The sequence below is a fragment of the Oxyura jamaicensis genome, chromosome 7, assembly GCF_011077185.1.
Source record: "Oxyura jamaicensis isolate SHBP4307 breed ruddy duck chromosome 7, BPBGC_Ojam_1.0, whole genome shotgun sequence".
In the NCBI taxonomy this organism is placed as follows: Eukaryota; Metazoa; Chordata; class Aves; order Anseriformes; family Anatidae; genus Oxyura; species Oxyura jamaicensis.
The window spans coordinates 30,715,285-30,859,463 of NC_048899.1; the positions used below are offsets into that span (position 1 = coordinate 30,715,285).

Here is a 144,179-nt window from a genome sequence, read left to right on the forward strand (position 1 = left end):
CGATCTTCAGATACTCTGTTAAGTGCAGAGCTGGCAGTTAGAAAAATCCTATTTTGCCCTATAAATGGGGTGAATTTGATAGGGAATTCAGTGAAAAAGCATGAGAACAGAACACCAGCACACCAGTTCCCAAGTGGAACAACAACCTTTGGGGCGACCAGACTTGCATGAGAGTTCTCCAGCGCTGGGTTGCCTGCTAGCACCAGCGTGTGTTCTGATGGACAGACTCAGGTCCCCAGCCCTTCTTAAAAAGCTCTGGACGAGGCATGGAACAAAATACTCATCTTCCACCTCTTAAACGAAAATTAAATGAAAACCTTTATAAACAATGTAGTCTAGAGCTGAACAAGGTCATAGGCTAGAGATTCTTTCTTTCTTACTTCTCCATAAAGTGTTTGAAATAATAGTTCTTACTCTAACCCCTTCACAACTCATTTCTTCTTCTCTTTGGTTTCTCCTACGTGTACAGCCAGACTTCGGCACAGCCACCCAGCATATATGCGGGCAGCCCTTCTCTCTTCCAAAGCTCTTCAGAACTGTCCTAACATTGGAAACTTTGTGCCTGCTGGCAAGTCCATGGCTCATCACCGGCATTTCTGACATTGCACAGCATGACAGCCCCAGTTTGCCATCTTATTTTGGAACCTGTTTCACTTCTTACCAAAAGCAGACTTGGTTTTTCTCTCTCTTGCAGCTCAGCACAGACCTGTTTTCTGTGAGCATCTCAACACTTTGACCCTCACTAAGAACAGCTGCAACTTTTCTCCTGCTTGTGCTGACTTCACCTCTTGCTGCTCTACAGCGTGCTGCCTCACTTCATATACACCTCGAGAAATAAAGGCAGGCGAGTCTTGATGTGATGTTCTGATACAGCATATGCAGCTCATTTCAGCCTACTTTCTGAATCAAAAAATATAGGATATTTCCTGCTATACAAAGGGAGACTATAGCAGAAGGACTGACTACAAGGGAGAAAGCTATAGAAGAGATTGACAATAAAGAAAATTCATTGCCAGATTTTTCTTTAAATCTGCAGTAGAAAGGGAGTTGGGAGAGAACCTAGCCAGAAGAGATGAAGACAGAAGTTTCCTTGAGCTCAGTAGAACAATATAACAAATTTTAAATTTTAACAAATTTTAACAAATTTTACCAAAATTTTAACAAAAGAACAAATTAAGCTGGTCACTTCTGCTCCATGTTGACTGTGCTGAACTGGTGGCTTGCAGCAAGGCTCGGTACTGCCTGCTCTGCTTCCCACCAGCCCCAGGCTTCCCACAAATAATTCCTTCTGGATCTGTCTGCAGGAACGGTTGGCTTCTTAGGATGGGATTCTAATTTACAGAAAGTCTAAAAAACAGCAGCACCGTGTCTCTGCAGTTACAGTAGTACTAGCCAGGGGTACGGTGCAAAAGGAGCATGACTAAGCTCTGCGAGCAGTTTCAAGAGACAGAAAGCTGGAAGAGGTGATTGTATTCCCTACACAGCCACTGATTTAGGAAATAAGAGGTAGTTGCATATCTACTTCTTATAGTAAGCAGAAGTAGCATGGATCCTAAGTAAGAGGGCAGCAGTAATGGGAAGCAGAGCTTGCTGGAGGCAGCTTTTAATGCTTGCTTTTTGAATGAGCCACGTTTTGAATTGCCATTTGGACCAGACTAGGCTGGACAGCCTCCAACATAGCCCAACTGTTAGTGTGTCTGTAGGAATGTGTTTTCCGAGTTGCAAAGTCACGGAAGTTACAAGGCATCCCCTTCCATCTGTTTCTAGGAGGAGTAGTCACTGATAAGAGGGCATGCTTTGGGGATGCATAGTATAACTCCAAACATATTACCTCCAGCTTTTCAAACTCACAAGAAAATGAACTGCTGGAGACAGCAGAGAAATTGCTAGGAGAATTCCACAACAAAAAGACCTCATTAGTTCTGAACTACAAAAAATAAAATAAAATCCAACACATTCACTGGAGTCAACCAAACTGCTGCTTATGAGTTGACTGATAAGAAAAACGCTAGCAATCTTAGAGGTAAATCTTTGTCCTAAGTGGCCCTGTTTAAAAGATGTGAGGCTGTGTAACAAGGCATTGCCAGTTCTCCCTATTTTTGTTATGGGCTCTGCAATATTCAGTGTTTGTCTAAAGCCCAGCTCCTGGAATCAAGAGATTAGGTGAAAGTCTCTGTTTTAATTAAGAAACAAACAAGAAAGGTTTTCTTCATTTTGTCATTGCTGGAAAAAAAAAAAAAAAAAAAAAAAAAGGGGGGGGGGGGGGCAAGAGAAAAAAAAAAAAAAAAGCTCTCCAAGGGCTCAAAAGCCAAAAAGCAGATAGAAAAACCTTCATATTGATATATAATTCAGATATATTAAATCACTTGATTAAAGTCAATTGTGTTATTTATGAGATTGAATTTAAGTCAATTACATTATTTATGGAGATTGACTTTTTAATGTTCATTGTTTAGTAACACTGACGATGCCATATCCACGAGGCATCAGGTTTCTTTATTAAAAAAAAAAAAATCCTTTAATCAGCAGCAAAACAGTTTCAGAGAGATCCATGCTCAAGCCAGCTGATTCCTTTCTGATATCACTGGTGAAGGAAAAATAGCAGGTAGCACTGATAGCTGCTGCTACCTGTATGCCAGTGACTAAGGAGGAGAGAATATGGAGCATGCATCCACGGCTGTTTCCAAATCAACCTGCTGTCAGATGCACAGCATGAAGGCAATGCCGCCCTGTAGCTTGTAGAAAAGGAAATAACCGTATGTGGAAGCTTGCAGAGCTGTTGAAGAGGGATCTTCCCCTTCTGGCATGTGACCATTGGCGAGATTGAATCACAAATATCTGAGCTAAAAGGAGGAACTTCTGCTGAAGCTGACCCTCAGTTGCAAGCAGTGCGTGCCTTTCTGGCTGCAGTATGCACGTGGTCTTGCCATTAGGTGGGACTGTGAATGAGTGTAGGCTGCTTACTCTCTCTGCATGAGACAGTTTCTTCCAAGCTTCAGAGACAGCTGAATGTAGAGACCTTTATCTGTTAATGGAACCCTACTAGGTGGGTTTTTAGCAACTGAGCTAGATCCTGGGTCTTCTGGGCTTGGGGCTCTCTTGCTTTCTGTTTTTGAATTTTGTCCTCTAAGAAGTCTTAGAGCCCTTCTGTGCATCTGCAGCTAAGGCTTATAGAGCTGTAATGTTTTTCTTCCCTACCCTTTTGGAAACTGATGAACCTGATTTCTAACTTATTTTTTTTTTTTTACTAAAGTGATTTTTCTCCAACTCATCAACTGCTCCAACCTTCTTCAGTATTCCTCCCTGCACAAAACAGTAGGCTTACCACTTGGGTGTCTCTGCCACAGCCTGATCAACACCGAAACAAGGTTGATATTTTTAGGTGTCATCACAGGCTGGAGATTCATCATCCCACTGATGTGAGGTGGTGGGAGGAAGCAAGGCGTATCACTTCTCTTTCAGGATAACCGCCATATGCTATGCACAGACTTCCTCAGGCATGCGGCACAGTTTTATGCCAGGTGACATTCTGATGATAATCCTTACACTTTGGAGAGGATAATGCTTTACTATCTTATTAAGTGAACGATTAGATTAATATTACGTGGATCAGGATTATGTGATAAATTAAAAAATAACTTGGTAATTATGTGAGCATGAATTTTTCATGAATTCTATACTTAGCAGTCCTGCATAACAGTTAAGAATTTCCATGGTTTCCACATTCTTGACCTTTATCTAATTTTTGGCAAGATTCCCTGATCTTTAGGGGTTTTGTACAGCTTTTGAAGTATGAGAGAGTTAGGCTGCACAAACCAAAGACTTATAAAACCAGTTCTTTGCAGACTAAAATTCCAGAAGGTGTTTTCTAAGCTTAGCATAATTACTAATTGCTTTTATTGATTTCTAACTAAATTAACTTTAATTTGCCCTTGAACTTAAAAGAAATGGGGGTGAACATCATTGTGAAAAAGAATCTATTTAGAAAAATAATTAAAAAAAAAAAAAGTATTTTATTTGTTGACTTTCAGGTTCAGTTTGTGCTGAAATTAGCAATGATTTGCAAATAATAGTCAGGTTATGATCCATGCTTTTTCACTACCTATGAATATCTGGAACGGCAAAAGTTAATTCATTTTTCATAATAATCACTTCTGTGGAAACAGAAAATCTTTGTAAAGACAGTTAAGCCAAGCTTCTTGAGTACTGAAGGAAAAAAAAATGCTTGGATCACACACAGAAAATCCTTGAAATGTCTGGTGCAATAAAACTTGGTACTGCATTTCATGGGGCCTATAAAATCTGCTCCAAAGCCACCTAAAAAATGGCTCAGAACAACACAGAGAACACTTGATTTAAATTATGAGAACTTCTTGTGATTTAATGGACAGAAGAGAGATGGTCACCATCAGCTTAGATTTTTTTTTTTAGCATGCTCAATGTTGTACTCCTTATGCATAATTGAATAATGTACTAAAGCATATTAAAGCACAGTGAGACAGGCTTTCCAAAATACAGGCTCTAACTGAACACCACAAATATTTCCTAATAGCAGAACAACATGGTGTTGTGCCTGGTGTCACCAGATGGTGCTCTTCCACCATTTGTCAAAGCGTTTGCCTTTGCGTAAGCAAGTTTCGACTCTTCAAAATGTGTTGTCCTCATGTCAGTTTTGGGTTGTGCCAGAATCTGCTTGGAAGTAGTTTGAAGATGGGGGCCATGGAGTGAAGGTAGCCAAGTTTGCTTTTCATTGAGGGCTCAGTTGCTGTCTTCTAAAAGACATTGCTCTGTGGGACTGCTTCATTTCAGAATGCATACACGTACATGTTACATCTACCCAGACGCTAAATAGCTCATTTCTTCTGCAGGGAAGCTGCGTTGTAATGTAGCTTACGGATGGTGCTGGATATCTTAAAGGTGTGCTATTAGTGTCACAACGAGATCATAGTATAAGAAGATGGGGGATTTGTTAACATTTTGATCTGTTTTTCTCACCAGAAAAGGTTGTTTTAGAAGTCAATAAATTGGAATAATTCTCAATACAATGATTGTAGTTCACATGAAGTGAAAAGTCCTATTTTACCTGAATAAAGCAGGAATCAGGTAAGAAGTGGGCCTGTCTTTGTTTGGCACTGCAGAAGCCTTTCTGCTCAGCTTTCAGCCTATGTTCATTTTTGCTTAACTCTGTTCAAGGCTGCACTTCAAGTGCTTGCCTTGCATCTCTACTTTCCTGTCTTTTCTACTGCTACATCGCTGATATTTTCTCTTGTTCATCCTACTTCTCTCTTTCTGATTGTCGTTCACAAAAACTGACATGGAAAAAGAGAAGCTGGAGAAACTCCTACACCTTAGATAGTCTTTCTGCACCTATGAGGTATGTTACTCTTTCAGATTATCTGGCTGCACAGGGGAACCTAGTTGCTCACTCTTACAATTATTCTAAGGGAAGGATGTGCCATACTATCATGACACGTAGAAGGTAAAGTCTAAATCCATATATTTTGCCTAAAAAATACAAAAAGAAAAAAAAAATTAAAAAAAAGGTGAACATACACAACTCTCTGCCCCTTTGTAAAGATTTGTCGGAATCTTTGTAAAGAAAGACAGTCAGTGATCCAACAACCTGTATTCTTTTGTTCGTTGAACACCAGAAACATCTTAAAGCTTGATTCTATTTGGAAAAGTTTTACCTTTTAAAAGCATAATATAAGTTCTTCTGCTTTTTGTTTTCCAACAATTCCAAATCAGATTTGCTCAGTCTAAATATAAAAATGAAACAAAACATTTCTCCCCGGTGCTAGCTCCACAGACACAGCTGTGATCTGAACAAAATTTAATATCCTGGCCCAAATCGAAGACTACGTGACACACTTACAGTGCAATTGTTCTCATTTGCTTTGTACCTTCTCAGGTAAGGACTCCATGACTCAGACTTAATTACCTGTTTTGTGGATGATACATGAGTCAGAAAAAGCCCACTGTATTCTCCCATAGATGCATTTCTCCCCACACTAACAGCTACAGATGCCCTGAGACTTTCAAAAGAGAAGATGTGTAACAGCATTGTCCTGAACAGGCTTCACTATGGATAATTGCTCCGTGTCAGTCTGTGCTGTGCCTGTCCTTGCCTGGATGTTGCAATGTGTACCCATGTAGAAACAGAGCTGTCCCCACGGTACCCCCTCCTCGCCATGAGCCAGAAGAGCCCCTGTGCCATTACAACTCTGGAGAGCAGGGCAGAGAGGAAGGTGAAGGGTTTAAAGCAGGTGGTTTGCTGCTTTTCAGTGCACCTTTTCTGCCTGCCTGCATGTGTTCTGGGCTTCTGGCAGGAATCTCCACGAATCTCCCTCATTATCTCCCATTTATTCTTGGCAGCTCCTACTCCACATTCAAAAATGTCCCGGATGAGAACCACAGTTGTTGTTTGAAGGATGTTGTATTGACAGGTTTTAAGTCCTTAATATAAATAATGCCAGACTAATTGACATTAGAGGAAAGAGATTATTAGGGCCAGAAGAGGCTTCTGAATGCATTTCTCTCCCTTGTGCCACTATGAAAACTATGCCCCTATGTACTGGTTATGAAAACAAACTACTTTCAGTCTTCATGAGGATGTTGTCCATGGAAGGTGACTCCTCGATAGCCTGATATTCAAGGTGGGCCCAGTAGGCACTCTGAAAAGGAAGTTTCTTATCAAGTTTCTCCAAAATCAAAGAACCCAAAATGACCAATCATTCGAATATTCTGACCACAGTCTTTGAGTGGTGTGACCCAAATCATGGCATTGCAGAAGAGGAGTCTGGTAAAAACTTTCCTATTCATCAGATCTTCATGTTATTATCTCACTCTCCAGCCAGACCACTGTGAGAGAGGTTTCACAGATGAAACTGTACAGAGCATCAGCCACCAATTTTTAGCCTACATAGACCTTGAAGGAGCATGTTTTTTTTGTTTGTTTGGTTGGTTGGTTGGTTGGTTGTTTTGTTTGTTGTTGTTTTTTCTTACCAAGAACATAAAGATTTTCACCATTGGACTGTCTTGTCCAAATTCCACAAGCCATAAAGTTTTTCCTGGTCCACCTACTTAAAAAAACAAACTCTTGCAAGGCCCTTTGCTAACTCCTATCACCAAGAAGGTGACTGTGAACAAGAGCTTCTTCCATTTTCTCATCCATTACTTCCATCTTTTTTGCCTGTATTTGCCTTGGATTTGCTTGGGATAAACTAGCAGCTTAGTAAGTGGGCTAAAAAATGTTCATGTTAATTTTGCCAATCTTAATGAAAGAGTATTAAAAATGACACACATCATTTACAAGAAAAATGTCTTGCTGTCTCCCTGTATGTTTTAAACTATTAAATGCTGGGAATAGGAATTATTCAGAGGAGAGACTGAATAGGATCTTGGTTAAACTGCGTCTTCTAAATGTCACCAACGGATGCGAAAGTAGGCATGTTTAAAACATCACTATTTAATGTCAACTGTGATTGCTGAAAGGGCACCATACTTTACAAGTAAACATATCAGCCTGTCTGATGGGATGCAATGGTCTGCTGCAGCTTCTAACGCAATGGCTACTGTAACAGGTCTGTGACTTTTTCATTTCACAGTGCACAGCATCTCACTGCCACAGATGATAATTGGGAATTTGCAATTCCCTATCAAATGGCCCCTCAAGCCTATTACACTTACACAATAGATGAAGGGGAACTGAACAACTGAACAACAAAAAAGAAAAAGACAGTAAATGCATATAGGGGAAGGCACTGCTGCTGTGCCTGGAGTCTTGCTAATTCCAGAAATTTAGATGAAAACCTTCATGGCAGGAATTGTTTCATTGTGGAACAGGATGAAGGTCATTGGTGTGCTGGAGCTGCATGGCACCAACATGGGCTGCAAACAGAGCTCACCCAAGAACTGAGCCACAGAAAATAGGGCAAAAAAAATGATACTGGCGCCAGAAGGCTTGGGTTCCGTCCCCCACAGTTGCCTTCAGCTTCTCCTGAAATTAGGTACACAACTGAGAAGATGCAATCATGACATTATTGAGGTCCATAGTCCAGGGAAATGACTTGAATCCTTTCCATTTACTGCAAGATATGTCCATGACAGTTTATTTATGTCATATATAAAAGAACATTGTACCCCATCCAAAGGACCCTATACTAAAAGACCATTATACAGGGAGTTAGACTTTATCGTATTTTATCTATCATGCAGAACTTACAAAACAAAACAAAACAAAAAGTCGTATCATAGAGACCATTGGAAAATTACCTAACCCTATCTGATTATTTATCTAACTCCACCTAAGGATGAGTGGAGCCCTTGCTGTTGCTGTCACTACTCCACCTCATCTTTTAATTCTTGCTATGACAAAAAGCAAATATGTGCTGAAAGATACAGTGAAACCTGATTGCTACATTCAGTGGTGACCAAGTCTGTTACTGTCAGAGGTCCAGGCTGAACAGCAAAATGAATTTTGTGGTTATAAAAAGTGAGGAAACTATTTAGTTCAGCTTCATGGGGTCAAGATGAATGAAAATGGAAAATCAAGACAGTGTTGTTCAAAGCAGCTGCACCAAGAGCCAGAATGTGGCTGACCTTCACAGATCAAAATAGAGCAGGGAAGGAGAAAACTATGACTAGAACTGAACCTCCTACATATTTGCAAGTACAAAATCTAGAGATCAGAGGGAAGGGAGGTTTTCCTTTTTACACTGTATCCCTCTTGGGACTTTTTTAAAACCTAATTGGTATTTAGAAGATTGATTATCTGAATGTCATAGGGGACAATGACTCTGAATAATCAGGTGGATTTGCATCACAATTAGGTATCGGAAAGCAAAGCTCCTGTAGACTATTTTATTGAGTTTCAAGTAATCAAAGTTGAGTTGTAATGACAATAGAGATGCATTTTTGTGTTTTCATGCCTAGCCATATATCAGGTATAGGAAAATTTCAGCCTTCACTGCAAAGGTGAAAAATGTTTCCAGTCCTCATGATCACATAAACAAAGAGCAAATTAAAAGAAGTAAGTATATAGTTTTAATCAGCTTTGTGATGTTGTGTATCAATGCATGAGTTTTAAAGTCTATAGGACTTAGTTAGCCATCTGCCTCCTTTTCTTTACTGTGCTTCAAAAAGCCAACAAAACAGTAAGTTTTCCAGAGTAGGTTTGATTAACATGCTTCTTTGGAAAGGAATTTTGTGACAGTATCATGGCTCAGAAATCTTGTTTCTAAGTTGAGGCTTCTTTTCGGTAGTTGTACTACAACCTGTATAGGCCAATGCCTCCAAAGGTCCCATCCATCCCAAACACTGCTTCCGTTCAACTCTTCTTGTCCTTCTGCTTTGTTTCAGTCTTTCTCTCCATGACAAACAAATTAGATCCTTACAGTTCTCTGTGAGTAGAAAGCAGACAAAAAGCAGAAAGCATGTATTGCTCTGGTGAGCACGTTAGCCTCTGGGGCTGCAAAACAGTTTTCTGCAACTCTAATTAAGACATGGCCTGTGGTTATACCAGGATGCAGGCTGAGCCAGTCTGGCATATTTTTGCTTTTATTATTATTGTTTTGATCACTCTGTCACAGAAGGAGTCAGTACGGACTTGCTTGTGTATGCTCTGCTGCCCTCCAACGGATGGAAAAGATGCTCTCACATGGCTGTTCTTGTTCCTTCACCTCCCTGAGATGTCTCTAGTTGCAGCCTAATACAGAGTTTATTTCTGATAATGCTCTGTGTACGGCAAAGAGCCTAGAAACTGAACGTAGAAGGTAGATATGAAGAGAAATTGCCATCAGGTATTTCTGAGGCTGCAGTCAACAAGAGAAGCTACCCTGCCTCCAAGCTGTGGACTAGTTTACTTCTGGGCTGTTATCACCCTGCAAATCCTTGTGTATCCACCAAACTTTACTCATGAGTCCAAAGTGCAGGCTGGGTGTTAGGAACTGGTGTCTGACAGCAGCTTTCCAGCCCCTGGCCCTGCCAATGCGCTCAGTGCCACCGCTGGGTGACAGGAGGCCTGGCTTGGGCAGATCTAGTGCTTGCAGATGCACTTGTGAGCTTGTGGTTTACATCCACTGGATCTGCCAATGGAATATGCCAAAGGAATACGTATTCCAGCGGAATATCCAGCTGCCTTCCTAGTGGTCCAAACCCACACGCAGGCCCCAGATGAGCCCCATACTCTGTGGACAGTCGCTGCAGAGGCGGCACCAACCTAAGAAGGGGTCCTGAGGGCAAAGACACATCTCCAGGCCAGAAAATATTTATGTGTAACAGCCCGCCGCGGCTGTTACTTCACCGACCACCACCAGGCTACAAATGAGGGGTGGAACCGCCTAGCAGGGCACGAGGCGTCTCTCAGATCACACCTCTCAGCAAGCTGCCAGACCGCCTCCTTTCACAAATAAGAATGAAGGGGGAAATACAAAAATAAATAAATAAATATAAAGAATAAATTCGATTCAAACAGCGGTGCCAGGGACGTGAGGCGATCACCTCAGCCCGCCGCGGGCACGGGGGCACCCGGGGGCGCCCCCAGGGGCGCTGCGGGCGGGGGCGGGGGCGGGACGGCGCCGCGGCGGTTGCGCTCCGAGCGGTCACATGAGGCGCCGGGGAGCCGCGCAGCCCCCGCCCTCTTTCCCCCACATTCCCCCCCCCACCCCCCCTCGGCCGCGAATGGCACGGCCCGGATGCGCTTGCACGCAAGGAGGGTGCGGGCGAACCATTGAGCGGGGGCGGGGGGACCCGGCAGCTGCCGGCTGGGAACCCCCCCTGCCCTGGGGGTTTGGGGGGGGGGGGGGGGAGGGAGGAGAGAGGACGTGACAGGCGGAGCGGCCGGACACCGGAGGGCCATGGTCGGCCCCCGGGGACAGGAGAGCCAGGGCCCCCAGCAGGTACCGTAGCAGCCCCCCTTCGGCCCTTGCCCCGCCGCTGTGGGGCCGGCACCGGCCACGGGTGGACCCGGCCCCGCGCCCTCCCTGCCCATGGCCCCGTGAGGGGGTCCCGGGGCGGTCTGGGGGTGCCGGGCTGCGTCCTGTGGGTCTCCTTCCGTGCGCCCTGCTATCCAAAGGGGGGCTTGGCAGGCTTTAAAGGGCATCGGGGAAGGGCGAAGCGGTCCCCTTGGGGTTATTTTTCTCCTTTTCCCTCAGAGGGTAAATAGGGGGGCTGTGAGGTGGGAGCCCCCCCAGCGCTGTTGGCCAGCGCTGGCCTTGGGCTGAGAGCTTGGGTGTGCAGCGCCTGTGGTAAGGCACGAATATTCTGGTAGCTGGGGGGATTCATCCTATATCGTGGTGAAAAAGCACTTCACAAGCGTGTGCTGATAAAGCTGTAGGGCATTGGAACTATCCGGGCTACTCATCTAGGAAAAGAAAAAAAAACTAGTTTAGTTTTTGTTACCACCTTCCTTTGAGTTGGCTTAAAATTGCATTACCTGAAAGGTGGAAATCCACGAAAAAATACCTACCTAGTTTTGTAAAAAATATTACAGAAGTGCTAATGTGATTGTACTGTTTTGTGAACCCTGAAATTGAAAGAGGTGTGCAAAACAGAGAATAAATGAGCTGTCTTATGGCCACAGGAGCAAAAACTATCAAGTGTGAGGCAAGCTGTGGACCTGGAGTTTGAACAGCAAAAGCAGATTAAAGTATTTAAATGTGCATGGGGGGAGGAGGAAAAAAAAATGTTTAATCCATGCAGAAATGCATTATGTGTTTAATGTTTTTCAGTTTAGTGATGGAATTGTTAATGGAAGTCTAGGGTTTCCCTGATATGTCTCCTGTGTTAGGATAAAGCCTGGGAAACATTCACTGGAAGAGTGGAAGAGAAATACTGAATTAGTATTGCATTGTTTATTTGTCAGGTTGAAACAAGAGAAGATGAGGAACAAAACATCAAGTTGACTGAAATTTTGGAACTGTTGGTGGCTGCTGGGTATTTCCGAGCAAGAATCAAAGGGTTAACACCCTTTGACAAGGTAAGACATGCGGTACTTCTTAAAAATTGAGTTTTTTTTTTTTTTTTAAAGTATACTTGAATTACTTTTTTTTTTTCAAGTTAGTTTAGCAATTTTGGTTATTTTTTTTACTTTTATTTTTTTAAAGACACTTGCAATGCAAGAGGCTTTCCTATGTAAATGATTCTGCAAATGAGCCCCTTTGAGACAGGTCTTCTCTGTCTTGTAAAACATTTTTATGCAGCAAGGCCTGTTTTAAAAGAGACAATCGCAAGAGTAAGCAAATTGCTGATGTGCTTTTCTATGCATATTATGGCTGAAGTTGGAGTCATATACAGGAAACTTTGCTCCTCCCTGAATTGCAGTTAAAATGGCTAGAAAATATTTGGAGATAGCGCAATGCTTTTTAAAAAGAAGTATTCATTAATTAGAAATGAGGAAGGATTTGGCTTGAGAGGCTTTGTGAAAGAATGGAATAGCTCACTTAGTGAGGTTATTTTGAGGCTGTTTTTATGTGTCTTTAGAATGTCACGTATGTCAACCTTTCATTGTCCTAGACAGGAAGTATGTGATACCAACAGGGAGCAGAGTTCAGGCTGAAAAGAGACTTCTGAATTGTTGTAGTGCTGACTCTGTGAGAAATTCCTGAACCAAGGTTTGACCATGTAGAACTATGGCATGGTCTTTAAATGGACACTTCTGTTTTCTGGTCTTCCTTCCAAAGTAGCACAGCCCTGCTTTGCAATACAATTTTAGTTTCTGCAACCTGCGTGGGGTTACTGGCCTTGGCTGTTAAGGAGACTGTGCACGCAGACAGAAAGTAGTTTCAAGGAGACTGCCTTAGGATGGGATTTTGATTCACTTATGTCTAGAATTGGATGCATCAGGTTTATACTTGCCTAAATATAATTGCAAAGTTACCATTTCATGACAATGCTCAACCTTTACAAAAATGAGTGTTGCCATTGAAAAGGAGCTGGCTGCTAATATAAAAAGGATACTGGTTAACAGTTTTAGACTGGAATGTGAGAGGCCAATAGGGTATTGCAAGGTTTTGTAATACCCAAATTTGTGGTGTGACATGAAGTTATTCCACATTTAATCTATTCTTTATGCTCATTGTCTGTGCATATATTTAGGTTATCTTGCATATGTTTTTGTAAGGTTGTCATTAAATGCTCAAGTACTTCATGTAAAGTTGATGAGATGGCTGAGGAGTTTAAATATGCTTAAAGATCTCTAGGAATAGGGTCTGAAACAGATTTCTATAGTTAGAGATTTCCATTACCATGTTTGCATTGTGCGTAGCAGTTGGTGCTGCAAATGTCAGCAAGCAAAGAATAACAGTAATAATAGTATTATTAAATAAATGAATGTAGAAATTATGATCATCTCTAAAATACTGATGTGGTCCGTTTTCAAAAGACTACCTTGTATTATGTTTGTACATAAATATTTATCCCATAACTATTTTAAAACTAATATCTAAGGCTAGTAGAGTAACTTAGAGCATCATTAATGGCTTTTTTCCGCTCCTCTTGTACATGGATACTGTAAGTAGAAATTGATGTATGCATTCTACCTATATGAATTTCATTATCTATATAATAATACTGAGGACGGAGAAATTACGAAGCTTCAGTTTCTAAAACAAATAAAGCCTTTAAGATATGTTTGTTTTTACCTCTTCGGATTAAAGTGGAACTAACCATGCTGTTGCTCCTTTGGTAGGTTGTAGGTGGCATGACGTGGTGTATCACTACTTGCAACTTTGATATCGACGTTGATTTATTGTTTCAGGAAAACTCTACTATTGGTCAAAAAATGTAAGTTGTTGAAATGACGAAAATGGTATTTTTGTCTTCCTTAGACAAGGAGAAGGGATAGGGGAGAATTACCTGATATTTACCTGTTTATAACAAAGAGTTTTTCCTACTTTTCGAGATCATCCATTTTCAAAGCAGTCTCTGGGTTTCTGGATTGCTCAGACTGTAGTTCTATGAGCTGGAAAACAAGAAGGAAGCTTATTCCAAAAAAGGCAGTTACCCCCTCTGCTATGCCATGTCTGTGCATCCCTACTTAGCAGTGAAAGCATTTATGTGGCTGCATGATGAACAGGACTGGGACCTGATCCAGCTTAAAACCTACCAAAAAAAAGGAAAATAGTTGTAACATGAATAAGTTCCTGGCTCTGGTTCTCTGTGCAGCTGCACAGATGCTTGTGCTGGCACAAGAGGATGATGCAGAGGCCAAAACAAAGGGCAGAGAGAGACCACACTGCTGGAAACTGGGGAATGCAACATTAGAAGACCTTCCTTGAGTTCTCAGTGTCTGCAGTGTCGCTGTGTAAATAACCTTTGGTTCTTCTTTCTGGTTCTGGGTTGGAACTGGAGGCATCAGCAAACGGAATCTAAATTGCTGCCAAGACAGTTAACTACTGTGATGCTGACCTGATGAGACCATTTTGGTTTTATGTCATTTCTTATGCATGGAACTTAATTGTAAGCCAACCAATTCCTGTATTAGGGAAGGCTGTAAAAATCATTTATGATGAGAAAGGGGATAATCCTAAACTACGTTAATTTTTTTTGTGTGTTTCTGTCATGAGCCATATTTAAAGTTTGCAGGAAGTAAGAATAGCCTGTCAAATTATAGTTTCATGAAGAGACTTATTTGCTCTACATATTTTGAAAGAACATCTTCCTGTGCTGTTTTCTCAAAAGTCATTTAGCATTGGCAAGGCTTTAACACATTTAAAAATAACGATTTGTTGCTTTTCCATTAAACTTAGAAATACTCAAATCATCATAGCTAACTACATAAAGCAGTGGTAAAAACACAAAATTAAATTTAGACTGAATGAAGATGGTGCTAGTGTGGTTTTGGTTTTAACTGCCAAGAAAATGTTTCTTATCTTTAAGAACAGCTGAATAGGAAATAATTAAGTTGTTCTGAAAATGTTCTTTTATCTTTCCAGCTGACTGTATGTGAAACTGGTGAAACAAAAAACAGGCTCATCTCCCAGAACAGCAAAAATGATTTATTTATATTCAAAGTCACACAAGCATAGTCAATTCTGATGGTCTGTAATGTGTAAATGAATGGTGGGTCAGTGCTTCTGTGATCTCAAGATAAGGAAAACTTAAGTTGTGTTTTTTCAGTGTCGTTCTGAAAACATTTTGATAGTGTCTTATTACTTAATTGCTGTGTCAACTATTAGAAATGTTGAAATTAGCATGGAAACAAATTAGGAGATCTTGCATCTGTTGGATTAAGTAACTCTTTTTAACTACATTTGCTGAGCATTTAATTACGCTGCTGAGCGAGAGTGCTGTTTCTATGTAGTAGAATATTAGTGTGGTGCCGTAGTGGAAACTGTCTTAGAGTTCTGTCAGATTCTCATGTCTCTTAACAAGTGTAAGTTTTCAGGCTCCATTCCCAGGCTCTGGTCTGTCTTATCCCTCTCACTCCCTATTTATTCTTTCAGAGTACCAGTTATCCACTGGAGCTGCAGAGAATATCACTGAGGTCAATACTGGACCACTTAATTATTTTCCTTCTTGGAAAAATAATTCTAACTTTTGCAAGTACAGTGACCATCCTCAGCTCTGACACCTGTTTTTAAAATGTGCTTAACAGTAGACAGCAAAAAAAAATGCCTTGCTCTAAAATAAGGGATTCTGTAGTAGCATAATGGCATTCTTGTAGATGAATGCCTTTTATTAGGGTAAGCCTTTCATTTTATCAGCCCTTACCTGAACCGTAGAATGGGATGGTTGCTGGCAAATTTGGTTTTATTCACTTCAAACCAGAACCATATGAAGTATACTATGTGCATACATTTATACTCATAAAATTTCAGTAGTGACATTGAGATATTTTGGCAGTTTTATTAAGCAGGCTCTTAAGTCCTTAAAAGTGCATATCTTAGTCTTCCTTAACCTATCTTAAAGCTAGTATTTCATCATGCGTGCATATATTATGTCTACAAACACCTTTTCATTTTATCTGAGATGATGAGGGTTTTAATTAGCTCTTTATGGACTGATAATAAATAGAACAATGTAAAAGCTATTCTGTAAATGCATTTGATTGCTTTTCACAGCTGTGTACAACGGAAGCCACTAGAGGGAACCTTCTAACTGCTAATTGTGTTTGCAAAAATCATTTGAAATTTACAGAAGAAAAATGAAGCATAAATATATTTGTGGTTTTGTTTTTATAATAGTGCCTTAACTGAAAAAATTGTGTCAGTATTGCCAAAAATGAAGTGTCCTCATCGTTTGGAACCACATCAGATCCAGGGACTGGATTTCATTCACATATTTCCTGTTGTACAGGTAATAGTCAATATTTTGCTGAGAAAGGCTATAGCATTTGCATAGAGATATTAACATTTATGTTATTGTTTGTCTCTTTACTTAATTTTGGAGTAAGTAATGACAGATGTACTTTAAATGAATGCTTTTGAAGAACTGAGTGGCACTGTAGATGATCTGTGTTTAAGAAAAAACACAAACTCTCTAAATTCTTTGAAGTGGACTCATTCTGCCTCTTGCAGGACTTATCTGCTTAAAGAAACTGAAATTTAAGCTTGTTTCAGAACCCTGTAATCTATTTTGTGAGACTGGGAAATAGAACAAGTATCTTACAGCCTATCTTTAAGCTTACAGAGTAAGTTATGCAGGTAGTGACACAAACAGCAGGATGTCAATAAAATGAAAGCCAGCTGGGGTTGTTTCTTTAAACATAATTAAGCATTTATTTTCTTCCCCCGTTGGTATCACTTGAAGACTGGGTAGAAAAATAAATTCCCTCTGACATGTGATCCTATTACTGTGTATTTGTTGAGCAATACTAACCAACTGCATGCATGCTCACAGTTTTTCATTTTATTAAGGCTGAAGCTAACATGTGATATGTTGCACTTGTGTGGTATCTAAAGAATCCCTGGTATGCTGTTATCGTTCCTCAGATTTTACTTTCATCTCTGCACAAGAATGTAGCCCTAATAAATAGGGAAAGTGAAGACAAGTCAGCAAGATTTCTCATTAAGATCTCTCTTCCTCTTTCCTGTGAAAGAGTGTAGCAAGGAAGAATTTAATCAAATTCTACTTTGTAAGAAGTGAGGAAAACTTCCTGTTGTCTCTTTCTTGTTATCTTGTAGTGGGAGGCTCTGGAAGAAAACCACACTTAGCTGTCTTTCCCACAAGAAAAAAGTGTGGTGTATGCTACTGTAATAAAGCTTTCAAGCTGTGTGCATGCTGCCTAAAGTGGGAAGTTTGTATATTGTCAATGTGAGTTTTTGCTTCTAAACTTGTGACTTTCTACCAAAAGAACCCTACCCTAGATTCATTTCTTGCCCTAGTCACTTTAAAATTATAATAAATGGCTACATTTTTCATCTGTAAGACATCTCATAGGAAAAATAATTCCTGTCCTAAAGTGAAAACATAAGCTATTTCTCCTGTTGTAAGAATGTAGCATCAGGAATTCTTTTCTCTGACCTGCTTTGTCAAAAATTCTGATTAGAGATGCTTTCTCTGAAAAGTAAAATACATGGTTTTGAAGCAGAAGGGAAGACAGCTTCTGGATTTCCGTGATACCAGTGATTCTCAGACTTCATAGCTGGCCAGTAGGCAGTATATCTAATCCATTCTTGGTGAAGAAGAGTTTCTTAATGACCTGTGTCTCTTTTTTTTTTTTTTTTAAATGTGTCTAAGATCTTTTTTAGGAAACATGGCTTTCCCTGAGGTCCCTGTATTCTAGAAGAGCGTATAATATCTATGATAGGCCTACTACACCATGGTGTGTAGGAATTCTGTATTTTGTAATGACACTTGACTCAATGCCATGTTAAATTCAAGATTCTGCTTACTGTCTAAATTGCAAGTCAGTCCCCAGATGAAGTCCCCAGAGAAGCTTTTTCCTTAGCTCAGCGTCACAAAAGCTCTTCCACTGTGCAAGTTAGTCCAGTGAACTTGATGGCAGGAATATAGCTGAATCCTTCTATACAAGAGGAATTGAGATTGAGCTGGCTCGCTGCCATGGACTGTAGCTAAATAAAAAAAAAATAGACTTTAAAAATGGGAACCCAGCGAGCAGATACGGTGCTGTTCTTCCTACTAACTTTTCTCTGCAAGCATAAGCAATGATTTGCACAAAATCTAGTGTTGGGTTGTGTTTTGTAATTAATAGCCTGTGTTTTCAGCTCCCTCATTGTCAATATAGTCCCCTGGCTTTCCAGGGATTCACGGCTGTAGCACAGAAAACTATTGCTGGCTCAAACGTGGATCCCAAGCATGATCCGACTTCTGATATGACCTGCTGCACAGACTGTCAACAGCCCACAACATTTATCTTCTCCAGTATTATTTAAAGTGTACTTGAATCTCCTGTGGCTTTTTGTGTGGTCTTATAAGTCTCTGAAGAAATGTATTTTTCTTACACAGGCATGTGGTTCTTCTTGAATGCTTCATAGGCTTAAAGATGCACCTTTTCATGGTGTTTCTGTAGTTTGTGGAAAAATATTAATATCCATAACAGGGAAATTTGATAGAAATGTGTATAGCCTAGCTGTAATGGCTTGTACCTAGGGTTCAACCAATATTACTGGGATGCGGTCATGTCCTAAATGGTGTCCTGTGCCATGGACTGATGATACAAGACAGGTTCTGTATTGGTTTCTGGCACGGGGAGCCGATAACATTTTCTGTTCAGCTCGCAATTGTGTCAAAATCCAGCCCATCTGCTCCCATTCAGACTGTTAAAGATGGGTGCTGTGAACAGTTGAAGTTTGCTTTGTAGAAGGATGCCCAAGGACTGTAAAAAGGCCACATGGACTATTTGGTTGTTTGTTTGAAAGTGTGCTCCCAAGGGTGGCATCTTTGGAGTAAAGAGGGGTTTTCCTGCTTGCATGCAGAGTTCAATCATATTTTGATATACATGCCATAAATCTAATATGTTCTGGAATTGAGGGTTATGTTACATTTTCAGTATGGCCTGTGCAGTACAAAGATAGTATTGATGGCTTGTGTAGCACAGCAGAGTTTTGAGCTTTTTAAGTTTTGTTTTATTTTTTTTTTATTTTTTATTTAAAAAAAAAAAAAAAAGCTTGCCTGGCAGCAAAACTTAGAGTCTGTAGCTGAGCTCCTGGTCTGGTGAGTTCTGAGGTGTGCTGGCTTTTCCATGGTGCAGATAAAAATGAAAAGCCAGAAAATTAAAGTTTTAAAGATGCAAGCTAAAAGAATAATGTTTGAAGTGGTCCACATCCACTTGAATTTCACAGTTGCTCATCATTTTTTTATATAATAAATCTAGTTGACATACAAATATTTGGATTACAGAAATCCAAATAGGCAAAATTCTAATGAGCTTTGCTTGTAGTTGTAAAGATTTCATATGTTTTGTTTATGAATTAAGTACTATGAATTCCTACTAGCTGAGGTTTGCAATATTTTTTTTCCATACTTCTTAGAAATATATTAGTATATAAGAGCAGTCCAATATATGGGAAGCTGTAGTGCAAGCTAAATATAGGAGAAATCATGCAAGACCATAACTAATTCTGTAATATACTATCTACAAATAACTATTCAGAAAAGTTGTTTTTGGAGTACCAGGCCCTGTTCCAAGAAGTGTTTAAGAGAAGGCAGTTTTGATCTTCAGACTGCTGAATCCCACTGCAGTATGAACTCTTTGGACCTCTGAGGTTTGCATGGTTCAATATATTTCAGCAGGATGAAGAATGTTTGTTTTATGTATAAAATTATGAATATAACTAATGTGACATATAATTTTTTACTAGGTTTGTGATTTCTTCTTTTGTTATCTTTTTAGCCCATAGAAGAATAGCAAGCATGAAGCTTATAGAAAGGCTAATGCTGGATCATTTTGTTAGGAGTAGGTCCCTCAGTTACATGCTTAAACGTAAATGTTCGTTTGTATGCTTAAAATGTGCTTTTAGCTTTTATCATGTATTAAAAGCAATTACGAAACAATTTGCTGTTCACTGCTGTTGTTTTTCTTCCTCTTTCCACTGACTAAAAACTTCTTTTTCAGTGGCTGGTAAAACGTGCAATAGAAACAAGGGAGGAAATGGGAGACTATATCCGGTCTTACTCTATAGCACAGTTTCAAAAAACACACAGACTTCCAGAGGTAAGATCAAAGCTAGTTTTTTTTCTATTACAGTGTGTCAAATGCATAGGTACAGTGTCAGCTTCACAGCTCTGAAAGCCAGTACAGATGCACCCGAGTTTATAAAGTTGATGTTAATATACATCAGGCTGTGGGGTTTTGCCTTTGCTATCCCTTTGTTAATAGGTACTAGAGGAATCTATGTACAGATTCAGCTGTGATTAAAAAAAAAAAAAAAAGGCATTGTGACAGAAATTTATAGACGTTAATTAACTTTTGTTTAGTATTTGCCCTAATTTTTCAGCAATATTTGGTAATTCTATGTTGATGTTGCTTGCCGGGTAGCTTGCTCCTGGAGTGCATATAGAGCCATGCAGTGTGTCAAGGCAAACTGTATGACTAGAGCTATGCTGCCTGAAATATGTTCTGAAACATGTGGCATGCTGTAAAGAAGCTGATCTAGCTAAATGAGTATTGTTATGCTGCAAATGCTGTGCATAGGTAAAATGCCACCTATGACTTAAATGGTATTTTGGTGTGCTCAAAGTCAGCTCTTTGTCTCCATGGATCCAAAGGCCAGATCTGTTCTTGAAAACTAGATGCCTGAAAAATTGAACTTGGGAAAGACGGAAGGGGTAGATTTGCGCTAGAAAGTGATACTTTTCTCTCTTCAAAATATGATTACCGGAAGAGTCCGAGCTGCAGTTTTATCCAGAAGTGGAAAGAGGAATTTTTGCAGTGTTTGAGATACCTTGATAAAATTTCTTCTGCTTCTGACAACAGTCAAATGCTGCCTGCTTTGAAGTTACATGCATAGAACAGTGATGTGATCCTTTCCTCTTCTGCTGAAATTCTTCTTGTCCTGCAGTACTGATATAGAGCTTTCTTGTGCCAGGGGGAGAGCTGGAATGAGCTTGCATCTCTGCATATAGTGTAGAGCCATCAGTTCCTGTTCGTGCATATCCCGAGGAAGTTCCATACGTAGAAACAAATCTTTTGGTTCTGTGTTTTAATTCAATAATACTGTTAAAGGTAGATATTCCTAGTATTGGGAATGACAGCAGAGTTTTATTAGTTTGAGTGATGTGGGGTTTTTGTTTTTTGTTTGTTTCGGTGTGTTTTTTTCTTGATTGTTATTAATGCTTAGGAACTAAAATGATAGGGGAAATTTCTCTTTCACACCAAGCTTGCCCTAGTTTTTTTTTTTTTTGTAGTTTAGTAATGGTTGGAGGTTCCAGTAGTGGGCTGGGAATGCATTTTTGTTAGGTATTATACGAACAAAGAACAGAAAGACTGCTGATGTGGATATGGTTTTAAAGACCTACCTACCTATCTGATGAGAGATTGAAATACTTTCCTGTTGCGGGAAATCACTAGCATTTCACCAAACAATTGGTCAGCTCACTTAAAATTTGGCAAATTTGATAAACTCGTTACAAATTTGAGATTTAGTCTCATTCTTTGTATTTTTAATCACTTCTTATGTTTTGCAGGATGATGAATTTATGCAAAGAAAAGAGAAGGCCATCAAAACGGTTACTGATATCTTTGTAAGTATATTATTTTTTTATGATCAAGAAGCAAGCAATTTTAGTAATGAAATCATTTACTGAGGAACAGAAGTGGTTTTAGGGCTCAGATTTATGTCCTAATAAGTTGGTTTTTAAAGTGTATTCTGTTATATTAATGTGTTTATTCAGGAGAACCTGTCTGAAAAGAAGGAATGCAATGTACTAGCAGCAAGCAGTTACTTAGTAAACATCAGCTCTGCTCGAGTGTCTTGTCCAAAGTCTCATGGCTCTTGGTAGGGTTTTCTTTACGTGTCTACCAGCATGTTTTCTAAAATTGCTTTTTAGAGCTCAGAGAATTCTACAGAAAAGGTGTAATAGGTACCGGTATGGCAAATTGGGTGTTCCTTTGTTAATTGAAGCCAGTGAGTTTTCTCATCTGGTATGTTAGGGCTGTTACTTTGAAATTCATAGATCATGGCCCTGGAATCAGCTGTGCATGTGTCTACTTCTGCAGCCAGGGGAATAATTCCATATTCAGGGTCCAAGAATGGAACAGACAATGGAAGTCAAGGAAGACGAGGTACAGTCTGGTTTGATACTATTTTATACTGATCAGCTGGCTTGTCTGAATATCTTCTGAAGAGCTTTCCTGGCTTTGAGCATGCTGGCTGCTCTTTCCAGTTTGGATCTATCTGCAGAGCTGATGAAGATGTGTCCTGTCTTTTCCCCTGGATTACTGATCTCTAGTATTTAGGTACATCTTCACGGTAGAAAAAGTTTTAACACTTGTTCATCATTGCTCAGGGTATCAGACAAGCACCTTTTCACTAAATATATGAGCTCTGTCAGGATTATAGCCTCTACTGCTGGCAACTGATCTTCTTATCAGAAGATTAATTTGTGAGAACTTTTAAGGTGTCAACGCGTGAGTGCAGTCTATAGGAAAATGCACAGGGAATTTTAAGGGGAGAAAGCATGCAAGCTTTTCTATCTGTCCATGGGAACTGGAAGAAAGACTATAAGCTCAAGACTCTTTTGCAGGTCACCTTTGAATCACTGTGCCTTGGAATTGGAAGAGAAATCAACTTTCCTAAAGGAGAGAACCAGCAAGAGTGAAAGATTAGTCTGTGTATGAATTCATTATTAGACCTGGAGTCTAAGGACCTACCTTTTCACAAGGGGACAATACAATGAGATTTATGGTCATAACCAGGTCTAAAGGTTAGAAGAGGGAATATTAAATTAAGAAGTACTGCTACTGAAAGGTGACTATCTAGTAAACAGATTCTCTTGCAGTGGTTTTGTTCAAGTACTCAATTATCTCATACCAAGACTAAAGTTTATGGTATGATGTCTATTCTTTACATAGAAAGTATAGCACACAATACCACCATAAAAGCTATAATTATTTTTGATTTCTATTGCTTTTCTTTGAATGTTGAAGTACATGCTATGAGAGATTGTTGATCATAAAAAGCACGTCCATTGTGATGGGCAAAAATATAACAAGATTTAATAACTAGAAACAAAGATAAATTCAGATTGGAAATGAGGTAAAAATTGCAGAGAATAACTGGCAAATTCTAGAGAAACTTGCCAAGAAATACTATTTTCACTTGTTCAGAATATCTACTTTGGGATTACATGTCTTGCTTAAACAGTTTTCAGTCTTTTTTTTTTAAGGTTATGGTTCAAGAATTGCTTGTTGAAAATCATAGTTCGTGTTGTGTAAGAAATCATAGCAAGCGAAAAATATTTCATTTTCATTTACAGTCTTTGCAACTGAATTTAATCTTTTATCCCATGTGAATAATTGATAGTTTAAAGTTAAGCATATATGGGAAAAGTGCAAGCTTTTCATTGATTTCAGCGTTTGTTTTAGTAATGTATTTGTTTTAACCATTTTAAGCTTGGCTGTCAAAAGATTAAGTTATTTGAATGTAAAACAAAGCGAACCGGAGTGGACCATTCCTTTTTGCTGTTGGCTCTTTGGTCATGATGATTTTCTTTGCTGTGATGAGGGCTGGAATTCCCTCTCGGGGGAAAAAAGGATAAGAGAAACTGTCAATCTAATTGATATGGGATGTGAACTTTTCTTGTGGTGTTTTGACATCAACTGGAGTCATAAAATTATCTCTGAGGTCACAGGTTCTTGGTTAGTGTCCGCCTCTGCCCATCATGCCTTTGCTAGCAGGATGGCACTGAATACTAAAGTTCAAGTAAACAAAAAATCTTTGTTCTGGCAACAGGAAAGATGCATTCCAGGTTCACTGCACTCTAATCTGTTGTAAAACAGACAAAAATAATTCCAGTTAAAGTGAATGTTATCTTAGTTCCAATTGTTAATTCTGGGAAAGCTCTGGATCCCCTGATTTTTATTTATTTACTTAGTCCGTGCTTGGGCTGGAATAATTTTTCTATTGTTGGTAAAGAGGCTTTTATACTGTCAAAATTGATCTATATGGAAAGAGGAAGAAAAAAGTTACTACTTTAATGTAGTAACATACTTCATGTAACACATGTAGTGCTGTAATGGTTGTGTCCCTGTTAACAGTCTAACAGGATAATACCTCTGACCTTTTTTTTTTTCCATTTTGTTTTTAAATTAAAAGTAGCTCTATCAGCACAAAACAGATTTCACAAATCCATGTTTTGTTTCAGGAATTGTTGTTTAGCTATAGCATCACATTGGGATAATGTGAGACAGAAATACTTTAGTACCAGACTTACTAAGATATTTTTGTTCCTTAAATTGCAATGTGATTAAGGAGATAATAAACAGGATTTTTTTCAACTATTAAATAACTGGTTATAGTTGTTTTTTCAACATGGGAAGACAGATCCTGTAACAAAATGTCTAGAAGTAAATTTAGTAAGATTTTATTGTGTATTTCCAAAAAAGATGAAGTCAAGTATGTTTATTTTAGCAAATAATATTGAGTTGGAAAGCAACCAGTGGTATATAACACTCTAGCAATGCCACACTTATTTAAAAATTCTTTCTACAAGCTCTGAATTCATTAACTGTCTTACAGGAGGTTTACAAACCCCAGAGAAAATATAAGCGTCAGAAAGGAGCTGAAGAACTGCTAGATGAAGAATCAAAGGTTCATGCTACGCTTTTGGAATATGGCAGGTGAAAGATTTCATTCGATTGCCTGAGTGTTTTGTATTATGTCTGTTTAGAAGTATTCCATATAAAAATTGGCGTGGTGGTTTCTTTAATACTAGAGAATCGTATTTTTTCAGATTTACTCTAGTTTGGTTTCAGGCCTTTCCTGAGTTCAGGAGCTTATAGCTCAGGATTAATTTCCAAATGGAAAGAGAGCATCACTTCTTCCTTCCAGCAGCTTTACATGGCAGTATTTAGGCACAGTCTAGATTTGCAGATCGTAATGGAAGAGTAGATTGAGTTTGAGTTGAAGTTATTCTGTAAATATGCTGCACTACTGCTTATTTAGTTGATTTGAAACATTCCAAAACTAACCTGAAAGTGGCTTCAGATTTTTTTTTTTAGATAATCCACTTTTTAGTGCATTTCTATGTTAAAACCTGATGGAAATTTAATTTATTTGTGGAAGCTGGAAACAGAAATTCTTTCCTGTTGTTTTTTTTAGGAGGTATGGATTTAGCAGGCAAGCAGGAAAAACAGAACAGGTAAAAAAAAAAAAAATCCAGTTGGGAGTGAGTGGGTGGGTAGGTGGACGTCTGTGTGTTAATGACACATCCTGTCTGCTACATGAGTAATGAGTATCTTTTAGCTAAGTGTTCCATGGTGTGGTCATTGAAGGAGGGGAGTGGTGGTGTTGTGTTGTACTTCTCTTTTGAAAGAATCACACTGCTCGGTAAGAAATTTTGCAGCCATTTATTGCATACAGGTCACTTAATGTGAAAGAGAAGCGTGATACCATGCCATAAATAAATCATGGTGCCTCTTGAAAAGTAGGATCCTTTTCTATGCTTTTGATGACAATGGAATCATAAGCTATCTTAGAATATTTGCGGTGTTATTATTTCAGTGCAGATACTACTTTGGGTACAAGTTTTTATTATAGACAGAGATGATGAAGAAATGCATCAATTATGTCATGGACTCAGCAGTAAATTGAGTATGTTAAGGTTACCCTTACTCATTATCTCAACATTCCACATACAAATTTAGCATTTACAATTTATACATGGAGATGTTTCCAAATCTCGGCATACCTTTTTTTTTTTTTCCCTCAAAGTAACTGCCAGGCTGTAGTAATGTCTTATAGCATTCATTTTGTTTGTTCATCATCTTGACTGTCTTTGAAATACTGTATATTGCAGCCATCACGTTTGTTGTGTGAACTGAGTCACCAGTAAGGCAGGACTAGAATGTGAATTAGATTAGTGAGGCAATCGAGAGACCTAGAAATTGAGTTGGTCTGTCACCAATTCTTGTTACTTTAGTAAGTAACTATGCTTCATTTTAATGTTGCATGTTTATCATACCAATGTTAAGTTATTAAAAAAAAAAAAATTGGTAAAAAATTACAGCTTTCCCCTCCATAGCAGACATTTTGGTTTAGACAATTGCCTTATTGAATTGGTATTTTCCTGAAGAATATGGAATAAGGGATCTTTGCCCTGGAAGTGGATGTAGCAAGCCAGAGATGCTGTATCAAAGACCTTCTGAATGCTTTTGAAATCAGTGAGGGAAGGCATGAAGTGGAGTGTGGGGATGTTTTGGTAGCTGAAATATAATTATAAAAGCAGATCAACTTATGTTCCATTTTCCTCCTTCCTGTCTGTATTAGTACTTTAAATTACACGAACAAGATATAATACTTCCTTAATTTCTCTTTAAAAGGCTGAAGATAAAAAAGTTGTGCTACCTTCAGGGCTTGCAGCATCAGGAAAAGCTGAGCCTTGTGATGAAGATGACCTTCAAGCTGCTGAAGAGGTGTGCCATGTACTGAAGTTGGCATGGATGTAACTAACTTGGGTGGAGGGCAACAGTTATCTCTGCTGCTTCATCCTCTGTTGGAAGGAAAAATTAGGTGCTTAGCTGAAGGGAGAGTTGTTTTCCAGAAGAGTATGGAACTTGAAATCAATGTACAGGGGTTAAATGTTCATCGAAATTTGATACAAGGAAAGAAAATTAACTTCACTTTTGGAACTTGAGCATTTTTAGGAGATCAACTTTTGGTTTGATACTGGGATGTGAATCCTGTGAGTTAGACAGTACTTTTATAAAGAAATTTTCCTTTATTCAGCAACTTCATCCACCTCTGAATTAACTTTCATAGACTTACTGTCCCATTGCATTCATTAAAATGCATGTTAAACAATTGTAGTTGTATACGTATGCCACTGTCACTAGGAAGAAATAAATAAGATATTGTTACGTATAACACCTCATATTTTATCCTAGCTTCGCATTAAAACTCTGATGACTGGAATGGCTGCAATGGCAACAGAAGAGGTAAGTAGCATCTAAAACTGATACAGCTTTGTTTAAATTGCTGTTAGTTATGTTTTAGTGGTCACTGTTCAGATTCATCATCATCAGTGTTTCCTAATTCATCAGGCTCTGTAGTACATTAATATGTGGTTACAGGGGCAATTTTTGTCCAATGTAAAAGTTTTCTATGTTTCTGTTAACATTAAAGTTTGGGGAAATTGCCATATAAAAAGCACAGGCAGCTCAAAAACTCCAAATGTGTTTTTTTTACTGTGATACCCTTGCAGGGCAAATTGACAGCAAGCACAGTAGGACAGATAGTTGGACTCCAATCAGATGAGATCAAGCAAATAGTGTCTGAATATGCTGAAAAGGTAAGTGTTACGTGGTTATGGTTTACCAAATCGTGTTTGATAATTAATTTATTTAAGCTTCTAAATTAATTGCTGTGATTCTCCTAAAACAACACTGTTCCATATATTCTGTGCATGACAGCACAGTCAAGATTCAGGGAAGTGTTTTAATTACATTTAAATATGCACAAGCCTTTGGCATGAGAGCATGTATTCCTTTATTGCATATATGAGTAGTTTGGCTGTTAAGCACCTGCTTAAACTTGTTCATTAATAAAGAAAGGCTGAGCTGATACCTATTGAAACCAGTGGTCTGAATGCATTTTTAAATGTTAAGCGCAGGAATAGGGCTTTGCAGGACTGCTCAGAAAAATCTAGGCCTCCTCCACTTGGGCTGTTAGACACTGGGATCTTACTTGCACTGGGCACCATTTATCAGTCACATGCTAGATCTCTCATTCCGGATCTGGTATTATCAAAAAACCAAATCTTTGCTTTTATAAGTTAAGGCAATTAACAGTGTATATTAGCTCCATTCATTGTGTTCAGCTGTGATTGTTTTCTTTACAGTAATGTGAGGAAGAAATCTGGCTCTTGGAGCAATTAATACATATAATACATCACTGCCAGTTATGAGTTATAGGTCGCTCTTATTTGTCCAATAGTCTTCTCATATTTCTTCCTTTTTGTTGACACTTATGAGGTATGGAGCTTTCCCATTTGGGAGATAAACCCTATAACTCAACAGAGTCTATAGCAAATTCTTGGCCTTTCTTTATTATAAAGGATTGGAAGAACAGAAGCCCAGGGGTCATATTTCAATGTTACATTTCTTCTGTTCTGAGAGAAGGCAGCAAGACCTTGACTGTTACAGTAGAACAATGATTAATACTCTGGGAAGCAAGAACTGATTCAAGTCAAACCAAAAATATATCGCTTTTCAGATCTACTGGATATGACGGAAAAGAAATGCTGTGTGTGTGTGCATACACCAGGAAAAGAGAATTAAAGATGTTATCAAACAGCTTATTAAAGCATCAACAATGTTTGGATATGGTTCTAATAGTTTTAACTCCTTCTAAGTATTCCTAGTCTGAAGGAAAAAGGGGTTCTTATTTGTCTATCTGAATCTCAATATGTTTCCCAGGCCCATTTTCAGTGCAGAAAGCTGGCAAACAAAATTCTAGATCTGATTTTTGCCATATGCCAGGACTGTGCTTACAAGATGGTGTTTTTGCTGAAGATCAACGCGTAGTTTTCTGCATTTCCCATCCTTTCTGCTGCTCTGTTAACTTGCTTGATGAATTGGAAGGAAAGTTTCTAGTGTTGTTCCTCATTTTCTAAAAAAAAAAATGTTGGCAGAAAATTAATGTGGCTTTTATTTGCCTGTCCATCACGAGCTTTTTAAGGACAGTTATTCAAAGTAGCTTGGATTTTTACTGTGCTAGAAGGATACTTGCAAATTCTCAGAGGAAGAATCCCCACACATAACAGAAGGTTTTGCTAGGAGTAGGACTGGATGAAGAGCTTGTTCCTTGTTAAAATGGAATGACTGTAACTAGAGAAATGTTGTCTCAAAACTACACCTTTCAAAAATGCCTGAAGAAACTTTTTCAAAAGTGTTAAATGGTGTTCACAAATTGCTTTCATATCGTGAAAAGCTGACTTGGAATGTTTTGGGACTTCTAGATTTGTCTATCAGACATTACTACCCACCATACACATTGGATCAGAGTAGCATAAAATAAGCATTTCAACCATTTAGTGTGGTTAAAGTTTGTTGTTCAAGGAAGATACTAAATGTGTTACTTATTAATCTGTTGGTTTACAGAAACCCTGAAAAGTAGGGTGAGATTTGGTGACTTTTTAATGTGGGTTCCTGAGGCTCAGTGTCAAGGAAAAATGATGGCAAATTATATTGGAATGACTGCTAAGGATTTAAGTGGAACTTGACTGAAAACAGATTTGAACTGTTAAAGAGTTGGAGATTGCTTTTGTTTTTTCAATGGGCTTCAGACTGTTTCAAATTGAGGCAACTATGGTGGAGTTAAGTCACCTCTGTAGTGTATTTAGTGATAGGAGGTGGTTGAAAGTGATTAAAGTGGTTGAAAGAGATAAAGTTTACTGCTACAACATTTGTATCTTCATACAGAGACTCAATATTTCTTCCTTTAAGAAGCAGGCTGTTAGTCATTATTACTAGCTATTTATTTTGGCTGGCAGTTTATGAGCTGCAAATAGATTAGCAATACTGTTGAATATAAAACAACAAAATTAATATCGAGTTTTAACTTCCAAAATTTTGGCTTGCTAAGTGAGTTTCTGAATAATATATGACTTGTTTATTTTAATTCGCTAATTATTTTGGGGGCAGTTAGAAGGAACCTTGGAGGAGCGCAGAAGTGAGCCTATACCAACCTGCCAGTGGGTGGGGATACATTAATGGAAAAGTTGAAGGATGTATCTGTTTAGTCCTCTTTGTCACATGTAATTGCAATTCTCATGAGAAACAGCAGCAAATTGATAATCTTGAGCAGGCAGAGACACTAATGCTTTCTTAAGTAATGTCAGCTACTGGGACAGTCTAGTAAGAGACCAGGTAACAACAATGTCAAAAGCAAAGCAGTTTCTATAATGTGTGCTTTCTTCCTTCTATGTTGAAAGTTTCATTTTCTCCACTAGTTGCAAATCAGTTCTGCAGTAACTGTAATGCTGTAGTGTTGCTGCAGAGCAAATCCTTCTTAATTTTCATACCAGAAAGATTTTTCTGCAGAAACCTCAGTATGTGGTGGTTATTTCCCAGTTTCAAAAAGCAAGCTCAGCAGCCCACTTCTTGAGACATGGCCTTTTCTTAATAAATCATCAAGAATGGTAGTGTGGAAACACATTTTTCTTTTAGGTTCCCAAGAGGTTACATATGAGGCAGCAAATACTTTTAACAATGTACTTAAAGCAGGCATGTTTTAATTATGTCCTTTTTAAAAGCGTGCCTTCATAAAGAAAGGAGAATCTTGACACTATTATAGGAACATTATGGGTGTGATGTGAATGTAGCTTCCATAGTAACTGATAAATTGCATCAGTAACACATGCTCTTTTGAGTTTTAAAGATCAAACCAGGGTTGATTGCCATTTTTTTTTTCAGGAGCATGGAGCACAGGACAAGAACAGAGGTAGAATTTGATGAGGAACTGAGTGTTCTTTGTTTCTCACATATTCAAATGGAAAAAAATATATAAGAATGTGAATTGACTGAAAAAGTAGAAGTTTGTAGAGACAGCAAAAACTGTTTTGACAGTGTTAAAAGAAAGGGAGCTTTAGGGTTTGGCTATTCTTTGGGATTTATTAACAAAAATATAAAATATTTTGTCTTTTTATATTCTTATATATTATTTTTGTATACACCAAAATGCAAGAAGTTAGAACTACTTGAATAGATTGAATGTTATCAGCCTGAAAAAAAAAAGATTAGAGGATTATGACTATGAAATAATCATAGTATGCCCTACAGACTTAAAAAAATAAATAAAGAGAACAATTGCTTTTGAACACACCCTTAAGATCCAGTACTTCTACACACCTTTCCAAAATAAATGGACATGTTAAAACTCTGTCATGGAAGCAAGTCTAGCATTTGTACCGTTTTTGTACTGGAAAGCATTTTGTTACAGAAAAGCAATTTACCATAAGCTAGTGTTATGATAGGCATTCTCCTCCTTCATTGTGTGCACATTTCAAAAGCAGAAATAGTAAATATATAGGGTTCAGTGCAGGTTTAGAGTATTAATTGTCACTACAGAGTGCCAGTTTTTAGCTTGTGATCTGTGAAGCCCCTGACACTTCATAGACTACTACAGATCTTTATGCAGGAAATTAAGCAAGCTAGTTTACCTCTTTCAGTAAAATTAAATTTGTTATATAGAACTTTGCACTGTCATTGAAAAAATAGTGGTGTCTACAATCAAAAAAGTAAAAAAAAAAAAAAAATCAATAATGAAGTATAATGTTTTTTTCAGTTGTCTGAAGCCACTAGAAGACTAACACAGAAACCAACAGGAAAAGCAATACTAACTATGTTTGCAAAACATGATTGTGTGTAAGATACATGTTGTGGTTCACTTCTAGTGTTGTAACTGAGGAGTGTGGAGGAGTATTAAGGAAAGTGAAGTAGATCACGTCCTTCAGCAGAAGGTGTTTTTAATGTCAGTATTTACTCTTGCCATGTTTTTTACATCATTCCTGCATAGTAGGCACTAGCTGAGAAGAGTGCAGTGTTGGTGTCCATGCTCGTGTCTGCTCTGCCAAGTTAAGGACTTACCCTTCTTTCATCATTGGTCTGCTCCAAGATGGGCATAGAAGATTTTAATTTGTCGTCTACCAATCATAACACACAAAATTTTCACCTCAAGTTGAGAAGAAAACATTTATGCCAAGTGCATTATATTGCCTTCTGTAGATGAGATATTCTGTTGTTTTTCTCTTCTGTCTTCAGAAGACCCCTCTGCCTTTCCTGCGCTTGTAGTAGAAGCTTTGATGCTATGTCTTAAGGCCTCCATACGAGGCACCAATATTTAGTCTCTCTGCTGCAATTAGTGTTTGATGTATGACTTTTTCTGTGCGCTGTTGTCAGCAAGCTGTCGTGAAAGCTTTGAGATCTTCAGCGCAAGTTCATATGGATTAATATATTATTAATAATATATTAATTGCTCTTTAATCTACTGCAAATATACAATTTCTATTATAGATGTTATTCATGGTAAAGTATGCTTCTGGCAGCTTTCCCTTCAAAATCCAGAGAGAACAGGAGAGTGCATCCAGATTGTTGTCTTAATTATGTATTTGTGAGACACTTTCTTGGCAATGCAAGTAGTTTTAAAGACTAGTGTCCATAGCACAGAAATACATGAAATAAAAATAAAAGCTTAGAGAGGCAAACGTAATTACCACATTGGAATTATGTCAATCAGCATACTGCATGTAAACCAGCACTTCAGAATCTAAAGACACGAATGTTTAAGGCTTTTAAGAGTTATGAATTTACATGCTGAGGTATGACATTGATATCTCCAATTGAACAAGTTCAGTAAATACCACTTAAACGGAAGCAATCTTAGTGCTTAAGGGGGGCTTTAGCTTTTTTAAGAACCCTACTAGGTTTAACTGTAATGCTGACGAAACAGTTAATTTGATGTAGCATGCTGTAGTATTTTCAACGAGTCTCATGGCACTTGACTACCTTACTTTACCTGGGATATAATATATTTGTTTGGCTTATTATATATTATAATGTATTTGTTTGGTTTCTTATCTTGGTGCAAGACAGATTGGTGAGTCATTCTTCCTGTTGGATAGTGGGACACAGCTCTTGATAAGGAATATCACAAGTGTGTCCCAGTTTGGCATTTCCTTAACTACTGTAGAAGTAAAAAGTAATGTTTTGAGTTTCAACAGGCTTTACTACTATTTATTTTAGCAGTCTGAGCTTTCTGCTGAGGAGCGACCAGAAAGGCTTGGAGCTGCCCAACAGCACAGAAGGAAGGTGGCATCTTTGAATAAGCAGATTTTGCAAAAAACCAAACTCCTGGAAGAGGTAAGTATTATGTGTATAACAAAGAAAACATTGATAAATGTGCTTGATCACCAAGCTTATGCCATCCTGAAAAGATTTGCAAGCTATCTCCTCTACCAGCAATTTGTCGTGCTCAATATCCATTTCAGCATCTCTGTCTTGCTTGCACATTTCTTACTAAGACAATGTGCCTGGTTTCATATTAAAAAAAATAGATAACCCTGTGAGGGAGGGGGCTAGTTGATCAAAAGATGTTTTTAGTTTTGTTTGGTTTAGTTTTTGTATTGTTTTGTATACCTCTTTGTGAAATGCTCTGTATGCTTTTTCTGCATTTGACTTCATAGCTATGATGTTGAAATTGAAAACAGCCTACTCAAGCAACAAGTTAAGAAACTGCTCTAAGATACGTTTCATACATCTTTAGGCTGATGGATTTTCACTCTGTATGCCCCATCTGTCAAAACCAGGTTTTTTTTATATAGTAAATAGCACTAAAATTACTATTTGCACTATAAGTTGAATGTAAGTGATGCTTGTCACAATTCCTCCCTTTCTAGAGTGAAAGGTTAGAAAGATATACTGAAACTTACTATTTTTTTTTTTACTTGAATTTGTATGATTTCAACACTTTAGTAGTATGAATTTTCCGTGTCTATTTCAAATACAACTTTGGTATCTGGTCAAAATGATGACTTAATGCTAGGTATTGTAAATATTGCTTAAATGCAGGCTGAAGTGTCAGCCTTTCAAAACTATAACATGACCTTAAGAACAGTTAAATTCTACCTGAATTCCCTTATAGGTCTATATAGGTTTTTTTCTGTTTGTTTCTTTTTTTTCCTCACTGAAATAGGAACATAAATTACAGAGTGTGATCTTAAGGCATTTCAGAAGTGGGGAAAGTAGAAGGATGTTCACTGTATCCTAAGTCACTATCGTAGAGTGGAAGCAGGTACGAGCACTTTGAGCTCGCTGGTTGCAGACCTGTTCCAAATTCAAAGCTGTGCTGTCATGACTGGCAACAATTTGGTACTGCCCTGTAATAAAAGGGCAGGTTCACTTGGGTTTAAGGATGTTCTAGTACAGTTCTAGAGATTTGGAGTGGATGTTAGCTTGTGTCCATCTGCCCACATCCATCTGCAATTTTTCTGCAGACAGCAGACGTACTTGAGGAGTGCTCAGTTTGATCGTATAGATACTGAACAGTGCTCTTGTCCTTTGCCCTTGCCCTGGGAGAGCTGTTCTTGGAGACAGTTAGCTCAAGATGAATTTGGGGAAGGATCACCTAGGTATGTTTATATTGTAGCATTGGAGAACTGCAACAGCTAGCTCAGCTTTTAAAAAAAAAATAAATAAATTGATATTGCACTAGCACACTGACCTCCAGCCATGCTGTTTGCTTTTACATTCTATAGAACTGCAGTATAGTGTGGCTGCTGGATTAATAGCACAGAATATTCCTTTAACTTGGTGCATGTTGAGTGGATTACATTTTCTTTTCTGGTGCAAGTCATTTCTTTTACCAGTTTTCCTGGCATGAATGTATTTGCTTGCTTTCCACATACTGCTGAGAAGGTGGCAGTTCGGGGTGGGGTGAAGATGGGGTTGTAAATGACAAAATGGCAGAGTTCTTAACTTAATTAAAACCTCCTTTTAGTGGCCAAAGAACTTCATATTCACAGGAAAACTTAAATATTTGGGGGGTCTTGTAATGCTCTTTGCCATTTTTAAGAGTTGAGGGCCATTTAATTCTATGTTGCTTATTTATAGTTTATAAGTCTGTTATTTTTTTAATGTAAGGAAAGTATGAATAGCTGTGCAAGCCAAATGAAATCCCTTTAATCACTGTAGTACAGTAAAAAAAAGTCATTGCGCTGTGTGTATATATGTATGTATATATTTTTTTTCACTTGCCAGAGACAGCTTTTGTGGGGTGAGATAGAAGTTAAAATCAGTGACAGTCAAGACCTCCTTTTAAAAGGTGTCTGTCAAATTCTGTCTTCAGTACTGCTAGTATTGACTAAATTCTGGCAAGAGTTCTCATATCAAGTGGTTCTTTAATCTTTATGTCAATTTTCATGAGATGTGGACTTCAGGTTTAAATTACTTTCTTTTTCAACTAGTTAGAATTCAGTCTGTCAATGATTTATGTGTGAAAATACAGAAATACTAATGCTAAAAGTCTTATAAATTTGTTTGTGGAGAGGGATGATTAGAGTGAGTCACAGCTCCATGTGGTGAATGGCAAATTCAGCCAACTTCAGGAAAAGAAGAGGACCAGAAAGCCAAATGTGCATTTCTTTCCTTGCGGTGCTTCTGCTTCTCTTCTCTAACCCATGTCCTGTTTTTATTGTTAACATTTGCAGCGTTACCTTAAAATACATGGATTTTAGGGAAGCATATTTATGTAAAATTAACCTCTAAACTACTTGACAAGCGAAATAGCCAGTGGCATTTTGGTAATTGCCTTCTCATTAGACTTTCCATAGTTTCACAAAAGAATATCATACAACAGCTCGCTTTATTGGTATGGACAATACTATGGTACAGTATCACGGTGCTTTTATGGAAGTCTTGAATCAGCCTAGCTTATTTGAAGAAGTAAAAAATGAGGTTTTCTTCTTAGCCTCGCATGAAACTAGGCTAACATATTTACTTTCAGCTAAATAACTTTCAGCAATTTACAAGAAATTCAGTGCAGTAAGTTACCTTTCTGTTGACATCCCTTTTGTAAAAGCTGCTGTTTATTCTAAGACCTAATATATCAGGAAGGTCAGGTGGGAAGTATTTGCTGCTATTAATGAAATGTTCAGAGTTCTTGCAATAAGATATACTCACCTGACGAGAAAAGCCCCTGTTTGTGATGGCTTGCCTATCAGTTAATAGACAACTGTTATTAACATCTCAAATATTGCTATTCTCCATTACAGGTGTAATTAGTGTGAACATAGAGTTTAACTTTGTTCTTTCTCTTTGTAATAGTTGCAAGCTAAATGTGCTGATCTGCAGGCAAAATGTACCGAAGCAAAAAAGGCATTAAGCGAGGTAATCTCTTTGTTTGTCTGTGCGCTGATTCTAGCTGAATCACTTTTGAGAAGTTATGTGTAGAAAGATGTATTAAATGCTGAAGATGACTGACAACTTTTCTGTGTTAAGAAGGTTTTGAGGTTGTGAATAGGGTTATAATTTTTTTTTTCTTATTGCTCAGTAGATGTTCTGGTCCAAAAGAAAAAACTCACATGCTCTAGAATGCGAGGAAGTGTCAGGAAGGGGCTTTACCATGAAAAGAAAATAATGTTTGTAATGGCAACAGAGAACATAAGAGTCAGTAGAAATGATTGCGTGAAGTGAAATGTTAATATATTGGATTACTTCATGGAGTTTATTTTTAGATTTAATTATTTCTGCATGTGAAGACTGCTTTTCGACATTTTATTGCTTTTAATTCTTAGATTGTTGGTCTCTGCTTGTTTTTATGGTGATGCTTCTGCATAACTCTAGATCGGAAATATCATGAATAATTGGATTTTTTTTGGTTGGTTGTCTTTTTCAGTGGGAAGGATTATAGATACAGTAAAGGGATTGAAATAAACATTATGGTATGAAAGAGAAAGTTGTATCTGATTTTACTGTCTGATCTTGTATGTCAACTGTGGAACCCTCTTCCGGTTGTGAAATCTCATGACTGGATTTTGTTCTTCATAAATCCTTGCAGTCCTGCTCAATTTCAGCACTTAGATCTTTGTTCTGTGCCTTGTATTACCAGCATTTTGGTTGCACTCACAGGTTGCTGGATGGCACGGTTACTGCCTTACCCCATGCTCCAACAGAACATAAAATAGTTAAGATGAGCATACTGAAGTCACTTGGCACAATGTAGGGGACAATCATATTTTTTTATTTAAAAAGTGTGTCTTAGAGAATTATTACTTATAACCCTTAGGTCAAGAGTTATAGTGAAAAGCTGGACAAGGAATTGGCAGCTTTAGAAGCAATAGAATCCCAAGCAGATTCTAGGTAAGCAAGTTTTTTTTCTTTCTTTTGTGACACTTGAAGTTATGAAAAATGATGGTTTTAAAACCAGGTAATTAAGTATTCCTTGCTTTTTTCGGCATAAATAATTAGAATTTAAACATTTTCCAGCTTCCTTCCAAAGACAGCAAAAATTGTCATATTATGAAGTCTGAGTGAAGAGTGTCAATACGTAGCTGAAAATAATTGTAGATGCTTAAATATAATACAAGTAGAAGAATACTGACCACACTCGAAATGTATATGAAGCCTTCCTGTTCTTATTTTCTTTATATTTGAAGTCTTCATCTTGCATAAGTTAGGGTACTCTTTCAAAACTTCCACAATAATGAGGTGAAAACATTGCAAAATCATCCAAATATTTAAGGTAATACCACGTTTTATTTTGACCATAGTAATACTTAGATCTAGATTTCTAATTTACATGGATTTTATTGGAAAACTGTATAGAACTAAGCTTGTTCTAGTATCTTAGTTTTCCATCTGTTTAAATTAAAAACTGAAAAACTAATGCAGTTTGCTGGATCTTCAAATTTAGCATATTACAAAATCTGCGAGCACTGGTGGCCATGAATGAAAACCTCAAAAGTCAGGAGCAAGAATTCAAAGCACATTGTAGGGTAAGTTTTGATTTCTTATATAATGCTTCTTTACTAATCTTTAAATGTATCTTTATACTTCTCTCTGCTTTGTCCCTTCTTCCCCTCCCTGCCATTTACTGTCTCTTACAGGTTTGTATTAAATACTGATTTTTTTTTGCAGAATTATGGACAGTTGCACAGTTCTGCAGTGTATCATAACTACAATGTGTCTGTCAACCAAGAAGGTTGGAACTGAACTAACCAGAAGGACTTGCTCCCTGCTATGAGGCAGGGAGCTACAAGGAAGGCAGGCAGGGCATCTGAAGTAGGGTGGCCTTCAATGTTTTGTTTTGCCCAGGGTCTTTGTTAAAAGGCAGTTTTTAGATAAAAAGCCTTGTACTGTGGCTCTTCTTGTTCCTCTCCCTATTCTGCTAAGAGTATCTGGGGATGTGGCAACCAGGATTACAAATAGATAATAATGTTACAATAAATCTAAGTTTGAGATCAGGCTGTACTAGATACCATCTGTGCTATTCACAGCCTGAAACACATTCTGTCACCTTGGATGAGCTAGCAGTGACCTGAGGAGCACAGTGCACAAGAGGAAGGTGTCTTGGAAGTCCCTAGCTTTGGAGCAAACCACCAGAAGAGACAGAGATTGAGACAAATCTATTACAATTTTCAGAGTAGAGTTTGTTTTACTGCTTAATTACAGTGTTTTGCTGCCATGTTTACTGCTGCATTTATGGGCTGCTTAGAAATATGATCAGAGAGAATTGTTTTCATTCTCTTCTGTTTAAACGGTGTTAGATCAAATTTAATGGAATGAAAAAAAGTAAAAAGACATTGCCCTGTGGCAGATATTGAGCATAGAAACCTCGTTTTCCCCAAACATTCAGTTTTATGTAACGAACAATAATGGACGCCTTACCCCTGGGCAGGAAATGCTGTTTAATCTTACAAATTCTAAAATAAAGTATGTGATAAGTGCCACAGTTTTGTTACAGGTCTATGGCATCAAGCCTCCTGCCATCATCCCCTTTTAGGAGTGGTCTCAATTAAAAGCAACATAAGTTCCTCCTCTTTTTTTGTAGGAAGAAATGGAGCGTCTTCAACAAAATATTGAGAATCTGAAAGCTGAGGCAGCGGAAAGTGGGGAGGAAGAGGTAAATATCAAATGTGTTAATTGTTTATTTTCAGTTTGTATTTTAGAATGCTGGTTTAGGTCATTCTGACTTCAGCACATTCTGGTAAGTATTAAAATATCTGTTGCAATCTCTGAAAAATTCTATTTTCTATCACTGGTAAAGTCACAATTCAGGCTAATAAACAGAGAAGTGCAGAAGACTGAAAATCACTGTAGTATTCTTTATTGTTCTTGCTAGAACCCATGGGGCTAACTCATAGATGCTTTCATCCCCTTTACTTTGATCTTTGTAGCAGCAAGGAAGAATCTCAATGTTAAGAGTTGTGCATATATTTGACAAAAACAAGTCTTCCTCAGAAAGCGTGTTTGTTTTTGGTTGCCTTTTTTCCTTAAAAGTGGATTTATTTGAAGAATGAAGGCACATGTTTTTAGTGGCTGGGTGCACTGCATGCAGTGAGCAGCTGTCTGAAGCTAGGTTTTAGCACAAGTGCATCCAGACTGAAGGCAATGAATAACAAATAAACAGAAAATGAAGAGCTTGACTCACTTGTATTTTCAATGAGTAAACATTTGGTATATTTGTGTGTCTAAAATGAGGTAACTGCGAATTCCATGATGCTGCCATCCTGAACACAGTGTGTAAAAATGAAAACGTACACCTCAGTTGTAAGTTTTTAAAGAAGAAAAAAAGAATCTTTAAATCTGCAATCCAGAAAATGTAGGACACACATCTCAGAGGGTTTGTGTTCTGTCCTGGGCCTTGTTTATCCTTAACCCTGCTGATGAATCAAAGTATAAACATTTGGACAAGTACAAAGAATCTCTTGATAGGTGTCTTCATTTTGTGTGACTGTAGCAAAGCAGTGGAGAAAACTACTGACAAATCTTAAAAACTAAAATATCAGTATTAAAATTATCAAAACACACTTGTTTACAGTAAAAAATGAAAGTTGTCATTTATTTAAATGCAGATTATGAATCATCTTTAAAAAAGCAAATGGTTGTTTTTCAGTGGGAGCCATTAAATGGAAGATAAAAAATATACAAAACAAACCCATCTGCACATTTTTGTAATTGTGCTCTCATTTGTTGCTGTAATACACAACTGTTTTGGGTCCTCAAATTCTAGGAGCCGAATAAGCTTATAGACCAGCAGTACAAAACTGAGAAAGATAAACTTCAAAAGATCCGGCTATTATTGGTAAGTCTTCATAAACTGGACAAAATTATTCATGTTTTTTTTACCTTGTCACTTTTAATACCTCTCTTCTTGTTGTTTTAATTAAAAAATAAATCACAAATCAGTTATAAAATAATACTGAGCCTCAGCCAACGCTTTTTAAACAAATTACTTGATTATTTAGTAACAAAATATTGCTGGGGGGGCTTCATCCATTTCAAGAAAAGAACGAGAAGAGGCTTTGTTTTCTCCCCTCCTAACTTTCTATTCAGGCACGAAGAAACAGAGAAATAGCGATATTACAGCGCAAGATTGATGAAGTACCCAGCCGAGCTGAGCTAACACAATATCAGAAGAGATTTATTGAACTTTACAGTCAGGGTATGTATATCAAGCAGGAACATTTTGCTGAAAGCTAAAGCCCTGGAAGGAGGGTAATTGCATTTTAAGCTTATGGAGTGTAAAACAGCACTTGCTAATTTGAGGAGTTTAAGGGTCGTTTGATATTCACATTATACAACCTAATATCAAGGTTTTATAAGCTGGCTATAAGAATTCTCCTGTGGGTGAAACTTGATACATTAGGTCTTTGGAGTAAATTCTGGTTGCAACAAGTTCAATCATATAGTTAAATGACCGACGTATTTAGAAATTCCTTAATCTATTTACAAATGAGGTTGCTATAAATTTAAGTCATGCTTCATTAATTGCTCTTAATATTAGATAGTTTGTTTCAGAATCAGATATGTCAACAAAAATAATGCCAAGTAAAGACAATAACTACAAAGAAAACAAGGCATTGTTTATTTCATTTTTGATTTATAAATATCCTGCAATATCTTGTTAGGATCAGAGTACAAGTTATCTTCAACTGCTTTTAAGCTAAGTTATAAAAAGGGGGAGTTTGCTTGGTTGCCTGTTTGGATAGCGATGTGTTTGTTGCGCATGGTATGGAGCATGCAAACTGAATAAAATTTTAAAGTTGTTCCATCAAACTGACAATGGACCGGCATACTTACTGGTGTGTATTTAATGTAGCCTGTGTAATGGCATAAGCTAGAATATATTTCTCTGTAGAAGAACAAGCTAGTATTTTAAAGATACTTTGCAGTTATATACAGGTGCCAACCAAGCTCTTAAAGGTTGAGCAGTTCTAAAATGATTATCTAATTTTGATTCATATCCATTGTCTTTGAGTCATCTCTAGTTGTATAGTCACATGCTATCTTCGTATGTGCATTATCTAGCTCAGTGCATGGAATAGGTATGCCGCTTTAGTGAGCGCAAATCCAGTTCTTTTCTCTCCTCGATCCCCATTTGCTTTTTATGTGCTATGCAGTTTATTTAATCAAGTCCAGCATCTACCTGCTCAGAAGATGGAGGCTTCGTTTATGTATGAAGGACAGGAAGATTAAGGAGATTTGTGGAACCTTGGCTGCAGATTTAAGAGGCTTTGAATCTTACAGGACTGTTTTCTGTAGTGCAAAATATGTGCAGTAACTTAGGGTAACACTGTGCTTGGTCTCCTGGCCAGGAACCTGCACTGCTCAGTCTAAGCTTCTGGAAAATTGAGCTGAAAATGTCTTGCAAGTCTTTCTGTGAACTGTGGCATTTTTTTTTTTATTTTTTTTAAGAGTTCTTGCATTTGACCAGATTTAGGAGATCTTCAGAGTAGACAAAAACCATTTTTTGGACTAATGGGTCCAAGGCATGTTGGACCAGGCAGTCTTTGGAGGTGCTTTCCAACCTCAGTGGTCCTGTACTGAAATGCTTTTAAGTTCCAATATTCCCTTTCTTAAAATGCATATACATGAGGATGATTTCACTCTGATTTATCTGACTTTACTCATGAGCTCTGGAATAATTTTCATTAAATCATTTGATCTTTATAAACATGTACTTTTTTCAGTTCAGGATTCTAGGCTGCTTAATATAATCATGGTAACTTTTGCCAGCTGTCCTTCTCAATTGAACTTTTTCCCTTGAGAATCAAAAGTGTCTTAGATTTCCTTAGTCATTGAAGAACTAAAGAATAGATGAACACTTCAGAGACTTGAGTATCAATCATCATCTTGTGGACCTGAAGGGGAAGGAGGCCTTACCTTCTGCATTGAACTATGACCAGCATCTGCTATAATCACCTAAAATAGATAACATTGTCTGAAAATAAACACTTTTTAAATTCTGTCAGCATGTGTATGTTGTAAGAAGAGAAAGGAGGCTTTCAAACAGTAAAACCTTTCGTGCATGTTGTGCACGTTTGTACCTTGAAAGATACAGTTTAATGCACTCCTTTTTTCCACACGGTGATGTCAGTTTATCCATTCCCCTTCTGTGCCCCTGCACTCCCCCTGCCCACCAATGTGCCAGCTAGGCCAGGGCAACTGTTAGCAGCACAGCAGCCTCTATGGTGTGAGGTTAAAGTTCATGAAGGAAGGATGAACAGGAATAGGCAGTGGTAAGGAAGCACAGCTGATCGTGCCAGTGTGTGTTCGTGAAACAGACTGTCAGCAGCTGGGCTGTAATTTAGACACTGAGCTATGTTATTCTGGAGCCTGGTTCTTATAAAATCTGATAGCTCTGAATGCTGCTGGAGATCTACATGCAGAAGGAATATTCTTCCAGAATGTATTATAGACTGTGTTCTGTTATTTATAATTGTATATTATAAAAAGCCTACAAAGTATTTTTACAGGTTTCTTTTCTCCCCATTTATTATTCTACCCTTTTTTTTCTTTGCAGTCTCAGCAACTCACAAAGAAACAAAACAGTTCTTTACTCTTTATAATACACTGGATGATAAGAAAGTATATTTGGAAAAGGAGGTAAGAGAACGTTGCTGTTTTCTAAATATTCAGTCTATGGAGAAGATAGAGAAAGCTAAGTAAAAACTACTTACTCAGCCATGTCAGAGCAGGGTCAGAAATCTTCGAGAGCAAAATTGAGACAATGAGTTCGTAAGAACACTTCTAATGTTGAGGTGGAAGTGGTCTGTTGTAAAAAGTGCTGTTGTTAGTACAGCATGTTTAATCTGCTTACTGTGCTCACAAAACACGAATAACATTTGATTAGCAAATATCTTTGTCACAGGACCAAATTACCCTGTTTCTATCTTCTTGGTTAACTTAACCAACCCATCTCCAGTAACTCTGGAAAGCACACTCCAGCTGCTGGCTTGCAGCATCATTTGTTTCTCAGTGTCTCAGTGAAAGGTGTCTGCTCATATGGTTGATAGCTTTAATCATAGTTTTTAAAATACTTTTTTAAAAATTCAGTTTTTTATGTCTTTGATTTTTGGGGGGTTTATCCATTAGCTTTACTGTTCTGCAGTGTAACACATTAACACGCTTACTGTGCAATAGCTGTGCAGTGCTGCTACTTGTTACTTGAATGTTTTGTGGTATAAACTGCTTAATTGCATTATTAAACACAGACTTTCAAGGCAGGGATGCGGGCTTGGCAAGTGTTGATGAATCATGCAGAAATTTCTTTGAGTAACAGGCATTTTTAAGCGTCACAGCTTCTTTGGAATCTGCTCAGTATTTGTTTGAATTTGTCATAGTGAGGTCACAAACAACTGTGGCTGCTGCCAAGCGGTACCTATTGCTCTCTCATTTATATCAAAGATCTTGGATTTAATTGAAGTCATTTTAGCTTTCTGTGGCAGTGGGGCAAATACTTCTGTTTGCAGTGCTTAGGTTTGTTTAGTAAAGAACACTCATCAAAAGAAGAAACTGCTTGGAAGGTTTAACCGCAGGAGACTTGTGAGAAGTACTGAAAGCCGAAGGGATCGCATTAATTTCTGCTGCTTGGTGAATTTTAGTGCCCTCAGCGATGTTTAGAAAGCAAGAAAAAAAAGTATGGTTTAATCTGCACAATGAGTTTATACCAAAAGCAACAAAATACTTCAGTACGGTTACAAATACCTATGTCTGTATTGTTTAAGTACAATGTTAGTATCTTCATAACAGTCGCTATGCAAGTGAAATGCTGTTCTCTACTTCTTAGAAGTTCATCTGAACAGACTGAAATGTGTATAGGTGAAGTGTGTAATGATGCATGGCTTTATGGAAGCTGGTAAAACTGACCAGCACAAAGAATACAGTGCAGAAATTCACCTGTTCTGCACTGCTTGGCAAGGCTGTAGGGTATTAGGTGGGGCTGTGTGGTACTGGCTCCAATCTCAGAAGCAAAGGGCTTCTTCATAGTTTTTACTTTTTAAGATAGTTTAGTGAAAGTGTTCTACTTTGACACAGCAACTAGGACTAATTATGCCACTCTAATATAGCTATAACATATGCTTGTGCACCATCACAGTTGAACAGCGGACAGCTACCTGTAAGCTTCAACACGTTTAAACAACTTTTTTACTTCATTGCTGTAGTTTGGAAAGCTGTCCTGCAGGAAAATTCTCAGTGGTGTAACTGGGCATCAGTAAAACTAAAAATCTCAATTTTGACCCAAGACTTGCTGCCTTCTGTGGTTCCTCCACTAGGACAGACGTCACTAAGAAAGAGGGATCGTGGTTCCTTTTTCAAAAAGCAGCTCAGGATTTCATGCAGCTGACTGCTTGTCAGGGAAGCATTGATACCAGTCCATTTTTAGATCTGAATTTCATGTTATTGACAGTGAAAACTCAGAGTAACATCAGAAAGGACAAATGTATATTTTCTTTTTTTTTAATTCACAGGTTAATTTACTAAATTCTATTCATGACAACTTTCATCAGTAAGTAATGGTCATTTTTCTCTTGATAGTTGCAGTGGGTGGTATGTTTTTTTGGAAAAAATGGGAGGGGGCATGAGTTAGTGTAAAAAATTGTTAGAATATTTTATTAACTTAAATAGTTTAATAAAATAGTTTATTAATTCTGTTTAAGCCAATGTTTGGGGAATCACAGACTTGGAATTACTTAACTTTTATAGTCAACATATGTTTTTAATATCTGGCTGTTCGGTTGCAGTTGTGGAAAGAAATCATTCAGTCATGGTTTTCCTGGCATTAATTGAAGTATTTTTCTTCATTTTGTGAGTTTGTGGTTATTACATTATGTACAAAACATTAGACTCAAACATATTTCAGACATATTTATTACACACTAACTCTGTATTTAAAGGTTTTGATGAAGTGTGAAGTCTTTAGGTAAAATCATGGTTCCCATGGAAGCTTAAGGTCAAATATCAGTCTGTGATGCAGCCAGTATTTGTTCCTCTTTCTTTTTTTGACTTTGGGGGATGGTGGGGGAACTCCATTGTGAATTTTTGTCACAACAGTACAGTGCAATAGCGACATAAGAGAGGATATGGCCTCATAACAGAAAAAATTGTCTTTTTATAATTCTGTTGTGAAATTGTTTTTTTCTTAGAGTAATTAATGATCTCTATAATCTTATACACCTGTGCCAGAATTTTTGATTTTTGTTAATTTTTTTCCTATTATACAAAATTCTAATTACAACCAAAACAACAACAAAAAATCCACACCAGCACAAAAAAAAGGAGGTATTTCAAATGTTATCTTTTGCAGCAGTGATCTTAGATCTGTTTTGCTCAGTGATAAGATCTTTTTGATATTCTGTCCAGCCATTAGAAACCAATTCTGTAATTGACAGCTGTGTTGTAGATTGTTTTTATTGATGGTTGTATGTGGGGTGGCATTTTCTTTATTTGTTTTCCTTAATCTGTTCAGAATTTGCAGCCTATAACATGTCTTGATCTTTTCCTGTTAGGGCATAAATTATTATTATTATTATTAGAATGTTTACTGTTCTAGTCCTCTACTCAACTTCTTTATATTCTAATCAGCTGCCTTTATTGGAAGTTTGTGCTCTTGGTTAGTTAATAGTAGTTTTATTTATTACAACACATAAGAAAAAGGAACAGATAAGAACTGTCAAGGAAAATGCTTGTGATGAGCTCTGCAGTCTCTGTTCCCATCTCTTTGATGGTTTATAACACCTGAGGATCTGCACTGCACTTGAAATCACTGATTAAAAAGATGATTTTTTTTCACAGGATATTAAGCAATGTGAGTACTTGGACATGGGTAAATACACAAGGTAATTGTAGATGAGACACACTGTCCCACATCCTTATCAGTTATTTTTTCTTTCCAGAGCAATGGCATCTTCTGGTTCTCGTGAGCAGTTCTTACGGCAGATGGAACAGATTGTGGAAGGTATCAAACAGAATCGAATGAAGGTCAGACTCTTCTTGCTTTTTCTTCTAGAACCTGAGAATTATTTCAGAAAAGCATCTTGGATAATAATTATGGATGCAGAAATTCAGTATGTGAGGTGCAAATTAAGCAAGCAACTAACAAGTATTGTCTCTTTCATATCCATAAGTGTTTACCACCAAAATGTTAATGGACAGAGTAGAAGAAAGAGGAATCTTATACCCCTGAACTTTGTTACTGGTAGTGTAGTGACTTAGCTCTTTGAAACAGCTGGTTCAAATATCTCGCTGATATCCCTGAAGTTGATAAGAATTTTTTCCATTTGGACTGCATAAGCACAACCAGGCCTATGTCAGACCCACTTTCTGGATTTAACCTGATTTAGAAAAGACTAGGTGTTGCTGCTGAATATATTGTGCTAACATAGCAAGTGAAAGGGGTTTGCGGGTGTTCAGAGCCCCAGGGCTCATTCAGAGATCAAAATCACTTCTGGTAACACTTACTGGCTATTCTGTGAAAGCACAGCCTCAGTGGACTTGTTAAGTAGGTTTGGGGCAATACATGCACACAAAGCAAGCATGAGGTTCAACAGCTATTCCAGCTGAAGCTGTCCATGGATTTATTTGCATACAGTGGGGTAGTTTTAAGTACCTGGTAATAACAGTTACTAACTTGTAATTATTGTGTTGTTTTACTTTATATTCATATAGAAATATATACTGTTAAGGGGCTTTGAGATGGTTTACTCTGTAGAGCCAGAAGATTCTTGGTAGTGGATTATAGTTGTTCATTTGAGTTGAAAAGGAAGTATGGTGCACTTCAAATCAACATATATTAGAGTGTGTATTGAAAAAGCAGTCTTTCCAGGTAATAGGCTGTTTTGTCTTAATAGCTAAGGAGAAACTTCGGATATAAAATGTGATAATCATGTGTATATAGAAAAAACAGGATGGAATGCAACTCAAGCTGTCATAAAGCCCTCCGTGCTAACAAACTTAAACATTTTGACTGTAGACTATTGTGTTGGAGAACATTGTTTTCAAAGAGAGGACAAAGGACAGCAGAATAGTGATGCTGGTGTTGTATGTATGGGTCATCTTTCTGTTACCAGGGCTGACGTAACGAGTGAGTCAAAGTCAAACTAATTATGAAAAGACTTCAAACAGTGCAATTCCAACAAGTGTAGATGAGCTTGAAGATACTTACACTTCTTTTGGTAGAATGACATTCTTTTAATTGCTGTAGCAAGCAACTGCATGAAATTGAAACTGCCTTAGGAGTTCATTGTTTTGTTTTCTGTATTGACCTCTGTTATGCACACAGAAATGAGTAACAGCACAATAAGTCAAAGGAGTGAAAGCAGACCAAAAAAACTCTGCTGTGATGTTCTTCGGGTTCTTAAAAATGAACTCTTAAATCTTTGAAGTCTATTAAAATCATCAATCGTTTCTTATGCTTTATGTGCATATGTGTATATTCCTTATACAGTAGGTGACCTTTTATCCTTCCTGTGTACTTACAGATGGAAAAGAAGAAGCAAGAAAACAAAATGCGAAGAGATCAGTTGAATGATGAATACTTGGAGCTTCTAGAGAAACAGAGGCTTTACTTTAAAACAGTGAAAGAATTTAAAGAGGTAAGAACACTTTTTTTGCTAATGTAAGCTGATGAGTATTTGAACCAATAAAGAGTTGCTTAAGAAGATCTGCTCAGATACACTAATTGTTTTGAAGTGTGTTATAAACCTTGCTTATGTTTAGGAGCAAAGAAGCAAATTTCTAAATATATGGATTTGTCTAGAACTTTAAAAACAGAAAAAAAACTTTCTGCATTTCTCTACTTTACCTCAGAGTTAAATCACAAAAAGCTAGGTGTTTGAGGAAGCTGCCAATCTCATTTAGAGAATGAGTTTTGTAGTGCTACCTCGAAATGAGCAGCACTTGTGTTGTGGGAATGGATGAATAGCTCTCTCCCCATTAGCAGAACTGTGAACTTTTTCTTTTTTGCAAGCCTCATGATGTAGTTCATTGCATTTCTACCCAATGAGAATTTAAAAGGCAACAAATGGGCCTGCAACAGCAAATGCTTTCATTAGGTATTGGGGGCAGGCAGCACCTGACTTGCTGGTACTTTAGGGACGGACGGTCCTAGCAACTACCAGTAGTCCAGGTGGGATTTCTAGAGGAACATCTGCCAGACTGGCTGCTCTTACTGATGTCAGTGGCAGCAGAGGCAGATCCAAATTGTTTCATTTCTCAAGAGTGAATTTGAATATTTTAATTAATCCACTAATCCTAAAGGTAAGAATGGGTTTAGGTCTATTAATGCCATGACAGCTAATGAGTTATTTTACTTTCTTAAGCTTACTGTATATAACGTATCTTTTGGATGAGGTTTTAGGCCTTTGAGGCACCACAATAATGGGAAGGAAGGAAAATTCGTGGAATTGAATTCATGTCCCTCCTACTTAGGAGTAGAGTGGAAACAATTCAAGCAGGTTATGCCATCTTGGATTTTGGAGATCTTTAAAAATTAGAGGGTTTGGTTTGCTGATGGTGAAGATCTAAGCAATAGAGTTAAGAGCTACTACCTAACTTGTTTCCTTTCTGTTAACAGGAATGTCGTAAGAATGAAATGCTGCTCTCCAAGCTGAAAGCTAGCTCCTCCTGAATGTCTCCAGCTGGTGAAGTTTATACATGATTGTTCAGTCCATACATCAAATTTCTTTTGCAAAGTGATGGTTAAAAATGCAATTGTAGATATATATATATATATACATAAAAAAATTATATATACAAAAAAATATATATATACAGACAGCTGTAAAGTCTGGGTTTCTTTTCAGCATGTACTCTTACATTCCTTCATCAAATGGCCACGTTATTCATTATTGCCTCCAGTACACAGTAAAGAGTTAATGCAGTACAGCAAAATAGAAATATTTATTGTTTGTTTTTCACAGTAAGGACAATTAAGATGACTTATATTTGGGTTTTAACACTGAAGTACATCAAAACTCTGGAATAAGTAGATATGGGCTATTTAATATCTTCAGTACCATAAGATGAGCACTGCAGGATGCAATAGCTTGTTAATTTTGGCCAAAAATAAACACGAAAAATGGTTCTTGAAACTCTTCACCAGCTAATAACTCCGTATTATTTTAATTTACACTCCTAGCTATAGATAAGATTCCAAAGGATAAAAATCAATTTCTAATTGTTAAGACAAAAGAAAATGGAAACTTACCTTGGATAATTCCTCATGTAAAACTATAGATCTATATTTTTATAAAGTCTAGTTGTTGTATAAATTTCTTTGACATTTCATTTTTATATATAGAGTATGTGCTTGTTAAATTAATAGCTCCAGGAAAAAACACCCTAATCCCTAGGACCATCGCATTATCCCTATTTGGGATGAAAATGAAAGTCTGTGTCAGCTGTAACATAGGAAGATAAAGATTCAGACTTTCTACTCAAACTGATGCTCACCTTTGAAGACAACAACCTATCTACCCTGCTGAAGATTTGCCCTTGAAAGTTTAGAAACTTTGTGGAACACTTTCTGAAACACTTTTATATCTGTATATACAGTATTTTATAATTCAAGCAGTTGCTTTTTGTACTTAACATCAGGATTTTGGACTGACTTAATGTACATCACACATTTTGTTCAGGAAAAGGAAAACCACATTCTTCTTCCCCAGTAACATTGACACTGCTGTTAGATTACTTTCTATGGCAGCACATATAAAATAAAAAGATGTTTAGAATCCAGTGACCTTCTGCTATTGTTTTTGAAGTGGCTTTTCAGGCCATGTTAAAGGGCAGCTTTAGAAGCCTTAATATGCTTTTGAATTATAAGTGCATTAAAAGATGAATTCTGTAAATGCAGTATTTTGATATTCAGTCATAGAAATGCTTTCATGTGTCACAAAGCATTCAGTAACACTTTGTTTTCTCTTGCTGCTCTTGTTAAGCTTGATGTTTCAGTATTCGGGACAAACTATCAAACCTGCTGTATGCCAAGGAGATCCGTGGAAAGGTCAGATGTGTCTTGCACAGGTATCTGTTCACTACACAGAATTCTTGGTGGAGATGGTACATGTTTATTTCTCGGTGGAGATGGTACACATTCATCACACTGTGCTACTGGATTCCACTCCTTTTGAGGACAGGGGAAGGTTTGATAGTTGTATGTGATCTCATGCAGAGTCTGTAGTGTTAAATGGAGAAATGTATGGATTTGTTAAGATTGGCGTAAGGAGATTGACATTCTGTCTGGGTAAAATGTGGTGAGCTACCCCAAGCGTGGTAGGCTAGATTTGATGTGTTGTGCCTTCTCATAAACGAGACTCTGTTTTTTGTGATAACCAGAAATACTTTTCCTGTTCCTTCAGTACAAATAAAAAGAACCTTTGCACTGAGCCAGCTTGTACCTTACTCCCCCCCCACTAGTTAGTGACTGAATACTTGCAGGCTGCTTCTCTTAATATGTATTTGAAAAATCTAGGCAAAATTAAATACCACAGTACATGAGAAAGGAAATCTGGATTGAGTGCTACTTGCAGACATTCTCTAGTCAGCTTTGATAGCAATAGACATAAATGATGTCTACACACTTTGCCCTCTGTAAAAACTGTAATTATTCTTCTAATTTGTACATTGGAGGTGGCATTTCCTCTGATACTTGAGAAATCAAGAAGTAGTATAAGAAAATGGGCACTTCTAACAGCGAACTTTGTTCCTCCTCCTCTTCAACATGATGCCTGTCAGGCTAACTACTTGATCGTTTTTTCCCAAGCCCCTCTTTCTGTGGAGGAACAAGTGTACATCATGCTATGACTACTCGTGGGAAGGTGATTTTTGGGAACAGTATCCACCATGCTCTAGCACTATAAATATGACAATCCTGCTAAACAGAACCAAACAAATTTAAGTTTGGATTCCACTAAAATGATGACAGCTATTTTTCAAAGTGAAAGGCAGTATCAGGTGGTAACTCTTCAGTGGAATTTTTGAAGACAGGATAGTTCTTAAGTGGTTGTTTTCATTTTAAAATACTCATTTTCATTTTCCAAAGCTTTTGGATTTCTGCACAATCCGTGGATTGATTCTGAGAGCACAAAAAAACTTAATTTATATAGCACTGCAGGGTTCAGAGCCTTGCTGCAGAGTGCAGCAATGAACTTTCTGCTGAGCAATACACTGAGTTCTAGGAACAGATTCAGCATCAGGAAATAAAATTAAAATTAGTAGTCCACTGTGCAGAGATAACTGGTGTATTCCAAATGGGCAACTGCTATCTGGGGAAATAAATGGCCCAATGTTGAAGCACTGTCAAATGATTGCTTTTCAGAATGGCTTCCCCCCCCCTTCTATTTGTATATTCACAATCCTGTATAATTTACCTTAATGCACGTGGGAGTTGTATTTTCCATATATTCTTTGGTCTGTCTTGAAGCTAAGGGTAACAGCACAGCAGTAATGTGAGATCTGAACTCTAATGCTTGAACTGCCTGAAGGAGGAATGCCTCCATGCTTCATTCTACTCTTTCCTCTTTTTTCAATTAGAATGAAGTTCCAACTTAGTAGTGAGAGTAATCACGGAAATAAAGTACCAAGGGAGGTAAAAAATAAATAAATTACGCACTGTTCCAGCTTTTTTAATCAAGGTTGATTACAGTCCAAGAGAGATGCTCCTGCTGCACCAGGTTACTGGGTTTGGTATGTAAATCAGTGGGTGAAACCTGGAGCTTGCTGTGTGGGCAGTTATGGGCTGTCAGTGCCTGCTCTGCTGTCAAACAGGAGGCAGCAGCCCTGACACTGGGCAACGCAGTTATCCTCCTCCTGCCCCCCGAGCCCAGCTTCTGTGTGATTTAAATCCAGGATTTCACATCCTGAATGTGTTGCTGCTCTTCTAAATATAGGCGTGCACGAAGCCAGCGTGGGAAGCTGATTTTTAAGAGCTTTCTAAAAGTGCATTGTAGTGAAATGTTTCTCATGTCTGGATATGAAGCCAGGTTGCTCTCGGTGGCAGCATGTCACCATGTAGCAAGTCACTGCTGTCACAGATGCTTGGGTGGGCAGAGCACAAAACTACCTATCCTGAGAACTTGCAGTGAAACTATAAAGCCTAAAATTCACCGCTTAAGAAAGCTAAATTAATTTTTGACAAGGTGTAGAGCTCCTGTGCATGCTCTGTCAGTAGCCCTGTTCATATCAGTTCTCAAGCTAGCTGAGAATGCCTTGCTGCATCTCCAGCCTTTGCAACAACATCGGTGCAAGCAGACAAGAATTGCACAGAAGTCTGCTGGCCTCATGGTGCTGGCTCAAGTTCCAGATGTCAAGCCATGGTGAAGCCTCCAAACCTTGATTTGAACACCAGCTATTCCTTTTGTAGGCAAATTGAGATTCACAAGGGAAAGGCTTATTTAAGTATTTAAGTTGGCATTTATAAAGCTGAGCAAGCATCTAACAACGTTTTGAAATTCTAGGTTATTAAAATTTCTTAATTCCCATTGGAACTGAGGAAAGGAACATTGGCTGTAGGGACATAAGCTATATCCCATGGCACTGCAGGGTATGAGGTGCAGCAGTACCTGAGCCCACCACACACTCCTTTAGTGAGCTGAGGCTGGATGGCTCCCTTAATAAACTGGGGGAATGTGCTCTAAGTCCTTTAGGATTTTTTGGGGGGTCACTTAGACCTGATGCTATCAATACCTGTCTCGCAGGAGAAAGTTGATGAAAAATGACACATAGTGGAATTCACTTGGTTAGGGTGATGAGTACAACATCTATGGTGCAAGGATCCCAGACAGGGCAGCGCAGACATTCCTAGTTTGTCACCTACCTCTGAACAGCTTTACACTTGGCTCTAAAGCTTCACTTAACCCCAGGGGACATAACTGACCTTTACTTCACCAGGACTTCCTGCTGAGAGCTGCTGCTTGCAAGAGAACACAGCCCTTCGGTTATGCTCAGGTGTGGTATGGGGCTGCTTAGTCACCCCTCTTAATTTCACATAAATTAAGCTATGGGTTGAATGTAGCATGTTTATTCCCTCCTTTCCAAACCAATCTCAAGAATGAAGCCAGTATCCTGCCCACATCTCAAACATTTCAGTGTTGCTTCCTTAGCAGTCCCTTGGTGCCTTTGCTAAGATGGAGCAGGCTGCAGGACATCACCTGTGTTTGCCTGGCTGGGATCACTCTGGTTGGCTTTAGCAGTCACGGTATTTGACACAAACAGTGTTTTGCTTGCAGACTTCAGCCCACGTCCCTTCAGAGAAAAGAAGGGAAATGTTCACTGCTTCTTTCTTTGCCAAACCCTGGAGCAGCATATACGTATTTCCAAAAGACAACTGCAAACTGTCAGTAGGTTTCTATCCAACCATCTTCCAGCTTCTTCACTGTTGCTAAATCCTCTTAAGTAGCTCTTGCGCTTGAAAACTGCATGTATCACAGACACATCTCCTTCGAGAAATCTCTGCATTATGCAATAAAGGAATCATTTTCTCCTCCGTGTCCCCTTTTATCTCTGCTTTACAAAAAGGTTCTTGAAGGCATTGTTGTAATTTTTGTTAAATGCTGTATAAATGAGAGGATTAAAGAAAGAATTGGAGTAGCCAAGCCAAAGAAAGATGCTTTTCCAGACGGGTGGGATGTTGCAGGAACAGAGGGGACTTATTAATTCTGTGATGAAGAAAGGGATCCAGCACAGCACAAAAACTCCAATTAAGATGCCAACCATCAAAGCTGCCTTTTTCTCTTTCTGTTCCCTCCATGTTTCTCCATCTGTCTGGAAAGTGATAGCTGCATGACGAGCTGTAAACACCATCTGTGGTTCTTGCGAAGCTTCCTTCACCTCAAAACAAAAGCAGACACGGATTCTTACCAAGACGATTTGTTTGAGCGAAGTACTATTTTTAAATGACAGTACGACATCTGTGCACCTACCACAAAAGGCCGCAATTCACTCCTTCCACGTTAAAAGAAAGAAAATGTCCCCGAGTGCCAAAAGTACCAGATTTCTCATTATGTTAGAAAAGCTGCTGAGAATGACTGACAAACCAAGGTCAGCAAGGAGTCACCGATGCCGTGTGTGTTGCAGACATTATTTTGCAGTTTATCTTACTGGATGCCTCGAAACCTACTGGGAAATCAGGTTGTTAGGATCGCCTAACAAAGGGAAGTACATCCTGCACAGCCCTAAACTAGGCTCTCCTGTGGTGTTACATGATCTTTAGGGCTTCTCAGGCCAGAACTGTAAATGAATTGAATTTGATGGCTTGTACCAACTACAAGATAAACTTATTTTCTTCAACCTAACTGCCTGGAGGCAGAGCTCAAAACCCATCCCCGGGGGGTGCTGTAGCACGGCAACAGCACTTACTTGTTCTTCAGAAGGGGCAGAGCACACCCCAAAAAAATCTGTCCATGCTCTATCTCCCACTGAAGTATAGAAGGGAGGGGAAACGTCAGCTCCCCCTGGGTGCCAACGGTGCCTCCTCCTCTTTCACTAAGGGCCAGACACTGCCTGAGCAGCAAGCCTGACGCAGGGCTCCAAGGGGCGGTGGGACTGGCCACCAGCTTCTGAGCACAGGTCACCAGTGTGTGGGAGCCTGCCCACAAAATGAAACTGACGGTACTCTGACCATCTGAGTGTCTGTGAGCTCAAAGCTCTACTGGGCACTAGAGTTATAAGGACAGAGCAATACCACGAACAGTTCAAGAATGCAACCTGAGGCCCCAGAAGTTGCCTACATGCCCATAACCCATGGGAACAGCAAGAACTTGACCCAGCTCCAGAGGTGGCCCCATGTTCAATCAGCCACGTATTCAATCAGCCACGTATTCCACGCGCACGGGCTGCCTCCATGCAAGCTTCGTAAGGGTTGGAGGGCTGCTATTAGCATGGGCAGAGCGACTCGGAGGGGGAAGCGCTGGCAAGGGCTAGGCAATCTCTCTTCAAGATGGATATCCCTGTTGTCGCCCTCCGACACAAGACGTGGCTGCAGAATGCAAGAGTGGCAGATTATGGGCACAGGCAAATAATGGAGGGAAATGAAAATCACATCTGTCCTGACAATTAAAATGGGACACCCCTCACGTAGCAACGATCACATCGTTTGTCTGCAGAAGGACTTGCTCCGCACGTCCTTAATCATGCTCTGTAAAAAGGGATGGATGGATGATACCAGGGCAGATTTGTGACAAGCAGCCCTGAAAGATCACCTCTTAGCCCTGAGGAATAGCTGCAGAGCTACGCTGCTTGGGGAGAGCCACACAAAGCACCTTGTCGCTAGCACAGGGCACAGTTTGGTACCATATTTAACCTTCAGCCCTTACTCAGAAGACACAGTTCACAGCATCCCATCATCAAACCAGAGCATTTTCTTCTCCATACTTCAGATTTTAGGTTTGTGGCTGAACTGTGGAGTTTACTAGCAGAGGTGTGTCTATCCCTTAATTTAATTTGGGAGAAATTTGATTTAATATATTTTATTACACCCTGATCCAGCTCCTACTGAAACAGAGGAATTTCCACAAGCTCCTCTGCTTGCTAGATCAGATCTCTGAATACTAAACAGCAAGAGAAAACAGATCATGGTATTTTTGTAAATTACAGAGCAGCAGTTTCCTTATATTTACAAAATTTCAACTTTCTCTGTTTTCATAGGTGCATTTTCAATTTTTTTTTTAACTACTTCTGCTGGGGACTTTGGAATAATGTTGTAATAGAGCAGTCTGTTGCCTTAGGAAAAATAATGGGCTCTCTCATAGAGCCTTCTGTTAAGTAAGTAAGTTGGGTAAATATCCCTGGCAGGCTGGAGATACATTGCTTCAATCTTCTGTAAGAAATCCTTTGAAAGGATTTAATAACACAAAGTGTTATTGAAAATATAACTAGTATCCCTGCTCAGCGAGGCCCTTCAGCCAGTGCCTGCAACAGGAATTACAAATCTTTGAACCTTGGACGCTGCAGAAAGCTCACCTCTGCCCCGCGTATTGCAAAGCGGGGAGATCCCAGCCTTTCACAATCATTTCAAGTTGTTTGGTTTTTATTGTTCTCTGTATGATGTGCTGCAGACCTGACTCATCTTTCTGTCCCGATCGGTGCAAGCTTCTCCTCGCTGCAAGTCCCAGTCCCCAGGAGCGTGTCGTCAAGGCTGTTTGCTATACGCCAACCCACACAGAGTACGCGGAAGGTAAAGCAGTCTGCTGTAGGCAAACGCTGTTGTGCTACTTAGAGCTGGCAGGGGAACCACGCTAAAGGATCCCTCTCGTGCAGGCCTAGGATAATCCACTGTGATTTGGCAGTGCCCAAACAAGGGCACGGGCTACGGAGATGATGTAGCTGCTTTCCAGCCTTGCCAGTTGTCATGTCCTGAACAAAACACAGCTCTGACTACAGCAAATCTGTGGTTTCCAGTGCCAGTCCTGGAGGCTTTGCATGACTCCAGTTTCTAACGGAGGTCGCGATACTGGACCACTATCTCAGTGCCATATGGAACAAAGGAAAAGCCCAACATAAAACCTTTCCCCCCATTTTGGGCCTATTGATGATCAGTAGCCAACAGGCTGTGACAGGGGAACAGGTTGCCACAGAGTTACACCACCTTAGTTCATACCAGGGATGTCGCTCGGATGTGAGCATCTCTGCAGGGTGCTGAGCACCCCTCTCACTCAGCAGCTGGCAGCCCGCTATGCCTTGGGCACAGGTCTCCTCCCCTCCGCCCAGACTCGGCTCCCACAGCTGCGAGTCAGAAAAAATAGCTGGCATGAAAGCACTGCTACTCTGAGGCCAGAATTAGCTTCTGAGTTTGTGAAATCAGCTATTTCCAGGACAACAGGCTCTGAGAAGCGAAGAGAGGGCCACTTTCCAGGGAGAGTGCCATAAAGAGATTTCAAGGAAGGAAAAGAGATCTCAAGTACGCATTCTCCTTCATGCACTAAAGAAACAAAGGAATCATGGCCAAAAGGAGGTTGGTTTGGGTTTCCAAATTCATTCTGCACATTCATCAGCAGTCCCAGCTCGGTGCCACTTCTGGTGTTTGTCCCCAGTACCTCCCTGCTGCTGAATGGGCACACGCAGCTCTCTGAGGAAACACATAGTTCCTGTGTTCCCGGCAGTGTTATAAAGAACAGGCCACCAAGGAGCTTCTGGGGAAATCTCTTGATTTAAGAGGTTACTTATAGTTTTAATGACTGTTACTGCTGATCCTTCATGGCAGGTACCATGTGTCTATTTGTACTGCACCCTCAGGGTCTGCAAGAACTTCTGATTTAAACAACAGTAAAGAAACCTTTTGGAACCTCAGAACCACTGATATATACCAATCAAATCTAGCTTATTACCACAAATTCAGAGTTTTGCCTATTATGGTGTGGTTCAGCACCGAACAAGATCATTACTGCCTCAGTGCAGCTTTGGTGTAATTCTTGCTCTTTGAACAAGAGCGTGAGAAACTGAAATGCACAACAAAGGATCAAAACACAAGAGCATCTACACTTTTTTGGATGTTCCACCAATATAAATAGCATATTTGATGGGGAAAGAATGCCTGCTTTCTCTCAAGGGCTTTTTATGTGCCATCAGCAGGAATAGCTCCGTGTCTCCCAGGAAAATCCCAGCTATTCCACTTTGCTTCCTGCCTCATCTTTTTCCTACCGGACATCTGCTGCCCCTCTTCTGCAAAGCTTCACTTGTTTTCTGTCCCCTCTCTTCTACTTGTACAGCTAGAAGCAGAAATAAGAAACCGATGTCTTGTGACACCCTCAGAGAAGGAGAACCTTCCCTTGCTCCTGTATCATCTTGACCCTCTCCGTGGGCTGCAGAGGCTGGACTGGCCAAGGTACAGAACAACGCTGCAGCTCCTTGAGCGCTAGGACCTTGCTCACATCCCATCAAAGCTGTGGGAATGACTCCTGCAAAACTGATAAGCTTTGGGAAGACAACAACGACACATCACCAGAACTTAATTTCTAACTCCTTACAATGAAATTTAATCCTGACCCTGTCATTTTTACATTTAAGCAACCCTGACTTGCAGATTCTGTCGTCCTTGTTTTTGCAAAACTGATGCTACAAGTGACTCAATTGATTTGAAAGGGCATTATCCAGCAGCTTCTGCTGTCTTTCAAGTTGTCTCATTTATTGCAGTTGGACTGTTTACAGGGAGAATTATTACCTACTGTCAACCAGGTAAGACAGAATATAGCTGTCAGTGACAGCGTGTCACTGTTTTTTTTCACACAGGGTTCATTCACATCAGTATTGACTGCAGAATTCACTTTTTAAGGAATTTCATAAGTAAACAAATAGTTAGGAAAGCACCAGCCCACTTTAGGCTCCCAATTCTGCTTTATTTGTTTATTTCAAGAGAAAGCAAGAAAAAAGTTCTCGTTTTCAAAGGGGGGAGAGAACTGCACTATATTATATTAAAACCAGAAGCTCCTCAGCTACTTCATGTCCATCTCCCTCATTTTTTTCCAAATACTTTCTAAAGTGTTTTTTAAAAACTCATGTAAAATTTTAACCACAAAGTGACTCAAAATAGCTATTTTGTAAGAGCACAGAAACATACCCTAGGTATGCCACTCCTCAGCTCGGAGAGGATCGTCTCCTCTCCACGTGCTTATGTCCACGTACATACCACTTCAGCACCTGGCTCTGTTAGCAGAAAAGCAGTGTTTATAAACATCCCCATATCATCATAATTATTTTACTTGGATTCTTCGGTTTCTGCAGTTTCTTCTTCTTTGGCTGATGCTGACAGCCAAATCACTCCCAGATATGGAGAGCCAAAGCCAGATAACTCTCACTAGGTTTGCACTTCCCCTGGAAATGTTAGCTTTTTAAGCACATTAAAAAATATATTTTATTTTTTTTTCCAAAGGAACAGTAGTGAAGTATCTAAAGATTCTCCTCCAGAATTCCCTGAGGAACTGCCACTGTTCAGTGGACTTGACAGACCCTGCTCCTATGCTTAAATGGGATTGGGATAAAAATCAGTAAGTCTCAGCCTCTTAACTTAGAAAGGAAACTGAGAAGAAATGCATCCTGAATGCCAACTCCCTCTATCCACAGGTTAATTTAATGAACGTGTGCAGCAGGGCATCAGAGTAAAGGTTTGCATGTGAATCACAAGTCTTTTGAGTCAGCAAACGAAGCTGATGGGACGATGGGGAAGGTCGGCAGTACACACCAACTGCAGATTCAAGAAGCGCTCTTAGAAAATAATGTCAATCACTGGAAATGTAACATGAAGAATTTCTGGCTTGAGCACTTGCTGAGATTGTAATAATAGCCATACCGGCAAACGCCTCAAAAATGGGTATTCAGCTCCCACTGACAGGAGCTCTTTTGTCAGTACAGCTTCAACCAGCTCTCAGACACTGCCTCAGCAAACAGCACTTACCTGCCAGCCGAGCTGGGCTATGCACGGGCCTTTGCTGACAGAGCTGTGACAATTAGGAGCCAGACTTTTCTGTGGTAAAACTGACTTGCCAACAAAGTGCCTATGTACAGACTAAAACTTGAGCAATAATGCCTCAGCCCAATTAACTTTCTGTACTTTTAGATTACCATTAGTGCCTAATGGGCATGTGTGTACGTAAAATATAGAGCATGTAAAACCCCTACAAACACTTAGTTAGCTTTTGTGTTTGGAAAGATTATGGATCAACTCCAAGCAATACATTCATCACACTTAAAACAACTTGGAAAGAAACATGGTGCAAACAAGTGGATGGAGGCGGTAGGAAAAGAAAGGATGCCACTAGAAAAGATGTTCTATCTTTTCTAACACTTTTTCTGTGTTTGCATAGAAGACAGCTTCAAAAATCAATTTATATTATAAACATCTTCAAGACATCAGAACACAAATATGCAAGTATGACCACATATAACTGCCAGGGCTGTCATCGCTTGCTAGAAAACCCAGACTTTTATTTATGACCATAATAACATGTTGCCTACCATGATTCAAAATCAAATTTAGTGGGATTTAGTGGATGAGTGAGGATTGGCCCCAGCTGAATAAAAAATGCTCCATGTCTCTTTATATAGATCTAACAGCCACATACTCATCTTTTGTTATTGGGAGAGGACTGGACTTAGTAAGTACAACATGCAAACACAAAATCATACCACAACAAATCAGTTCCACAGTTCAGAACGAGAGTATGGGTATGTGACAGAAAGTGGAGAGCTCACAGTGAGCACTGCTGAGCACACTTGGCATGGGTGAAAACATAGTCACACAAAGACCCTGACTTAATGGGACACAAGGGGCCTTCCTCAACCCTTCCTCAGGGATGCAGCTTTCCCTTCAGTTAGTCATATCCCTGAACAAACGAGACCTCCCACAGGTCTAGGGCATTGCAGGATTTCCAGGAACACCCTGCTCTGGTACTATGCAGTGAGCACTATGTTCCCACTATACAAGGTAAAATAGCCCAAGTACATAAATAAAGTGTTGAACATAATCTGCTTACTAAAATCCCTTGAGATACTAATAGATACTACAAAGATCCTACCTAAAGTCTGTACTGGCAGAAAAATGTGCATGCATTTATTCTGTATGTGACCTAAGGATTTGTTTGTCTTTGTTTACCCTGACTACACTGTACAATGATGAAAAGAAAAACAAAACAATAAGGAATGGAAAATTCAGACTAAAGGGACAATTTTTAAATGGGTCTCAAGACTTGCAGTGAATACACCTGTCACATATTCTCACAACACATGTAAGAAAAAAGAATAAAACTCTTGGAGCAGAGTAGCACTTTTTGACTGGCTATTTACAGCTCAGGTCCAGACCGTAACTGAGCTAAATTCATGAGAGCCCCAGGGCACATCTCAGTCCTCTCGCTGTGCTGAAACCAGATGGGTGCAGAGGTGAAACAGGAGCACAGGTGGCAGGGGGAGGCAGTGCAGGGTCTCCTCCCCATCCCTCACCCTTACCTGGGCAGCCTCGGGCAGGGGCACCACAGCATTCCTCCTGCGGCCCCCGATGCGGAACTTGGCCGCCTTGTAGATCTTCCAGTAGACAAAGAGGACCACGCAGAGGGGCAGGTAGAAAGCTCCGCCGGTGGAGACGATGGTGTAGGAGGGCTCCTGGCTGACCTGGCAGCGCTCCTGCTCAGGGCTGTAGCTCTCCCCCCAGCCAAAGAGGGGGGCGAGGGAGATGGCAGCTGAGAGCGCCCAGGTGAGAGCAATCATGACGTTGGAGATGCGGCGGCGAGTGAGCAGTGTGTACTCCAGGTGGCGGGTGATGGACCAGTAGCGGTCCAGGGCAATGGCGGTCACGTTCCAGATGCTAGCCGTGCAGCACAGAACGTCGAAGCAGACCCACACGAGGCACAGCTCCCGGCCCAGCCGCCACCGCCGCCCGGCCGACAGCTCCTTCACCAAGCTCAGCGGCATCACCAGGGCTGCCACCAGCACGTCCGACACTGCCGTGGAGGCCACGAGGTTGTGGGGCACCCGGTGGAAAGCTTTCACCCGCAGGATGGTCGCCAGCACCAGCAGGTTCCAGAGGAAGGTGGCGATGGTCAGGAGCACCAGCAAGGTCAGGATGAGGACTGTGAAGATGGAGAAGGGCTCCCGGCTCCTCCACGAGCTGCCACCCACCAGCGCGGAGGCAGCTGAGGCGTTGGCGTCCATGTTGGACGACGAGGCATTGGCGCCCATGTTTGCTTGACACTGGCCCCGGGGGGCACAGGGGCTCAGGGGCTCTGCCATACCCGGGCTTTCAGCCCTTCCCTGCCCTCCTCTTCCCTCCCAGCACCTCTCTTCCCCTTCCCAGCGCCGGCTCTCCCCTCAGCGGTCCCCCTCCGGGTGCTCTCGCCCCCCGCTCCCGGCCGACGGCGGCGGCGCCGGGCACCCGCGGCCGCCCGCTCCCTCGGCTCCCGGCTCCCCGCTCCCATAGCGGGCGGCTGCGGTACGGCCGACGGGGCTCGGCGGGGCCGCGGCGAGGGGCAGGCACGGGGAGGCGGCACCGCGGCTCCTGTCCCGCCCCAGCGGCCGCCCCGGGGCCCGGAGGCGCCGCCTTCGCCGGCTTTTGAGCGAAGCCGCCCGCTCGCTTCTCCCCGCAGCCCCCTCAGGCGGCCGGGCACCCCGCTCTCCTCACGGCCCCGCCCGCCATGTTCTCGGCGCCCCCGCCCGGGACGCTGGTGCCGGTTTTGGTGCTGAACGTGAGTTATTTCTAGGCTGCGGCACCTAAACAAGATTTTTTTCAAAGGGACCGGGAACATGTCCCGTTTTTTCTGCCTCGCAGCAAGTTCAGGGCACGATTTCTTCAACGAAGGGCGCGCACCCAGGCTGCAAACGTGCCCTTCTCCCGGCCGTTTTGAGGACCTATCCTAAAATTGCTGTGTTTCAAAAACAATTTTAAGCCTGTCCTGCAGCATCTTTTAAAGTCTGCAATGGGCGTTAAGAGGTCGATATGCATCAAGGAGAGAAGGCAATGAGCTTTGCTGCTTCCCAAGTGGTAAATGGTGGCAAACTGGTGTGACAGGATCATCTACCAACTTGGGTATATTACATTTACGCTGTGATTGAGGCATTTTGTTTAAGGTCTTTGTGAGGTGTGCTATATTCTAGCTTGCTTTCTCTCCTAGGGTCCTTTACAACCCATAACTGGCCTTGCCACCCTGTTTGCCCATAGTCTGTGGCCAGGATGATTTCAGTGGAAGTTACTGGGTGAAACACAGACTCTTTTCCAATCACCAAGTTACTCAGTGCTGTCAAGAGCTCTCCAAAGGTATCTGAAGTTTTTCATGGCTGAAGCAAGCAGGATGAGAGAAGGTCAGTGAAGTTTGTTTCCTTGAAGCACAGGAGACACACACACTATAATAATGGGCTGCAGCAGGACAGTGGGACTGGGAGGGTTGTTAGCTCCTATCTGAGGTAGCGAAGGAATATTTTCTGGGTCAGGGCTCTGAATAGTCCTGTCTAAATGAACACTGCTGAAATCAGTATTCTCCCCTTGCAGTCACTCTCACTGATGAAACAGGACTATCTGACACAAGAGAAACCTCTCCCAGCACCACAAATTACCCACAGCAAGCAGGGTCTAGCTTGGATTGCTCAGGATGCCCAGCCTTAAAAGTTGGTACAACAATGAAAAATTTCAGAAATGAAAGACAATGACAGTAATCAGAAAACAAACAAACAAACAAACAAACAAAAAAAAAAAAAAAAAAAAAGGCTGTTTTGTTTGGTTAACTTCCGGGTCCACTTCATTTGCCAGATGAACAACAAAAAAGCAAGCAAATCCTTTCCCAGGTTCTTCACATAGACATGAATTTAGTTGGTCTTTCCTTTAGTAATTCTAGCAAATGTTCTAATGTAAGCCAGCAGCAAAGAGAAAACTATCTGCATTATTTAACAGCTTTTCATAATTAGGAGAAAAGGACTTCTGTGTGCTAAATATCTCATTTTGCTACCTGAATTTTCCCCTCTATCCAATAGGCAGAATCTGACAGAGCTTCTCAAAGAAAGCTGTTTACACTACTGCTGCAAGTAAAGCCTAGGGCAGCACCTGTAACAATTAAACATCGGTGAATATTTGTCAGGGTTGGCAGACAGCACGTGACTGCTTTACAGCTATCTTCCCATGCTTTGTCTTTATATTGTTCCTTTCTATTTGTGTCTCTTTTTGTTAATTAATGCTCCTTCTAAAATGCCAGCTGAACAATTATCAGACATGTTATTCCTTTGTAAAAGACACTCAGACCTAAAAGCAATAAGGGAAACAAGCAGATAAAATGGCCTTTTAAATTCTGAAATTTTCAACAATTGCCTGACCAATTCTGTGAACTTAATAAAGGAATGTATGAATCTTATCACAGTTTAAATGACTCAGCTATTAAAGAAAGAGGGGAAAACAAGTAAACCCAGGCTAACTGCAGTAGTTTAATGTTTGGGGGCCCAAACAGGCCAAGATATGATTTCATGTTGGTTCCTGCTCCTGCAGGAAATGAAGTTGTCTTTTTCTTATGTTACTTAATGTGTGGTTTGTGGCCACCATTAAAGCAGATCAGATGATTTCAAATCTTTCATAGAAGCCATTTCTCACCCTCCTCTACTCTTATTATGTGTGTAGGTCATGTGCCACAAATGGATAGTCTCTTTCCAGTCCACACATCAAATGCATTGAAATCTCCCACTTTTTCTTTCAACCTGGCTGAAATAATCTAGTCCTACAATATGGAGGCTTGAAGAAAGTCTCAAAAGGATTTATTTTTTCTTGATAATTATCCCACTGCTGTCTTGTCCTGTGAATGCAAAGGCTTAGCATTCCTCAAAGATTGCTATGGCAACACATTGCAGTGTCTCGGGAACAGGGTATACTTTGAGAAAGAGAAGGGGGAATTTTAAAAAATGAAGACTGCAGGTATTCATGTATTGTAAATAAAAGAAAGTAAATGTTACATAAAAGAATAGGAATAATAATAATAATACAAAGAAAAGAAAAGAAAAAAAATCAAACTCTAAACCCGACAGTCTTCTACTGAAACTATAGGACTATCTACTTTAGTTTTCTGTACAGTTACAGCATTACGAGTTGCTATCATGTCAAAGTGCAACAAAAACAACGAATATCCTTTGTTTCATTCACTGAAACTTTTCAGCGACTGGTACTTTTCCGAAGCCACAGCCGGTGCCTCATAGTTTCTTCTCTCAGCCAAGAGTGGTAGTGTGTATGCTCAGAAGATATATTACCGACTGTTTCATTGTTCTTAAATAAATAAGCAAATAAATATGCAGCTAAAGACTTGGAGATAGATAATGGAACTAAGAGTAAATACAAAATATCTTTCCATCTGAACGTTTGGAGCTTTTGGGGCTGAGAAGTTTAAGTGATACAAAACACAAAAGGGTAGAAACTAGTGATCTGTTTATAGTAGAAATACTTTGCATCTTCCTTTGCAACTTTTCTCACCTTTCCCTGGTATCCTGAGAATGGCTTAGAGAGGAAAGGACTTGTGGCTGAGGTGAGCAAAATAACAAGTTACAATTTTTTTCCCAGTCCTTATCACTTTACCAAATACCGTCTGCAAAATTCACACTTCTGACTGCTGACATTGAAATGAATCTTGCCTGATAAAATTGTCATTTTTTTTTTCTGTCAGTTTGAGTGTTCTTCACATAGCTTAATCCTCCTTGCACCCTCATAATTCCTATCCAAGTTCCCTTTTGTACAGTTGTGCTAAAGAAAACTGACTTCATTATAGAAAACTCTCTGTTTTCTAGCACTTTTAAGGACACTGTGCGGCTTAAGAACAGATTTGGAGGATGATGATTCATCCAGATAACAGAATTTCAACTTATATGAGCTGATGAGCCAGTTTTCCTATTCCCATTTGCTGTATTTTTATAGCAAATATGTAAGATTTAAATTTAGTTTACATTTTTTCCGAAGCTTGCTTTTATCTGTTAGAAATAGAAGCAGATTATTTTTAGACTGTTTTAAAGGGATTACACTGAACTTTACTGTTTTGACTCATTTTCTTATTTAGATACAAGGGTCCTATAAGAGCTTCTAGCAGATGCAGTTTTCTGGCCTGAGTTTTCTCTTGGTTCTTTAATAGAAAACCAGCCTCCTTCATAAAGCACTCTTCAGAAAATTCAGCTATAAAAATGCTACAATAATTTGATAAATATCTACAGAAATTGGAAAAACTCCCTAACAGTCCTTTGATAGCTGGTTCCAAATTTGTATGATAGAAAACATGATAAAGAGAATCCAAATGTCACACAAATGCTAGACAGTATTGATTTTCTTAGTAATAATGTCTAAATCTTAGAATAATTTCCATTCAAATACCACTTGTATGAAACCTAAAAGGATGCAAGCCACTAAGTATGAGGTTTTTAGACAGGAGGACTATTCTGCAGAGATCTGTATACCTTCATGAATTTAAGTTTGCCGCAGGGGAGTGTGAACGTATATTCTTGTGACAGACCATGAATCCTATCACAGATAAAGCCAACACGTGAATGTGAAGATTATATGGTAGCAGATTAGCTGACATTACGCTTTCCACCTGTTATAACCACCACACTAAAAACAAACGAACAAAACACCCCTCCCCACCAAGCCAACAAAACCCCTCAACTAGTAATCTATGATTAAGTCTAATTTGCTTGACCTTGACTGTTGGCTTCAGCAAGAACAGTTTGCTATTATTTTGGCCACGTAGAAGACATGGACTTTCCATTTGTGGATATTATAAGTATCAGGTTTAAAGTTATTTCAGACCCATCCATTGATTTATATTTTAATTGGCGTCTGAGAAAGTCAAGGTGCCCCAATGCCTTTTTGATTCTTATTGTGACAAACTCCAAACCTGTGTTGAAAATCTTTTCATATTTGCCTTAAGTTTTTAATTATTCCTCATAGCAAAACAAAAGGGTCTTTAAATGGCGATGTAAGAAGTCCTGGGCTCCCTTTTCTTCAGCTTCTGAGTGCACTGAGAGCAGAAGGAGCAGCTGTCACTGGTGGTGGGGATGCAGAGCAGGCAGGCATTTGCCAGCAGGGACCAGTTAAGCTAGTCAGTCTGTTTTCTCTTCCCATACAGAAAGGCTTTTATTAATTAGAAATGACAATGTATCAAGAACACTTATCCAGAGCTTATAAGGAAGACTTGCTAGCTCCTACAAATGCACACGGTCTGTTAACCCCTATGAGTGAACATATAGTTTTAGCTGGGCAGAATAACACATTTAATGTATTATTGTGACTCAACATTCAATGGCGATTGCAACCGCTCTCAAAAGAGCTCAGAAAGCCCTGCACAGCTAAACTTCAGATGACAGCAAAAACAAAGAGCTGTTCCAAAAAAAGTTATACACGATTGTGCAGGGGCTACAAGTTTCTTCTTTTTTAATTCTGACAAAGGGGGAAAAAATAGCAGACAATTACATTTTTCAGTGTTGTAGCTTACAGAAGCGTTTGGGAAGATGGACTGCTATCGTAGAGTAGGCTCAGATATTTTTTTGAAGGGTGAATGCAGTTCTTAAGCTGGATGACACTGATATAACAAAATGAGTGCGTGTCTAGACAGCACCCTGAATTTCCATTTGTCTTCCCTTCTCTTAATGGCGTCCATCCTCTAACTTTTCTCACAACTCCATATCAAAAGTTTATTATAGTGGCTAAGAGAAAAAAAGGTAATCTCTTCTCCACGTGGCTGTGCAATAAAGAGATGTGACACAAGCAGCATTACAGTATTTATGACTTTGATGCAAGCCAGCAAATTTTTTAGAAGCAAAGAGCATTTCGGTTCAAGAGGTTGGATTGCTATTGTCACGGCTCAACATTTTCTATAAATCTAGAGCAAACAAAAGCATTGGGAACAGTTGCATGAATTCTCCTGTCAAGTTAAAAAGCTAAAATACTAGAGAAGCAAGCTAGTAGAGAGAAGTCAAGCGTAGAGACAGATTTTATTCTGCATATTTAGCCAGCTGATTCTAGGCTTCTTTCAGCATTGTTATTTTAGTTTGGGAAAAAAAAAAAGGCCAACAAAAAACCTTCTAAGAACTAATAATAGGCTATTTTCTAACATTCAAAAATGTTATTTTTGAAATAGGTATGGTCTTAACTTTTCATCTTTCTCATGAGAGCTTGCTTCCCATAAGCCTTACATTACTAGCTTGAAAGCCAATCATTAGGATATCTAAACCATTGGTAGCTCTGACACATGAAACAATAAGGCCAATTACTGCCAAGATGTAAACATATTTTTTATTTACAGCAAGTAGATACCCAGTTCATGTATTCTTGCTCTACACTATCAATAAGCATGCCCTCCACATACAACATTCACCCTGAAAAATTTGATGGCAACATGTTCAGTCTGGTTTTGTGCTTGTCTATACCTCGGCAGCAATATGGCACAGGAAACTTGTATTGTGACAACATTTTTCATGATTATGAGCAGTAGCTTGGCAATGGAATACTCCTTTATGGGCCTGTTCTGGGAACTGTCAAAAAAAATCTTCCACTTCAAGCAGGACAGTTTTGATCACCCCTTTAAGTGGTTTAAAGAGTCCAATTTCTTTGTCAAGGTTCTCAGAGAAAGAAGGCAATTTCTCAAGGCATACAATATTAGTCCCCAACCTATCAGTCATTGTTATGAGACAAGCCTTGAGAGTCTGATGGCTAAGGTCTATTAACTGCTCACAAGATTGATAACAGGCTAAGTTGCAAAGGAAACGGTAGATTTCCAATCAGTTTGACAATCTTTTAAACTTCTTGCAATACCATAGCAAAACAGATGTTGGCTGATACACAGATATTTCATCAGAAACTTTTTCATTTATGATTCCTTAAACAAAGCAAAAGGCAACTGTGCGTTTGCACAAACCAGGAAGCTGAAGCTCTTTTCTTTCAATACTAACTAGGTCTCAGCTGAGGAATTTTTCACCTGCTTAATTAGGAAATTACAGTGTGAAACAGCTGACTATGTAGTTGCTTCAGTCTGGGCAGCTATTACACATTCAAAATGCATAAATAAAAAAATAATTAACTTTTTTTTAGGGTAAGCTAGAGCAATACCATCTAGTATTTTCATCTCCCAGCTGAGATTATTTCAAAGATTCCTACAAAGCAAAAATACCTGGGAGGTGCAGGACAATGTTGTGTAAAAACCTCTACTTTTAATGTCAGACTTCAAAAACTGACAGTGCCTCAACTCTTCCAAAGAAAAAGGTAGGTGGAGCTAGAAGTTGTCTAGCTGCCTGGAAAGCAGACAGCCTTCTGCTTCCAGAACGAGTAGGAATGACAGAAAAAAGCAGTTCTCTGCAAAACAGGTTTTTGCGTACATCGAGAAGCAGCAGGAATGCTGACGTGCTTTAAGCCCAGCCGTCTCTGCAAGCACTCGGTCAGACAGGCAGTCGCTGCTCTGACACCCAACTCGCTGTGCCCGTTATCCCATCTTTTTTATGTTCCAAATGAATACTCCATTAACACTGAGTGCTTGTGCACTGATCTTTACACTGGTTTACTGCAGCTTTGCTTACAACTCTTCCCAGGTAATTAAGGTGGCAGTTCATCTAACGAGTCCTTCAGTGATTTCATTGTAAGGCAAGTTAAGTCCCAGACTGCAGCTGCACAGATCGCAGGTGCAGACAGAACCCTTTCACTGTATGATTCTGTACATCTCGGGTAATTTTTAAAATGTGCTATTAAGAAATAGACGTGAGAGCTATTTTGACACCTATTAGTTATAAATGTATAAGCAAACCCAGAATCAAAGATTAGATCTCAATGAGTCAGGCATCAAACAACCAATTAGTATTGCTTATCCTACACAGCAGATTCTGCTTTTTCATTATAACCCTGGAAGCATGAGACACTTAAACCATATTAACGGGAATCTACTTCAATATTTTGACACATTAGAAGTACTTAGTATCCAACCAATATTAATTATGTGCCTTGAAAAGCTGTCCAGCAGTGCTAAAAGTGAGCTGGTTCATAAAAAAGAGGAAGAAAGGCAACACTGCGTTCTGGATGCTGTAAGCACCCACAATGGAAGGGTCACAGTTTTTCTCCCCCAGATTATCAGGTTTCTCTATGGGTAAAGACATACCACCAGTTTTTCTGCAATACTTCAATGTACACATTATCTTATTTCAAATCTGACATACTACTTCAAAAGACCTAAGGGTAACAGTTCAGTTTACAGTGGAATAACTACAATTGCTTTTATATTCTTAAGTAGTCACAGTTTACATTCTGGATGATAGAGAAGAAAATAAAAGCTGTTTAGAAACCACATGGGGCCGATTTCTGGATTCTATGACTTTTTATTCCTTTCCTGCATTAATGGATGTACATTCCTGAAATATTATCCCCCCTCCCCTCCCCAAATTACCTACTTCTACAGTGGTAGAGACCTGAAAATAACGTATGTAATATAATTACTTTCCTGCACCTTGTGCTTTCTTTTCATGTATTGTTCATGCTTGTTCTGTTTGCAATGTGTATTCATCCCTCTTCCATTTCTCCCTCAAAACATCCTTTCAGGATACTTAAACACTTTTTTTTTTTTCTTTTTCTTTTTTTTTTTTTTTTTTTACCTTGGACAAGCAATTTTACTGTCCATCACCTAAATCCTCTAGAATTATCTTTGCCTCATTGCATCAACTTTACTAAGCATTAAAAAAAAAAAAAAAAAATCCCACACCTTTATCTGGGCTGAGTCCTTCCAATCAAGCAAACTGCTTTTCTTATTTTTCTTTGCCTATTCTTAAGAGAATACAGTAGACATTACCAGACAGGTGAATTCAGATTTCCACAGACCATGAAGGAAAACCAAACATTTCACTAGAATGTTACCATTTAATCATAACTTTAAGATAAACAGTTCTAAGCATTTCTCAGATGTATATCTATGTATTTTCTTTTTTTTAAAATCTTGGACATCCTGTATGTTATACAGATACCATGACTTAAAACAGTTACAAGCTCAGTCTTAATTTGATTCAAAGGACATGCTCTGTTCTGAAGGAATCTTCCTATATTCTCCTGGAAAGTTGATGGACAGTTCTGTACCACTAAAACTGCAGTGATTCTTGTAAACAAAAATCCTCTAGTTTTTTTTTTTACACTGTAAAAGTTTTATCCAGAGACCTACGAACTCTTCTGCATTTCTCAGCATACTGAAGTCTCTTGTAACACAAGTCATCTCACGCTGCAATCTGTCCTGCATTCTACCTACTCCAACAATTTCCATGTGTGCATGTAAAAAGGGTAAATATATAGCAATTTTTTCTATAAAAAGCTGAAAATATTTTTTCTTTAATAAATCTGTAGTATTAACTTGAAATAATTACAAGCATAGCAAAATTAGCAGGCTACCTGTCTTTATTCTCCTTTCCAAAGAGTCTTCCTGAAATGAAAGATGTTCTTATAAACAAAAGCAAATTTCCCTAAAAACGCCAACAGAACAGTTTAAAATTGAAGTAACTGTCGGACAGTTTTGGTGAAGGCAGTCTATTCCAACGGAACAAGCCATTTTAATGAATGCATGATTAACGAGAAAACTGCCGATTGTCTGATTTCTTGTTAATATGCTTGAAGATTTTAGCTTTGTGGACGTTCTTTGATTTCTGGTAACCAAATCCTCCACCTCCACCTCTTTTCTGTAGCCTTCTGCCTTGGTTGCTGTTCACATCTGGAATTTTGTGGGTTAAGGAACTTAAAAAAAAATAATTTGAAACGTTACTTACTAAGGAGAGAGAAAAGTAGCAGCGTTAACATAAGAATTTGATTTGCAGAACTACAGATCAAATTGAAGCTGTGCATGTCATTGTAATGAACCCTTTTATTCCTCCAGCTGTACAATTAATTTGACCAAAGTATCACTGCTTCAACTTCCACCCACTGGCAGCTTTGACAAGAGGGGCCCTTGCCCCTCTATTTCAGTATTCCACGATTAAACTTAACTACACACCTTTCAATGAAAATGGGAGTGCAGGAAGGACAACAGCACCCTGGAACATGTTTACAACACTCCAGCACCTGCTAAACTGCAGCAAATGAAGCACATTCATGCACTAAAACAGATGGTTGTAAACACTAAAACTGGAAAACTTGCCATTTAGGATTTTGTTTGATAAACCATTTTTGAGCACGATGCATGTACGTGATTAACAGGAAAGCCAAAACAAACAAAATGAAAAACAGAATTTGAAGTAGCATAGGTACTATAACATAGCAGGAATTCAGCTGTGAAACACTGCAGTAAAGGATACTGAGGTCAACAAATGGAGGGACTTTAAAACCAAATGAAAGGCTGACTTTGTTAAGATCCAGGTTATTGACATTATATATCTGCTTCAGAGAATGGGAGTCATAAGCTCTAATGTAGGCTTTGTATGCTTCCTGGGCTGACTTATGAAGAAAGTAGTTCTTCTCAATCAGTTTCTCCAGCTGGTGAGGAGGAAAGAAAAACAGAAGGCATGAAATTATGGCTGTATGTGGAAGCAAATTATTTACTGCGCATGCTGCAGTGACATTCACTGCTCACTTCAGCAAGACTGCACTGTGATATGTGTGCACTCTGCTGTTACAGTGCATTTATAAAAAGAACAACGAAGAAGTCTGAAGTTGAATTACACTATGAAGCCCATCTCATTTGACTTCTAGCATACATTAACTTGGCATACTAATATTAAGTTACATTAGGTGTCATTGTTTCCTAATTATTCTAACAACAATCCTCTTTCTGTAAGGCCTGTCTTCAATACTTCTTGTATTGCTATTTCAAGTTTAGTTTATTACAAATAAACTTTACAGCACTCTTATGAAAAGAATGACTCACAGAACTAAACAAAAATAAAAATTCTTATCTACCGAAGTATCTATGCTATTCTCTTCAACTTTGTGCTCCGTTGCTATTTTTGTAGCACTGCAGCACAAAACAGATTTGGCTGATGCTGGGCTTTATTACCATCAAGGAGGTTAAAAATACACTTGGAATATATACACTAGCATTTCTAGGTGTTGGTACTAGATTTCTTACATGCTGAAGGCTGAACAAATCATCTTAGAAAACATAAGATATTCAGAATTAATCTAAACATGCACAACCATTCAATGAAAGCTACCGAAACATCATGTTTAGTATGCTGGACAAGAATATTCTATTCAAGAGCTGAAGGCGTATTTACATCATTATGATTTTGCAATATAACATGAAAAAACAATCCTTACAAGCAAATTCAGATGATGTAATGATGTTGATTTAATACTGGATATTAAAATCTGTATTTGATTTCACAACATTTTCTATCTATAATATCATAAAGGGACAATATGACATGAAGATTTACTGCACAATACTCACCTAAAGGAACTTTTCTGAACATGCACACAGATTTTTAAATTTTAGTTGTGATAGACTATATAATTATTTATATAAATTGTTATTATACAAATGTTCAGAGTACCTTTAGTAAGCCACTTCATACCTGAGACTGGATATCTGAAATCTTTGACCAAGAAAATTCAAATTCACTGAGCGGTACCTTTAACAAACAAACAAAAAAATTATGTTATGTATTACTTATATATTGTATGTATTACTGTGCAAACAGTCAATGTGTTTAAGACCTAAAACAAATAGGATAAAATCTGTCAGATAACAGAAGACTTATTTTTTAATACTTTAGCTATCTCTCTTAATAGATAATTATAACTTTGAAGTTCAAGGACATATTCTTGAGTGAAAAGATTACCTACACATATTTTACGTTTTTGACATCTTTTTTTCAAAGCAATCATCACACTATTACTACTTCTTACCATAGATACATTCATAAAGTACCTTTGCACCAATATATCAGTATTACCACATCCTTTCAACTAGTATAAAGACTCTCATTATGGCACTTTTACCACTTTAGCTTTTGCTTTAGAAGCTACATCACTTTAATTACAAGTGGCAAAATTCCAGACTGTACACAACCCCCTACAGAAAACCCCCACTAAGAAACTAGGAGCAGTTCTACCATATTAAAAGGGTTACACTTGAACGAAGGCTATCTTTATTTTGAAATTTATAAAAAAGTATGATTCTTTCAAAAGCAAATTAAAAACTGCACTGGCCAAGCTCCCAGTATCTTTCCATGATGGGTCATAGGAAATTTATTTCTTAATAATACAAGCTACACAGTTGCAAAGCAACTATAAATATACTCACTAGTTACCTTTGAGTCTAAGGTCAGCAGCACAAAGTCAGATATTCAGTTAAATATTTTCTAAGCAACACAATAGTTCTTGCTTAAAAGTTAAAATGTTTCATTAATCATTACAATTTTTGCCTTTGAAATCTTGGTTGCACTATGAAATCATAAAAAAAAGTCTACAGAAATTTACCCTGGCTTGTTTCAGGTAACGAAGAAAGCCCAGTTCTTCTGGTCGTAGAATGAGCAGAGCATGTCCTCTACCATTTATACCTCTGGCCGTTCTACCAACACGATGAATATACTCCTTTGTTGCAGAGAATAAGAAAAAGTAAGTCCAGTCAGTATTTCAAGCATTTAGTAACACAGTTTCACAGTAAAACACTTGACATTAATAACGCGTCATCCATTATGTTTTAAGAACATACACTGACACATGGATAAGGCAAACTAAGTGTTGATAATGCAAAGCACATTTAGGTTGAGCCAGAAACCCCTGACTACAAGTATCACACCTTTTATTGAAGTAAAAAGAACTGTAGTGTCCTGTAACTGAAAATTTTACTTTGCTTTTGATATAGTTGCTCTATACGTTTGTCAAGACTTTCCAGATCTGAGTTGTTCTTGTTTGCACTGGACATTTATTCTAATGAGAATTCGATTTTTTATATAAAAATCAAATTTCTATTGAAAAAGCTGTCAGGAGATTCAAGGACGCATATATGAACTTCATACTCCTTCTAAAAGATGTTTTGTTTTTTAGCTGATTAGATTTTAAATTACTTTATTAGCATAAAAGTAATGTTTTACAAAACTACACTTAAAAAGGTCACAAAGGTCTCAGCTAGGTGCAGCATCTCATAGGATCTGCTAAAGTGGAAGAAATCAGCTTCTAGATGCTAACATGGCTGAATTCTGACCTCTGTTGAGCAGAAGATTCAGGTTTCTCTGCTACATATGTAGCTAGTAATTGAAAGTTTTTTATTTCCTCAACTTACTTTTGGATCATCTGGAGGGTCGTACTGGACAATCCAGTCCACTTCAGGAATATCCAGTCCTCTGGCAGCTACATCAGTGCACAACAGAATTCCAGATTCTGCATTACAGAACTGGAAAAATGTCGTGGTACGTTTTGTCTGTTTCTGCTTGCCCTAAACAACAACAACAAAAATATAATAATAAACCCACACACATTAAGGATGAAATGTCAACTATAAAAAGTTTACCAGCTTGAAAGCTTAAATGTCATTTCTCATATCATATCACCACCAAAAAAAATAGAATAATTTAGGGAGATAAAAGTATAATAATTTGGAGAGAAACAGAAAAACGGGCTACACATAGAGGATATATTAATGTCAGTATTCAAACCTCATTTAAAAAGCAGTAATATTAACAGTATTGCAGTGCTCTTAATAAATTCTTTTTACTTTATCTTATTCCTCTGCAAACTAATTGAGATCAGCACATTTTGTTAGCAGAGTATCTGTTTATTATAAACAGAAATGAAATACATAAGGTGAATGGAAGATCCGTAACAACTTACAGGTATTATCAGATTAATTAAAACTGAAATCTACATATAAAATACTTACATGAATGGCCATAACAGGCAGATCGATGTAGTTGAGTAATTCATAGTGGTACTTCACTGACATACATGAAGAAAAAAATACCATTAGTTTCTTCTTCCGGTTCTTCTTAAGGAATGTGAAGAGCAAAAGGAATCTTTTTTCAGACGGACATACCACATAACCCTGGAAATTATTTAAATATTGTCAAACAAAGTTGTATGGAACATATTTTAGCTTTACTAATACAATTAAATCAGGGGACTGTTTTCTTGCACAACAGATGTGCCAAACAGTTAAATTTTCCAGCTATACAGTTAGAAACCACTTGATTTATTTCCTGTCCCTCACTGTGTTATATGAAACTCCTAAATTAGAGTTGATGGCAAGAAACTTACTCTGCTGATAAATAATTCTCTAAGAGAAGCATTTCTTAACTAGTTCTTAAAAAATAGTATTTAAATGAAGAACAGTTTATACAATAAAAATCCATTTCAAGGACTTCTGAATTTCTGATATTAGGTATGATAATTACTGCATAGGCTTCTTAAAATTCTTTATCATTTCAAGAATTTTATCTAGTTTTTTCAGCAAGATTACACTTTAAATGTGATTTGTAAGTACTGGTCATTTTAAAACACCACTCACCATTTTGTCAACCACACAAACCCCAAAACTACTGTACAACTGTATTTAGCTGGCATCTGAAGTAGCAACAGTGAAATCTATAGCGTTTTCTAGTCCGTAACGTGGTAATATAATTAAAAAGAAAACTGGAGCTTAAGTAGGTAACATAGATAGGAATGGCAAAGTGTAACTAACTGTATTATTATTCAGTGAACTTTTATATTATCCTTCCTGCAATCGTTGACTAGATGCACACAGCTTACAGCTAGCAGAGTGAATAAAGCCCTTTAGGCAACTGATAGCTTTTGCCCAGCAGGATGTTAAACAATCTCTAAGACAGTATTTATACAACCCATTTAAAAACATATAAGGCAGTGTAAGCTCATGGATGATACCCCTTTTAGTAAGGTGTTCAAGGTGTTACCTGTTCAAGACCATCAACTGTTGCTGTCTCCTTGTTGTCATCAACCCCAACATACAGTGGCTCTTTCTTCAGAGAGATCTTTGCCAGATCTTCAACCTTTCTTGTTTGCGTAGCGGAAAACAGCATTGTCTGTCTGCGCTCTAAAAGTATTTTAAAAGAAAGCCTAATTTTTAAAAGGGGAATGCAAAGAGCAAGACCCATTTGCACTTCAATTTTGAGACAAAACAACAATTTAGACAGAGACTTACCTTGTAATTCTAACTATAGATTGATTTCATTTTCATGGATATTAAAATATTTTTGTTTTCCAAAACATGCTGCAAACTTTTTATTTACTACTTCCATGCTTTTCCCTGCATTTCAGTAATTAATGGGAGAGCCCTGGGGACTCTGAGATTGTGTTTTATATATCAATTGCAAGGAATAACTAAATCAAAGTAAGATAAAGCAAATTTTAAGGCAAATACAGAAATAAACTTCTACTGTTCTTGGAAATACGAATAAAAAAATCCAACTGCAAGCCAGAAGACCTTTTTCCTTATATTTAAGTTTTATAAGGAAATAATAAATTGTAGGTAATAAAACAGGCAAAGAAAGATGAATGAGATCCTGTAGGATTTTGAACTAAAATGATCTTATGTGAACAGAATTATATTCCTGAAGTGTGAAAGAAAACTCTGTCCTTAGATAAATGATGCTAAATAAAATAATACATACTAGCTATCAGGAAAAAAGATGGAGTAAAACAATCACTCTGAGGTACATCTACAGAACTATAAAAATTAATGACTTCTTTTACAATAATTGAGCCATAAAGAAGACAAAATGTTAGCCAAGTAATTTCCAATAAAGACTTTTTTTTTCCTTACTTGGTAGAAGTTTTATGATCTGTTTCATTTCTTCTTCAAATCCAACCTCTAAGATACGATCCGCCTCATCAATTACCAAACACTGCAAGTTCTTGTACATGAAACCTGGAGTGTTCTAGAAGATTAACAAATATAGAGTCAGGCAGGGAGAAGTATTTTATTATATTAAGTAATAGGCATCAGTATTTTATCTACCTGCATATGATCCAGAAGCCTTCCTGGCGTTGCTACAATGATGTTGATTCCATTCCCAAGTTTCTGTGCTTCTGCTGATCTGTTACTGCCTCCCATTATCAGACCATAGGTGTGAACGTGATGATTCATAAGTTCTTTAAGAACTCCATAGGTTTGCATCGCAAGCTCTCGAGTAGGTGAAAGAATAATAACACCCGTTCCTAAAGCAGACATCAACCAAGCAAGAATAAGTTACGGAAACTCACCCAATCCCCTTTGCAGTCAAAATGACAAATAGGATTCAACCATGAAACAAAGAAAAAGATTACCGTTTCTAGGCATGAATTTTAACTTGTAGATGAGCTCTACTGCAGGAATGAGAAATGCAAGTGTTTTTCCGCTGCCTGTTTTTGCGGCTGCTAAAATATCCCTGCATAAAACAAAGTTACAAAAAGAAGCGTTTAGTTAAACCTACACAGAAAACAGCAGTCATACTCTGGATGATGTTGACAATATAAAAATGTACCATAGCTTAAAGGAAGTCAGTATAGTTAATACTAAAAAGTCTCTGGCAGATCTGGTCCACAGCAATTGGTCTCTGCCTCCAGAGACTATGCGACACTGTACCAAGAGGCCAATGCAAACAGACTTCCTGCTTTCAAAGCCAAATGCAAAGCAAGTTCCATGAACTTGCTCAGTACTTTTTCCATAGATAACAGATACACTTTGTTACCTTGTATTAACGTTTACAAACAAAGTATTAAAAAAAATATGAGAATATATTTATATATAAAAAAAAGCTGTAAAAAGTCACATCTCATGTATTTATCTTGCTAGCAGAATTTCCACATTTGTTGTCAATATAGTTATTAAAAACACATTTCTTACCTGCCTTCCAGAAGAGGTTTAATACTTTTATGCTGAATTTCTGTCATGTGCGTAAAGCCCATGTCATTTATGCCTTTCAGTGTATTCTCACTGACAAGACCATCAAGGGAAGTAAATGAATTGTCTTCAAAACCACCTGAAGGGAAAACAAATTTCAAACTTATTTCTTCAGCTCTATCCATCCTAAGACTACCCAGTTAAAATTGATGTTAGAAGGATTTTTTTATTCCTTCCTACCACAAAATCCTAAGATGTTGACAAAATACTCTGTATTAACAGGTCCCTAGGAATACTGCAGACAGCTGTTAGCAGTGTATATGAGTGCACTGCCTCTCATTCTGACTTATTAGCCATACACCTCCACTGACTTTTTCTTCCATAATGAAATGTGTGTGCGGGTATGTTATAAAACTAATTTTCATTAGTAATTTTAAGACCAACAGAAGCGTAGATATAATGCGAATTTCAAGCAACAGTAACTGAATAATAGCTCTACAGCTGTCAATATCACACTATCTGTATTCAAACATATAACTTTTATTGCAAAATTGAGAACTGCAACTTGCTCTGGAAAAAAGCTTGAGAACTTGGGATTTTTGTACATCTATGAAAAATGAGGACACAAGATACCTGTTAAACCTAGCGGTAAACTAGGTACTTCATCCTCTTCCTCCTCTTCTTCCACTTCTTTCTCTCCAGAATCCTTCCCATCTTCATCTTCTGCCTCCACAGACTTGCCTTCCTCAGTTTTTGCTTTTTTAATTTCTGTACCTAGGGTGTTTTTTTTATAAAAAACTCATTAAAACTCATTAAAAAACATGTTCATCGTTAAAAGCTGAACCACAGACTTACTTTCTTTAGCCTGTAAATCACTGCTATGAATGTCATGATGTAGGAGGGGTCATAAGAATGGGTGGCAAGGTTTCTATGAAGCCTTCTGATACAGATAGCTACACATTCATTCAAGTTCCTTGCACACAATTCACTTTGCACCATAAACCAAAGCAGTGTAGAGTATACCATATGTTTTTTTCTGGGGAAATGACATAACTTGAACAAGTTACAAAATTATTTCTTATTTTTAACTTAGACACCATTTGTGTTCAGGTCATGTGAAACTTAACATCTCTGTTCCATTTTAGGTACCTGAATTCTCAGAGAACTGCATGAAAACAGCATATTATTTGTACAACCATGGCAAGTGTCACAAGGATCTAACAGGTAAGGGATTGAAGTTTTGAATATAAATATATATATATGTATATATTCTAGCAATACTTACAGCATCCAATTTTGGGGGGTAATTATTCAGTATACTTTAGTTTCATTCATAATACACAGATGTTGACAAATCCTGGACAAACTGATAAAAAGGATGTACTGGCTGCATGTTCAAGCACAGGAATCATCCATACATCAAAGCTCTATGCTGAGAGCCTAACCAGTAAAATATCGAAACTTAACATTACATAGCATAATCCTATGGAACAATTAAGTTGGTTGCTACTGGTTCAGTAAATATTAGAGTTCAGATATTATAGTAAGAATAAATGATTAAATCACTTAGAGAATATAAGCCTCAAAAGTATTTAAATCTAAATGCAGTACATAAACAAAATGTAATATGGACCTGTTCTCTACTCTTATTCATTGTGAAACAGCTACCTTTCCATCAAAAGTATTTGGATGCACATACAGAATTCTGTCTTTGCAAAAAGAAAAATCACAAGGTATCAGTTATTGCACTCTTTTGCTTGATGTTAACAGAGTAAAAAATTGGAAGGAATAGATTAATTTCAGATTAGGTTGTTAAAGCACTAACATGCTTTTTCGAGTTATCCATCCAATTTCTTTAGGATCATTTATTGCAAAGCATATAAGGAGCGGTCCTTCTACTCATTAGCGTACTTGTATCCCTAAAATATCGTTATAATGCAAATCTGTTTTCCAAAAATCACTAGAAACACTGTATGATAACCACCTCTTTCACCAGCATAACCTGAAGAAACACAACGAGTACAGGTAGGGCTGTTACGTTTGTGCATAGGGGAAATCGCCACCAGAAACACACGACCCAGCAGCATGTGCTCTCCTGTGCTGGCAAGGCCCAGAGCTGCAGCAGCTGGGCACAGACCGTAACAGCTCCCAAGTATATGCAGAGACCCCTCAGATCTTCAGCTACTTTCTTCTACTTGAAAAAAATAGATACCACGGAGGACCCCCAGGGCTCTAAATCGTGCACCAGCCCAAACCAGGGCACTTCTCACCGCCAGCATACCCTCTCTGAAGGCGCACAAAACTGAAAGAAGGCTTTTTTTTTTGTTGCTGGGGAACGTCTCAGCGGTGCTTCGGCTGTGCAAATGAATCCCAGCGTACCGGGGAAGACAACGTACCGTTCTCGGGAGCAGCCGCCGCCTTCCTCTTCTTCTTCTTCTTCCTCTTGGCCCCGGCACTCTCCGGGCACGGCGCCGCCGCCTCGGGGGCTTCTGCCTCGGGGATCGCCGCCTCGGGGGTTTCTTCCACCGCCTCTTCTTCCTCCTCCGGGGGGCTCGGCGAGGCCGCCGGAGGCGCTGAGAGGACAAAAAAAAAAACAACAAGCTGTGAGCGGCGCAGCAAGGCCGGAGGCCGGGGAGAGGCTCCCGTCCCCTTCCCGGTCCCGGTCTCCGCCGTACCTGCCCGCTCGGCCGCCCGCAGCTTCAGGTTGCGCTGCCGCAGCTTCAGGTTGCGCTTGTGGATCTTCTTGCGGAGCAGCCGCATGGGCAGGTTGCCCGCGGCCACCGACACCGACATGGCGGCCACACGTGGGGACGTTGGCCCGGCACGACGCGGCCTGGCCTCGCGCGGCCCGGCCCCGCGCCGCCTGACGGGCGGCCCGGAGCGGCACCCAGCGCCTCGGCGGAGGCAGCGCCGCGCTCCCTGGGCCCGCCTCCTCCTCCTCTTCCTCCTCCTCTTCCTCGCCGGCAGTTACCACTGAGAAGCACCACACCTCCCTGCCAGCCCCTCCACTTCTAGTGCTGGGCACTTCGGCCTTCATTCCTTGTAGCGTCCTCCTCCTCCTGCCTCCCCATCCTCTCCCAAAGCGCGATGAGCCCCTGACATCTGTGCTGTTGACAGCACCCTTCACATCTTTCGTGACCAGCAGATGGCACAAATAGCACAGGAACTTACAGCGGATTGCTTTGGTTTCTCAAGCCAATGACGGCTATGGTCTTAGAAATCTGAACGGCTGCAAGCTCTGTAATGCACAGCCTGCAATAACTTGCTGTAAAGCAAATTAAGCTACAGAATTATTACTCTACTAATTTCGAAGTGTTTATTGCACATAACATCATCTTCTAAAGTTACTGCTGTCAGAGATGAAACAAAACCACTCTTCATCATCTGTAATTGTTGATGTGTTCATATGGATCACCAGTATGACTATTACTGTTATCATGATTGTGCCAGAACTTCACCAGATGATACATAGCATTTTAAAAATTATTTATTAACAATGTACCTACATTCAAATTGCTAATAGTTACTAGACTTTCACGAGAGAAACATGACAGATGGCCACTTTTCTTCAGTGTGAACGCCTTGCTCCAGAAATATGAGTCATTATCTGAGAAACTTCAGAAAGGAAGGTGTTATAAAGGCATGAGGAAGACACAGACTTAGAGAAAATAGAAGGCATTTGCAATTCTAAAAAATAATGTTGTTTATGAAAAGCTTGTCAAAGGAGGAGGAAGCATGACCAGGGAAGAAAAATTAATCTAACCAGGCATTGCTGGAGCAAGAAAAGATGTCCCTGATTCTATGTGATGTCTAGCAACACTGAATGAAGACCAAGACAAAATGAAATTGTAACACTTTTACATTTTCTACTTGAAACTGGAACCTTGCAGGTGAATAAAAACCAAATAACCAAACCATGTTTAAAAAAAATTAATTAATTAATTAATTAGTTAATTTTGAGTGGAAACTGAAAACAATATGTCCACTTGGCTAATTCTTTTACTACGTCACTTTCCTTCCCAGGTACAAGGATGAACAGCTTCAACAAGAGGAACTAAAGAGTAAATGACTTCAGTATACCGTATATTAAAGCATTTTTACTGTTTTAATCCACATCTTACTTGATTTCCTTCTGAACTCTTCATATTTCATAACTGCAAGTAGTTGCCATGGTTGTGGGGCAAGATGCATTGCACCTCACTTCCAGCAAAGTTCACAGGTGTTCATTGTTGGGACATTCTGGACAGTTTGAAAAGTATGGTCTGTAGCTTGGTTTTTGAGATGCTCTACTTAAAGTTGTGGCACTGAAACTCTGAAGCAGGAAAGGTGACCATGCCCAAACTGTGACAGACTGGATAACGGATCTGGCTGCTGGCTTTTTCAACTGACAGAATAACTCATCTCCCTCAGTTATGCTTTGAAAATAATTAAACCATCCTCAGCAAGAAAGGCTTTTGGTTCAAAACTCCAGGGGAAGTCAGTTCAAGGTTGATTTTTAAGCACGTAATAATTTCTTGCTGAAAGTCATGTAATTTAAGTTCTGGATATATATTTCCATCTTTTCTTCCTCTCTACCTTATATTGTATCTACAAAATATATTTCTAATTAGCTACAGGTTTGTTCTTCCTAGTCTGTACTGATTTATAGTTTTGTGGTTAGATTTACTATTGGGATGCACATCTAACCCAGGCAGTGTTCATTGCTGGAATATGCTCATTATGTAGATAGAGTGAATTAAAAATCTGGGCAGGAGAAAGCTGACACTAATACACTGAGGGCAGAGAACATGATGTCCTTCAGGCATTGAATAGCCCACATGTTCATATCTCAACCAGTACTGCCAGGATCGTCACCGTTTAGTTTTCACCTGCACCATCGCACGTCCAGATCTGCCAAGAATTGGGACCTGAAAACCCTGGTGTGGTAAAACACTGCATAAAGAACGAACTCACCTCAGTGAGTGTCCACGTTGGGTCCCAGCTGGCTTGGCAAGTCTTTGTGAAATTGCATTAGTGTGGCACCAGGCCCAAAAATGCTCCTGAGATGGTTTGTTAGATCCCGCCGAGCAGGATATATTGGCTTTGCACCAGTCATGTGACAACATGATTTTACTGCTTTTCAATAAAAGCATGGAGCACAAGAAAAACTTTGATGCATTTGCAAAGAAACAATGATCTTTCATCTGTGTAAACAGATGTCAGTGCGTTATGTATGGAAATTTGGAAATTAGGTCCCATTAGGTTGCTAAGTATGTGCTCCAATGTAGCTTTGTCTCAGCATCTTGTAAAAGATGTTGCTTAGAGTTTGCAAAGTGTACTTAGCTGGAGATTTCAAAACATGTTTTATGAGCTCCTTCTTTTTGTTTTTGTTCTTTTTCTTCAAGCAGGAACTTCAGAAAGTCATAAAAAAGAGTCAGAAAGCAATAATGATAATTTATTCATGACATGTCCAGAAAATATTTTAAACCACTAAGTCATCTCAATATTTTTTCTCTGAAGTTTCACATTTCTTAGATTTTATATGAATTCCCTGTGGCACATAAGTCTAATTTCTGTCCAATAGGTTCATTTGTAGTTGCTTGACTTGTTGGGCAATCGTTACTAACAATAGGATTTTCTCAAGTCATTATTGAGTTGCTGTCAAAATATCTCAAATTTTCTACACGTGATCTTGCAGGCAGATTTGTAGGGAATCATGTTTGGGTTAGCTAAACTTTATGGAGCTGAAGAAGTCCATATTAGAAACTCTGGATTTTTATCTGAAGATAAATGTTTTTAATACCCTAACGTGCTGCTGATGGCACTATATTTTCTCCCAGAGTAAATTCATCATGAAAGCCAAATCTGAAATCTTTTCTCCCACTTAACATTAACTTATTTATGTTGATTAGCAATGCAACATGAAAGTGATCATTGATTTCAGTTGCATAAATTCAGATACATAGTGATAATTTATCAAAAACTCATACAGAAAAGATAATGAAACAAAAGTGCATAGTCATTTTTGGATACTTCAAGTTGTGATACATTGCTGAGTTAAGGCTGACAGGCTTGATTTTTAAACTGTAGAATTGCTGAAAAAAATATTTTTTGTGTGTCTTAGGTTGGGTATGAAAAAAAAAAAACTATCAACAATGTCATTGGTGAACATCTGCATCATTGAGTTATAAATGTTGAACTAAAAGTCTAGCACTTTTATTGCTTGCAGCCACAAAACCTTTCAGAACCATATTTTCGTTTTCACAGATTATAGTTTTCCCCGTTAGATTAAATTTATTTGTCAGACTAATATACTCTGGACAGGCACTGGGTTTAAAATCAAGTATCATATAGACAGACACCTCTTTTCATTTGTTTAGCAATCGTGTCTAAGTTATGCAAAAAAGATCTGTACATGCATGCAAGTGTGTTTGCAGAAATAATCAAATTTCCCACTTACTTGAGACATATAATTCTAAAACCTGGACTTTGGAAGAGAAAGATTACCTACCTGAACTGATGTAAGTGGTGTAGATATAGATATATAAGGACATAGATATATAATATAGATATATCTCACATAGAGAATAGATGGCTTCATTTACATAACATTGATGTCATCTTGAAAATTGCTGGTTAGAAACTTCTTGACTATTTATGGTTAAAAATAATTTCTAGTCAATAACAGTGGCTGAAAAAGCTTGGGATTAAGGCAGTGTGATTTAACACATAACACTAGGAATATTTTGAAGGAACTTCAAAAGTCAGGTCGCCAGAGAGTAAGTAATTCCTAAATAAGAAGTCTTCTGGGGAGGAGGTTCATTGGTGCACAGCATATCCTAAACCACTGTTGGGATCTCAAGCTGTCATCTCAGCCTGACTGGCTCATCAAGTTGGAAGTATGCGAAAAATGTTAAACAATGCGTTCCACACTTTTTAGCCCTAATGTCTAATCTGTGGTAGTTTGCAAAGGAGTTTTTGCGCTGGCAGGAATACATTAAAATGGCTTTGTCCCAGATCTGCCCCAAAATCAATTCCATGTTCTTGCAACCACATTGGCAGCTGGTCTCAGATTCTTGGTATTTACAGACAGTGCCCAGCTGTGTGTATTTGTTACCATCTACAGCTACATCGTTGACTCTGCTGCTATTGAGGTGATCAGCTAATTGTGTGAGATCACCTTAATTAAACTGAAGTGAGCTAGACTATGTGATGTTTCTGGGTAAAAAAAATTGCAGTGTTTAGCAAATGCTACCATGCATCAAATGTTGTAATTCTTCCTTGCACTAACAGGGGTTATACATTGACTTCTCACAGAAATTTAAGCTAATGTGAGTATTTTGGACCTCGTCTCTGAAATAGATCATCACTAGGGCCCAAATTCTCTAAAATATTGCTTACATCTCTCTGAAATGATGAAAACAGTTGGAATCGTAGAATTCCAGAATGTCCAGTATTGGAAGGCACCTCCAGTAATTGCCTATTCCAACTCACCTGATCAAGCAGGGTCAGCTAGAGCAGATTGCTTCAGACTCCATCAGGTCAGGTTTCTGGGATCTCCAGTCAGGTTTCTAGTATCTTCAAAGATGGAGACTCTACAACCTGTCTGGACAACCTGTACCAGGGCTTGGCCACTCTCTCAGTGAAGAAGCTTTTCTTTGTTTACATGGAACTTGCTGTTTTTCAATTTGCGCCCTCTGCCTCTTGTTCTGTCACTGGGTACTGCTGACAAGAATCTGACTTCATCATCTTTACACCCTCCCGTCAGATATTTACACACTCTGAACCTTTTCTTTACCAGCCTGAACAGCCCCAACCTTCTCACTTTCTCAGATTCTCCTTGTATGCCAGATGCTCAAATCTCTTAACCCTCTTTGTGGCTGTTTGTTGAACTCGCTCTGCTATGCCCACGTCCTACTTGTACTGGGAAGCCCCGATCTATACATGCTTCATATGTGACTCACCAGTGCTGAGTAGAGGGAAAGATCACCTGCCTTTTTGTTGTCACAGCAGGACTTTCTGCTATAACTGTGTAATTTACTTTTGCTAAGAAAACTTTGCCATTTCCAAGATAAATATGTAGTCATTTTATATTTAACACCTACACACTGTGAACCAGCAACCCAAACCAAAACGCAACACTCTCAGAAAACAAGGTGATATACACATTTTTACTCTCTCAGATGCAAGGAGAGAGCAAATAGTACATAATAAGGCAAGTGCAGTGCACAATTTGTTCTATGCTAATGGCAGCCAGGAGGGTACCATGAGGATAACTGCAGTGTGTGGTGAGCAGGTGAATAGTTTTAGATTCTATTTTATTCTATCAATGTACAACAAGGTGTTTCTGACATTTATAATCCAAAATTACACAGTGTATTTGGGGTACTCAGAACATACCCGCCTTTTTTTTTTTTTTTAAAAAAATGATGCTCTAAGGTGTTTCTGGAGCCTCCTCTCCTCTAGGCTAAGTAACCCCAACTTTCTCAGCCTTTTTTTTTTTTTTTTTTTTTTTTTTTCACAGGAGAGGTGCTGCAGCTCTCTGATCATCCTTGGTGCCCTCTTTTGGACCCACTCCAACAAGTCCATGTCTTTCTTATGCTGGAGGCCCCAGAACTGAACACAGTACTCCAAGTGGGGTCTCCATCCCACCAAGTTTCCATGATGGCAATCAAATCAAAGTTTTTGAGCTGGGCAGTGGCTACAAGCTCCTCCTGTTTGTTACCCATGCAGTGTGCATTTATACAGAGGCACTTAATTTGGGCCTTGAACTGTCTAACCTGTTTTGACAGAACCTTTTTGGAGGATTGGGAGGCATTCCTCACTACTTGGGTAGGTGCAGTCTTCCAGCCTGTTGCTCAGAAGTGTGTGAGTGTTGTGATTTAGGACCCTATAAGCTGGGCAAGTCTATAGATGTCTGTTTCAACCATTCTTCCATCCATGTTAAGTGTTGATATGTAGCCTGTTTTGTATATGAAAGTGCAAAATAATCTTTCCATTTTTGTAGGTAACCACTTTTATTAAGGTAACATTTAGATTCGTGATACTTCTTATGTGTGAAGATCCATTTTTTAATATTTTCTCTTTTAGAAAAAACTAATCGAAGGCTTTTCAAAATACAAAAAGGGTTTTCAAGGCTACAAGAAAGGTCAAGTGATTTATTAACAAATTAATCAAACTCCAGTTGTAGTAGCTAGCTTATAACTTACGGTATGACAGGTTCATAATCTTTAAAATGATTATTTTTCTCAAGTATAAAATACTTCGCTTTTACATTGTCCTTATTAATGTAAAGAATCCTAGCAAAAATATTACTGTCTCATTTTCAGAATGATTGTGCCTTTTATATTGCCTTTTCATTTACAAGTCTTCATTTAAAATAGTTCTATTCAAATAATACTAAGTCACAATTTAATTCAGAAAGAATAAGAGATCTGAGAAAATAAGTGAAATACTTATGGACAGCTAAGATTTTTAGCAGCTACTTTGAAGATAAAGTTTGAATGAGAGGGGTGGAGCTTTGAACATTCTGGGTGCACAGCAGCTGGATGGAGACAGGTCTGTGGCATTTCGTGGATGCAATGAACACAAGATGTCACCCTAGCTGTGAGATAGCTCCAACACAAAAAAAATGACATTAGCTGAAGAGGAAAGGGAATGAAGCAATGACATTATTTATTATTATTATTATTATTATTTTACAAGTTGATCATTGTGTTTCTTCATTTAAAAAAGATAGTAAGTTGGTAAAATCATTCATACAAAACACTGTTTCAGAACAAAAAAAAATCTACAGATCACTGAATATTTCTAATTCAATGCTATTATGCTACTTATGATTTTTTAAAATTGTTGTCTTAAAGTAGGTTCTAGAAATTTGCAGGCAGGAATGGCTTCCTTGAATAGTAGACCTATGTTTGCGGTACCTCTTAGTGAAAAAGATAATGGAGAACAGAGTGCAATATTTCTCTGATTTATCTTCAGGCTGATTCATGTTCATACATGTACCTAGAAGTCTAAAAGCTTATAGAAGGATGCAATGGCATGTCTTTAAAACCAATGTTAGTAACTTTTACTTATAAGACCCTTTCAGAATGCCATTTAAAGGAGTTCTAATGTTCCTGAGAATGAGAATAGTTAATTAATAGTCTATTATGTAGTATTGCACTTTTGGATTGAACCTCAGTGGCAGCTAGAACAGCCAGCACTCCATAAGAGAATGCTTGTGTTATGGGACTCAGAGCTTTTATGGTTCAGGCCTCTATAAACTGTGTCAAGCTGTGATAGTTATAATTATTGCACACGTTGGCTTAACCTGTGTAGTGTAGTCATAATGCATTAGCCTTTCCAGCTTTCTCTTGCCTGCTCTTTATTACGTGTGACATTTTCCCTTAAAGGTTCAGAGCAAGCGTGACTTTATGATCAGCTGTAAGCTTTAACTAAACCAATTCATTTTTCTGGAGAAGACTGTTGTGGAAGAAACCAGGAGATGGCAGTCTTTCTTAACGGATCAGAGTTAAATGATACTGGTGATTACAATTTCTGTCCTTGTGCCCCAGAATAGGCAAAAATGTGAATTGAAATGAAGAGCCACACTTCTTGCCTTGCCAGCATAGCAAGTCATTGCATGCTTGACCCCTCTGGTATCTTCCAGAGCCTTTCTTTTCAGGTGTCAGATTTTCAACAATCAAATAAATCTGGGCACGTTTATGGTCTTTCCAGTCTTTGGACTGGCCTTAGTGCAGTCAGGGGATCAAAATGGTTTTAACTGGCTGCAGTGCTTTTAGTCTTTGTGCATGTAACCTGACAAGAACCAGCGCCACATCAGCTGGGACATCCTACACAATGGGATGTCAACATACAAAGGTAGATGATTGTTTATCTTACTAGAGGAGTAATCAGATTCTTTTGAACTGCAGTCAGCAAATATAAACCAGTACTTCTTACTTTTCTATATGTTTTTCTGTAGAGTAAGCACCAGGGATTCTATGGCAGGGAAGCAAAAAAGTGGCTTAAATCAACACTTTGTCCTCATTGTCTCAGTCCTTCTCAAACAAAGCTCAGGAAAACATCACCTGCCTTCCAGTATTTACTGGATCTAAGCAGCAGTACTGAATTTAATTCTAGCAAAGTATTAATTTTATATCTCCATAGTCATCGTTGTTATTCAGCTCTGAGAGCTGCTTCTCACTGTTGTCACTTTTTCCCTTAAACTGCAGTAAGGTGCATGGAAATGACAAATGTACGGAGAGAAAGAGCACATTTTTCATGACAATATCAGGCTTAAAAATTGTTTGGACTGATAGTGTCTGTCCTCTGTTGGAGTAAATTCTTGCTTTGTACTTACAACCATTTCAAACTGTCTTCACCACTCACTGATTAATAGCAATAGTAACAAGAATAAAAACTTCTACACAATGCTGGATAAGGTATGGAGATGTGGGAGACAATGTTTTTAAATAATCCTGTTGCTATGTGAGTTTATCACAGGTCCAAGCAGAAGAGGAAAAGAATATATTGTTCCAAATGTCCAACCGTATTCTTACTTTTCACATTTGTCAGTATTCTTATTTATTTATTTATGATTTAGTGGTAACAGACCTCTGTAGTGGGTTTATGTGGCAAGGTTTTGGTAGCAGGGGGCCATAGGGGTGGCTTCTGTGAGAAGGATCTAGAAGCTGCCCCATGTTTGGTAAGGGCCCCACTGCCGACCGGAACTGAGCCAATAAGTGATGTTGTTTGCGCCTCTGTGAGAGCAGATTTAAGACAGGGAAAAAAAAAAACACACTGCGCCACACAGCAGCTGGGAGAGTGAGAGGAGTGAGGAACAGCCTTGCAGGCGCCAAGGTCAGTGAAGAAGGAGGGGGAGAGGTGCTCCAGGCGCCGGAGCAGAAGTCCCCTGCGGCCTGTGGTGAGGACCATGGTGAAGCAGGATGTCCCCCTGCAGCCCATGGAGTACCACGGTGGAGCAGGGTTCCACACTGCAGCCCGTGGAGGAGACCACGGTGGAGCAGGTGGACCTGCACCGACGTAGACTGCGGCCTGTGGAAGACCCCTGCCGGAGCAGATTCCGGGCCAGACCTGCAGCCCGTGGAGAGGAGACCACGCAGGAGCAGGTGACCTGGCAGGAGCTGCTGCCCGTGGGGGACCCAGGTTGGAGCAGTTTGCTCCCGAGGGATGGACCCCATGGTACGGACCCATATCTGGAGCAGTTCTTGAAGAGCTGCTGCCTGTGGGAAGCCCACGCTGGATCAGTTCAGCAAGGACTGCATCCCGTGGGAGGGACCCCACAGCATAGGGGACGAGAGTGACCAAGAAGGAGCGGCAGAGAAGAATTTCTATAGACTGACCATAGCCCCCATTCCCCCGTTCCCCTGCGCCACTCGGGGGGAGGAGGTGGAAGAGGGTGGATGGGGGGGGGAAGGTGCTTTTGGTTTCTTTCCTTTGTTTCTCACTTCTCTAGCTCGTTCGTAATAGGCAATAAATCTTACTATCTCCCTATGCTGAGTCTGTTTTGCACATCACAGTAATTACTGCGCGATCTCCTCGTCCTTATCTCAACCCTTGAGCCCCTTTCATCGTATTTTCTCCCTGTTCCTCTTTGAGGAGGGGGAGTGAGAGAGCGGTTGTGGTGGAGCTCGGTCACCCACCTGAGCGAAACCATCACAACCTCATTGTCATGCTTGTGTGCAGAGGTCCTCAACCTTTTTTCTACAGCTCACCATGTTCAGTTTGATGCATGTTACTCTGCCAGAAATGTTCAAAGGCATAATGTCTAAGGCATAATAATAATTATTAAATCATGGAGTCATGCAAAGAGAGGTGCTCTATCTTTACTTACTCATGGTACAGGTCATTTACCAAGCATGCAACAGCACATCAGATACTGGAATTCTGTTGAAGGGAATTAACAGGGCTTTATTAGAAGATATGTCTTAGTAAAGGAAGAAAGCACATGTTGATTGAAACAGTGCTCAGCAATGGCCAACAGTCAAGTTTCTACATTCCCCCGTATTCTGACAGCTTAAAACATTCTTGGGTACATTGGCAGGTATAAAGTAACAATATTAATAACATAATGAAATTTTTTTGCAGAAGTTCAGTCATGGGTCTAGAACTCAGAAAATACATGTAGAATTTATGCATGCTCATCTGTAGTAAAAACCAATCTTTGCCCCAGCTCTCTCAAAGATCCTGTCCTACCTCAGCCCTCTCTACAGACACCAGGAAGGAATCCTGGTATTCATCTTGCTTTGTGGCATTTTGGGGGTATATGTCTTCATTTCTTTCCTAGGGGATACAGAGTGGGGGGAAAAAAAGTTTTAAGGTAAGATTGGGTGAAATGGAAAGGCTTTTTATTTTGTTTTATTTTCAGAATGACATTGTTTCTATGTGATCCTCATCCTTTGGATTAATGGCGTGTTTCACTCTTTCCCATCCATCTCCATCACGAATGCATATTAGCAAAAGAGGAAAAAAGGAGGCAGCAAATCTGTACAGGAAAGCTCCAAGCAGAGAGCAAATGTACTCACTCTATAGTGTTTAAAAGAGCAATTTAGGGCTTTAAATGAAACCTGATGTGCTTCTTTCCTGAATGACGGAAAACATTAATGTGTAATTATGTAATTTCACACAAGAAAGCAAGAAAAACAAGAGAGGCCCAACTGATTCAGCTGCCAAAGTGCCAAATAAAAAGAAAAAGGAAAGGAAAAATAATATTGAGCTGAGATTTATACAATTCGAGAAAAGTAAAAAAAAAAAAAAAAAAAAAGAGATTCACATGCAGACCTGGACCATAAAACATACATATATTTTGCAGATGTGCAGCAGGTCTTGAAGAATAAAGCAGATCTCTTTGTGACTTCTGACTTCTTAGGCTTTAAAGCTTAACACCACAGCTAGCATAAGCATTCAGAGAAGGTTTTCTGTTTAGATAGCAAATGTGGAACACAATTTCTGTTGTAAAAATTCTCTTTCAAGTGCAGTAGAAGGAAGTGTTTGATTAAAAAAAGTGATAGTTCGCTCCAATGAGAAGATTTAGTTTTACGGTGCCACTAAGAGTCATCATGTTCTTCTAAAAGAGCGTGTTGCCTCACAGACCCTGACAGTACTGGGTCAGTGCTTCACTGATGCCAAAATGCCATGTCTCACATCCAAGCACATGCCACACTTCAGTTACCACCTTGTACGTGTTCTGTATCCTCAAAGATAAACCTGAGTTTTCTGGATCATCCTGATTTGCAACCTGAAATTAAGGGCTCCTTGTCGATCATCTCACATCAAGGACAATAAACATCTCTGCTGGTGGATGGTGCTCATGGAGAACAGAGGAGACATCTTTGGCATAAAGTCAACCGTAATCCTTGTGCACAGATTCTGCCTCGTCCAAGCCCATACCTCACATGGGTTTGGGCAATGTAGCCTCTGAGATAAGCTGGATGCCAGATCTCAGCTCCCTCAGTCCTTCTCCCTGAATTTCACGGGCTTGTTACAGGACCCTGGCATAATAAAGTCAACACAAACCATCTGGCAGAGTGCTTTGTTGAACTTTGTGTTGAGCCATGGGGCTGGGCAAACCCACACCAGAATGACTATAGAGTACGTCCTCTCAGACTAGCATGGACATTGTCTCTGAATTCTTGATTATGGAGTCTTAAACAGTGCTTGACACAGAAAATCATTTTTTATGGAGGAGTTTCACCCTGAGATTCATATTTACATATTTCTTTTTCAGCTGAGGTACAACAGTTTACTCAATCTGGAAATCTCTCCCTGAATATTTATGTCTCCTCTGTAATTATGTCCTTAGGAACACAAGGAAACAACTGGAAAGAAAATGTGTCTCTTTAAAAAGGCTGTTAGCAACATGTAAATAAATATGGAAACTAAATTTAACCTGATTTTTGAAGACCACATATAAGACACTATAAATTTCAATAGGTTCACTGAGATCTCTTAACTATTAATTTATTTTCTTCTTCAGCTATTTTAAGGATGGATTTTTCCTTACCTGCCACTTAGTTTCCTAGAAAAAAGACCTGATCACAGCTGTTCCTGTTTAAGGGGGAAAACTCAATATTTTGCAACTGAATATGTCTCTCAATCCTCCACTTATTTAAAATAAAACTTGCTATACTGGCAGCTCAGATTTAGGATGTGCAGATTTTGGCCTCCTCAGAATACATATGCCCAGTGAAAGTAATATTTTTAGTTGTATTCTGCACTGATGATCTAGTCATACTCTCATGCTGGCTAATGTTGGAGAGCTTTTGGTCGCTGTGAGACTTTCTCTGGAGTATGAGTGTTCTGAATAAGCAAAAGTAAATTCTGTGCCACAGAATTAGTGTTAGTAACATTTTTTTTTTTTTTTCTGACAGAAGAAGATAAAACACTGAATTAGTCTGTCCCTGTAGGTGATGCTGGGAGACGATGAGAGATAGAAAAAATCAGATTCCCCAGCCAGCCTGATAGTGTAAAATAGTTACTTCCTCCAGGAAAGCTACACCTCAGCTCCACCATGCATTTTTACACACTTACATCTTTCACACCTTTATAGATTCTAGGTAGTTGAATACCTTCCAGAAGGATAAAGTAATTAAAAATATTTTAATTACATTTAATGATATATTTGGAATTACAATTTCTGACATCACATTATCTTTCCATTAAACAGCGCAGCAGTAACAGAGACACAGACCTGTGATTCAGCATCTGTGAATTTTTTAAGCTCTCTTTCATTATTAATTTCCTGTTTGCATTGGTTTCAAGACAGATTATTTGATTCTTCTCACGTTTTCAAAGCCGTTTGCACACATGATTTTAAGTGCGGATGATTTGAAAGCTCACAGTGTCCCTACCTGACTTCTGTGATTTCGCCTTTTTATATTTTAGTGATGGTCCTGAAGGAAGAACTGATCCTACTTAAAAAAAATATCTCTATCTTGTTATACTGCTCTTCATGGGAAAATGTTTATAATTGCAGCATATAATTTGCTACTATTCTCAGACAGCTTTAGTGGTATAAGCAGTATTCGGGGCATGTTTGAGAGAAACACTGTTATTAATAAAGAAGTGAGCTGCTATGAACTGTGTAAAGATTAAGATTTTCTGATACTGGTTGAGTGGAAGTAGACTTCTCAGTAAAATATTTCAGGATACAAATCCAGTAATGGTACAATTAAAAAAAAAAAGTTCAATTACATGCGTAAGTGCAGATATCTGACTTTTCCTCTCAAAGATTTGCCCCCAAAGTTATAAAATAAGAATAATTACTCCTAGCAAAATTTTCTGATCATTTATGCTACCAGGATTTTCTGGAGTACATTTTCAGCTCATGGATTATATGTGCGTATCTCATTATCACTAATGAGAATTTCAAAGCAGCATATAATTTTACTGTGCTATTTAGTCTGACTTGTATTACACCTGTCAGTCTGACTTCCACCTGCTATTTCATTAATATTTAAATGTTAATATTTAAAGGTCAGACTTAGCCTGCAGTGATATTAAAATATATTATTCAGTTTCATCTTACTTGAGGAGAACTTCTTTGAGATAGTGTTCACTAGATAGGGAAAAAGGCAATCACTAATACTTCGTTGCCTTTTTTATGCATTTTTTTCTCCTCCCTCCAGTAGAAATTAGGCAGTTTCCATCTGAAAGACAGAAGAGAGAAACTTGTGAAGGAATTAAGTATAATTCATACTGCAGTCAGTGGGAGTGAGCTGTCACTCTACTCTGTACCTGAGGAATCTTCCACCGAAGCAGTCACAGAACTGAAAGTGTTCACTGGAAAGTAAAGCAAAACTGTCTTTCCACGAGAATTTCTCAATGCTAGATGTATCTATCAAGCTCAATCCAGACCTAATACAGGTCAGTGAAAGGTGTAGTGTGATCACAGGATCCAGACTAAAACCCACTCCTGCAGTGCTGGGTTCTTGAAATAAACAGGGAGCACATTTCAACAGTATGGCACTCCTGAATAAAAAGAGATGTTACATGCTAAGTACAGTGGTGTGGTAAAGAGAGTGCCCCAATTTAAATAGCTTTTGTAAAGATTTATATTTTGTACCCACAAATATTTAGGTATGCAGGTAGCTGAACTGGGTACTGTATATGGGATTTTTCACTTGAAGCAAAACTGGATTATCCCAGAAACTGCTTTTCTGTGTAAATATTTGTGACACCAGAACTTAAGGTTAGAAGGTCAGGTTTGCAAATAATTATGAATACAGAATGTAAATTCCATTAACCAATATTATTTCACTTGAGACCATGCCGATGTCAACATTCTTCCGTGACTAAATCATCCTGAAAGTTATAAAGCTTTTGTTTACTTGCTGTGTTGCAGAAGGTAGCCTGGTCCTGCAGAGAAAATGGAAGATGTCCTACAAAGGTGAAGTGGATCTCCATAGATAAATTTCAGTAAGTCAAAGTTGTTTCTCTTGTGGATTTAAGAGGGTTTGCCATGCAAACACCTAAGAGAAAGATAAAATTAGAGCTGTGTATACGAAGTGTACATAAATGTTGCCTATAGCACACATTTGCTTGGTGTTCTTTCAATATTTGCCTATGTGCAAACAAAAGGATCCTAGGAAAGACCTAGTAGATGCTATGACTTATTGACATCAGCTGTGTGACACTGCTGCAAGAGCAAACAGGATAGGGGCATCAGCCAGGTTAACGCAGCATATCTGTCCCATCCACACTGTGTGTTTGGAGGTATTTGAACAATGTGGGGGATCCAGCCTTTCTTTTCTCAATAAGATTCTTGTCTCAGAAGATTGTCTTGTCTCAATATACATAAAGAGTTTATGCAGTCCTAAACCCAAATGTATCCACACAGTGTGGACACAGTCGTAGTTTGGACTGAGCAAAAGTTTGATCAAATGTTGATTATATATACATACCTCTGGTGCTGGCAAGCAATGCAAATTGACATGTTTTATCCTAAAAGACTATTAAGCATCAGGGGAACTAGCCAAAGTGTCTAATCTCTACAATGGATGTGAAAAGAAGTATGTTTGTTGACTTCAGAGGGAATAAGATCAGTCTGCAGGTGCCTAACAGTTTAAATAATCCTGAGCTGACATTCCTAAATCTGTACTTATAGTTGTTCACCACTGTTTAATGCCAGGTTTTGTGCTTTTATTTATTTATTTATTTATTTTTAAACACAGATCTACATATTGTACCATTTGAAAGTATATTGGTCTTTCATAGGCAACCTAAAGAGACCATAGTCTTTGAGTCTTCAAGGTTGACTGCTAATGTATGACTTTGATGTGGTAAAATTAAAATAAATTTTCTTTTTTATCCAGGATTTTACCTAGCTCAAACATCTAAGAACAGAAATTTCCATATCTGTGCCATGTGAAGCTAGTGATTCTAGCTTCTGCTGTCAGATATAAAAATAGAAAAATGTAAATGCATATACTTTTCATAGGAGAGATTGTCATCTGCTATGTAGCTGTTTATCTGAAACATAATGTCATTCTTATGAACCTAGATCTACCTTCTTGTAAAGGTCTGATGTAAAGTTATTACTAATTTTGGGACTCTCCTCAGTTTAATGTCATTAATCAATGTAATTTTCCCACCTCAGCTGGTGCTGTATAATCAAATGTCCTTGCTGTATCTCTAAATGCCTCTAAAACACAGAACAACAGTAGGAAAATAGTTGCAGATACACTGAAATATTTTTTTAAAGTGGGTTGTGATATAGGTAGCTGATCTTTTATCACTTTTGGCATATCATAAAAGAAGAAAAAATATTTTTATTAAGCTAAGTGAATCTTCCTAAATTCAATAGTTGAACATTTCCTCTGGGGTGTGTGTATGGAAAACAACAAAAAAATGATTTTCTGCTGTCATAGAAACCACCCTGAACAAGGAGGTTGTAAATAAAAAGAGCACCCTCTGGCTTCATATTATGTTGAATATGTATTCCTTTTTAAATATGAAAAATGATGCTTAGTTTCTCAAGCAGGTAGTTTGTTGATCCTATTTTGGATTTGGCTGCATTTTTGTAAACAAGTTTAGGAAGTAATTTTTGACTAAGAATTAAAAAATGTGCAGAACCTAAAGAGACTGCATAGGTAGCCATAGACTTTTACCTCATCACAGAGTGTATTGGATAGAGCATGCCTCTTGGCATGGTGGAGCCAGGAGATGCTCACCTCTTCTTAAAAAGAAGTAAGTTTTATTAAAGTGTTACAAGATGAACGCTCCAAGATTAAGGCACATGCTATTGCTATCAGCATAGAAATATTGGCACATATCAACTGACCGCTTTGGAAAAGATAATATAGTAGTATATTTTAGCAAATATCAAGTTCAAAATCACAGAAAATGTATTTCTGTTCATTTTACTGTTGAATCTCAGTGTGACCTGCTCTAACTTTATTTCTAGAGGCAACTTTAAAAAATGCTAGTTTTAGAGAGGAAACTGTATGCTAACTAGTCATATTTCTGTGAACTGGAATAACAGCTGGTGGCTCTTTTGCACATCATGTGTGCCATTGATGCATCTGCTTTTGGTGCAAGATAAAATTGCACATTGCAGATTGGAACTGCACTGACCTTTTTATCCTTGACACTGTGGTGATTCTTCTATTGAGATAAGACTGGGCTGACTGGTTTTCTACCACTGCCTGTTACTAGCTCTGCAGTGATGTCCATCTCGTTGTCATGACTCTCTAGAATAAGAAGCTGAAATGTTTATTTTACTATCTGTGAAAAGGAAACTAAAAGACAAGCCTGAGTCAATGCATTCTAGAGACCAGCAGGGATATTCCTATTGGTGTTTTCTTGTGACCTACAGGAGTCCAGCTGCACCACTGTAACAGAGAGACGATGGCAAAAGCACTCTTAGGAAGGATCCTACACTGTCACTTTTCTGATGTCAGTCGTACAGCACTGCCACAAGGACAAACAATTACGTGAAAGCAGCCACATCGCAGCCTAGTTAGGTCTATGTGTTTAACATACATAATGGCAAAGCAGCCAGTCACCCACAGACAGGGTAATGCTGATGGCTGATTATCAGTAGGTACAAATACTGTGTCTTTTGCAAGAAATGTATTAGTATTTGCAGTCAAGTCAGGGCATGACTAGAAATATTCTGTGTGGAAGTCTGCTGTTCATTTCAGTAGGGTCTGGGTCAGCCCTCAAGGCTATACAAAGGGCATGCTGAAGCTGGGTATCCATGCTGTAAAAGTAAGTATTTCATCATAGTCCTGTCTTTCCTGCCATTGCTAGTTTCATTCTAGTACATGCTGTATTTGCTTTCTTCTCCAACAGGTCCCTGTGTTCTTCCTTAAAAATATGTACCTCAACCTTAAATTGCATTTGTAGATCAAAAGGTATCCCTGTAAGGGTAGCCTCTTCCTTCTCAACAAGGCTGTTCTCAGAGAATAATACTCTCCGACTGGTGTGACAAGAGACAGCTTTGAATGATTTTTTTTTTTTTATTAGCAGAGTGCCTGTGAGGTTTGCTCAGCCAGTACCACAAAGAAAAACACTTCTTTCCTTTTTTCTCTTCAGCATTAGACCCATTTGCTAAGTCACAGCTGTGCAAATACACTGACAGTGAAGGTGTTACACAGGTGAAACTGGGCACCTCTTCTGACCTACACAGCCTTCCCCCTTGATGATAATATTGTACAAGAAATAAAGAACCAGCGTAAGGCTTAGATCTCACTGTCTTTCTAGATAGAAAGAATACTCTTTCATAGAAAGAAATGGTTTAGTTCAAATAAGAATTAAATGAAATGCCTGAAAATTTTTCTGGTTGCTAATATCTGTGGTGTGGTGTAGGTTGTAGAAGCCAGGATAGGTGGGTGTTCCGGGGCACCTTTCAGGCAAGACACAATGCTAGGGATGATGGAAAGACATCAAATGTGGGTTTTGGGGTGAGAGAAGGAAGAGGGGCTGGACAGGGACAGCATGGACAACATATCTTCTTGGGGCTTATTTGACCAAGGGGCTGAGAGTCCTTCAGGGCTCAGTACCTTCCAAATCCAGAAGTGGCTTAGGGCAAATGCAGCCAGACCTGCATGGAAGGAGGCTGTATGATTAGCACGTGTGTTTGCAGAACAACAGAAAAATTAACCATGCAGAGGTAAACTGTAGGACCAGGTAAAACTTACATAAAGCTATTTCACTCATATTTCTTCCCACTTCAGAGTAATGCTTGTCTAGATTAACAATCTTATTCAGAGCAATGCAGTTCATTAAGAAATTACTGAGATTGCTAAATTAGATATTTTGAGGCTGAAATATGGCAGATTTATGGTTGGCCATACAGTGTTAACTATATGCCCAGTGTCTTAAATATAATATCCTACATCAGTTCTCAACAGGGTTCTTGCCTTACTCAGTGCACAAGAAGGGACTTACAAAGGGAAGGGAATCATGGCAACTGATTTGGCTTTGACTAATTGCTGCATGCTTGCCTTTGTTCCTAATAGCTCCCATTTATCTTAGCTTCTATTGCATATAATGGATACTTAACATCAATCCAGTGATAACAGTCTGCCCTTCCACCTGAAGGTTTCAGGTCCTTTATAAATGGGACCTTACATTTGCAAGCCTTCAGAAAATTAAATGCTTCATTTTACAGAGAGATACACAGATATGATATGATCTTTGCAGATCCATAGGCAAAGTAGGTTCAAGGAAGAGATATAACCTAGATATATGGGCTCCTGACCTTAAATTTTAATAACAAATCTCTTTCTCTTGTCTTATGCCTATTTTTGATTTTTAATTTCCAATACAAATGGGAATCAGAAATTTATGATCACTTTCAAAAGATCTGCTGCAAACTGCTGGGATTCTATTTTATGACATTTTAAAAATTTCAGACTTGGTGTCTGTGGAAAAAAAAAAAAAAAAAGAAACAGTCATTTGGAGACAGCTGTAGATCTGTCTACTTACTGCTAAATGATGAGGTTTGAAAGTCAAGTCTGTTGATACATCCAGCAATGTTACCAGAGAGGAGTTTTAAGTAGAGTGGACTTTTCTTTTCATGGTAACACTACGTGAAACTGCGAATGAAACTTTATCTAAACTTGTATCTTAACCTGTAAATTCATTACAGTTTCCTCAGTTCTGCTTCCTACTTCATTGCATGCACTTGCCATAAATCCTAATGAAGAAATGGTTTCATTACTTCCCCCTACTTTGCACAATTATTGTGTGAGTCTGTGGAGATGAAACCAGAATTGTGAACGCATTTTCCCCCAGGAGCCAATGTAGGTAGTCAGTGTGAAACTCTGGGTGATGAGAATTGCAGAAGGGCATGGGAAGATGGGGTGATTGTCCCTCCTGGGGACCATGCATGGACACAATCCAAGCCCTATGCTTAGCAAGGTGGACTTTTGCCTGAAAATGCTAACCTGACATTAAAGGCATAACTAAGAATGTGTTTGGCCCAAGTTGAAATAGCAAAAGTAGTGATTTTAGGGTGAAAAAAAAAAAAAAACAAAAAAACACAGTCCTCTAACAAACATGGCTTTATTGCCATGCATAACTATAGGTTTGTGGAATTTGAAACAATTTTAATAACAAGCATACTAAACACTTTTTTTTTTTTTTTTTTTTTTTTTTTAAGGTGACGTGTACACCATTGTTGGAAGCTGTGACTGCAGCATGTGAAATCAAGTCTGTCTGCTGTAGCCGGAATGAATACCGATAGCAGCTGTGTTGTAGCAGCACAGGCTTCCGTGTGAGCTGCATGTGTCTGTCACAAGCTCCGAGTGGATCTTTAGTGGATCTTTGCAGATAAAGCATGTCAGCTGATGCGTGCTGGAGCTGGTCCAATGTTCCCCATGGTAATTAACACACACACAAAAAAAACGGAACCTGCAGTGCTGTTAAGGCCTCAGATACCCTATTTGTCCTTTATTTGGGTAAAATTGGTATTGTCTCAGGAACATAGAGAAAGAAGAAGAGAATAATAGTAGATGTTGTTTTGGCTGTAATGGAGGCCTGTTTACAGAGTGAATGATTTGTCTACTTGTATGTGTGGAATAAGGCTGCCAAAATTCCTGCCAAAATATAACCACTAAAAATAAATATAATCATACTAGTGTCTTTGCTACATACTATGCCAATTTCTTTGCATGAAGTCTGGCAGAGGGTATCCATTAGCATTGAAATCTACTGTGTAATTTAAGAAATAATATTTATCTTAATTCTTATTTCTTTTTATGTTATCTCCCTCCCCCATTCTGTCTCCTCCCTGCTGCAGTATGATGTAGTGCTAGCGAACACTGATGAGACCAAATAAAGTCTAATCCCAGACACTCATTACTGGTCAATTAAGTTAACACCGTAGCAGCATTTAACACTTCTGACAGGGAGAAAACCTGTGGAGAAGGCTGGTCATGATGCTGAATTCTCAAGGGAGAATATAGTTCTGTTTTTTAAAGTGTTTATTCAAGTCTGACTTGATTTCATTCTCTCTTCACCACGTTCATCTCACAAAAGCAGTTTGTGCTCAATAATCTCAATCTGCTTTCTTAAGGTGAACATACACAGAGAAGCCAAGACCTTTTTTCAGTATGTAGGGAGAGAGATTTATTGTTCCTATTTCCTAATGTTTCTGTTACAGCAGTGTCTGTGAGCCTCAGATGAAATGCTCCTTGCTCCAAAGAAGTATATAGCTGACAAAATCAGATTCAGAAGGGAAGCAAAGGCAGTGAAGTACCACAATGGAAGGTGGTGTTTTGAAATTCAGTGTTCATGATATTTGAATTAACATACTCTAGACTTAGGTAAGATTATTCATTACAGAATTACTATTGAGATCCATCCTAAAGCTAAGGGTAAATAACAGAGGGTCAGTCATTGCTATGAAGCAGCAATTGACAGGCTATAAGCAAGTGCCTGTGGGTGAAACATCTCTTCTTCAATAAAAAAATAGTATTAGAGGGGAAAAGAGGTGATCCTTGTCTCTGAGAAACAAGTCCTTGGACTTACAAGTTGTGAGTATAATCAATAATGTGTAAATACTGATATCTTTGAATTATGAAAGGTTTAAATTATATAAAATATGAATTACAATTTCTTTGTGCATTACCAAAGAGGCTGGGCTCTTTCATAAATACATTACTTTGGAAATAGCAATGACAGCCATTTTTTCAGTTACTTCCATCTAATAATGGCACCTTGACAGCAGGAGCAGCCACAGTAATGCACTGCAATATAAAGTATACTTTAAAACCATTTCCCTCACTGCAGCTGCCAAACACAGTAGATATGTCCTGCCTAGTAGTATACATACATTATTTTAGATGACATAATAGACATCTCACAATTTTGCTGAATTGCTGCTCTGACATATTTTAGACAATTAACCAAAATGCTACATTCACAGAATCCCTGAATAGTTTAGGTTGGAAGGGACTTCCAGAAATCATTTGTTTCACCCCCGCTTCTGAAGGCAGGGTCAGCTAGAGGAGGATGCTCAGGAACCTCTCCAGTCTGCTTCTGAATAGCTCCAAAGATGGAGATTCTACAACCTCTCTGGTAAACTTGTTCCAGAGTATGACACCCTTCTCAGTGAAAAATCTTTTACTTACGTTTGCATGGAATTTGCTGTTTTTTCAATTTGTGCCCGTTGCCTCTTGTTCCTCCAGGCTTTCCCAATGATCTCATGGGTATGGGACTGCCGATGAAGATCAAGGTGGAGAAGTCATTGAGTACCTCAGCCATTTCCGTGTCCTTTGTTACAAGGGACATGTTTTTGCATTACAAGGTCAAACTTGTGATGCAAAAATATTTTAACATGAGAAGTCATCACAGCACGACTATGTGAGACTGCACAGAGATGCTTCTGTGTGTTTGATCTCTGCTTTCACATCTATCTCTCACTGATAAATGTCTTTCATTTTCTGATACAATTATTTGACACAAGTATACTCTGCCCAAAATCTCAAGTATTGCAATCCAGCCTGTCAAGATAATCCAAAATGTAATCTCCTGTTCTGGAAGTGCAAGAATGCACGTTGTAGTGCTCCATATATACATATATATATTTTTCTTCCTAGTAATTGTGGTGAGTTGTAAGCATCTCTGAGTTTAGTAGCACATTTCATTATCAGAAATTCAGTCTTAGAATCAAAACCAAATAATTTATTATGGATAGTTAGCATTAAAGAAGATATATGCATACTGCCTTGTGGTGTTGTGCTGTGTACATTCTAGTGAAAAGAATTTTGTTGAATCACTTCTTATCAGAATGAGATGAACATATGCACTAAGTTTTATGATAACTTGTTTTATGATAACTTCTGTAGAGCTCCCCCCAGATTAGGTGAATAGGCAAAATTTAAGCAAAATTTCTACCTGCATGCTCTGCTGGGAGGCAAACATTATCAACCAGATGGTCTGTATCTATGTTCTTATTTTTCTGTTTTTATATTTTCCTTTTTATTTACTTTTAAAAGAAAGATGAAATGGTATATATGATGCCATGGTGCAAAATGCTTCGGTTGCTCCTGAATCAAAGCTACATATAGCTCTGGCTGAGGCTTGTAAAAAACAGCCTTTAACTTGATCTGTATGCTCTACTCACTCACCAGTTCTGTGACAGACGGCTGTTTTGCTTCACATCAGGTTTCTGACTAGTTCTGTAAGAAATCTATGGCAAATGATTTGCAGGGCTTTCTTTCTAGGTCAGCAGTTTGCAAACAGTCTTTCAAAACTCAATTAAAATGTCCCATTTTGTCATTGGCATGAGGATAATAAATGGAAGAATTTCAAGGCTTAATATGTCTCTCCTTCAGAAATACTTCAGATTACACAGCTGTGAACAGAGGTGCTTTATCAGAGCTTAGTTTGCTCAGATTTCCTCCACAACTGAAAATTGTTAACAAGAATTCGATTACTGTTGTGGGGAAGTAACCGAGGAAATAAAGGCTATTGCTGGCTCTTCACTGAAGGAATCACTTAAAGTAATAGTATCAGTTAAAGGCAGTTGGTGTTGTTTTAGGAGCTTCTACTAGTGCAACAGCAATCTCTTCTGATGCATCATCAGGTAAAAGCAGATCTCCAATACGTGCTGCTCTTGAAGTTGTTTCTATGTCTCGTGCTATATCTTACATGCACTGTCCAAAGCTGAGATCCAAAAAGGGAGAGTGATGGTGTTTGTCTGCCTCTCACCAAAGCTTCTTAGTGGTGTGGTGCTGTCTGGATGCACACAAGTGAGATACTGCTATCTTACTTTGCCCTGCTGAACAATTTACTCCTTTGGATATGATGTAAGGTGAGGCGCTCTCCCTCTCCTCCTCATCCCATAGCAGTTGCGGGCCATATTTCAGTTCATAGGAAGTGTGAGCCCCTGGTAAGTCTGTACAGCTGAATTACGTGTTCTCACCTGCTCACAGCATTTCTGCCAGTAGCCATGCCTTTATCCAGGTAGAATTATATCCAGGTAGAATTATATCACTATGTAGAGCTAATTCTGGCCCAAACACTAAATATTTGGGCATAGAGTCCAGAGCTTGATTTCAATTAGGCACTGTGTCTTTTGGCACACAAACTGTGTTTTTGTTGAAGAAAAGTTAAGTTTGTATCAAGCAGAAAAACAATGTTGTTTAATGGATTCCCCCCTGCAAAATATGGGTCTGCTTGCTGCTTACCCCAGCTCTCCTCACCCATATATCACCAGTTTTCTTGTGGCCTTCCCTAGATTTGACCCATCTCACCTCAGGGTGGTTATGCTCAGTCTCCCACCATTTCCCCCTGGATTATTTCCTCCATCAGAGGAATTATCATGCTCATCACTTCTTGCTGCTCCTTCTGGACTTTAATTAGCTCTGCCCTAGGAGCTTGTGAGCCCCACTTTGACAAAAGTGGGTTTGCTTGCTAGGCTAAGTGCAAATTTTGTGAGGCTTTCACAGGACCTATTTCAAGTAGCTTATCTTTGCATTGAGCTCCCTCATCTATAATGAATACATTTCAGAAATGAATCTGTGCTATAAAATTTTCGTATGAGGTTGAGTTCTTCCATAAAAATATTTATCAAGTTCTGCTCACCTTGACCATAGCAGTGAATTCCTTTGTTCAATTATTCACAGTCCTGCAAAGGACTGTGCTCTGATCTATCTGGGCTAACAGAACTCAGGACTAATACCTCTTAAGTCTCGATCCAAAGTTCAAATAGCACCTTAATCACAAATTGGGTGGAATATGCCAGTGACTTTGTATTTGGAGTCTCTGATGTTCAGAGTAATTTGAAGCTTTTTTTATTTTATTTTTTTTTAATGAATATGCTTGGAGGCCTTAATTTGTTTACTTGAAGACCTGAAGAAGAAAAAGAGAGGTCTATACTGCCTCAGAATTACATTTAAATATATGAAACTTTGGTGCGGGGATATTAATGACTTGACTTTTTACAGTGTTCTCAGTCTCTGCAGCTTTCGTTACCTTTGGAGAGACTTGCAATCACCTGGACTTCAAACCACAATTTGTTCAACTTACTTGACTCACCTGTGACAGAGCTGGGAGAATGAGTCCTAGTTTTCATTAATGACTAGTGATTTTGAACACATCAAGGTTTTAGTTGCCAGAAAACTCATAAGAACCCTTTTCTTTGACTCCCTTTCCTCCACACCCCTTGTCTTCAAAACATTGCCAAAGATCCTCCTTTGAAAAGTCAGGTTCCTTTACTTCAGATTAAAAGCTGAAAATGCAAAGTTCTGAAAAGCATTTGCCACTCACAAAGGTCCTGGCAATAATTCATTTCATCTGATTTCATCCCCAGCATCCACCACAATTCACTCTGCCACTTCTGTGAATCTGATTCTAGTGTTTTCACCCCATCCTGTTAAATTGAGAAGAATATTTCTATTGATTCGGAAAACACAAGGATTAAGCTCTAGCATGTGCTTTGCTCTGTTGTGCTGGGGAGGGCCTTATAACCAATTTATAGCATGTGCAGCTTCAGCTTACTGAGAACAGTTCCAATTTCTAACTGTCTGTTTACATCAAGGTTGACATCCTGAGGCAGGTAGATATTTTAGATTGTTATAAGTGATGTGATCTTTCTGGGAATTAAAATTTTTGTTTATTTGTTTCTGTTGAGTCTGAATTAGTAAAAAACAATCAATTCAAAAGCATCTCTCTGGCTTACCTAGGCTGGGTTCAGCTGACAAAGATGCCTCCTTTTGCCACAGAGGTAGAAAAGAGATGACAGGTCATCTAGCTGACCCTCTTCTTGGGCACTCTGTGCTTAGAGAGCTAGTGCTTACATTATTTGATGTTCCATCCACTGAAACTGTGTGATGTTTAAAGAGACGCTGTCAAGCTGAAAGGATTAAAAGCAGTCCCTGCCATTGTGTGTTTTGTTTATTAGACTGAGACTGCTCGCTGTGTTGTCTTTCAACCCCAAGTTTCTACAGGCCTGGTAACTGGGCAAGACATTGATTTTGTTCATTACGACTATGTTTGTAAGGCTGTGCTAAATGACTTTACCTCAGTTTGGTTATACTTAGCAATATGTATTTAATCCAAGCAAAAATTAAACTAAGGTAATTCCTTGAGGTAAAGGTAAAACCAGGCTTTGGTGCCCAAAGGCACCAAATCGTATTGCTCTGTTTGCAAACATCTTGAAAAAAAGAGATCTGAAATTGTGAACCACCAGCTGTCATTCTCTGCTTTGGCCACAGGTTGTCCATTATTGATGCAGAGGACTCGGAAGGTGCTCTTCCATGCTTGTTCCTTATGGGGTCTAGACTCCCAAGTCCCATGGCAATAGGAACTGGGGCAACAGATAGCCCAGGCCATGTAGATGAGGTTTGGCGGTCAGCAGAAGCATGAGTGAAGCTGGGACCAAAAAGGACTAACCATGCAGGAGCCACATCTGGCCCTTGTCATAGATCTTGTTCTCTGTGCCTTTGAAGGCTGCCTCCTCCCGGGAGGCCTCCTGTGTAATGTAGCCTGCAGAAATAGAGCAGATCACGGGACTGCTCTGTTGTCAGACTGATGTCAGTCTAAATGAGAAAGCAATGTGTATCTAGATGGCATAACACCTGTAAAGATGTGCTGAGGCTGAAGTTGTAAAGACCTCATATTGTGGATTATGCCTGTGGTCTCATTATATGTTTAGGTATATTTATGCCTACAGATATTGAACACACAGTCTCTATATATCCAATGTGTCATGAAAAGATGTTACCCTTTATTAAAGGCTGTGCACAGAAAAGCAGCTAATTAACATGGAAAGCATATAGAATATGGTGGCAAAGATTGTTTCTTTTCTTTGCTGTAAACTTGGTTTGGAAAAAAGAGACTAATCTCAGTTTTGAAATCTCTAGTTCTTTGCTTCTCCTATACATTACACAAGGAGAAGAAAATGGGAAAATGATCAGAAAAGTCGCCTGCATATATTTTAATAATAGCTTTGACATAAAAAAAAGAAAAAATCATAATTTTGTTCTAGCATTTCATCTCCATTCAGACAATACAGAGGTTACTGCAGAGATCATGCCTTTGATTTCTTTACTTTGGCTTGTGTACCAACCAATTCTTGTTAAATATTTATGGACAAGATTAAAGACTTTATAAAACTTAGCAGCTGGCAGCTGTCCTCGCCTAAAGGATAATACAGAGTTTTCATTTTAATTGGATAACTATGTGACCGAAATATGCAAACCCCAAGGGAAATACAAAAATTGAAATATGTAAAGTATTTTTTAAATAAAATATTCTTTTACATTCCACACTCTCTTTTTCCTTTAGTAGCTTTTATCTGAAGGTGAAATTGTCATTTCTTTTTCATTTCCCTCTTTTAAACTTTTATTTAAAGATTTTTTTTTTTTCCTTTTGCTGGAGTTAAACTTTTCAGATGGGGTTTCTTCATGAATTAACATGCCTGCATTCTTCCTTCCTTCTCTCCCTACATTATTTCAGATTTTTGTGTTCTTAATTACTTCTATTTCTATGTGAGTGGGAATCTTCTTATTCTACTCTTTAAAGATTAGACTACGAACACAGTCTCATAAGTTAAGGTCTTCCTTATTAGCTGCCTATACACACGTTCTTCTCCTACTGTATACAATACTTTATATTCGTTACCATCCAGCTAAAAGAGAGAACAGGTGAAGTTGAGAAAAAGCTCAGGATCACAGTTCAATCTGGGCATGTAATATTATGCTCAGTGTAGCTCAGCTTTGCAGCTGAGTTGCAGTGGCTTTGAAATTACTGCTAACCACTTCATCCAGGACATTATGACCTAAGTTAAAGCAGGCATCTACTGTCAAAAAGCTTAACATCAAAGAGCCCGGGGGAAGCTAGACATTTCCTAGCACAGCTTAGCAGGTTGAGAGAAGAGATCACAGGACACAATGTCATTTTTATTTATTTTTTATTTCCCAAGGTGGAGAAGGGCTATAGAAGATGACAGAGGTCAATGGGGAAACATCTCCTTCTGTGTGAGTATCACAGCCTTGTTCCTGGAATAGCACTACAAAACCTGAGTGGAGGTCCTTCAAAATCCAGTTGGAGAAGGTGCCTTCTGTTTAGCCAGTAGCTGGCTGGTTAGAAAGCTGAGCACCTCCAGTGACACCTCCACTCTCAGAAGAGGCATGGTCTCCTAGCCTGTAAGTTACTGGCAGAGTTAGGATTGGAGAAGGGAATCACCATCAGCAGCAGATGTAAGTTTACACTGAGTGGCAAAATTAAAGATTCAGAGAACCAGAAAGAAAAAGTGATGCTGATCTCTAGCTCAATATTGGTGATTTTGAAGAAAGATAGGAAGCTAGATTCTAGTGGTTGTTCCTCTGTAAAAAGTTTAGGAGTCTGTGAACTGGCGGTGACTGGTAATTCTGAGGACAGTAATTTGGATTTACATTGCTTAAATGGAAATTAGGCAGAACTTTGGAATCAAAGTCTTTCTTCAGATATGTTTTAAAATGACTTGCCAAAGGTCACAGGTGAAGTACCTTATCAGAGAAGAAAACCCCAAACTGGCTTCACAAATTATAAATTGACAGGTCCATATAGGGCGTTTTTTTTTTTTTTTTTTTTTAGCTCCAGTGTTACTGATCCTTATATTAACCTCCATTTAATTTCTCTTATCCCTGTTGGCACTTCAAAGCATTGACATTTTATATTTGACACATAATTGCATTGTTAAGATGACCTGCAAAAAGCAGAGTCTATGGAGTTACACATAGATCCAGTTTTTCCTGTGTATTTTTGTGTGCTTGTCACCTTCCAGTGATAAGAAAAGGGTAAGCTGGTTTTCTTTTTTTTCGTTAAAGGATGTAATTATTTCCTAGGCCTACTTCATAAAACTATGTGGTTGTCTAGCCTTTGTTAAGAATTGAGTACTTATTGGAATATTATAATGAAGAAACATCTAATGAAAACGACCTTTTAAATGTTTTTCATCTCATTGTAGCAGATAAAGAAAATCAACAGGTGATAACATACTAATTATAATACATTTATTATATAATTTATTATAATTAATATCTCCTATAGTTTGATTTGCTTTAAATAGGCCCTTACTAGAAGACACAAAAGAAATCAACTGATGTTTTTGAAGTTATATAAAATTTTTTAAAATACTCTTACCCAGTCTTTTATTATTAATGTATCTCATTTCTATTCTTAAGTTTTGGACTATATTTTGTAATGCCAAAATTCTTAGTTAGAAATAAGGGTCTTCAGTAGCTGTAAAAACAGCTAGGTCAGTGCTAATATATAGCAGAAAACACTGGTCACAGTGCACCAGATAATTCTTACATGCCATACACATTTCAAAGATGAGTACTGACATAAAGGTTTATTGACATGCTGGGATTTTCTCTTTCCTTTCAATAGCAGAAATTTTAAATATTCAGAGAAGTACTTACATTCCTTTTCTGTCATTGCAGGTAATGATACAGGCCAATAATTTCCACTTCCACACATTTGTTTTAACCTTCTGTGATTAACTTCCGCTCTGGTGGAAAATACTTGGAGATCCAGCCATAGAAACCTTGGTTTTAGCTCCTTCTGCAAGGATTTCACACCAGCCATTTTGAGTAGGGACAAATGGCATGTACGTAAAGTGGACATTGTCCAAAAAGATTAGATGCATGAATTAGCTGCACTAATTCTTTTGCACTTTATATAGTTTCTGTGACAGAAGCTCTAATATCTCAAATTACTTTAAAAACATTTCATTTTACTGTTTCCTTACTTTGTGACTCAAATACTACTGAGGAGCATACTTACCTTCTGTTTTTATTCTTTTTTTTTTTTTTTTTTTTTTTTTTCTGATGCAATTTCTGGGATTAAACAAACACATTGTGAGAAAAAGAAGAGATATTGTACCCACACCATCTTAATCTCATAATCATGCTAGTGCTATGAGTAATGTCATCCAGCATGAGTCAGTACCATCTGTCTGGTACCATATTTACTCCTCTAATCTGCTTTCTGTGACAGACCCATAGATAGGATAAGGGAATTCTTCCTGTAGAAGTGAATTTTCCTTTAGCTCTTCTGGTTGGTGTTTGGGATGTATGATCACTTACAGTTTGAGTCCCATCTCTTTTCATGTGATGGAAAGTATTTATTGTATATAGCAGCTGAAACCTCTAAGAGGCTGGACATCTAATCTAGATGTGACAAAGTGATGAGAAAAGTCTGTTTATTAGAAATGAATCCAAATGCCATCTTGCAGTAGTTATGAAATCCCATTCTGTTTTTGTTCTGACTTTCAGAGCTTACTTCATGAGCTATGTATCTGTGTGTGAGATTTCAGGAGTCCAAGGCATTTAATAAGGCAAAACTCCTTCCTGTCTCATTTTGAGAGAATCATTCACTGGACTGCATGGGTTAGAGGAGTGGGCTTAAAGATATCTGAGGCATTAGTTGTGAAGATAAAAACTGGCTCATGCTTGTAACTCTTTTTTGTTTTCCTCTTTGTGTCAAGTAATGCTTTTAGAAGAGTTTTAAACAGAAGAAGAGGGAAAATACTGAAAAATATTATTAAAACTGAAGAGATTAAAGTAGTAAGTTTTTTGTAGTTGTTGTTCTCGAGCAGGCAGAATCTCTATATTAGACTCGTGTATTGCATGGTGGGCTGTAAGATATTAATTGGTTGAAAATAACACTGTAGTTAAGAACTCTGTAGAAGAATATATATTTGCTAGATTATGCTTGAGAAAAGTGTACTTTTAAAGGTTTCTGATGAACACAGTTGGTAATTCACAGAAACTAAGCAATCTAAAGGGATTCACATTTGTGGGTGGTTTAGGGAGGAAAAGCTGTTAAGTGATGCTGATTACCTGCAGTTCCTCTCGACTCAGCCTCTCTGAGAATAGGTTCTTCATATCTCTGGTTCAGAAGGGCATCAGTTTTATCCTGAGGGATGTCTTAGTTCCCATCCTGTACTCATTACTAACTCAGCAACTTGTAGGACTCAGTGCCAATGCTGGCCTGTCAAAATCCAATAATAGGTAGTGCTCACCTTCTACACTGCCATTGCCTTTAAGCTGGCATCTGTATCTGCACATCTAGGTCTTGGTTGAACTCCACCTTTAGAAAATTGGGCCATTAGTCTCAGAGATCTTTGGCAATATTCAGAACTGAAAGAATTCACTGATAAATAGCTTTTTCACAAGTTCTTAGGCCAGGCTGAGTACAAACAGCTTTTCAGAGACTGGTTGTCTACACATGAATTGCCATCTCTGAGGATACCTCTTCACAGTTATGCTGTACTTGAAAGTACACGAAGAAACCAGATTGAGGACTGCTGCAAACAGCTCTGAGTTTAAGGTGAATGGTAGAATGAACTTGAAGAAAAATGACAACATTGACTGGGGATGGGTTAAATGCAATGGCAAATGGCAACCCTTCATCACAGGGAATTGAAAGATGTCCTTTGATGTGGCCAAAGGATGAAGTAATGAAGTATAAGGCACAGGAAGAGAAAGAAACTCTGAAAAAAAAAAAAAAAAAGAGTTGCAGGGATGAGGCTGCTAGAGATGGCAGAAACATAACAAAGCATCATAGTGTAAGGAGAAAAACTGTAAGGAAAAGCAGTACAGAGAGACAAAAAGGCATCAATGAGATTGCAAAACATCCGCATCCTGGGGAACCCTCTTTTATCTTCCATAAAGTTCTCTGCTTGCAAGAAAGCTCCTCAGTGCTTATGGGAGTGGCAGAGAAGTTTGATGACCCATGGTAAGAATGAAATTGATAATAAAGTGGTCAGAAGGGAAGAACAGAAGGAGCTTACCAGATTATTCTTTAGTCATCAAAATCCTTACAAATGTACTTTATTTTCCCATAACTTTCAGCTTTTTTTTTTTTTTTTTCCTATTTATATTTAGGATTTAAGTATTAGGCAAGCTTAGGACCTTTGCTCCCTTCCAAGACTTTGCCACTGAACCTCCTTTACTGCTTAAGCAAACTTGGAAAACGCCCACAGAAAGTAATTACTTTTCTATTCTCACTCTTCTTCCTTCCCCTACCCTGACATTTCAATAGGTTTTTGTCACTGAATATTCAGATTGAAAATGAAAAAAACAATTAGAATAAATATACCATGTTTACTTTGGTCACTGCAACCTTACTTATCTGCAGGCTTTGGCCCAAGCGTTAGAATCCCAATATCTGCTTTCTGACAGTTTCCAAAGTTCCGTTATGCGCAATAGCACAGCATGGGGAAATTTCCAAAATAAGCAAGGAACTATGACTAAAGACGCTCCTAAAGCATTAGCAGTGCCTTGAAAAGCAAGGTCAAGATGAAGTGTCCAGTTGTTCACAGTTGGAATAACAACACCTGAAGTGTATAGTAGGAATTTAATCAACGCTTATTTTTTGGCAGAATACATGTCTGTAGGACAGCTCTGTTTTTGTTGCTCACTGCTTCCTAAGCAATGTTTTATGATTATGATTATTATTTTTTTTTAATGTGCAGTAGAAAATGTTCTAGGTACTTTTCAGTTTGAAAGGAAGATGCAGTGTTAGTATCAAAGGCAATACCGGTAAAAATAAACCTGGGCAGACAGAATGCCGTATCCATTTTAGGCTTTGATCTTCTGGACAGGAGTTTTACCTCAGGAAGTTTTTACCCTGAAAGATGAGATTGGACAAAGAAGTAACAGGCAGCCTATTCATGCCATGGGTGGTGAAAGGCAGAAACAGAAAACCTTTTGATGGACAATAATTAGGCACGTGCCTTTAGCATCCCCAAAAGATCTGTGAGGAAGAATGTGGGATTTAAGGGACAATTTTATTTTCTATTATCTCTCATTTAGTGGTGGGGAATGTGCTGGGAGTCACATGCCCAGTTCATGAATATTACCATCTGTATTTCTCAGTTGTGCGATCCAGTGGGATAGCAGAGATTGAAAGTGCATTTCACCACCTTCCTCACTGTCTTTCTCTGTTAGGATTTAAGCAGAGGGCAGTGGGATTTGCTTTCCCCTCCTCATGTCTCCTGGGAAAGGCAGAATCTGAGGAAGGCCGCAGCATAACATGGTTGTGGGGGCCTTATCCCCCATTTTACAATTGCATCCACCTGGGATTAGACCATTATCTGGTATAAACTGAGGAAGGCTCCAGCAGACCAGATGCAAGTTAGCCTCTTGAATTTAAACATACTGAATAACCCATTGGCTAGCAAGCAAGAAAGATAGATTTTGATTAGCTTTTTTAAGCAGTATCTTTGCCAGATGCTGGTCTCCTAGCAGGATTCATCCCTCTTTTTTTCTACTTGTTTGTGGTGGACTGAAATTGTTGGCTAGGTATTGAGCAATTCATTGAGAGCTTTGAAGTTCACAAGGTGATATTCATATTTCTCCGGCATCCTTTCATCCTTTCCAGGGAAGTTTCTTAATGATGCTTTGCTTCCTCCTTGCTCTCTCCATCTGTCCAGACTCAGAGTCAATGGAACGACCAATGGTCTCATGTGGATGGGTTTTCTGAGAAACAAGAACAAAATTTATTGCCAGGTGGGGGAAACAGAACAGGAGAAAGCCAAGGCAAAGCATGAAATTATTTGTAGTTCTCTAAAATAATCCTAATCTGTGAATTTGAAAGGTAAAGAAGATAAATTCTGAAAGGATTTAGTATTCTTAAAAAGTTATAAAAGAGCCCAGCTGAATTCATATTTTTTGTCAGGTTGTCTATTCACTCTCAACATATGCTTCTTCCTGCACACAGATCTGACCATCTTCCTAACTAATGATCACTAACTAGGTGGTCTTGTACGGCCTTGCTGAAGATCTTGCTGCTAAATAAAATTGCTCTTGGTGCCTGCATTGACTATTAGTTTGGGTAGGTCTGTGCGTGACATGTTCTAAGGTGTTGAGGCACTTTATATTTTACAAACATCTAATGGGATGTTAATACCAGCCTGTACAAAGCACTGTTTGTGGGATCTGATGGGATTAGCAGACCATCTCCCTCTGTATAAAGCTGGCAGCGCTGTGGCTTGCATACCATGCCGTCACACTTCCTCTTCCATCCCATCTGGATTGTCTGCCTGCAGGGCTTGGTCCCAGCCTGAAAGAGTTAGCAAGGTTGTTGAACTACTGTCAGTTATCACGTCCCCAGGTAGTTAGGGAACAGGCAGGGATGTGGTTATAGATTTTGTTTGCTGGCTAGAGAGCTGGCAGCTTGGCAGGAGAGGTATTCAGCATCAGGATCAGATAGCTGTAAACTGCCTGTCAGGAGGGCAAGGTAGAAAAGGATTATGACTCTGATGAGGTGTGGATTATAACACTACCTGTTATTTGGGGTTGTGCTAAATGACAAGATATCTCTCTGGAGATATTCAAGGCCCGTCTGGACGCCTACCTGGACAGCCTGCTCTGAGGAAGCTGCTTTGCAGGGGGGTTGGACCCGATGATCTTTCGAGGTCCCTTCCAACCCCTCCAGTTCTGTGATTCTGTGCAGCTGCATGAAGGCAAATGAGTAAATGTATTGCTGAAATTGTGTGTTAGATTATGTATCCTCACACTGTCTCTTTAAAATCATTGGCACAGGGGTGTCAGAAGACTTTGATTTAGCCCAGCAGCAAGGCAAGGTTGCAGCTGAATGATATCTTTCCTTCCTGAGTATTTTTCTGTTCTTTTGCAGCAAATAAACCAGCAAAGTTAAGCAGGCTGGAGCTAATGAGAGGCCACTGGAAAGCAGTATGTGAATAATGTAAATGTCTTACTATGATAAGATGCTGTATTTTCATTAGGTTGGAACAGCATTGACAGGGCAGCTGAAGAGCCCTTTGGCAATATGAAGGCTAATTACTTGCCATGAAGAAACGAAAACTTGTCAAGCGGGAGCTCTGTCATTGCTCAGTTCAATAAATCAAGGCAATAAATCATATCCAACAGAGTCCCTCTGCCATTTTACGGTATCTGTAATGTGTGGGGGAGTGGAGAAGCCAAACACTGGAAGCAGAGTCATCTTAAAGAAGGGCTGATTTCGTGTAGCTTATGAAAAATTATTTCCACGCTTTTTTTTTAATAATGCAAATGCACTGAGTAAGGTGGAGAATGGTGAAGATGGTGCATCTGTAGATGAGTATAGAGGGAGAATGAACAGGCAATGGAACATGTTTATTGTTAGGTGCTTGGGATAAGAACTTAAAATATCTTGTTTTGGATTCCTCGCTGCACAGCATCCAGATTAGCTGATCAAGGGTGTTTTCAGTGGTATAAATAGCTCCTCAGGGAAACCAGTTCTCAAGGGGCAGTGGTGTCTCCTGATTGCTTTCTGGATTGGGGGACCTTAGAATATTACACTCCACTGGGCATTGCTCCAGCTCTGCTGCCAACCTTCCTGACCTTGGGTAACATTGCATCTCTCTGTGCTGTAGCCTTCTGTAAGAGGAAGGAAATAAGACTTAGCTTATTTCTAAAATTCTTTGAAAATTACATATTAAGACACCTAGTAAAAATTAGTAGTTAACCACCTTTTTTGTTGATTTTGGTGTAAGAGGACATACTAATTCAAAATACCTTAAATAGCTTCAATACTGCCAATAGAATTGGGTTTTATTCTGACTGGAGGAGGCTACTGCTACTCCTTTTTGTTTGTTTGTTTTCCTTCCATTTGATTTGGAATTGTAAATATTCTCTGAAGAGACCTGAAGAAGTCGTTTCTGAACTATTTGAGGTGGTCAGATTCCGCTGAGTCTGTTTGCCTATTTGTTTCTAATTAAAACCAGCGACCTATCAACTCAAAGATAAATGTTAATCTTGTTTGTTCTTGCCTTTTACTTTTATATTTGTTCTGAACAAATACCGTGTTGTGTTGTTTTTCCCTGTCAGTGATCATAGCAATTCAATTTCCTCCCAAATTATGTGTGTAATTAGTATGTCACAGTTTTCATTTTATTTATTTATTTTACTTTTGTGGTAGCATTTATTTATTTATTATTAAAAATTCCTAGGGCAGGATCTTGAATTAAAAGTATGTAGAGGCTGTAGATGTCTAAAAATAGCTTAAAGAAGAATTGCTTTCTTCTTCTCCCTTGATTTTTAAGTTTGAAAGAGGATTACTTATTGCCACTGAGGTGTGTGTTGAGATTCTCATTGATTTTAAGCATAATTTGTCAGGTACCAAAAAAGAATCACTTCTTATTGTGTCTCCTACAGTTAGTGGGAATACCCACAGCAGTACATTCCACTGGGTACCCATCGTCTTTCTTGGGGAGAGGGTGTGGAGAGAAGGAACTGGAGTCTTCTAGTAACAGCATTCAGGAATGCCAGTAACAGCAATTGGCATTCTGTGGGAAAGTCTGTGGGTGACATGGTAAGGAGACCTGCATGGTACAGAATAAATCCCTGAATAAAGTCTCCAAGGAGGGTTGTACATGAGTAAATAGGTGACATATTGATAACAAGTTGAAGTCAACATCAGAAAATCTGGATCTAATGGGTATTTCTGAGATCGGAGTACCCTCAGTCCTTAGAATGTGTTTTGAACTACAGAGATAGGAAGTAGCATGGAGAGTGACAAGTGACACTGGTTGATGATCTATCTATTTTTGAGATGCATAAAAGATGATATAACACATTGACTGTGTTGACATACTTCCTATGTTTCACTTCACTATAAGCTTTCTGGGGGGCAGCAGGAACTGGTAAATTACCACTAAATTGGCTTTAGCTATTAATTTCATACAGGCAGCCCTTCCTCTACTCCTAAACCCTGTTGCATTCCTCATCTCTATTCAGCAAAGTTTAAGCACACGTTTAAATCTCACTGACATTAATACATTTAAGTATATGTTTAAACATTTTCTGGAAGTGACGCCTGATGCACTTTTCTGAGAAATTTTAAAAAGCTGAGTTTTTCATCTCCTTGTCCTCTGAGATACTACAGACATCAATATCAGTGATACATAAAGGCCTGATTAGCTTCCAATCTCATTCTTAGCAGGTAGTGAGACTTTTTTTTTTTTTTTTTTTTTTTTTTTTCAAATATTGTAGTGTCTCACTACAGGACAAACTTGAATGAGAAGTAGTGCGAGGTCAAGATAAGTTCCATATGAAACAGCTGGGCTAATAGTAGAGGGAAGGAGAGATGTTGAAACTTTTTTTGTTCTGTTTGTTTTGCTTTTTCCCCAAATGCTATTTTTGTAGAATATATTTCCTGTCTTACTCCTGATATTTCTGCGTTTGCCAGATGCTTTCAGAGTGACGCTTGAGGGGAGGAGGTAGAAGAGGGTGGATGGGGGGGGGGCAAGGTGTTTTTGGTTTCTTTCCTTTGTTTCTCACTTCTCTAGCTATGTTAGTAATAAGCAATAAATCTTACTGTCTCCCTATGCTGAGTCTGTTTTGCCCATCACAATAATTACTGTGCAATCTGCCTGTCCTTATTGCAACCCTTGAGCCCTTTGCATCGTATTTTTCTCCCCCTTCCCCTTTGAGGAGGGGGAGTGAGAGAGCGGTTGTGGTGGAGCTTGGCTGCCCACCCAAGTAAAACCACCACAGGAGAGAATTTTCTTTCTGTTTTTCTTGTTTCTCCCCTCATAATCGTGAGATCCTTGTCAGTCCATGTTAAGGAAAATTCCTTTCTGCACCCAGATCTGTATGATCATAATGCTGATAACAAGACATGTTGGCCAACCCATGGAAGAGTGAGAGTTCTTCATGCCGTCTCTGATCCATGTGTGCTAGTGTGCTGAATCTGCCCAAGTCCACCCTCAGAGGAGAGCAAACTGACAAAATAAGCTGAGAATTTGCAATAGGAAGGTGAGAGGCAGGAAGAAGCTGATCCCTTTTGATTTCTGCGAAGAAAGGATGAAGTATTGTAATTAATGCGTAGTTAAGATGAAGTTGTGCTTTGTGTTGAAATTTTTCATGATGAAAACCAAACAGAAATGAGGTTGTTTGGCCAACGCTAGCTAAATATTAAAACTGGAAAATGCATCCGCTTGGTTGACTCAGTGTTCAGAGTACAAGGTATTGCTCTTGAGAAGAAAGAACAAAGGTGTTTTTGTAATTATTTAGAAATTGTAAATATTTATGTATTGTAAATATTTAGAATTGCAACAAAAAGTACAAGGTCTACTTAAGTCCTACTGTAGGACCATGAAGAAAACCAGATACAATCGTAGAGATATATTTGGTCCATCATGATACACTACTAAATGTAAAAGAGAAAAGTAATAATCCTGCTGTAATTCTCTCATCTTCACTGAGTAGCTCATTAAAATCTCATTAATAGAAGAGTTCAACTTCTGTCAAGTTCCTTGAGGCAATTTTATTTTTATCAAGATAACACTTCCGCCGGCCCCCCCCGCCCGGTAACTGAAAGGGGAATTACCCTCAGGTAATGCATTTAAGTGAAAATACCCTAAGATCTTTTCACAGTGCAAAGACTGTCTTCGTGGCCATGTTTCATTCTTCTCTGTGTGTGTGTTTTAATTAGTTTGCAAGCAAGGACTTTAAAAAACATTAGCATATAACATATTACAAAGGATCTATCAGCAGTTCTATTATAACCTTCCATTTTTAGGTTGGGTTGTATAAAATCTCATTTTAGGATGATAGTCAGCAGTAAAAGAAGTTGGAAACCATGCTGCACAGGAACCGTGGCATATTTATCTCATATTTCAAAATCACTTCTCAGAAACTGAAATCGTGCATTTATGCCACCAGTAAAGTCTGAATGTAAGCCTTTTGTAACCAAAAACGATAGTCCCTGGCCTAGGAAGTAAAACCTCAAGGGCTGAGCTACAGAAAGAGGACTTACAGAATGAATTTTTCAGAGGTATTTAAGCTCTTGACTTCTTAATTGAAAACAGTGGGAGGCATCCACTTAAATGCCCGTAGATGTCTGAATCTCGGGTAAAGCTGTTTTTAAAATGTGTAACCTGGTGCCTGCAGGAGATGCAAGAGTGCTGAGTTAAGCCTGTGAAGGGGGAAGCATAAAGAATAATCGTGCTGTTCAGAGAGCTTCTTAACTCTAGATCGACAGTGACAAGTGGGGTGTCTCATCGTGGACTCAGACTTAAAAAAGGATCTGGGGGAAAGTTTAATGAGAGTGCTAAGCTGACTCAGTGTCCAGAAATGTCCCTCTCCTTTCTTAGTCCAAAATGTATCCTCCTCTGCTTCCCTTCTGCCATCTGTGCTGATCTTCTAGTTCCATTAGTGAGAACATTTTGCTTACTAAGCCCACAAAAATCCCATTCAGCAAAAATAGACAACTTTCTGTCCTGCATAACATTCATGTTCAGTCAGATGCACCGACTTTCTGAGGGATAAGCCAGAGTATGCAAAGCATGTAGCCAAAATATGGGAGAAGGTGAGGCTGGATTTGAGCCTTTTGAAGCAAGAACCCTTAGTTCAGGTTGATTCACAGCAGCCAGCACAGCTGTAGCACTGCACTGTGTTTAACACCCCCACTATGTTAGACCATCTCTTAGTACATGACCTCACTTTCCAGGAAGAGGAGAAGGTATGAGTCCTCTGACCTCATGCACTGGTTGCATACATCAGGAAATCTGGCTTAGCAAATTGCCCTTTGCACACAAAGAAAAGTTTTAAGTTTGTATCTCCATTTTCCAGGAGAGCACTGTAACTACTGGATTCTGGAGGTACCCTTCCTCTCAGCCTTCCTCTCCTACTGAAGCCATGTCAGTGCGCAGTGGAGAATTTGGCAGTGCTGGCATGGCAAGGAAGAATCATCCTGGGTAAGTCAGTAAGAGCCCTCCACCCTTGATGTGGGTGGGGAGCAGCAAAGGGCTTTGAGTCTAAGCCAATGCCATGAGCCAGCCTTTGGAAATCTCACCCTGAACTGCTTTTGCTCACTCTTTCACTGCTCAGCTGGGACCGCAAATGCTGTTTGAGATGAGATGTTTTGGTCTTGAAACGTGGGCAAAGCTGCTCACTAGGAAACTTTGGAACCTCCCATTTGTTTCAGATGGCCCACCAAACAGCTATAAAATAGTAATAAAGTAAAACCTGGATCGACTATCTAAAGAAAAAAGATCTATTATCTCTGAGACATTATTAATCCCATCTCATTCAGTCTAAATATATTTCAAGCTGATTAATATTCTGAGTTGTAGTTCTAGGGACATTCTGTACTCCTCTCAAGCTTTCCATTTATGAGCATGGTAAATTTGCATCTGCAGTATGCAGCTTAACGGCAGGTGATTTTCTAGTGCTAACAACAATTTTGTACCTAGTTTGCATGCACAGTGCTATATTAAACCCAGCCAATCAATACTGACTATTAAGAAACAGGAAAAAAGAAAATCACAGTTAACATTTTAAACCGCTTTTAGAAATGTATCCTGAGGTCTTAAATTTATGTAAAAAACACTCCTACCTTGGCTGTGTGTTAGCTGAATTTTTTTATGTCATGTTTTGGAGATCTCTGATGTACAGGTATCCATCCAGACACACGCTATTCCATCTAGCATGTGTCCTGGGAAGCTTACAAGATTGACAGTGTCTCTGTTTTTCTGATCACTCTCAGTGGATGTAAATGAGTGATGGGAATGAGTGATGAGCTATGTGGCTTTTTTTTTAATTTCTTTTTTTTTTTTTTTTTTTTTTTCCCATCAGAGGTTTTATTGATCCATTTGTACAGGGAAGGTTTTAGGAGTTAATAACTTTTGAATCTTTGGAGACAATAGTTTTGATCAGGTAGTTAGAATCATAGAATCATAAAATATCCCAAGTTGGAAGGGACCCATAACGATCGAGTCCAACTCCTAGTTGAGGAAGTGTTGGCAGAAGTAAAGCAGAACAAGCTTTGGAAAACATGTTGAGGGAAAGTTAGGATATGGGCCTTTCATTCTTTTAGGCAAGGTAGATTGGGGTGGAGGTAGTTGTCCTATGGACATAGAATTTCCTGCTCAGGACTCAAAGGTTTGGCTAAAACACGTTTTATGTTTTCCACCTCAATTTTGAGTTAACCCCATTAAAATTCTGGATGTAACTTCTCCCCAAAGCAGTAGTGCAACTGAAAAATCTAGTCTTGTGACTAGACAATTGTAGATATGAGTTGGTAGGCCTGATATTTTTATTTATTTTTTTTAAATATCGTTATCTTGAAGTAGAAAGCTTGTAGTTTTCAAGATCATGGTTTTGTGACAGAAAAACTAGATATAATAAATCCCAAGTATTGCCTTGACCCTAAAATCTTTAATACAAAATGGGATTCTTTTGTCTTCTGGTTCCTTGGGTGAACCATTATAAATGATTGCAAGTTGGGTGTACTCCAAAGTTGAAAAGCCTGACCCAGGTTGTGAGAAGAAAAACTAAGAAATTTACAAGAACTGTGCCTTCACCAAAAAAAATGCATTTTTTTTTTTTTTTTTTTAACTAATCATCATTTTCTAACAGAAATCCGCTTCATTGTAAGGTTTTGATGGCTTGTAATCATAACACTGTGAGAGGTGATAGACAGTAGTGTGGGAAATTATTTCTTGTACAAGGAAAGAAATAACAGATAAACTGAGCAGAAACCACTCTAGCTGCATGAATGAATGCCCAGAATCACTGAAAATAAGGCCATTTGGTTTTAGGTTCTTCAATATCTTTCTAGCTGCAGCATTAAAAAAATGACCAGTAATTTCTAAAACACTGTGATTTTTATTCTAGCATGGTCAATTATGTTTTTTTTTTTTTTTTTTTTGTCAACTGTATTTATTTCTTCTTCTTTAATATTCAGGATAATTTATTTCTGTCTCATGTCTAAATCCCTCATTATTTTATTGCCTGGCTTACTTCCAGAACACCATGGACTCACAAAACTCTGTGCTGCATGATGATATAAGGTAACTATCACATTCCTGTGCCTGTTGAAATAGCAGATCGGTGACAAAACTGTTTGGAATACATTAAAAATAATTTTCAGTATAAGTAACTATTAAAAATATATTGTGATCTAACATTCCTTACTCCAAATAAAGGTAAATATCTCTAAGGTTCTCTCATTTGGTAGTGGAAAAGTTATTTCAGCTCAGGTACAATCAGGTGTTGCCTTCTAAAAGCTCCTTGGCAAAGTATGTGGCACACTGTGCAGGGGCAGTTGAACTGCAAACGGTTGTTAGTGAGGGCTGGAGCTCTGCTGAAATTCTAGGCAATGCTATAAAGCAAAGCAGTAAGGGGAAGCTACCGTACCTTAGAAAGCCTTGGGTCCTTATCCTAATTATGCTGTGTTCCCTCCAGAACTGAGTACCGAGGTGTTTAATGACCCCTTAATCCTCCTGTACTGAGCAGTCTGGGCTGTGCTGCCACACAGACTCTTACTCAAGATAACTATCACAAGAGCTAAAGGGAATTACAGAAAGGGAAGATAATGCGTTAGAGAGACCAGAAATTAGAGTTGTTCCATTTCAGATTCTCTTTCAAATAAATGTGAAACCTTGGGTTTGTTACCTTGTGGTAATGGAAGCAATACCGTACAGATCCCTTCTCGGGATTCCACCAACAGCAACTGGTGAAGCACAGAGATAAGTAATTATACTAATTAAAAGTGGAGAAAGGCAGTCACCAACTCTGGACCTCAGAGACCAAAGTTTAATGCACCTGGAAGAAGGGTGACATTTGGAGTATGCTTCAAGTTATGCTAAACAAAGATAACATTTAAAGTTGCAGTCTTGGAAGACCAAAATGCAATAACTTGTGGTTAGATGAAAAGACAGGAATTTTAGAAATTAGTAAGCGATGGGAGAGGATGGAAAATATAACATAGAAGCAGATTGAAAGATTTTATCTCCTGATATACACATGCAAACTAACAAATATACTGGCATTAGAATTAGTAATACTGAAGATGTGTCTGACTTCACTAATGTTTTTCTTTTCCTAATTGACAGATCAAGGGGTGTACTGATAGCCAGTAATGATATAGCATTGCCTTGTTACTGAAAGAAATTGAGAATGGCACTGTTAATGATGTCTGAACTGTTACAGCATCTCTGTAAATTTTAAGAATGGTTCAGTGGAATAGGAAAAAGATGTAACTGGAATGAAGTAGATATTATAGTAGTTCTATATATTAAGATATGAAAGGTATCTGATATTTGCCTGTTTTAGTGATTGCCAAGTGCTAAACCCTTGAAGCTGGAAGAAATATTGCCCCCTGGAGAGGGCCATAAAAAGTACGCACAACTGAATCTGTGTTGGCCCTGTAAACAAAGGGTAATTTCACTGAGTTTGCACAAAGACTGTATAAGCCAATGAAAAATAATCAGTGCTAAAGAGAGCAGTACTCTGCTTATTGATGTAGAAGAATTAGAAAATATTGGTTTATGGACACTGCAATCAGTAAATTTAAGAAGTCTCTCCTGTAGTTAGTCAAAGTAATTAACACAAGGGCATATAGGGCAGCTTGAGCAGCAGACTCTGGCACTGGTATAGCTGACTGTAAGAGAGCCATTAGCTAATGATTAAGTAGTTTATCATCAGAACTCAGCATCTGTAGTCATAAGTACTTATTTATGATTTCTGACTGGTACTAAGGTTACGTTGGGGCATAACATAGTTAACTTCTTGAAGGGAAAAGGAAAATTCTCTATTTTACGTAGGAGATTTTTCTGCTTTGCTAGTTTCAAGACAGCATGAAGTTTTTTCTGTTCCTGAAATGAAGAAATGGACACTGAAGAGAAGCATATCCATGAATTCTTGGCTGTAAGAGTCTCCTGGGGATGGATCAGTGTGATGTAGCTGGAGAAGAGGATGGAGAGCAAAATCTTTCTGCAACGATACAAGATGGAATCAGTAAACGTGGAACCCCTCCAGCAAAGAGGTCCATGGACCTGGGACTACAAAGGTATCAGGAAAAAAGTAGTGTGTTGCTAGCAAAAAGGAAAGAATGACCTCTGTTTGTTGATCAGAGTAGGAGGTCAGGCAACTTCACAGGCAGCATTTATCTCTAGATTTTTAGGTGTAGAGCTGGTGTCAAGAGGACAGAACACAAGGCAGGAATGTGGTTGGCAGATAGGTGTCTGCAAAAATCTACTGCATTTTCTGAGAAGAAACTATTTTGGAGAAACACATTTTTGTGCTTTAAAAAATATTTTGCTATTATTTAGAAGTACAGTTGTTATTTGACTAGAATATATGGTGTCTCCAGCAATGATGTGGGATGTTAGAACCCTTTAAAATAGGTTAAAGAAGCCTGAATGCAGTCTCTCTGAGTGTAGGGAAACTGTCCTGTACCTCAGGAGCTGCAGTGAATTGTAATTCAGTAAGGAAGATCATACAATATTTTGCCAGATGAGCCTGTTAAGAAGAGAACATAAGCAGGGTATATCATCAGAAGACTCCTTTGTTAAATTTCAGTCTCTAACTCATGGTCCTTTTTTTTTTTTTTTTTTTTACACACACACAAAAAAAACTTATCTGAAAAAAAAAAGAAATTCAAAGGTCCAATTCACTTGCTGCTGAAAAGTGGGAATTTTGGGGGCAAAATGAAACATTGTAAACTATGTAATGCTTCCTACATCTTACCACTTAGAGCCAGTAGATTTCTAGCTGAAAAATCTGGTGAAAAAGAAAATTTAGACTGTCAAAATGTAGTTTGTTTTCTAGTTTCCTGCCATTTAATGAACACAAAAAAAGCATGTTGTATTAATAAATTTCCTCTTTTTTTTTTTTTTTTTTTTTCTAAGCCTTCTGTTTCTAGATACAAAACCTTATTCTAAGATTCTCTTAATTCTGCCAAGCTTGAACCATTTGATCTGAAGTTTCTTCCTGTTTGTAGCCACCCAGGGGAAAACTTTAAGAAGCTCATGCAGCTCCAGTCCTGGCAGTCCCCAGCCTTCAGAGACTTGCATCTACAGTTTTGAGGTTCCTCTCACATAGTTATTTCTGAATGCAGAAATAAAATAGAGGGCTTGATGCTGTAGCAGGTGTGGAAAGTCTTCTTTTAGACCATATGTTCTGAGAAGTGTTTGGGCCATCAAGATGTGCAGTTATAGTCAGTCAAGGATGAGCATTATCTGGAAACTTCTGGCATAACAGCTGGGGGTAAAACAACAACAACAACAACCAAAACAAAACAAAAACAAACAAAAACAACAGATATTGACTCTGGTTGTAATTTGGCAGTTACAAAGATGTACAATTTTGCAGTGAACAACTTTTTTTTTTTTTTAAGTACAATATTCTATTGTACACAGAGGGCTAATCTAATAAAGTGTAGATTAAATTTCAACTTTCATAACATACAATCACTTCAGACATATACAGGGAGTATTGTCTTGTACCACTTGGCTTTCATGTCTTCTGGAGGTATCCACCTGTAACTTTAAAGTTCTAAGTCAGGGTCTATAAATTCCAGTGCAAAAACAACCACTGCATAGTCTGACCTGAAATTTCAGTTTCTAATACAAATATATACATATCGCATATATTTCATAACTGCTCTATTTCAGTATAAAATACTGTGATTTTCATTGGTAGTTGTGTGTGTATACTAGAATGTAAGACAGGTGAAAGGAGTTTAACTTGCACTATTTCTGACCTATGTCCAACTTCCTTACTCTCCTCAGTTGTGATCCCTTGGACATGTATAACTCCCTGTTCAGTGTTGGTATAAACAGACCTTTCAGCCTTCCCCTCTTCATTTCTTCATGGAGTCTTAAGCAATAGACAAGCAAGAAGCTGGGGAATATGCCATCTGGCACACTCCCTGAGTGCAAGGAGAGACAGTGCCTTGGTGCAAAAAGTGTGCCCGTCTGTTTAATGCTATGACTTCAAACACCATTTGGTGAAAATCTGCAGATCAGGGCAGCTATTATTCAGATTTTGCCAAGCTTGGGTTACTGTTGCTTCTACATTATTTATTTTTTTTACACATGGAAGAAGAGAGAGAATCCTGAGAGCAGAGCTCAACTACAGAAACAGACCTGAGAATTTGTCCCATTTCTAGTGCTAATCTAGTGCTAAAACTGTGATGCATTTCTGCTGATATATAGTGCCATCTAACATTTCACTGCCAATCCAAACCTGATTACCAAAATGCAGCAACTCAGTCATATTTCATAGACAAAAGATGGGAATATTTGCACGCATCAAACTAGAAATTGCCAGAATGAAACAGAATGAAAAATGGGAAGGAGGGGTGGTGGTAGGTAGACCAAGCTGAACCTATAGGAAAAGGGGTTGGGGAAAACTGAAAATAGGAATAGAAGGTGAGTTAGGCAGTTACTTTTATTAAAAGCAAACTTTGTAAGAGACCACATGGGGGCAGGGCTAAATCAAAGATCAATATCTCTGTGAAAATTTCTGGTATTTATATTGAAATGCTCATTTCATGTGAATAGACCTCACTTGTATTGGCTCTACTTGTGCAAATAATGGGTAAGTAAATTCTAGTGGAAACACAGAAAGAACACCGATGAAGGCTAAAATAAGTATCTGTGAGCTTCTTTTGACTGGAGAATGTCTCTGAAAATCCTCCAGATTTTTTCAGTGCAGCATCAGCTGTAGTCATCAGTCTCTGTCTAGTGTAACAGACAGAGGTAGTATGTCTTTGCCTGGTTTTGGCTGCCCATAAAAATGGCTACCTGACATCATCAAATTGCCTTTCCATAGCCCAGCAGAAGTTGATGACATACATGTCACCAAAAAGTCTGCTTTGATACAGTGTGAGAGCAGTAAGAAACTTATATAAATTGGTAGTGCATACATTAGGGATTGTGGATTTGTCAGGTCCCAGAAATTGAGCCCTCAGTTTTGAAACAAGAGATTCACTCCTGGGATTTTTACCGTCTGTGATGTTTGAAGAGAAGTTGCCATCATTCAGGCTTGTAGGAAGTAAGGATTAAATCCGCAGGTTTATTGTTGGAGGCACAGTGTATGTTATCCCTTAATGAACTAACAAAGAATACCTAACAAGAAACAGATGATTCCATGGGCTTTCTGTAACACAACAGACAGATGAGATCCAGCCCCCTGAGGCTGTTTGGATTTGGGATTTAAAATTTTGGCCAAGCAGAGATACTCAATGTATGACCATTTTCTTTTAATTGCAGGCAGTATTTGTAGGGGATTTTGTGTGCTTAATGTACAACAACCTGTAATAACTAGGAATCAATTTATTTTATGTCTGCAGCAATTTTAAAAAGTCCTCACTAAGAAGTCTAGTACATGGTTTCAATCACCAGCAGGAGGCAAGGGGTAGAGGCCAATTCCTTAACCAGTAACTCCTCCGTCAGTGTTGCAGGTGATTTTACAGCTTGTAGATACAACACGTGCACAATGGAGAGTGCTGCTGTCTTAATCAGCTTCATGAATTGTATTCCTTAATTGAAAATGCTAATCACATAGCTGTTAAATTGTTAATAACCAGGAATCTGTATGCCATTAATCTGAAATTGCTATAATCACAGGATGCACAAGTGTAGAATTTCACTAGCAAGGCTGAACAATTTATTTAATTTTGCAATGACAAGTGTATCATAATTGAGTATTGTACAAATAGTAATTAAGTGCAAAAGTATGATTTTTTTTTCAATCATATGCATTTACTTTTCAAAAAATGCAAAAAGCTTGAGAACTTTTTTTTTTTTTTTTCCACATCTATTTCTTTCCTATATGAAGATTCAGTGTTCTTTTTAGGTACAAAAATTCTGACCATAGATTAGGACCAAATCCAGGTCTCTGTGGGTGTTTAATGCTTGTCCTTACTGCACTTCCTTTAGACATGCTAGTTATGGCTTTTCTGTATGGGAGAGTTAGCGCTGTCAGCTACACAAAGTGTGGTTCTCTGTGCTGCGTTCCGTGGCAGTGCAAACAGGATGTTGGAGGTAGTTTTCTTGAATTCTGAAACCTTTGTAGAATCAATAAACCTTGTTGACATATGCAGCAGTTCCTATTTTGGAGGGGGTAAACATGGCTTGGACTTGCCATGCACTGATTCATCCATGAAGCAGTAGTTTTTTTACACATTTTTTTACTAGCTGATTTTGCAGTGCTTCAACTTTCAGAATGACCACCACAGCATCCCACCTCCTCCTTCTACTTATGCCCAATTTGTCCATACTGAATTTGTGCTCTTTGCTTTGACAACCAAGTAGGAGATATTACAAGAATTTCACATGGGAGTGTGGAGAGGTCTCAGCAGTTTGAGAGCATTTCTTTAGGTTTAAAATATTTCTCTTCCTTTACCAAGGAAGAGACCATTGCAGCGTTGAGGTAGCAATGCTCAGTAAGCCCTGGAGACCAAAGAGGCCATGTTATATCAATTTTATTGAAGCAGAACTGAGGCATAAAAAGTACCAAGAATCAAACACATCTGCAACAGATTTTTAATTCTTGTGGATTCTTTTTTTTTCCCCAAAAAGATTACACTGTGCTCTGTAAGCTTATTGAATGTATATTGAATGGCTGTGTCCATTAATACTGCATTGCACTGTAATTCCTACTTCAAATTTCCTCAGAAAAACAGAACAAAATACACACGTGTAAATTCACTCTTGTTCATTGTTCGATCTGAAGCTGCACTGGAGTAAACTTTCCATGCTTCATGTGAGAAATTAAGTATACTGGCAGCTGTGAACATCTAATTCCCCCTGCTGGGTGCTGACAATGTATTCCAAAGTAATGTTTTTCACTAGTTATATCCTACACTGACCATGGAAGCCTTCCGCTATCCCATGGCAGAATTGTAAGATTCCTATGGCTTTTTCATTTAATTGAATGTGAATATGTGGGACTGTTACTATTCATCTGGGATCCAGTGAGACTTCTACAAATTGCAGAATTTTAAACTACAGGTAAGGCTACATACGATGCTTGCTTATCCTTTGTTTTCTTTTGGAAAAAAGGCAACAAAAAAAACCACCAACAAAACCAAAAGATTCTTAAAATGAAATTCAAGAGACTGTTCAGTAGCCAGCCTTCTCCAGAGAGGTGTCATGCTGTCAGCTGCAAATTAGATGAAAAGGAGATGCCTTGCTATTGCTCAAACTTAAAATTCAGGAACAAGGAAAGAAAAAGGAAAAACAAATCACAAAACAAAAATGAGTTACTTCCTGGGAATTACACTTTTTTTTTTTTTTTTTTTTTTTTTTTTTTCCACCTTTGTAATAAAAATTTTTTAAAAAATCTTTTGCATTCATCCAAGAGTGATTGTTTTACTGGGGATAGTACAAAAAAAAACTGCTTTCATCTTTACTATATTATTGCTACTACTGAATTAGCCTTGAGAAAAATAGTATAAACTCTAATCTTGCAGTCCTCTTTAGACAAGAAAGGAGAAATCAAAGGGTCTGCTTGAAACTATGGTACATAACTTTGTTTTATATTTTTCAATGCAAGCTATGTTAAGAAAGAAGAGACTGGAACACATGGAGGGGTGACAAGGTGCTTGAGCTGTTCCTCCCAGTTTGTTCCCCTATGAAATGGAGCCTGAAACTTGCACTGCTCTGCATCTCCTTGTGCAAGTGCCAATTTTTGAATATACAGAAAAAAATAAAAGGTACATGGAGGTTACTTTAAATTGTAAACTTGTGGAGCTGAAGATGATGTTCATTTTTTTGTCTGTACTGAACCAAAAAGATGTCTGCTAGAGAAGTCACTCAGTGATAGCAGCAAGGAGGCAAAGGTGAATTCTACTGACAACAATCCGAGTAAGGAGGATGAGGGGGGCTCCATCAAAAGACAAGATGAGCAAGAAAGGATCACTTAAGGAGAGAGCAGGATATTTTGCCAGCGGAGACTAGATGATACTTGTTTGCAGTGGTTTTTTGAATATTTGAAATTTTGTTAGGTGAGAAGGAACAAGTTTTCTTTTTATTCCACAGCCACAGCTTTAGCCTGACTATCTATTTATATTCACAGATGTGGGAGTTGCACTCAGTGTTGCTTTATGACCATGACTGGGGTTTTCTGGAAGACTTTCAGACTTCTGCTCGTTTCATATTTGTCCCTGAAAATTGAAGAGATTAACTACTTTGAGCATGTGATCTATGTGAATTTGTTGTCAGCTGAAACAAATTCTGGTATTTACAAAGAATAACTTAAATGAAAGAATATTTTAAAAATCTTGAAATAAATTCCTCCTGCATAGGAGGGGTATTTTTAGAAGCACTAAAAATAGATTATTCTGACAAGAATGCTAAGGTTTTAATATACTAGTTTGTATGCTTGAAGCATTCAGTAATCAAATGCCCAAGTACTGTTTGTACTGACATTTACAAATCACAAACAGATTTATATATTATGCTTCCAGAACTTTATCACAGCAAAATCATACTCTGGTGTTTAAAACTGATTACAGAAGAAGAATTAAAGATTTACAGTTATGAGAATGCAAGCAGCTGTCTAGTGTTTATTATATGGGACAGAAAGTAAGAGGAACACGTTTTAAAAAGCTTAGAATAGCCTTTGAGTAAGGTACTAGATGGTTACTCAGAAGATTTATACTGGGCAAGACATCTTACCTCTCTGTTTCCTACCTGCCAAGGAACAATTATTTCTTTCTACTATTTTACAGAATTCTTACCCATTTAGATTGTGAATTACATTGCATAGGATTTAGATCTGCTTTATATTTTTTTCTTTTCAGTTATTAGATTTCTTGAAAAGCAATTCCTGCTTCCCCTCAAAACTTGTCTCACTTGTTAAAAGGGAAAAATTCTAGAAAATCCTGCCCTAAATTCCTAAAAAAATATTCTTAGGTCAGAAGGTTTCTAAGGTTGCCTCCTGGAGCAGTCATGATGTTCTGAGCTAAGGCATTTAGTTGTGATAAATGGGAAAATGGTACAGCAGAAAAATCATCATGGATTTCCTACAGCATAGGCAAACATTCTCAAGGAATCTGGGATTTCTCCTTTTCACAGTATTTCTGTGATGGATACGAATATTCAAGTGTGTGGTTCATGCCAATGCACTCAAGAACCACAGTCAGAGCTTTCAAATAATGTGCTGACTCTCCTTTTCAATTAATTAAAATGCTATTTAGTTAAGAATTCAATCTACTTTGAAATAATAAACATAATATAAACTAATATGAAGGTAATGATAATGGATAAGATGTTTTTAAGTGGCTTAGTGTTGAGAAGTTTGTGGAATGTGAATGCGCAGCCTGAGGAGACCAGTCAGTATTGTCTTGGCCTCCTGGCTTGACCTCAGACTTGCTTTCTCCCTACAGACTTGCCTGGTGATTGTGGAATTAAGACTGACTCTCACCCTGCCTCTGGGCCTGATCCTGACCTACACTGTCTGCTCAGCATCCTGCCCTCCTGCTCACCTTCCCTCATTGCAGCAGCCAGCCATTGATGCTTCCTGGCACAAACACTAGGGTAAGAAAAAAAGTTTCTATTTTAATTTGTAAAAGTATTGGTTGTAATGTTTAAATTTACTTCTTACATGACAGTATGATTTTGGGGAATTCAATAGAGGTAATGAAGTGAGCGTGTTAGTGAACAGTTTCACCTTATAGAGTAAGACCATTCGTCTGAATATTTTGGTTTTGACTCTATTCATCTCATTCTTCCTCAAAACATTTTCAGTATCTTGTCAATGCCTCAATTCAGATTGTTATATAAAATTAACATTGTTGTGTTTATGGACACAATTATGAAATGCACAGCATTTAAAATAGTGCTAACATTTTCCTAGCAATGAAAGTATTTTATATGAGCAGTGCTTTTGTCATTTTCTCTTTTAATTCAGTAGATATTTTATACTAGTCCTTTCCCACAGTAATACAATTTTTTATTTATTTGTTTTTTTTTGAAAAATGTTGGTGTGTTGTGAAAGGTTCTACTCTCCTGAGAGTTGCAAAGCATTTATTTCAAATGAAAATAAAAATTGATCTGTACTCCTGACAGATTTTCCATCTTATACACCAATCAGCAGTCATCAAAATAGGAATGACAATAGTAATCATTGTAATAATATAAATGCACTCACACAAAAATCATAAAAAGATATAAAATGATATAAAATATTATAATACAATTCCTTTCTAAAAAAATGTTTAAGATGTCCATGCAAGACTAAATACACAATACACTTGCTATTATTTAAACCAATAGAGAACAGATTTACAGGGTAGATAGAAAACTAAAAGCATTTACTCAGTCAGTGAGTGAGCTTTACATGAAGTGCTACTGCACCTGAAGTTTTCTTCCCTTAGAATTCTCCAACAAGAGACAGAGAAAAATAAGAAATATGCAGTTTTGAGATAAAGCATCATGTAGATTCATTTTTTTCAGTCTTCACTTTTCCTTTTGAAACATTACATGTTTGTGGATTGCAAGCTGGTCCTGCTGCTTATTGTCAGAGCATAGCCCACTGACACAGTGGACTACATGGTAAAATGGCACTTGAATAATTCTGTGCATCCTCTGCACTTTTCATCAGTAGCTAGAAAATCACTCCTGTAACAGAGCTGTGGGAAAGTCTGTCATAATACTATGATTCTTCCCATACAGAACAGACTGTTTTATTTCTATAATTTGTTATAAATTGTGAAAAGCTTCCACATTTTCTACCTCATCCACATTTTTTATTTTGGGATTAGAAATACTATCCAATTAGAAATCAACTTCAGATCTGATATCTCCTTTTGGCACTACAATGTAGCCAACATTTGCAGATCTGAACAGTTAAGATTGCTTTCCCATTACTCAACTAAATCTGCAATTTTACCATCCTGTTTACTTACTTTTTGCTCCAAAATGAAATTAAAGGAGAGACTGTAAATGTACTGTGGCTTATATTTTCAAAGGTATCTTGTAAAATAGTGTTAACCTCCTTTTTGGAGGCATAGATAGCATTTAGTTCATCTGAGCTTAAGGGTTAGCAGGAAATGTTCTGTTTCAACTGATATATTTGATTTGCAGCAATATATAGTGTCTGGTCCTGATAGCTATTCTCACACTGACTGGGCTAAATTCTTGTACCCAAGTAGATCTGGAGTCCTTGTCTTCTGTAGATGTTTCTGAAGAAAGGTGGTTCTTTTTTTCAGGGCACCTGATTGATGTCCCAGGTTCCAGCTCTCCAGCCCATTTGCCTTTGCAAATCACTGATCAGTTCTGGTGTTCTCTGAAAAGGATCTCTCCAGACTTTTCACACCATATTTCTTCATTGCTTCTATAAAGGGACCACTCACCTCATTTAAAAAATGACCAAGGGTTCCTCAAAATTCTTCTTGTTTATAAGCAAGTAAAAAATAGGCTAAAAGGGCACATAAAAATATTTTGTTTTCCAAAAGTTCTGTTTGCCTTTTGAAAAGATGTACCCAGTCTCCTGTTATCTTGCTTATCTCCTGTTATCATAGCTTGAGGAGCACTTCCATAGCATACCTCAGCACTTCAGCACAGTGGCTTGGATTCCTCCTGCTTTGAGGTGAGCATGTAGGCTGCTCTCCACCATTACTTCTTTGAGGGCAGCACCTTCTTGTAATAGAAATATATATATATAAAAGCTTTCCAAAATAATTTCCCAGTCATTTCTAGGTAGTCAAAGAGATAAAATACAGACACTGAGTTTCATACACTGTCAGTTAAAGCCATTCCTCCCTAGTGCAAAGGCCAAGCAGAAGACAGCAGTAAACACATGGCTGTGTCATGAGCTGCCTTTTGCCAGCAGATTGCCAAGTGAACCTTTACTTTCTGAGCAGGCAGATTCAAACAGTGGGAGAAAATATGTAGCACACAAGTGAAGACTAGATGTTGAAGGACAGAGGGCATATAATGTCTTCTATTATTTTGTTAGTTGCAGCAGCCCTTAACTGATTTTTTTTTTTTTAAATGTCAGATGTAATTCCAGTGTTGGGATTGTCACATCTGTTGGTACAGGGGAATCAATAAGCCACTGAAATAGAGGCTTCGGTTGAAATTTCCTCTTTATTCATATACAGAAACATCTCTCAAGCTTATTTCACTTCTCTGAATGTGTTGTGACAGACAGCCAGAAAGTGGCTGGAAGGTGAGAACTGACATTTTGTTGCTAAGAGAGGTTATTTAAACTTTAACAGAAAATACTGGCATTGTTAAAATGTAATTCAAGCCAAAGCAATGCTGAAACCTAGAATATCAATAAAAGTTGATTTATTTAGGAATATCAGAACAAATGACAAATGTGGCTGTTAATCCAATGACATCAGTCCTATCAGTGAAAATTTGTTATTTAATTTTAATACCTTGACGTGAAAAAAAAACACATGAACTTCATTCAGCATGCTGGACATTGCTGCCAGCTACAGTGGTTGGAGTAAAATATCATGAATATAAATTTCATTGTCAGACTCTGTCAGACTTGCACATAACCAAGAAAGTTGAGCATTAAGAGACTGACAATACAGTCCTTTGCCCATGGGGTAAGAAAAAATGACAGTACGTACCCAGTGGCAGAGCAATGGAAGAACTATTGTCTTTCTGGGGAGCAGCTGTGGTCATGATTTTCTATGGGATAGTTTCACTTCTAGTGGCATCAGTTTAGTTTAATTATCTTGCTAATCAACTCTTCAGTCCATCTTTTTCCCTCTTGGCGTCACGTCTGTCAAGGATATTTCCTTCTTTTTTACATGTTTTACACATTTTACATACGGTTAGGCACCCTACCTCTGTCCACTTCAAATTGATGACTGGGTGTAAGTTGCAATAAGGTGGAGGATGAGGTGCAGCTTCTTTTGTTTCAGAAACCTTGGTAGGAGCCTGAAATTGTTTCTCAAAATCTCTGTGTGAATCATAGCATCTCTGAAGCTCTCCCAGACTTCTCTGTCTGATTAAAAATGCTAGCACATTTCTAGTTATTTTAATCCCATGTTGTTTAAACAGCACAGTGTCAAAAGCTGTAGAGAAAGAGGAGACAGACAGGGCTGGCTCACAAATGTGTTTGTGAGAAGGAGCTCATCACTGCCTGGAAATAGAGGTGTCTAGAGTATAAGAAGTAATAAATAACAATATGGGGAAAGGTGGCTTACAGTGAAAGAAATCCAAGAAGATAAGGCTGAATAAAAGACATGCAAGGGTGAAGATAGAAAGCAATTCTTTAAGGGAAAGTCTGTTAGTGTTTGGTACAATGCCCACTGGGAATTAGTCCCCTGGTGAGACTCAGTCTGTAGGTACAGTGCTTCACACAGAATCATGAACTGTGACAACGATGCTCAGGCCACTTTGTGCCCACTTCCCTTTGTTTATAGCATTCTTTAGTGACACTGGGCATGCCAGCTCATGAGTTGTTACAGACAAATATCTCAGCCCAAATCCTGATTCAACAGTCACTGACATTGTTTAGAAGCAAGCAAAATGTTAGTTCAAGTTTCTAATGTTAAAAAAGAGCTTGAGTGCTGTTGGTGCTCAGAGGCCAACCCACGCATTAGCCCATGTAACCTGGATGGCCCAACTTGGAGCACACAAGAATTAGTCAAACCACTGCAGCATGAATTTGTTCATCAACTACTAAATTAATTACTAAATCCATTAAAAATGAATGCACTGTGAACTATAATCTACCAATGCCAATGTGGGTTGTACTCAGATAACTGCTTTTCAGCTCTCATCTTCCACTTTCTTTCATCCTTCGCTAAACTGGAGGGGGATACATGCAACTCCTGGGGAAATGCAAGCTGTCCAGCTGAGGACTGCAAGTGCCTGAACGACAGTTGGTTTTGTTTCCCTGTATTGCCATCAATATAAATTACCAAATTGTTAATGAGATGGCCCTGAAGGATGGTTCTCCTGATAAGGCAGCAGCTGTTCTAGCATACCCTGGTACTTAAATGTGCTTGTTGGCCTGTGCGTGACAGCCTTTGACGTTTGCAGCTGTATAAGCAGGGAAGGCAAACAACATAAAAGATCACTTTAATTCCACGGTTGTGCAATCAGCTTGAGTGCCTATTGCATGAGCTCTGCAAGACCCAGAGTTTCCTGTTGTCTCCTTTTGTTGGCAGAAGCCAGACTCCGTGTGGGCCTGGCTTGTGCTATGAGGCCATCGCTGGCTATGACCAGTGCAGTTCTGATAACTGCTCTTTGCAGGGTGAGGGCTTTCTAGCTGTCTGCAGTTCCTTCTATGTGTGCAGAACAGCTGCTAACTACCTGAGAGGGAAGAAGGCTGTGAATTGGCTTACTAGACAGAAAGACCCAAGGTGCCCTCCTGGGCAAGGCCAGCGCTGGTGTACCTGTAGTGTAATAGTGCTCAGGCTTGAACATGAGCACTGTTTTTCTGTATAGATAAGAGCTTTCCCTTTGTAACTTTCCCCCATTTTATACTGTGAACATAATTTCTTTGTGTGCTATTTGTACTATGTTCAGCACACCAGCTTTCTCCAACTCCCCCCCAGTTCAATAGAGCCGTTAATGAGAGGTTGTGCACATGTTCTATGTTCTGGCCACTGCGTATCTGCTTTGGTGGTCTATACTCCATCGAAAGTGGAGAATATCTGCAAATCATAGTTAGCATCATATTTTTGAGGTTTTTAGAAGATATGTTGTTCTGAGAAGAAAAAGGAACAGATGAAATAATGTCTCAGTCTAGGAGACTAAGAAGGAAATAGTTGTGTTCACCAGATCTATTTGATACGCTCACCAGAAAGACTCCAGTAAATGATGTTTATTAGGCATTGCTTCCCATTTTATCACCTTTTGGCTGAGAAGCTTCATCTGTGAAGTACAACTGTTATCATGCTGGTATAATAGTATGGCATATCTCTTCTCCCAGTGTCAGATGTAACCTCGTACTATGTAACAGATCTGGACCAAGGTGATGAAAGAAAGCTGTGTTCATTTTCAAACCTGAAAACTCAGTCTCCAAAATGTCAGCTTTATTTTAGGCCTACAATGTTGTTGATTAGCTATACTGCTGACAAAGAAATTCGCATACATGCCTAGGACATGCAGTTGCCATGGACAGCAGGAGAGGGGAATCCCATGACCAAAGCCAAACCATGTGCACCCCACTTATTTTCTTTCTGGCAGTTTAGGAGGGGCAGTATTCATAAGGACACAAGTAGGTCCCACAAAAACAGCAAAAGATCTCAAAGGAATTTATGAAAGTAACTTTTATAGTAAACATTTTTTTCTTTAGCTCCAACTACAAAACAAATGAAAGCATGAAATCAAACATGACACCCTACCTGCAGGACTTGACTCTGCCAGATGGAGCTGCGCTTAAATAGCACCCTGTTGCCAGTTCCAATAAAGCAAAATACACAAAAGCTAAAAGCTAAAATCTAATGGGAGAACTAAAATGTTCAGTTCTTGGAAGTCGACCAGAAAAAGGTGAGAGCAGAGAGCATGCCAGAGAAAACTCCTACACTGAGATCAAAAGAAAAAAGCTCGTCACCAAAGCAGAAACCCAAAAGAGAATGTATTTCAGAAGTGCTGAAACTTGATATTATGAAATGAAGCACAAGTATTTCAAGACAAGTGGGGTCAAGGTGTACATGTATTTAGATCCTGCTTCTTAATGGGCATTTCCAAGATTCTTATTAGCTCTGAACAGAAGCTTTACTGAAGATAATATATATATATATGTATATTTGTGAACTTTGAGATTGGCTTCTGGAGTTGATCAACTCACTTCCATTGTAGCCACTATATGAATTCCCAGTTACATTAAGCATAGGTATCAAGGTCTGCAGTGAGGACAACAAGCCTGTGTGTAGCTTCAAGACACCTGTGATAGCTGTGAATTTTGAATCATTAAGAACTTCTGAAAGTTTTGACATAAGTATTTTTGGGGAGCTTGAGTTGCTCAGACTTCACAGTTTCTTCTGTCTTCGTTACAGAATTTAATGTTCTGCTTAAGGTCTCATTTTCCAGTTCTTGGCAATTAAATGGGAATTACAGCTTCTGCTAAGCTCTTGAGATTGCGGAGAAGAAACTTGCAAATAGGCGTTGACTGAACTATGAAGATGAAAATAAGAATCAGAAGGCAAAGAGTAAAAAATTGTATTTTTTAATTGAAATCTCATGGTTGTGAAGCTTCCAGCTTAGAGTAGCTGAAACCTTTGGGCTGACACTACTGGCACACTGCTCAGAAGAGCTGAGTAAGCAATACTTGTTCAACAAGAATAGCCACAGCAGTGTCTTTAGGCATATTACAAGCTCCAAAACACACACCATCTACAGATTATTAATTACATTTTTCCCCCTGAGTGCATGAAGTTTAGTGATATCAATTCCAAGCAAACAGAGGAAAACAGAGGGACTTCTGCTCTTCATCTGTTCTAAAAGTTGATTTTAAACTCCTGTTTTAAGTCTATCAGTAACTCTTTTTATCCTCCTGTGTAGCAGGCACAGAAACACTTTGTTGCACAGCAATACTACCAAGTGCACAACCATGAGTCAGAAAAACAATGAAGTTGCTGGCTTATTGTGGTTCACACTGATCAGCAGCTCTGAGATGTTCAATTAACCAGTGTGAAATGCAGCCCCACGGGCTCACCGTGCCCAACGTATCAAATACATACGTAGTTTGCTCTCACTCATGGGAAATGTCAGTGGCATCTTGTAATGAGTGACTGGTGCTTATACAAAGTTATTTTACATTTTATAAAGGATTTAGGCAGTCATTATTATTATTATTTTTTTTTTCTGCATGAAAATCTTAAGACTCGGGCTGTGTGTACCATTTTATCCAGTGTCTTCCACTATTCATCACAAAACAAGTAAGTCCTGATAAAACACAGAAGTTCTGATCATTTAGTATTTATAGGCTGAGAGGGTTTCTTTTAGAACTGACCAAGACCAACAAAATTGTTCAAAAATACTACAGAATTTTGTGGAATCTGAGATATTTACTGAGTTCACCTAAAAGTATTAAGTAACACAGCTTATTCAATTTGTTTATGACTAGGACAGTTTCTGGGGAGATGCATAATCTGTCAGATAACATATATGTGATGCTGTAGGAACACACAGCACTCTAGATAAATGTTTAACTTATTACATCTATAATATAGTATAGGCATGTAAGACTCTCAGGACCAGTCCTAGATACATCTAGGACCTGTTTAGGCTAATTGCTGAGTGCTTTGGAAGAACTGCTGTCACCTGCACCTCGTGGAGGGTGGGCTGGAGCAGGTGGCCACCTATTGAAGAAGGAGGGGTTTGGAGGAGTAGTGGTTTTGTGGGGGGAAGGAAGGAGCTGACCCCAACTGCTTTTTAAGAGTTGTGTTCCTCCTAAAGTTCCTTTTGATAATGGGAGGGAAAATTTGCTGGACTGCCTGCTGGAAGGTGAAGGATGTGTCCTTGCCTGGACATTGCAAGCTTATGCTGAGGTACCTTGTCTCTTTGTAAAATTTCCTTCTTGGCACTTGTTTGTGTTTTTGCACTTTAAAAGGGGATTAAAACAGGTTGTATATTTGTTAGTGATTTAATTGTAAGAGCATGCAGAGCATATCTAAGGAGAGCCAAAAGCTGTCATGTAGGGACAAATGAGAGACAAAGCTTAGCATACTGGAACTAAGTGCTTTATCAACACTGCCAGAACAGCCCATAATTATATACTAAGCAAATAATGTGTGAACAAAAGTATTGAGCCAAGAGGCTCAGTAATGGGGAGCTCCTAGGCTGTGCGATGGGGATCCAGATTCTATTAAGACAAGAAAAACAGAAAAATCCCATGGTCTTTGGACTTGACCTAAACAAATGGAATTTGGGAATATCTCTGTGAATTTCTGAGCTCTTTGTTTTTAATTTAGAGATAGCTGCAGCATGCACTATGCTCTGTCTTTTTCCATGTGTCTCCTTATCTGGGCTCTGTTGTGCAGACAGGATGTCCAGCTGGTAGTTTCTGCATCAAAGGATCAAAAGAGAGCAAGGAAATGGGTGGAATAAGGGAGTTGGATTTGTGGTAGGGGAAACTAACACTTAAACTCTTCTCTTGATTTGTGTGCATCAGTAGCTTACTGATGTATTAAGTCCCGTGTGAATAATGGATTCTTTGTGCAAGTAGCTCTTGCTTCTTGCATTGTTGCATTTAATCTTGCATCCTTGCATTTAATCTGTATTTCTCTTTTTGGGTGTTGTTAGGAAAAGTAGTTGAGGAACTGATATTTCCCTTGTTATATTGCTACTTTTTAGCACAGTTTGGTAAGTAAAAATAGCCACTTCCATATAAAGGTGGTGTGCTAAAAAGATAAGGGGGAACAATGCAATTTCATTGTAACTACTTTACAGAAACTGAAGAAGATGCAATATATAATCTTGTCACCACGTTTTGTCAAAAATTGACTTGGAACTATCATCTTGAAGGCTTTTCTTGTATCTGTTCATACATTACATCTACTTGTTATTAAATTTGACTTTTCTTTCAGAAATATTGCATAGAGGCAAGAGGAAAGAAACAGAAATGAATCAAAAAATCGCTCAATAGCAAAACTAATAAAAAGCTCTTCTTGGACCAAATAAGAGATTACACCTTTTAAATCACCTACTGCTTTCTGTCCTCCCACAGGATTTCTTTTTTCTTTTGATAGAAACTATAAATGATTGAGGTCAGAATTCTGTATTTTTTTTTTAAACAGTTATTTTATCTTTGCTTTAACTTAGATAAAGACTTCTGTTGAATTTTACTAGATCTTCCAAGACTTACTGCAGTAAAAATTACTAATGATGAAAGCTTTCCTCTACCCCTAAAATTGTCTCTAACCTTTCCTTGCCAAAAAGAAAGGCTTGCTGTTGCCAAAAATGTGCTCTTCACCTTGCAGCACACTAAAACAACCCCTGACTTTCATATATTTCACTGTGCTTTCTTATATTAAAGTTCTCTCTAAGGTGGTTTCGCTTGAACCATCATCCAACCCTGAATAAATAAGTAGTAACATGGGATTTAATATCTGGAATATCACTGGTAAGGAGTGAGGGAACAGCTATGCCTCATGATGGCTGAGAGAATAAGCTCTAGCTAATTCAATGGCAAAGGATTTAGGGCTGGGCTCTCTGTGCAGCTGCTGTGTTCATCCTGGGCACCTGTGTGACGAGGGCCTTGTAAGACTTCTCTGGGACTCTGCTCACAGAAACTCTCTTGTAACAAGTTTCATCTCTTTAGAGAGATGCAAACAAAAAGGAAAAAGGTTGTGGAGTGCTGTCATGATGGAGGTAGGCTGGTATTTATAACCCTGCAGACCTGAGCTGCTGTGCCTGTGCAGCTAGTGGTGTAAGCATTAGCTGTTAGTGAATAAATGCTGTAAACTAAATTGATTTGTGTGTGTAAATGTGTTTAAATCAAATCTGTGTTATTACTGTAAGCTGTCAGCACAGAAGCTAATTTGTGCTAAATATTAAGGTGCCAATGAAGATCTAACAACTCAAATTTGTACTTCTATGAATCTCCCTTGCAATTTCCCCGGTGACTTGACTAAGTACCAATTACAGCAAGTCAGCAGAACACTTGTTAGATGTGATAAACTGCATGGCTCGCACCTGTCCTCCAGAACACTACTTACAGACCTTGGCTTACTCACCTCATTTTGAGGTGTGTGAGCCCTGGAAACAGTTTTTCCTTCTAGAGCTAAGGTGTTCTCTGGCTGTGGGGTTTTGGAGAAAAGGGCACAAGCAGGGAGGGCCATAATCTGTAAGCAATCAACCTGAAGTACTGCAGGGAATGTATGTAGCTGGACATCCCAGGGCTTGTTATTTGGATCCTTGTGTGTGTGCTTAAGAGTTGTAGAGAGCTATAGGGTACAAAATGAATAAAATATTTTATGTAGGTTTTATTACTTGCTGTAATTGCTTACAAGAGTGACGAGCCTGGCACTGACCAGAGCCTATTGCATAAAGCCTCTCCCTTGGCACTGCTCCCCTTTCTAAGCAGGGAATGCTCCCACTTTCCCCTTTTTTTAAAGTGTCAGGAGATTAAATGAGCACAGGAGGACTAGTTGTTATCAGGTGTGGTTTATGGGAGGTGCTCAGTTCTTGCAACTGAAGTCGAAGAACAAAGTTTTAATAGTGTGCAGGATACAAAGTATTTACTGCCCTTGGAAGCTTAGATAAAAAGGACAGATCAATTTAATACAAAATACTATCATTAAGGGTTATCTTTACTTCTGTAGACAGACTTCTTAAGAACTCTGAACTTAGTCACGCTGAGAGAATTAATTTGGGCTGAACAAGGGTCTAATATTTCAGTCTGGGAATGCTGTTACTGTACTTTGATATCTAGTGAACTTGTATTTCCTTTACATGAAATTTTTCTCTAACTTACTTCACTGTAATATTTCATCTCAGTGCGCTTGGTTAAAGGCTATGCATATGCTTGTATGGCTGTCCCATGTAGAGTCTAGGTCCCTTGGGTTTGTTGCTACTAGTAAACAAAAATGTTGTTAGATAAGTGTTTCTTTTTCTCTAGGATGTGGAGAAACCCCTTATTAATGCTGCTTTTCCTGAGGGTCTGTCAACACTACAGTTACAAGCCCTGCCCTCAGGCTTCTTCCTTCAGCTCAAGCTGTGATTCGCTGTTCTTTGCGGCTTAAATGCAGTGGAGTTCTGTTGAAATCTGACTTACTCATTTTTGTATTTCGGGGAGCCTGCAGGTAGATCACTACATGTTTAGGTACCCAAATTGAACATCCAGCTGAGGAGAGCAGGCTGTGCTCAGTCGGATGCCACCCCTGGATTTTGAGGCTTAATCCTTCAGACTGTTTTTAAAGATAAATGCAGTTTTTAATTCTCATATTTAACATTTCAAACAATATGGTTGAAGTACTTCAGCTTTGCCAGGAGCTTATTTAAAACCTGCAGGCTCCATCTTTCTCCTCAGTCCTGGCTGAAAACTTAATTGTGAACAACTGCATTTAAAGTTATGCTTTGGAGCTTTGCAATTTTTTTGAGTGGTTAATCACAATCTCCCCACAAACTGATACTTGCTCTCCCTGGCACGACATCTTGGGAATGGCACCTTGAGCAGGATACTGATCTCCAGGACCCGCTCATTCCTCAGGTGTGCTTTTGGCAGAGCTTTGGCTTCAGATTGCTACAGTTCATATTTTTTACCATTCAGTAATATTTTTTAAAAATAAAGGAAATAAAATAGAGCTTGCAGAGGATAACAATAATAACAAAACAGTCTTTAATCCTTGACAAATGCAGATCTGGCCAGAGATCTGGTAGTGGGATTCCTACTGCATGCTGTAGAAACCTCTTGAGCTTGTACCACTGCTTCCTCTCAGCTTGCTGATATCTACTGGTCAAAGGGTTTCTGTTGCTCAGGGAATGCTTTCTTTCAGCCTTATTTGAATTTAAATTTTCTGCTTTACTAAAAGATGATTCTAGCACGTTGGTTGCTGTGCACCTTTCTCTACTGCTTCAGTCCATGTTCTCACAGGGAAGTCGAGCGGACTCCTTCCAGCTGATGGAAGCTGGACTCCTCCAGCTGACTCCTTGCTCTGGTTTGTGCACCCAAAAGGCACGTTTGCTCAGACCTGCTACCAACGATTTCTGGCCTGGAAGATATAATGCATCTTACTCAATGTAG

General features: G+C 38.7%; 3 protein-coding genes and 2 long non-coding RNA genes across 9 annotated transcripts in view; 3 read left to right on the plus strand and 2 right to left on the minus strand.

Annotated features, from left to right (window-relative positions):
• The first annotated feature begins 10,748 nt into the window (after positions 1-10,748).
• On the plus strand, positions 10,749-49,855 carry CCDC93 (coiled-coil domain containing 93). Its single transcript, XM_035331659.1, has 23 exons — positions 10,749-10,898; positions 11,864-11,977; positions 13,688-13,782; positions 16,185-16,296; positions 20,018-20,116; positions 21,589-21,645; positions 24,642-24,742; positions 25,224-25,263; positions 26,444-26,536; positions 27,008-27,058; positions 27,325-27,411; positions 32,864-32,980; positions 35,942-36,004; positions 36,903-36,976; positions 37,530-37,611; positions 38,667-38,738; positions 39,849-39,920; positions 40,172-40,280; positions 42,642-42,724; positions 44,590-44,627; positions 46,015-46,099; positions 47,599-47,712; positions 48,693-49,855. The coding sequence occupies exons 1-23, from the start codon at positions 10,857-10,859 to the stop codon at positions 48,744-48,746; spliced, it is 1,854 nt and encodes a 617-aa protein (XP_035187550.1). The 5' UTR covers positions 10,749-10,856; the 3' UTR covers positions 48,747-49,855.
• Positions 49,856-52,766: 2,911 nt separating this feature from the next.
• LOC118170253 (5-hydroxytryptamine receptor 5A-like) lies at positions 52,767-62,075 on the minus strand. Of its 2 annotated transcripts, none has more exons than XM_035332357.1 (2): positions 61,052-62,075; positions 52,767-53,947 (listed from the first exon to the last, which is right to left on the minus strand). In XM_035332357.1, the coding sequence occupies exons 1-2, from the start codon at positions 61,829-61,831 to the stop codon at positions 53,615-53,617; spliced, it is 1,113 nt and encodes a 370-aa protein (XP_035188248.1). In that variant the 5' UTR covers positions 61,832-62,075; the 3' UTR covers positions 52,767-53,614. The 2 variants fall into 2 exon arrangements, with proteins under 2 accessions (XP_035188248.1, XP_035188249.1); XM_035332358.1 differs by lacking the exon at positions 52,767-53,947 and adding an exon at positions 54,644-55,094.
• A 132-nt stretch (positions 62,076-62,207) lies between these two features.
• On the plus strand, positions 62,208-63,255 carry LOC118170254. The gene is made up of 3 exons (XR_004752601.1): positions 62,208-62,624; positions 62,710-62,896; positions 63,084-63,255. It is a non-coding gene; the product is annotated as an uncharacterized LOC118170254 (long non-coding RNA).
• A 7,167-nt stretch (positions 63,256-70,422) lies between these two features.
• Positions 70,423-81,271, minus strand: DDX18 (DEAD-box helicase 18). Its single transcript, XM_035331961.1, has 14 exons — positions 81,015-81,271; positions 80,736-80,912; positions 78,973-79,113; positions 78,343-78,478; positions 77,784-77,884; positions 77,476-77,675; positions 77,281-77,395; positions 76,412-76,551; positions 75,385-75,546; positions 74,788-74,940; positions 73,983-74,096; positions 73,076-73,132; positions 71,858-72,035; positions 70,423-71,277 (listed from the first exon to the last, which is right to left on the minus strand). Exons 1-14 carry the CDS (start codon positions 81,130-81,132, stop codon positions 71,135-71,137), a joined length of 1,935 nt encoding a protein of 644 aa, XP_035187852.1. The 5' UTR covers positions 81,133-81,271; the 3' UTR covers positions 70,423-71,134.
• Positions 81,272-139,842: 58,571 nt separating this feature from the next.
• Positions 139,843-144,179, plus strand: part of LOC118170341 — a 127,254-nt gene continuing 122,917 nt past the window's right edge. For all 4 annotated transcript variants that reach the window (XR_004752666.1, XR_004752667.1, XR_004752664.1 and 1 more), the window contains exon 1: positions 139,843-139,983. This is a non-coding gene — a long non-coding RNA (uncharacterized LOC118170341). The remainder of the gene's footprint in view (positions 139,984-144,179) is intronic.

What these genes read in the sequence shown, in the direction of transcription:
- CCDC93 (XM_035331659.1), top strand. Translation starts at nt 10,857, where the DNA reads ATGGTCGGCCCCCGGGGACAGGAGAGCCAGGGCCCCCAGCAG. An exon ending in ACCTTCAAGCTGCTGAAGAG is followed by an intron (nt 26,537 to 27,007) that starts GTGTGCCATGTA and finishes ATTTTATCCTAG; the next exon opens with CTTCGCATTAAAACTCTGAT. An exon ending in TATTGAACTTTACAGTCAGG is followed by an intron (nt 40,281 to 42,641) that starts GTATGTATATCA and finishes TTTTCTTTGCAG; the next exon opens with TCTCAGCAACTCACAAAGAA.
- LOC118170253 (XM_035332357.1), bottom strand. Translation starts at nt 61,831, where the DNA reads ATGGCAGAGCCCCTGAGCCCCTGTGCCCCCCGGGGCCAGTGTCAAGCA. An exon ending in CCCTGCCCGAGGCTGCCCAG is followed by an intron (nt 53,948 to 61,051) that starts GTAAGGGTGAGG and finishes TTTTGTTTTGAG; the next exon opens with GTGAAGGAAGCTTCGCAAGA.
- DDX18 (XM_035331961.1), bottom strand. Translation starts at nt 81,132, where the DNA reads ATGTCGGTGTCGGTGGCCGCGGGCAACCTGCCCATGCGGCTGCTCCGC. An exon ending in TTTACCGCTAGGTTTAACAG is followed by an intron (nt 78,479 to 78,972) that starts GTATCTTGTGTC and finishes TTTTCCCTTCAG; the next exon opens with GTGGTTTTGAAGACAATTCA. An exon ending in ACCCTCCAGATGATCCAAAA is followed by an intron (nt 74,097 to 74,787) that starts GTAAGTTGAGGA and finishes TCTGCAACAAAG; the next exon opens with GAGTATATTCATCGTGTTGG.